The sequence below is a fragment of the Somniosus microcephalus genome, chromosome 17, assembly GCF_052327205.1.
Source record: "Somniosus microcephalus isolate GS21.2 chromosome 17, FLI_Smic_1.0, whole genome shotgun sequence".
NCBI classification, from domain to species: Eukaryota; Metazoa; Chordata; class Chondrichthyes; order Squaliformes; family Somniosidae; genus Somniosus; species Somniosus microcephalus.
The window spans coordinates 8,221,675-8,365,853 of NC_141003.1; the positions used below are offsets into that span (position 1 = coordinate 8,221,675).

The 144,179-nt window shown below is 47.6% G+C and overlaps 1 protein-coding gene across 2 annotated transcripts; it reads right to left on the reverse strand.

Moving 5' to 3' along the window:
- Positions 1–18,297: 18,297 nt before the first annotated feature.
- On the reverse strand, positions 18,298–75,517 carry lta4h (leukotriene A4 hydrolase). 2 transcript variants are annotated; one of them, XM_086009892.1, is made up of 19 exons: positions 75,261–75,516; positions 67,031–67,161; positions 62,692–62,812; positions 58,497–58,565; positions 56,206–56,310; positions 39,343–39,395; positions 36,646–36,718; positions 35,061–35,201; positions 34,746–34,769; positions 33,405–33,475; positions 32,690–32,801; positions 28,016–28,160; positions 27,796–27,899; positions 25,563–25,633; positions 23,477–23,531; positions 22,263–22,358; positions 21,115–21,197; positions 19,772–19,876; positions 18,298–18,634 (listed from the first exon to the last, which is right to left on the reverse strand). In XM_086009892.1, the coding sequence occupies exons 1-19, from the start codon at positions 75,414–75,416 to the stop codon at positions 18,517–18,519; spliced, it is 1,833 nt and encodes a 610-aa protein (XP_085866018.1). In that variant the 5' UTR covers positions 75,417–75,516; the 3' UTR covers positions 18,298–18,516. The 2 variants fall into 2 exon arrangements, with proteins under 2 accessions (XP_085866018.1, XP_085866019.1); XM_086009893.1 differs by lacking the exon at positions 58,497–58,565 and having other exon boundaries at positions 75,261–75,517.
- Between the last annotated feature and the right edge of the window lie 68,662 nt (positions 75,518–144,179).

Here is a 144,179-nt window from a genome sequence, read left to right on the forward strand (position 1 = left end):
ACCTGAGCCTCTGAGGCCTCTTGTAGTCGCTCTGCCGCTCAGCTCCGCCTCCACCCATACTATTCGCCTCAACCACTCCCTGTAGTAGTGAGTTCCACATTCTCACCACTCTCTGGGTAAAGAAGTTTCTTCTGAATTCACTATTGGATTTCTTGGTGACTATCTTATATTGATGGCCTCTAGTTATGCTCTTCCCCACAAGTGGAAACATTCTCTCTGTATCCACTCTATCAAAATTTTTCATAATTTTAAAGACCTCTATTAGGTCACCCCTCAGCCTTCTTTTTTCAAGAGAAAAGAGACCCAGCCTGTTCATCCTTTCCTGATATGTATACCCTCGCATTTCTGGTATTATCCTTGTAAATCTTCTCTGCACCCTCTCCAGTGCCTCTATATTCTTTCTATAATATGGCAACCAGAACAGTATGCAGTACTCGAAGTGTGGTCTAACCAAGGTTCGATACAGGTTTAGCATAACTTCCCTACTTTTCAATTCTATCCCTCTAGAAATAAACCCTAGTGCTTGGTTTGCTTTTTTTATGGCCTTGCTAACCTGTATTGCAGCTTTTAGTGATTTGTGTATTTGTACTCTTAGATCCCTAGCCCACCCAGACTCACACCCTCCAAGTGATAAGTGACCCCCCTATACTTCCTACCAAAATGTAATACCTTGTAGGAGTCGCTGGAAATAAACAGACTGCGAGACTTTCATAACAGCAAAGAAAAACGTATGTTAGCTTTATTAACTCTCCGCATGGACTCAGGGACCCGGCCTCGTCACAGGGCTATGACGTCATCACACAATCGACGACTCTTAAAGGGACCCTGCCCCGATAACCCAACCAAGCTCCGTACATAACGTGGAGTGATAACAACATTGGCTATACATAGTGAATTGTGTTACTGTCCCTATGTGGTCTCCGCCACATACGTCCCCCCAGAATTCACTAGAACTGGCAATGTCAGTCGTTGAGGGGCCCGGATCACACGGCCAAAATGGCTCCTTAAGTCCGGGGCGGGGACCTGGAGGGTTGCAGGAGGGTCCCCGAGCGCTCGGTGGTGGACTGAGGGTGCAGAAGCCGGAGGTCGGCCCCGCCGCGGGGGCTGAGCCAACCTAACGGGTCGGTCCAGATCCAGGTGGGCCGGCTTAAGACGGTCCACGGAAATGTAGTCCGGCTTACCGCTGACACCCACCTCGAAGGCCTTGTCCCCGGCTTCCAGGATGCAGAATGGTCCGTCGTAGGGTGGGTGAAGAGGTCCCCGGTGGGCGTCGTGGTGGACGAAAACGTTCTCCGCTGCACGAAGGTCGGGCGGAACGTGGGACTGAGGGAGACTGTGCTGCGACACGGGCACCAGCGCGAAAACCTTGGCGTTGTCCAGGAGGGCGGACCGCTGACGGGCTGTGGACCAAGGGTCCGTGGCGTTGGGGACGAAATCCCCGGGAACCCACAGTGGCTGCCCGTAGACGAGCTCGGTGGACGAGGACTGGAGGTCCTCCTTGGGGGCAGTCCTGAGTCCCAGCATGACCCACGGGAGTCTGTCGCTCCAACTGTCGTCCCGGAGGCTGGCCCGGAGCACGGCCTTCATGGAGCGATGAAACCGTTCGCACAGCCCATTAGCCTGAGGGTGATATGCGGTGGTGCGGTGGAGTCTCAACCCGAGGCCTTGGGCGACTGTGTTCCAGAGCTCCGACGTGAACTGGGGCCCCCGGTCGGAGGAGACGTCAGATGGGGCGCCGAACTGGGCGACCCAAGTGTTGATGAATGCCCGAGCCACATCGGCGGATGTTGTTGACGACAGTGGGACGGCTTCCAGCCATCGGGTGGTTCTGTCGACCTTTGTGAGGAGGTGGATGAACCCGCGGCAGGGGCCCCACCAGGTCCACGTTAACATGGTTGAACCGCCTCTCGGGCACCGCGAAAGGCGCCAATGGGGCCTTAGCATGACGATGCACTTTCGAGCGCTGGCATACCACGCAGGTATTGGCCCAGTCGCGAACGTCCTTCTTGAGCCCGTGCCCGACGAACTTAGCCGCCACCAGCTTCTGTGATGGCTTCCTGCCCGGGTGGGAAAGGCTATGGACGGTGTCGAAAACCTGCCGTCTCCACCCATCGGGCACGACGGGGCGTGGCTGCCCAGCGGAGACGTCACACAGGAGCGTGGTGCCGGCATCGTCAAACGCGACGTCCGCTAACTGAAGGCCCGTGACAGCCGTCCTGTAGGCCTGGACGTCCGGGTCGGAGGCCTGGTCGGCCGCCATGCGGGTGTAGTCGATGCCGAGGTGTACGGCGCTGGCGACAGCCCGGGAGAGACAGTCGGCGACGGGGTTGTTTTTCCCAGCCACATGCTGGATGTCCGTCGTGAACTCGGAGACGAAGGAAAGCTGGCGCTGCTGACGGGCCGACCACGGCTCGGAAACTTTGGCCATGGCGAAGGTCAACAGCTTGTGGTCCACGAACGCCGTGAACGGGCGGGCCTCCAGCAGGAAACGGAAGTGTCGGACGGCGAGATAGAGGCCGAGAAGCTCGCGATCGAAGGTGCTGTACTTCCGTTCATTGGGGCAGAGCTGCCGGCTGAAGAAGGCAAGCGGCTGCCAGGTGCCGTTGACCCACTGTTCGTGGACGGCGCCGACAGCATAGTCCGAAGCGTCAGTGGTGAGAGCGATCGGCGCATCGGGCAACGGATGCGCCAGCATGGTCGCGTTAGCCAGGGCCCTTTTCGTGTCTGTGAAAGAATTGGCCATCTCCTCGGACCAGTCGACGGCGAGCTTGGCGGGCTTGCCTTTGAGGGCCTCGTAAAGGGGCCGCATAAGCTGGGCTGCCCGGGGAATGAAGCGATGATAAAAGTTCACCATGCCCAAAAACTCCTGCAGGGCCCTCATGGTGAGGGGTCGCGGAAAATCCTTCACGGCCTCCACTTTCGACGGCAGTGGCACCGTCCCGCCCTTTGTGATGCGGTGCCCGAGAAAGTCGATCGAGGACAGCCCGAACTGACACTTGGCCAGATTGACGATTAGGCCGTGCTGGCTGAGGCATTCGAAGAGAGTCCAGAGGTGGGACACATGCTCCGTCCTGGGGGCGCTGGCGATGAGAATGTCGTCCAGGTAGATGAACAGGAATGGCAGGTCCCGTAACACGGTGTCCATTAGGCGTTGAAAAGCCTGAGCGGCGTTTTTGAGACCGAATGGCATGCAAAGGAATTCGAACAGCCCAAACGGGGTGATCACCGCGGTTTTCGGGACGTCCTGCGGCCGAACGTGGACCTGGTGGTTGTACGGATAACCGTAGCTGTCGTAAAGACAGTGAGGTATGATTGACAGTTGGTTGACAGCTGACACCATATCTGGGGGCGGGATCCGACACCATCTTGGCCATGCTTGAAGTACTGTACTAGGAGACACAGAGTCAGGACTGAATAAATGGCACTCCACTACAACTGCTTGGGAGACTCGTAATTACGTTATTAAGATAACATTACATGGTACCAGGATTTATAGAACTCACGATAAGGACATACTACAACAATGGAAGGAATAAAACCTCCGGCTAGCCTGCAACTAGAAGGAAATGTGGATGAAAATTGGTGTGTCTTCAAGCAACGCTTTCTTCTCTACCTCACAGCGACTGATGCTTCGACTTGCTCTGGAACACATAAAGTAGCTTTGTTGCTAACAGTGGCTGGCTCGCAGGCAATCGAGCTGTTTAACACATTTACGTTTGCAGCCAAAGATGATAAAAATGATCTGGACAAGGTGATAGAACGGTTCGACGAATACTGCACTCCAAAAAAGAATGAAACGTATGAGAGGTTTGTGTTTCGCTCCCGCGTGCAAAAGCAAGGAGAATCCTTTGATTTTTTTTGACGGACTTGAAAATAAAAGCACAAACATGCAACTTTAAGGACCTGAAGGAAGTGATGATACGCGATCAAGTCGCTTTTGGAATACTCGACAAGAAGGTGAGGGAGAGAATGCTTAGAGACAATGACCTAAATTTGGATGCAGCAGTGAAAATATGTCATGCTAGTGAACTCTCAGCGATGCACACGAAAACTTTCAAAGGGAGCAGCACAGCAGTGGGCGGGAGCACTCTGGGGCTGAAATACCTGCCGGTGGATGTGGTACACAAAAGGGGCACAAGAGGGCCCATGGAGTTCAAGACGATGATGCCTTACGAATGCAGATGGTGCGGTAATAAACACGTAGCCAGACAGTATCCTGCTTATGGGAAGAACTGTACAAAATGTAAAGGCAGGAATCACTTTGCCAAGATGTGTTTTGGGGAAGAGAAAACTGAAGGTAAAAAGACAGTGCATGCTATTGAGACTGAAGAGACAGGAGCAGAGACTTTGTTTGTTGGAATGGTGCAAAATGAGTCAAAACAGGGCAAAAATGCTAATGAAGTGCACTCTGTAGGACCAAAGACTGAAGTTTGGATAGCTCCCTTGCTGGTAAATGGCACCATTGTTCCCTTTAAGCTAGATACAGGTGCTAAGGCAAACCTCATAAGTTGGAGTGATGCACGGAATCTCAAAGTGTGACCTAAAATACTGAACAAGACAGTGTCTTTGAAGGCATACAATGGACAAAGCATTGAAACAAAAGGAACGTGTAGGCTAAATGTCAAGGTAAAAATTCACATTCATCCTTTGACCTTTGTTATGGTGCCTGAAGGACATGAGTCACTGTTGGGGGATAAGGCCTGTGTGGATTTGGGCTTGGTAAAACGAGTCTATACTATCAATGAACTGAACTGTGTGCAGAGTGCCCCCCAAGATAGTACAAATCTGACTCATGAGACTATAGCACACAAATATGCAGATGTATTTCAGGGTTTCGGAGCACTGCCCTTTACATACTCCATCAAACTGAGAGAGGATGCACAACCTGTGATTCACGCACCCAGGAGAGTTCCAGTGGCTCTCCGTGAAAAACTGAAGAACGAGCTAGACCGCATGGAGGGACTAGCTGTCATAAAGAAGATTGAGGAACCGACTGACTGGGTAAATTCCATGGTCTGCGTCAATTCAAAGAAAACTGATAAATTGCATGTCTGCATGGATCCCAAGGACCTTAACGCCAATATCAAAAGAGAGCACTACCAAATTCCAAAGAGAGAGGAAATAGTCAGCGAAATGACAGAAGCGAAAGTCTTCTCCAAGATGGACGCCTCGCATGGTTTTGGGCAGTTGAAACTTGATGAAGAAAGTGCTAAGCTGTGCACTTTTAACACCCCGTTTGGTCGATACGCCTACCAGCGTCTGCCCTTTGGTATTAGCTCCGCCCCAGAAATCTTTCACAGAGGAGCAATGGAGCAAATCATCGAGGGCCTGGAGGGAGTGCGGGTGTACGTGGATGATCTGGTAGTATGGGGCTCCACTCAGGGGGAGCACGACACCAGGCTGGAGAAAACACTTCAGAGAATACAGCAGTATGGACTCAAACTAAATAAAGACAAATGTCAGTTCAGTATCAATGAAATCACATTCCTCGGAGACAAGATCTCTACAGAGGGGATTCAGCCAGACAAGTCAAAGGTAAAAGCTATACATGACATGGAGAAACCAAAGGACAAGAAAGGGGTTCAGCGGGCCCTCGGCATGGTTAACTACCTAGGAAAATTCATTCCAAATCTAGCAGTGAAAACTGTTCATCTGAGAAAACTGCTGCACCAAGAGACAGAGTTCCAATGGGGACTTGAACATGAGAGAGAATGGAAGGGGCTGCTACACATTCTAGCAAGTGAACCCCTACTGAAGTTCTTCTGCCCTAAAAAGAGGACAAAAGTGTCCACAGATGCCTCTAAGAATGGATATGGGGCTGTCCTTCTACAGGAAGATGAAGGAGAATGGTGACCAGTGGCGTATGCGTCACGCTCCATGATGGCTACAGAGTGCCGGTACGCGCAAATCGAGAAGGAGTGCCTTGGCTTGGCATTCGGGTGTGAAAAATTTCATACCTTCATCTATGGTCTTCCCAAGGTTATCCTAGAAATGGACCATAAGCCACTGCTAGGGATCGCAAAGAAGAATCTGTGTGACATGTCACCACGGATACAGCGCCTAATGATGAGACTTCAACGTTACGATTTTGAGCTAACATATGTGCCAGGGACACAAATGTTCATTGCAGACACACTATCCAGGGCTGCGCCTTACGCCACACAAAACAGTGAATCAGAAGAGGATGTGGCTCTTCATGTGGATATGGTCTATGCAGCATTGCCCGCCACACAGGAGAAACTATCAGTGATAGTCACAGAGACATCAAAGGACCCAGTCCTGAGTAAAGTAATGAGAAATCTTCAAGAGGGCTGGAAGAAAGGGTCATGTAAACAATATTATCACATTCAGTCTGAGCTCTCTGTGGTCAATGGACTACTGCTTAAGTGTGACAGGATAGTAGTGCCCACCTCTATGCGATGAGAAATGCTCAACAGGATACATGAAGGGCACCTGGGTGCAGAAAAGTCAAAAAGGAGAACACGTGAGGCACTCTACTGGCCAAACATGAACTCTGGTATTGACCAGTTGATCAGCGAGTGTGCTACATGTCAGGAGTATCACTACAAGCAAACAAAAGAGCCCCTCATTACCACAGAGCTCCCATCACAACCTTGGGAAAAGGTCGGAACTAATATATTTCACTATGAAGGAAAAGACTATTTGTTAGTTATTGATTATTATTCCAATTATCTGGAGATGGCTCTCTTGTCCAGTACCACATCAAGAGCTGTGATAACTCACCTGAAGTCAATCTTTGCCAGGCAGGGCATCCTTCTAACCCTGGTCTCTGATAATGGCCCTCCCTATGCCAGTCATGAGTTTCAGTCATTTGCTTCAGCGTATGAGTTTAATCATGTAACCTCCAGTCCGCTCTATCCTCAGGCTAATGGAAAAGCGGAGAAGGGGGTACAGATTGTGAAAAGACTATTAAAGAAAGCAGCACACAGCAACACTGACCCATATCTGGCCCTGATGTCGTACAGGACGGGCCCACTAGCAAGTGGCAAGTCTCCAGCTGAGCTCTTACTGGGTCAGAAAATCCGTACACGACTTCCCAGTTATGTCACACCTGACCACAGAGATGAGGTGTGGGCAGACAAGGCTCGGAAACTACAACAGAAACAAAAAACACTTCATGACCGCACAGCCACTACACTAGTGCCTCTACAGGAGAAGGATATAGTCTGCATTGAAGGGCCTGAGTCATGGCCTACAAGAGCCACAGTTCTACAACAGGTCACCCCCAGGTCATACAGTGCCATGACAGAGAACGGCAATGTGCTTCGCAGAAACAGGAGGCACCTACTGAAAACCACAGAGACCTTTCAGCCTCAGGAGGACAGAGAGGATGACGAGATGAGGGAAATGCCACAAAGAGACAAGATGAGGGAAATGCCACAAAGTGACAAAGGACACAGTAGTGATAATGTGACAAGGGACCTGTGTGGTACAGACATGAGCTTAAGGGATACAACAGGGGTGGTTCAGCAAATACCCGTTCAGCCACGCAGGTCACAGCGCGCCAGAAAGCCTGTAGTTAAACTTGACCTGTAGACAGGGATTGATAAGACTGTAAACAGTTAATGGACTCCTGGGTGTGGGTAAGGTTTATACCTACCTGTAATTAGTTCAACGGTGTAGTTACACTGACTGTTTCTATATGATGTTAACAAGTGTTACATTATGTTATGTTGTTACTGTGTTATGTCTTCATTGAAGGGGGAAGATGTACGGATAACCGTAGCTGCCGTAAAGACAGCGGGGTTTGATTGACAGCTGGTTGACGGCTGACGTCATATCCGGGGGCGGGATCCGACGCCATCTTGGCTATGCTTGAAGTACTGTACTAGGAGACACAGAGTCAGGACTGAGTAAATGGCACTCCACTACAACTGCTTGGGAGACTCGTAATTACGTTATTAAGATAACATTACAGTGGTAACCCTGAACGAGGTCCACTTTAGAGAAAACAACTTTCCCGGCCAGGCGGGCGGAAAAGTCCTGGATGTGTGGAATCGGGTAGCGGTCGGGGGTCGTAGCGTCGTTGAGGCGCCGGTAATCGCCACACGGGCGCCAACCGCCACCTGGTTTCGGTGCAATGTGGAGGGGCGAGGCCCACGGACTGTTCGACCGGTGAATGATGCCGAGGTGCACCATCGTGTCAAACTCGGCTTTAGCGATGGCGAGTTTCCCCGGGTCGAGGCGCCGAGCGCGGGCGTAGACAGGCGGACCGGTGGTCGGGATGTGGTGTTCTACCCCGTGCTTGGTGGCGGCGGACGAGAAAGTGGGCTTCGTGAGGTCCAGGAACCCGGCGAGGAGGCGGGAAAACTCGTTGGAGGCCGAGAGTGCACTGGACAACTTCGTCTCCTCCCCCCCCTCCCCCCCTCCCTCCTCCCCTCCCCCCCTCCCTCCTCCCTTCCCCCCCTCCCTCCTCCCTTCCCCCCCTCCCTCCTCCCTTCCCCTCCCTCCTCCCTTTCCCCCCCCTCCCTCCTCCCTTCCCCCCCCTCCCTGGACAACCACTGAGCGAACACGGGAGCGAACTGAAAGTCTCAGCGTTGACGAGACGTCAGTTCTGGACGTCCACCAAAAGGCCATTGGTGCAGAGGAAGTCAGCGCCGAGAAGGGGGGTGGACACTTTTGCTGTAACAAAGTCCCAAGCAAAACGCTGCCCACCAAAACACAGCGCCATGCTCCGTTTCCCGAAAGTATGGATGGAACTGCCGTTGGCGGCTTCGAGGGCGGGGCTGTGGTTCCCCCCCTGTATGTCTACGGTTGACGTGGGCAGGACGCTCACCTGGGCACCTGTGTCGCAGAGGAAACGACGTCCAGAGTCAGTGTCCGTAATGAATAACAGACTACCTGAACGGCCGACAACCATGGTAGCTAATGAGTGGGCCTTCGCGTTTCCTGACGTGGTAAAGCTGCACGGGGGCTGGCACTTCTTAGTGTTGGGGCCGAACTGCGCGTGGTAGAAGCACATGCTTGGGGGCTGCCGCCGTTGGGCTGTGGCAGTGGGGGCAGGGCCCCACATGGCCACGCAGTACTGTTGCCCGGCGGAGAAAAATTTGTCGGCCTCCTTGGCCAGGGCGCGGAAATCACTAATATGAGAGTTGGCTAAAGCCGGCCGTACCTGCCCTGGCAGCTTTTGTAGGAACAGTTCTCTGAAGAGGAAGCACGGCTTGTGCTTGCCCAGGAGGGTTAACATGTGGTCCATCAGTTCTGAGGGCTTGGAGTCGCCAAGCCCGGGTAGAGAGAGAAGCTGGCGTGCGCGCTCGGGTTCAGTTAGTCCAAAAGTCTCTAGGAGGTGCGTTCTCAACATCACAAATTTGTGGTGCTCCGGGGGGACCTCGAGCAGGCTCACGACTCTGGCCGCGGTGGAGCTGCCGAGAGCAGAGACGACGTAATAATACTTCGTGTCGTCCGCGGTGATGTCCCGGAGTGCAAACTGGGCCTCGGCCTGGGCGAAACAAGCGGCAGCCTGCCGTTCCCAAAGCTCCGGTAATTTGAGAGAAATGGCGTTCGTCGCCATCTCGGATAAAGTCTTTGGAAACGTCCAAAAGAGAAACGGGGTCACCAATGTAGGAGTCGCTGGAAATCAACAGACTGCGAGACTTTCGTAGCAGCAAAGAAAAACACGTGTTAGCTTTATTAACTCTCCGCATGGACTGAGGGACTCGGCCTCGTCGCAGGGCTATGACGTCATCACACAATCGACGACTCTTAAAGGGACCCTGCCCCGATAACCCAACCAAGTTCCATACATAACGTGGAGCGATAACAACATTGGCTATATATAGTGAATTGTGTTACTGTCCCTATGTGGTCTCCACCACAACCTCACATTTATCTGTGTTGAACTTCATTTGCCAATTATATGCCCGTTCTGCAAGTTTATTAATGTCCTCTTGTAACTTGTTGCAGTCCTCCTCAATATTGACTATCCCTCCCAATTTGGTATCATCCGCAAATTTAGAAATTGTGTTTTTGATTCCTAAGTCTAAATCGTTAATATAAATTGTGAACAGCAGTGGTCCCAGCACTGATCCTTGTGGAACACCACAACCACCTTCTGCCACTGTGAATAGCTACCCTTTACTCCCACTCTCTGCTTTCTGTCCTGAAGCCAGCCAGCAATCCATTCTGCTACTTGTCCCCTGACTCCGCATTCTCTGACCTTGTTCATCAGTCTATTATGGGGTACCTTATCGAAGGCCTTTTGAAAATCCAGATAAATTACATCTACTGCATTACCATTGTCTACTCTCTCTGTTACCTCTTCAAAAAATTCAGTAAGGTTGGTCAAGCAAGACTTTCCCTTTTGAAATCCATGTTGACTATTCATTATTGTATTTTTGGTTTCTAGATGTTCTTCTATTTTCTCCTTTAGTAGGGATTCCATTATTTTTCCTACCACCGATGTTAAGCTGACTGGTCTATAATTCCCTGGACATGTTCTATCCCCCTTCTTAAATATCGGTATTACGTTAGCTATCCGCCAGTCCTCTGGCACTATACCTTTTTCTAACTAATTATTAAATATGCGTAGTAATCTCTCGCATTTAGTCGGAATAATAACTTTGCCTACTCGTTGTAAACTTACAGGCTGCGACAGTTGAAATTCTTACAAGTACAGTCCTGGAATTTCCTTATGCTCCCTGGTTCTGGATTCCCACCAGAGGAAAGTTTCTGTATCGACCCTATCGAATCCCGTTATCATTTTAAAGACCTTGATTAGATCACCCCTCATTCTTTGATACTCATGGAGCTACAAGGCTAGTCTGTGCAACCTGTCCTCAATTTAACCCTTTAAGCCCTGGCACCATTCTGGTGAATCTGTGCCCTTCCAAGGCCAATATATCTTTCCTGAGGTTTGGTGCCCAAAACTGAATGCAGTGCTCCAGACGGGGGTCAGTATCTTTTGATGGTAAAGAGCCTTTCATAGCTAAAAGTGGGAATCTCTGAAATGAGCCTTTGGGTTCTATTAGTTCTTGGTCCCTTTACTGATAAAACTAGTGTGTAACCCCAAAGGTGGAGAGAGGATTTCTCAAACTGTCTGTCTCCTGCAAAATATGAAAAAGAACTGTATCTGTGAATACATTGCAGGGGCTGCCAGTGAGACGGCCACAGTTCCTTCCAATATTGGTATGTACAGGTCTGACTGCGCTTTCATGTTTCCAGTGCTGTATGGACAGGAACAGCCAGTCACTGTGTGACAATGCTGTCTGAGAGTGTGGCGTTTATTAAATAACTCCCTGTCTCTGGTTGGTCAGTAGGGGATCAATAGGACACCACTTACAGTCCTCTATGAGTGAGATGGTCAATCCATCAAACTATCTTCTAAATGTTCAGGATCATTCCTGTTTCTCCTTGTCTCTGAAACTTCATGACATCTGGATTGTGGCTGCAGCTGTCAGTCTCTGCCACTCGGTGTTGGTATTCCACTGAAAATCTGCTTGTCTTTTGATAACTCGGGCTAATTTCACATGAAACATATTCTTCTGTATCAACTCTATTATAGCTTAAAACTACTGCCACAGCTGCACCAGGCTCCAGCTCCTGAATCTGGGTAACATGTGAGGAGCCCCGCCTTAAGAGTGCTCAACAGTTACTGAGCCGGGAAACTACAACTACACCCCCGAGAATCTGCAACACCAACAGAGCAGAGAGGAAAGCCTGTCCTGGGAAGTGTAACATAGAAACATAGAAGATAGGAGCAGGAGTAGGCCATTCGGCCCCTCGAGCCTGCTCCGCCATTCAATGAGATCATGGCTGATCATCCAAATTCAGTACCCTGTCCCTGCCTTCTCCCCATATCCCTTGACCCCTTTAGCCTTAAGAAATATATCCAACTCCTTCTTGAATATATTTAATGAATTGGCCTCTACTGCCTTCTGTGGTAGAGAATTCCACAGGTTCACCACTCTCTGGGTGAAGAAATTCCTCCTCATCTTTGTCCTAAATGGCTTACCCCTTATCCTTAGACTGTGACCCCTGGTTCTGGACTCCCCGACCATCAGGAACATCCTTAAATCTGGCGAACAGTTTGTGCTGTAAATGTGAACTTTGCACAGAGTGTGTTAAAGGGTCGGGAGCGTTAGACTGTGTTTGTGTGTCCAGTCTCATCACGGGATTTCCGAATGCCTTTTGTATAAAACAAAAATATTTCCCCGTCAAGAGTATCGCCCTCCTCCGCTGCTGAATCCTGATGTGGGGATTTACGGCAAAGTTTGAGTTTGATGGATGATTTCACTCGAAGAACAGAGAATAGGTCAACAGTCTATTGAGGGAGTGCAATCAGTGCAGCAATTAAACACATTTAAATCAAAATTAGAGCTTTTCATTCAGGCGAAACTTTTTTGACAGCAAAACATTCTAGTTATAGAGACAGGAAGTGGTTAGTCTTGGACTCGAGTGCCCAATTTTCAGTGGAATCAGAGAGTTTAGGAAGAAAGCGAGCCAGTAGTTGTCGCAAGTGGTACATAGGTGCACAGGGGCGAGCCGTGAATGGGAAGTACTTTTCTCCCGGGTGGCTGGCAGGAGTCACAACAGCCGAGTCTTAGTGTGTCAAGTCCTGATGGCAGAGGAATCCAAAAATTGAGAAGTGAAATTTGAGCAGAAATCCAGCCGTTGAAGAGAGCATAGTGAAAACCAAGAACAGGGTCGGGAGATGGGCAGTGCGCTCCGCACAAGTAGCTTTAATTCTTCATTAAAATGGAGAGTGAAGTAGTTGACTCAGAGACTAGGGTCCTGAATTTAAATAAAGGAAACTACGATGGTATGAGGCATGAGTTGGCTAGGATGGATTGGGGAACGTTACTTAAAGGGTTGACGGTGGATAGGCAATGGCAAACTTTTAAAGATCGCATGGATGAACTACAGCATTTGTTCATCCCTGTTTGGCATAAAAAAACAAAAAAGGTGACTCAACCGTGGCAAACAAGGGAAATTAGGGATAGCATAAGATCCAAGGAGAGGACATATAAATTGGCCAGAAAAAGCAACAAACCTGAGGATTGGGAACAGTTTAGGGTTCAGCAAAGGAGGACAAAGGGATTAATTAAGAGGGGGGAAATAGAGTATGAGAGTAAGCTTGCAGGGAACATAAAAACTGACTGTAAAAGCTTTTATAGATATGTGAAGAGAAAAAGATTGGTGAAGTCAAGCGTAGGTCCCTTGCAGTCAGAATCAGGGGAATTTATAATGGGGAACAAAGAAATGGCGGACCAATTGAATACATATTTTGGTTCTGTCTTCACAAATAGGACACGTAATAACCTCCCAAAGATGTCGGGGAACATAGGGTCGAATGAGAGGGAGGAACTGAAAGAAATCAGTATTTGTAGGGATATGGTGTTAGGGAAATTGACGGGATTGAAGGCCGATAAATCACCAGGGCCTGATAATCTACATCCTAGGGTACTTAAGGAAGTGGCCATAGAAATAGTAGATGCATTGCTTGTCATCTTCCAAAATTCTATAGACTCTGGAAGTTCCCATGGATTGGAGGGTAGCTAATGTAACCCCACTATTTAAAAAGGGTGGTAGAGAGAAAACGGGGAATTATAGACCGGTAAGCCTGACATCGGTAGTGGGGAAAATGCTGGAGTCCATTATAAAAGATGTAATAGCAGAGCACTTGGAAAACAGTGACATGATTGGACAAAGTCAACGTGGATTTACAAAAAATAAATCATGCTTGACTAATCTACTGGAATTTTTTGAGGATGTAACTAGTAGAATAGATAAGGGAGAACCAGTGGATGTGGTGTATTTGGACTTTCAGAAGGCTTTCGATAAGGTCCCACATAAGAGATTAGCATGCAAAGTTAAAGCACATGGGATTGGGGGTAAGGTACTGACTTGGATAGAGAACTGGTTGGCAGACAGGAAGCAGAGTTGGAATAAACGGATCTTTTTCCGAGTGGCAGGCAGCGACTAGTGGGGTACCGCAGGGATCGGTGCTAGGACCCCAGCTATTCACAATATATATTAATGATCTAGACGAGGGAACTAGATGTAATATCTCCCAAGTTTGCAGACGACACAAAGCTGGGTGGGCGTGTGTGCTGTGAGGAGGATGCAGAGAAACTCCAGTATGATTTGGACAGGTTGGGTGATTATACTGCATTTACCATGCATCTGCCCAATGTGGATAAATGCAAGGTTATCCACTTCCATGGCAAAAACAGGAAGACAGATTATCTGAACGGCAATAGATTGGGAAAAGGGGAAGTGCAACGAGACCTGGGTGTCCTTGTGCACCAGTTGCTGAAGGTAAGCATGCAGGTGCAGCAGGCGGTTAAGAAGGTTAATGGTATGTTGGCCTTCGTAGCAAGAGGTTTCGAGTACAGGAGCAAGGATGTCTTGCTGCAGTTGTACAGAGCTTTGGTGAGACCACACCTTGAGTATTGTGCGCAGTTTTGGTCACCTTATCTGAGGAAGGATGTTCTTGCCATGGAGAGAGTGCAGCAAAGATTCACCAGACTGATACCTGGGATGGCAGAAATGACGTATGAGGAGAGATTGGGTCGATTAGGCTTATATTCACTAGAGTTTAGAAGAATGAGAGGGGATCTCATTGAAACTTATAAAATTCTAACAGAACTAGACAGACTAGATGCAGGAAGGATGTTCCCGATGGCGGGGGAGTCCAGAAGCAGGGGTCACAGTCTAAGGATAAGGGGTAAGCCATTTAGGACTGAGATGAGGAGGAATTTCTTCATCCAGAGAGTGGTGAAGCTGTGGAATTCTCTGCCACAGAAGGCAGTTGAAGCCAATTCATTAAATATATTTAAGAAGGAGTTGGATATATTTCTTGAGGCTAAAGGGATCAAGGGATATGGGGAGAAAGCAGGGACAGGGTACTGAATTTGGATGATCAGCTATGCTCTCATTAAATGGCGGAGCAGCCTACTCCTGCTCCCATCTTCTATGTTTCTATGTAAACTTGTGACTTGGGCTAAAATGCATCCACAATTCAGGCCAGGAAACCTTACAACGGTGGAAGAAAGGAGATTGGGGGAGGAAAAGACAGAATGGCCGAGGATAGAGTAGCAAAGAGCTCAATTAAGGAGCTGTGAGCCCAGGAGCCATCTTGAAACATCTAATTTGTATGTAGGGTTGTTCTGGAGTCTCCAGGAATGAAAAGGTTAATCTCAGAGACACAGCTGCGAGCAACCAGAGAGAAAAATCATAGGGGCATTAAAAAAGTGTATTTTTTTCATTTTCTTTGAACACTTAGTAATAAAAATATTGGAGATAGGAAAAAGGCTGTTATGTGATGAAACCCCCAGGAATGCATCCAAAGTTGGCAACATTATTTGTTAAGAAAACAGTGAGATATCTCCTGCACAGCACAGCAAGTGCTTCTGGTTAGTTCTTAACAGCACTACCCACTGCAGATACATAAATAGATTTATTCTCACGTAATATATTTATACAAATATAAATACGTGCATGTAATATCACAGAAACGCCACAGTGCAGATAAAGGCCATTTCGGCCCATCCGAGCCTGCACCGACACATATCCCACCTGATCCCTGTAACCCCTACACCAACACATATCCCACCCTATCCCCGTAACCCCACGTATTTAATCCCCCTAACACTAAGGGTCAATTTATCATAGCCAATCATCCTTACCCGCACATCTTTGGACTGTGGGAGGAAACCGGAGCACCCGGAGAAAACCCACGCAAACACGGGGAGAATGTGCAAACTCCACACAGACAGTCACCCGGGTCCCTGGCGCTGTGAGGCAACAGTGCTAACCACTATGCCACCGTGCCGCCCATAGGAGCATAGGTTGATCCAGGGGTCCAGCAGAGGCTTGGTGATTAGTAGTACATGTAGTAATACTGGGATTTGGAGGATGTTGGTGCCTGGGGAGTGAGGGGATTCAGAGTCCGAGAGCAATGTCTCAAATGTTGGGTGTGAGGTTCAGGACGGTGGCAGCACAGTGAGTACAAGAGCAGTGGAAGCGAGGAGCAGGATTTGGGAATACTGCAGAGGGGGTTCTAAGGTCTGGGAGAACTGCAAGCAGTGAGGTGGAGTGTGTCCTGGTGTTTGGAAGCATTGGAAAAGGGAGGTAACCAGGGTTGTTAGGAGTGCTATCCAAGTCTCAGAGCGCAGGTGTTGAGGGTGGGTCCTTTATATGGGAGAAATCATGGGTGGTTATGTGGTCTAGGAGCATAGGTGGATTGGAGGGGCGGGGGGTGGCGATACCTGGATCTGGGGGAAACGAGGGAAGGTTCTGGAGTTTGGGCAGTTTCGGGTTCTTGTAACGTTTGAGCAGTGAGATGAGAGGTCCCCCAAGTCTCGAGTAGTGACTGAGGAAATGGTTGTGGAATGCAAGAGCGTGGCGATGGGGGAAGAGGAGGGCATGATCTCTGTGCGTTGAGGGGGAAGGAAAACTGAAGAGGATGCGGTCAGACTTCTCCCAGATCCCTTATCGGCAGCTGGACAGGTCGATGTGAGCCTGAGCCCCCTGCAGCCGTCAGAATAACTGGCTATTTTAGTAACGTCCCAGACAAGGCCAGCATTTATTGCCCATCCCCAATTGTCCTTCAGAAGGTGGTGGTGAGCCGCCTTCTTGAACCGCTGCAGTCCATTTGGTGAAGGTACTCCCAGTGCTGTTAGGGAGGGAGTTCCAGGATTTTGACCCAGCGACGATGAAGGATCTGCGATATACTTCTAAGTCAGGATGGTATCTGACTTAGAGGGGAACCTGGAGGTGGTGGTGTTCCCATGCGCCTGCTGCCCTTGTCCTTCTAGGTGGAAGCGGTCACGGGTTTGGGAGGTGCTGCAGTGCGTCTTGTAGATGGTACACACTGCAGCCACAGTGCACCGGAGGTGGAGGGAGCAAAGGTGGTGGATGAGGTGCCAATCCCACGCTGCTTTGTCCTGGATGGTGTCGAGCTTCTTAAGTGTTGTTGGAGCTGCACTCATCCAGGTAAGTGGAGAGTATTCCATCACACTCCTGACTTGTGCCTTGTAAATGGTGGAAAGGCTTTGGCGAGTCAGGTGGTTAGACACTCACCACAGAATACCTAGCTTCTGACCTGCTGTTGTTGCCACATTATTTATATGACTGGTCCAGTTAAGTTTCTGGTCAATGGTGACACCCAGGATGTTGATGGTGGGGGATTCAGCGATGGTAACGTCATGGGGAGGTGGTTAGACTCTCGCTTGTTGGAGATGGTCATTGCCTGGCACTTCTGTGGCATGAATGTTACCTACCACTTACCAGTCCAAGCCTGAACATCAGCCAGGTCTTGTTGCATGCGCGCAGAGACTGCTTCATTATCTGAGTTGTTGTGAATGGTGCTGAATACTGCAGTCATCAGCGAACATCCATATTTCTAACCTTGTGTTGGAGGGAAGGTCATTGATGAAGCAGCTGAAGATGGTTGGGCCTGGGACACTGCCCTGAGGAACTCCTGCAGCGTTGTCCTGGGGCTGTGATGATTGACCTCCAACCACCACAACCATCTTCCTTTGTGCTAGGTATGACTCCAGCCAGTGGACCACAATTTAGAAGCACCTGCTCTCGAAAAATACATGGTTTGGGTTTGCTGCCTCAAATAACGCTCCTAACCATAGATGATATGGCCAACAAGTCTAACCCAAACAAACTGAACATTCAACATCCTGGAGTGTTTGGAGAGCTGCATATGCTGAGGCATTCATGAATGCTGCCATTCAGGAAAGGATTGAGTCAGCCTGGAAACAGCCTAGCCAGCTTCTGGTGCACGTGAAACTTTTTTATGCGGCACCGAGGGGACGGGCGTGGTGCCAGTTTATCAAAAAGTCCGGATTACCGAGAGGTATTGTAAAAAGTACGAGAGCCACAGATCCAGGTGTCCCTATTGCTATGCAACAGGTGCAGGAACCCTGGCCACAAGATGCAGGCGTCCTGTTGCTATGCAACAGGTACAGGAACCCCGGTTACAGGGCCACAGATCCAGGAATGGCCACTGATATGAAGTAAAACTTACCTGAATCTACTCCTGAATTCTGCCGGTTAACAGAGATTTCTGGTTATTTAGGTGCCGGTAAATCGAGAGTTTCCTTAATTTAACTTTATACCACATGGCTTCTTAAGAAGGCTGGAGGAGTTCATGTTATCTTTGGAGCAAGGGAGGATAAGGGAGAAGGGTAAAACCCCACAGGAATCAGTTCAATATTGAGTACAGTATGCTCCAGGACTAGATAATGGACCCAGAGAGCAAAAGGAAAACAGGCTGGGATCATGGGGAAACTAACACCCCTAAAACTAAAGGAAAGACAAAAACAGAAGAAACAAACAATTTTATTTCAAACAACAATGCAATACATTCTAAATTCAAGATTTCTTAGAGGACAATTCTATTCCACTTTAAACTGGCTGAAAACTGATTGGAATCAACCAATAGTTTGTTCATAATTTGTTGAGAAGGTTCCACTGTAACCAAAGTGCTTTATTTTCCATTCTAATCTGAAAACGGAGTACTACTCCAATAATGGTCAATCATTAGACAAGGTGGAGGTCCTTGGCCACCAGTGCAGCTGTGATTGGGTGCATGCTGGGTTTGTTCTTCATAAAGATGTCAATTGCTTGCTGACGAGCCTTTTCAAAGTTGTACAGATCCCTGTAACATTCATTTAAAAACAAATGCATGAAGCCAGCTGTGACATACACATTATTAATGAACCATCTAAACACAGGGAAATGACTGCCTTTACATAGTCTTAGGATTCAGGCAGGTCACAGTTTTAGCTCATTTTCCATACTAACATTTACAAATGTAATGCTTGCAATGTTAGAGGGAAAACAAATGGTCCACACTCTCCTACAGACAGCAAAACACCAAATGTTCTGTTGCATGTTTCCTGGCCACTTTTATAACTAATACCAAGATTGAGAGATAGTGGCCATGAGCAACACTTTCAGGGAACTTTAAAGGAGCAGTGAGCTACCAAAGCAATACTATGATCACAGACAAAAATATCTCCGTAGTTTTGAAGCTGCTATACTTTTCTTAGTGTATTCATATGTATATGTACACAGGAAAGTCAGCCAGATAAACAGGATGGCAAAGTTCACAGTATACAGGGAATGTTTAATCACAATGCAAGGAATATCATCCAATATATCCTGGAAAATCAGGAAGGGTTCTTGCAGGATAAAATTGTGATACTGCAGTCACCAACAGCTTAGGGTGTTGTACTTGTTTGTTTACATTGATCATCTCCCCTTCCACTTCCCAGAAAATATGTGGAACTGCTATGAGTGAATCTTTGGCAGCTAAACAGTCAGTTCAGCCCCAGTCAAAATTACCAAATACACATCTAAATGCACATTAATACAATTCTACAAGCTGTATTTTAATGGTACATTTTCAATTCGACAAGAGGAAGAGATACATTTTTTAAGATCTTGGTTCATTTCTATGTAACCCAGTTTATTCATTAAATTGTAGAAAATCAGACTAAAGCTTCAGAAGTAAAATATTTTTCAATACTATGCGCAACTAATCATGGTTTAAAGTATTGCTACATTTCATCAACCAACCCTATTTGATTTAACTACTTTCATTAATATGTTGCATAATTAAAAGGAGCTATGATTTTTATATTTAAAAACTCTTAAACAGGCTTCTATTTTGTTTATTCGCCTTTCCAACCTGTATCTTACACATTACCTGAAGGAGGGAAAATCCAGTGCAGTTCAATACACTAAAATGAAGGTTACACAGTAATTATTTAATTGTAAACTTAAATGGTACCTGTAAAGAGGACGAGTGAACTTCATTCTGCCTTGTATGGTAACCATTTCCAAAGCAAGAGGAATGGCTTCTTCCCACCGAGTTCGGAGGCACAATCTCAGCCATCTTGTGTGAGAAAAGAAAACTTAATGACTTTTCAATCAAAGAAAATCTAGGCAATTTTATTTAAATTTCTAGACTCAAAAATGGTAATACAGGAAACTTTGTTATATCCGGCACCGACGGGACCGAGCTGTTGCCGATCTATCAAAACTGCCGGACATACAAAGTTAATGTTGAAGCATACGGAGGTTTTCATCTCCGCATCTGACAACAAACACTGTTGCTTAGCAACAGCTTGTAAACAGTCAGCCCGTACCTTGGAAGCGTCTCTGTAGCTTAGCAACAGCTTCAGAGCGACTTTCCAGAGCCCGACTGTTGAAAACAAAGCCACGAGAAGAAAAAAAACCTAACTAAACAGCTCCTGATTTCTGCCGGTAGATCGAGTTTCCAGACATACAACCTCCGGATAAACCAAAGTTTCCTGTATACTGGCACTAAGTTGTATAGATTACAGGGCTATGGGGAGACTGCAGGGAAATGGTATTAGTTTTGGAATGCTCAGCACAGACATGGTGGGCCAAATGGCCTCCTTCTGTGCTGTAAACTTATGGTTCTACTGCTCTTGATAGTCACTTAGTTCAACAGCTCTAAATTCCCAACTTGCTGTGTTATTGACATTGCTTAAATTATTGGATAATTCACATTTTAAGCAGAAAAACTTTGAATTACTAGGATTAGACTGTATAATGCCCTTAATTTATAAATCACCTCAATTTGCTCCCCTCAAACTGAAAGAACTATAAATCAACGTATTTTGCTGCATAGTCTACTTGCCATTGTTTGTAATCTCTGCTGGCTACAGTTCTCTAATGAAATATTTTAACAAAATATATAGTGTACCCTACAAGTTGTACTTTTGTAGACTTTTTCTCTAGTTTCCTCTCTCTTCTCTTCCTCCTCCCTCCCCACCCCATTGTCTCCTCTTCCGAAAGCGCTGGCTTATGCTGGGATGCTGTTCCACAGGCAGTAGTAACCCTGCAGTACCTCACTGAAGTGATTGTTCATCATGTGCAAACCTATGTAGCGAGGGTGGACAGGCTGTTTGAGCGTGGGAAGATGAGGCTACCACAGCTGGGCAAAATCCCACTTTCCCAGGACTGCCCCCCTCCCCCCCCACAACAGGGAATCAACTGAATAGCAATGAGGACCAGGAGCCCTGGTTGATTTTCATATCCCTAGCCCATGAACACTGAAGCCAACAGCAGCACCCCACCAGTTTCATGCTTTTCACTAAATTATACCTGAATTTTATCTCTGCATTTTTGACGAGGTTGAATTTGTAAACCTCCTGCATTCGTTTCACATTATTGAGACGCAGTGGAGGCTAAAGACCAAAAGAGACGTGGTTACTGCAACAAATAACAACATTGCATATTTAACATTAACGGAAGCACTTGTCCTGTTCAAGATCATTTTCTTACTATTTGCATAACCACTGCAAGTAAAAATTAGATAAAATTCCTCGAGCAGCTATCTTGAATATCATTTACATCATTTTTTTTAACCTGCTCCCAAATATTAGTTATGGAATAGAATATTTCAATAGAAAGTGTTAATGATGTGTCTAAAGATTCATATTCACTGCATTTTTCAAATATAATTCACAACTACGAACCGTGTCCATCAATTCATTATAAAGTGTAGCACTTAGAAATCCTTCTTGCAAGTGAGATCAATTAGTTAACTTTTGTAAATCAGACACTACAAATGCCGAGCTGAATTTAAACTGCTTTTTGGGGGAGGGGCACATTAGTTAAATTAAGACAATCTGTAACATTGGCATGATTTAAACTCCAAATCCTAGACAAACTCCACTGAACACCTACATTTCAGATCTTACTACAAATGTTCTTTTTAACATAGGCAATTTAAAAAAATGAATATCTAATCAGAAGAGTGAGGAATTGAGAACCATAAATATATTACTAAGCAATTTTCTAAGATCAAGTTTTAATAATCCTATTTTTGTGAAGTCCATAAAAGTTAAGGGGCAGCCAATGCTATTTAAACTATACAATTAAATCTAAACCCTTGCTTATCCTGAAAAAGAGCGCACTCTTATAATTCTTCAAGATGCACAAGTCAGTAAACATTTATTACCTCCATTAAAAACAGAATATGTTGGAAATACTCAGCAGGTCAGACAGCCTCTGTGGAGAGAGAAACCGAGTTAACGTTTCAGGTTGATGACCCTTTCATTAACACGGTTTTCTCTCTTCACAGATGCTGCCTGAGAGTATTTCCAGCATTTTCTGTTTATTTCAGATTTCCAGCTTCCGCAGTATTTTGCTTTTGATTTATTATCTCCACTTCAGTAAGTCAATCCAAGTAGTCATTTTTCTGATACATTGGATGAATGCACTTCAATCCACCAAAAGAAATATCCTACCTCCAATAGCAAAAGAGAAAGAAATTCAATTTTTTGCTGTGAGGACATTTGCTTCAGATCCACTTCACTAAAACAGCCCAACTCGGGATCTGCGGCCTGCAAACAAAGATTTTGTTTAATATATGTTCATATTTTGACAAAGAATGAACTTCATATTACAAATTAGCCTCAGTATTGACATCAAAACCGGTTTTAATTTACATATATAAATTAATGGCATAAAGATAGTCAATAAAATCTCAGTTTACAAATTTAAAAATAGAAGGTAAAACAATGCAACCAGATTCAGAGCACTGGGTCTTTTAAGCAGCTGGGCCAATAGGTGGCGGACTCAGTTCAATATCCTTGTGTAAAATAATTAAAGAAGCAAACCAAAAGAAGCACAATCTATACTTAATTCAAAAATCACAATTCAAAATTTCTGGATAATTCAACCTTTTTGCACTAAATTCCCATTTTGCTGCATTATGCTGCTTAATGCAAATACTGGATAATTCCATTTTTTTTTTTTTTTTTTTAAAAACACAAAAAAGCTTCAGATCATCATCAGGGACAGACTGTACCTGCTAAATGGATCAATACTACACTGCTGTTCAGGAAAGAGATTGAAGGTGTAGGATAGATCAAACTAACAATCCAGTACTTGCGTGCAATGAAAACAAGGTAAATAAGGTCCTGGGCTGCATAAGTAAAGGGATGATGTACAAATCAAAAGTGAATGCAAGGCCTTGGTCAGACACCATCTTAAGTAGTGTGTAGTTTAGGCCATCCAATTACAGAAAATTATTTCCCAAGTAAACATGCCTCAGTGGGCAGTGGATTCTGAATGCAATGCACTAAGTTTTCAATTTGTATCTTTTTTTTTAAGATTACTTTTTAATTTCTCATGATCAAGGAAAAATGACTTGATTCCCAGGAAGGTACGCTCCAGCAATTGTGCAGAGGTGCAATGTGAACAGAAGACCAGAAACATACAGGCAGCACAAGGCCTTTGCAATAGATTTAACAGGGTACACACAATCACTTTAACCACAGACGTGATGGAAATATACAGGTCAGTCAGCACCTATAAAAACAAAAGACAAGACACTGATGTTTTGGGTGTTTACCCATCATCAGAACCAAATACCTCAAAATGTTAATAACTGAAGGCTGACTGTATTTCCAGCATTTGTGGTCGTTTCTTTTCACTTAAACAGAACAATTTTACTCACCGTGCTCCATTGTTTACAAAGAGATATGCAAGCATCAGCCACAGAGGTGTTGTAACTGCAAAACAAATGCCATGATACTCATTAATTTTGTCCCAAGAGTTGACCCTAAAAGATCAAAGGTCAAAGCAGATCAATTCAACAGCAACCTGTGAGATGATTAAAGCATTTTTTCAAGAAAGTAACCATCGACAGTTTACCTTCGGATACTTTCCTCAAATACAGGTTTGAAACACATTGTCTGTGCCAAATGAGAACTGAATTGCACAATTCTGCATCTATGGTTATAGGTTCCAACAGTAACAAGGTCAATGCAAGAAAGCACACATGATCCGGTCATCAAAAAACAAACCTGACTGTCAAGTCAAAGAGTAAATGTGTTTAACAGTTTTCTAAAATAGCCAAACAGGGCAGCTTCAGTTGTACATTTTGCACAATGACCACATGAGAAAATCTTGACAGGTCCATGAGTTTAGGGTAATGGTTAATGAGATTAAATTTAATTTTGAAGGACAAAGGGACTGGAATGCACAGGGAAGAGCACAGGGATTTGAGGCAGAACCTAGACCTATTTACGGTGTCCAATTTTCCAATCAGGCAAATCTTCCACCTGCCAGCTTTGGGTGTGTGTCTGGAGTGCTCCCGGATTAACCCGGGAATTCCCCATGCCAGCTTTGGGTGTGGTCCCAGGCATCCAACAAGCCAGCGTTGGGTGTGTGGCTGGGAGTGCTCCCAGACCATCCCGGGAATTCCACCAATCACACCAACCTTAAAGCTAGTAGAAGCCTCGCCTGCTCAGAGCAGGAATGGGTTCAATTGTGGGCCTAATAAAGGCCCTAAAAATATTAAGTGCCAGAGGTAATCAACTACCTATTGCATGCTCCACCTTCAACTCCCTTCCAGTGTAGAACTAAAAATATTTATCTCTTCTGCCCGTTGAAGGTCTCTGGATACTCCTCCTTCCCAGACTAATTTTCTGGCCTCTTGCATCTCTACAGGAGCAGGCAGCCTGCCTCAAATATTGAAATGACCCTGTCCCCAGGGTTTGGGGTAGGTTAAGTCTTTCCAGAATGCAGTCAAATGTCCCACCCCATCACACCTCTGGAGGTGGAGTGGGATCCAGCAATTTCTAGCTCAAGGTATTTATTGCTTCAATTTATAAAAGTGAATAGAGCCTTATTTCCAAAAGCCATTGAAGTCCTTTTAAAATCAAAATATGTTTGGTTGAGTAAAGTAACATATCTGCACTTGTGGCACAAGCACATGTAGATATGGTTTCCAGTTTGTCTGATACTGTGTGGAAAGGAATCAAATGTGTGAAGGGAGACCAGCAGCTCATCTATCCCATACAATCAGATAAAACATTTAAAATAGGTTGACACGTGAATGTTTAGACATATGAGCCAAAACAAATAGCTGTGTCCTTATTTCCAAAAATTACAGGATAAAATATTTGTGAAATTTAGTGAAAAATCTCCCAAAGTGCAATTTAAAGTTATGGAGGTGACATGCTGCCAATTACACATCTTCAAAAGAAACACAGTGGGGGCTGGTGGGGGATTAGAGTCAGGTCAAATGATTTTTAAGTTTACTTCTCCAAAACAGAACACTTCTAATCGAGATGGCAACCATTAAACATGATGCACACCATGGGCTCCTTGAAGTGACACTGACAAATTAGCATGTGAATTGAATAAACTAGGAAAGTAAATAGTGAACTGCCCTCCCCCTCAGGGAGAGGAGGCCCACCAAGCTGCAGCATTTTATATTTCATGAATTTGTTCACTTGGGTTCTAAAATTATCGCTTTTAAATTAAGTGATCAAAGGTTTTCAGTCCAATGTAGGAAATTTTTAAAACTGCCAAATTATAGAATTAGAGGTTTATTGTGTGAACCATCTGTCCACTTTGTAAAGAAAGTGCTAGTCTTTCTCTTTGTTTGCTGACACAATTTACTCCTGAAATATTAGGTGAACACTTTAAGCGATCATATGCTGAAATTGCACTCAATTTTAGCAGAAGTGTTAACCTATTTACATGCCGTGGTTTAAATTCAGAAACCTTATTGAAATAAGGGAGGAGAGACTCACTGTGGTGTGAACGGTGGTATCCCAGGAGAATGGAACCAGGCATTCCAGTCAACTTGATTCAAAATCTCAGTCTAGTGAAAAGTAAAAATATTAAACAAACAGTGCTGTATAACACATATTGATCAATGTCCCAACTTCTAATTTAATGGAAATATGCTCATGTAATCAATCAGAATAAATTTAAGGTTGCAGTTTTATGTTGGGCCCTCTCAGCATTTATAAGTCCATGTTACAAATTTGACTCTGCCCAAGGTACCTTCATGAGTTCAGTAGCATCAGTCGCTCCTGTAAATAGATCCCATGCCCATTACATTCTGAAGCCGACTCACACTGCCAAATATCTATTAGCAAAACCTAAAGAATATCACAATCCATCTGTCTTGACATACAAATATCAGATATTGCTGGCCGCGATATTTACTGGGACGGGGTTTCCGAGCGGGGAGTTATGGGTGGGAAAGCCATGCAGTTTTAACTCCATGGCGTGCGCGTTTTTTTCTTAACAGATTCCCTGCCTGGAAGCAAGCCTGGTTAATAGGCTTGGCGGCCTGTCGGGCGGGGAACATTCCAGAAAAGGTTGCAGCCCAGGATAAGATATGCTGTGTGGTTCTTGGAGGTAGAGATTGCGGTGCAGGGGTAGAGTGCCCGGGGGGTGGGTAAGATGGCGCGGCGCCACTGAATTTCTAGGCCCAGATGTCAAGTATTCCTGCTCCACCACCTGGCCCACAAGCAGTGCTGTAAAGGTCCAGCCCCTCACCTCCTTTCACCTGCCCGGTTTCCCGAGGCCTAGGAAAACCAGGCAACATGAGTTAAAAATAGAAACCTTGTCAAAATGGAAGCACTTGGGCTCCTTAAAAGGTTTCAATGCCCAACCCGCCTCCCTTAAAGCTGGAAGTGGGCGGGTTAGGTTCTTGTTTTCAGATTTTTAACAATTTAACCTCCCACCTGACCCAAACTCACGTGTTTTGGGAGTTAAAATTACCCAGTGTCTTTCACACACTCCAATTGAGTTTCTTCAATCTTTCAATAGTCCGACTGTTTACACTTTAGTGAATTGAGGCCAGAACAAAATATTAAGTATTTTAATTCCAAAAGAGAACATGCAGAGCAAGTTACGATTGGACTCACTCCATTCAGTCAGTACAATCTTATTCACATAATGATGCAATACAATGAACACGCGACGCTTGCCCAATCAATGGATTGTCTTGCAGAAGAACCTCCTGCATTCCAACGTCAAGTCTAACTAAAGCATACCGTAGCAGCTTTCTGTTTAAAAACCCAATTATCATTGTGCGTTTCTGTCTCTATTTCATCTCCCTGTGTTCACAACCAGAGGGCAAGTGCCCAGGACAAGGGACTTCAAAACACAATGAATGCAAGATGCATATCGGTTACCCAGACCAGCTTACAAATTGCTTATTATTTTTGTTCCTTGGGTAAACAATTTCAATGCCAAGTTCATGAACATTTTAGCTATGTCTTGTCTCAAGTGGCCCGTGATTTTAGCGTGGAACTGGGAGAAGCACTCCTTAAAAACGTAACTTTCGGTGGCGGCCTGCAGCAGCTCTTTAAGGACTGCTGGTTAGGCCACATGCAGACCTGGTTTTCCTGAACGCAGGCTCTGGTCGTTTATTTTTGCCTATATCAATATGGCGGATGGCGCACTTCCGGCTCGTAATGACCATGTGCAGCCTGCCTACCATATTGGAGGCTTCGCTGCTCGTTTTGTGCCCGAAAAAGAGGGCACGGCGCCATTGAATTTCTAGACTCAGATGCCAAACACCTTCAACAAAGCTCCAGTAGACATTTTTTTTTTTTTTAAATCAGCATTGTGGAACAACAAATTTGTTAGTATCTAGGACCTTAAGAAAATGGTTTTGGTGGAGCTTACACATGTTAGGTAGTGCATCTGTGAGGATAGAAATGATGCATGTAACAGAGTTGGGTAATAATAATACAACAGATGTTATAGAAAGTAAACTTAGCCAACTTATTCTTGAAGTGTTACGTGGCTGATAGGCATGGCAGCTGGCCCATTCCGTTGGTTCCAAGGCTACTTGAGCCAGCCAGTGGAGAAAAAAAAACGACACACACACAGAATCTGTAAGATGATAACTTTCAGGATTTCAATTTTTCTGGGATCATTGACATTTACAGAGACACTAAGAAATTCCTAATTAAAATGAGAAAAATCACATTTTATGCCACATGCTGTTCTAAAGGCACTCACCTTATTAGTAAAATATGAATACAGGCATTCCTTCCACTCTTCTGTGGTTACACTGCTGTAGGCAAATATCTGAATATAGGCCTTGAGAAACCCCATGAAGATATCTAGCAATAAGCACAGAAATATACAAAGAGATTTATTCTGTGACAAATCTATAGCAATTCAAATAAAAATGTTCATTTATAAAGCTGAATATTAATTCCTAACATGTAGCATTTACCTGGTCCTCCAAGCAGCTCCTCCAAATGATAAAGTAAAGCAAATCCCTTTTCATATGGAACTGATGAAAATGCATCATCAGGGTCAGTGTCAGCGAGCTCAGGGACCAGACTGGTCAGTGGATTAGTCGGACCAAACGTCTCAATCTAACAGAAAGAATGGATTTCAATTAGCTCTCAATTCATGAAAAGATACCACCTACTAATGAAATTACATGGGCCCATTAACAGTTTAAAGTTTTGGCTTCATTCTTATATACAGAAAAACATCAAATTAAAATTAGTTCCTTTTTTAAAAAAAACAACACCGAAGTCGGGGGTTAAGGTCTTCTTCACTGGAGTACCTGCGTCAAGTTTATACATATACCACTTCCTCCTCTGCAGTCTTACTAACATGTTTAAAATATAGTTATTAAAATGCAAAATTTTCAAAATACAAAGGGTTGCAATGCTTTAAATGAAGATGTCCCTTTCACATAATTGGTGTTAATCTTGAACAGCAGTGTCCCATAGAAATGAAGTGCTCATCAGTGATTCTGCTGCTGGAAACAGTTTTTCCAGAAATGATTATTTGACGAAGAACCTAATGGCACTGCAAAGAACAATCAACACTACATTCCATCCAAACACCACTCAAAACAATGGTTTCCTCCCATCATTTCTGTTAGGTGCAGCGGACATCTTCCCACGGTACATGTGTTACAGTTCAGGCTTCCTCCCAACAATTTTGCCTTTTGCTCAGGGCAAAAGGATGGTTTTGATGAGCAGTTGGAGTCTATGAACCAAAACTGTGCCTTTCCATGTACTGTGAATGGATAGCTTGCCCAGGACTAACAATTAACTCCTAATTGCAGCATCGCTGGCAACCACATGGGATGCCCATTAAACTTTCCTGCTATTTCTGAATGACCAGAGTAAAACTGGTTTATCTATTTATAATGTGTTAATTGTCAGTACATAGGTTGAGTGCATAGCAGAGAGCGTACTTTACTTAAAAATTTAAAAAAAATGAAATGAGTCTACATTGGGTTAAGAAGCCCTTTGTGAAATGTATTTTACAGCTTCATTAGTGGCAGGACTTTTGGATGGAATAGTCTTTTCAAATTGATTATACGTACGAACATCTGTCTCTCTGGAATAACCGGGTCTTTTTCCGAGTGGCAGGCAGTGACTAGTGGGGTACCGCAGGGATCAGTCCTAGGACCCCAGCTGTTCACAATATATATTAATGATCTGGACGAGGGAACTAGATGTAATATCTCCAAATTTGTAGACGACACAAAGCTGGGTGGGCGTGTGCGCTGTGAGGAGGAAGCCGAGAAACTCGATGTATGATTTGGACAGGTTGGGTGATTGGGCAGATGCAGTATAATGTGGATAAATGCGAGGTTATCCACTTTGGTGGCAAAAACAGGAAGGCAGATTATCTGAACGGCAATAGATTGGGAGAAGGGGAAGTGCAACGAGACCTGGGTGTCCTTGTGCACCAGTCGCTGAAGGTAAGCATGCAGGTGTAGCAGGCGGTTAAGAAGGCAAATGGTATGTTGGCCTTCGTAGCGAGAGAGGGTTCAAGTACAGGAACAAGGATGTCTTGCTGCAGTTGTACAGGGCCTTGGCGAGACCACACCTTGAGTATTGTGTGCAGTTTTGGTCGCCTTATCTGAGGAAGGATGTTCTTGCCATGGAGGGAGTGCAGCGAAGACTCACCAGACTGATACCTGGGATGGCAGGAATGACATATGAGGAGAGATTGGGTTGATTGGGCTTATACTCACTGGAGTTTAGAAGAATGAGAGGAGATCTCATTGAAACTTATAAAATTTTAACAGGACTAGACAGACTAGATGCAGGAAGGGTGTTCCCGATGGCGGGGGGAGTCCAGAACTAGGGGTCACAGTCTAAGGATAAGGGGTAAGCCAGTTAGGACAGAGCTGAGGAGGAATTTCTTCACCCAGAGAGTGGTGAACCTGTGGAATTCTCTACCACAGAAGGCAGTGGAGGCCAATTCATTAAATATATTCAAGAAGGAGTTTGATATATTTAAGGCTAAAGGGATCAAGGGGTATGGGGAGAAAGCAGTGACAGGGTACTGAGTTTGGATGATCAGCCATGATCTCATTGAATGGCGGAGCAGGCTCGGGGCCGAATGGCCTACTCCTATCTATGTTTTTATGTTTCTCCTTCTGCGCATGCGTACGGTTAGACCTGCCCCTTTTGCGCATGCGCACTTCCCCTTCTGTGCATGTGCGCTGTCAACGACGCTTCGCACGCGCAGTACCCCACGGTTGCGGCTGCACTGCAGCATGGGCCACGCTTTGTTCAGCTCCGTGGGACAAGGCCCGTCACTGGCCTGTGCTGGCCGAGGGGAGGAGAGGATTGAAATGGGAAAGAGGGGGGGGGAGTGGGGGGAAATCTGAGAAAATGGGGGGGGGGGGGGGGGAAGGAAGAGGAGGAGGAGATCAGGAACCAGGAAGGGGATGAACATGATCCAGGTCTAAAAGGGGGGGGGGGGGGGGGGGGGGGGGGGGAGAGCACAGAATGAGAGCGAGAACGTGATCGAGCTGGTAAGACGGATCGCGTTCTTTCGACCCCACCCCCTTAACACCCGCACCAAGTTCTCTCTCCTCACCCTAGACCGGGTTGATTTCTCAGAAAGCTCACTGCGTGTTTGGCAAGAGACATCATTGGACTGGACATAATCCGGAAGTCATGACACGATCAATATTCACTTCATACCCAATAAATCTGTTAACAGTCCGTGACCCCCACACAATGCCCCATCTATTGGGGGAGGGGGGGAGAGGAGGTCAGGAACTCAGGCGGGGAGGGGGGGGGGGAAAAAGAGGTCAGGACCGCAGGCCGGGGGGGGGGGGGGGGGGGAAGGGAGGAGGAGGAGGAGGTCAGGACTGCGGGCAAGGGGGGGGGGGGGGGGGGGGGGAAGACCAATCAGAGCTTTTGGTGTTGCGAATAAACACATCTTTGTCTTTTGTGGATCTGTGTGGCTCCTTGCTGAATGTGGACGATGTAAATCTCAATGCAGCCCCAGAGTTCAAAATGCCAGCGGAACTAAAGACTAAGAATTTCCTGGTATTTAATCAGTGGAAGACAAAACTACCCATCATTCCTAATTAAAGACACAATGGTGCAAACTGGTGCATATATTTCTGAGGACCTATTAATTTTGTGGTCACGTACAAATTCATTAGCAAATGGAACAAAGTCTCCATATCCTCACTAATTTCCAAATCAATTATCCTGACAAGGCATTCCCAACCTTCAGTTTGTATTTTAGGAAGGTATCTATTTTAACTCTAGCTTTTCAGAAATGTACAAGATAAAATACAGGAATTTCTCAAGAGAACTGACCTTTGTGTATGTGTAACTGAAACCTTGCTGAAACTGACCTTGCTTTGTCTTTTATTTTCAAAGCAAGGAAAATTCAGCTTGGAAGAGAAGACAAATATCTCGATTAAAAGGTTTTATAAAAATCCAGTTTTAAAATAGCCAAGTACAAATTATATTGCCTCAATACATGCGAGTCACAACTACATAATTTAGGCCACTTGAGCCCACTTAAAGGATAAGTGACTTTTTTAATGCAGAAACAGTTCTGTCCACTAGATGTGCTGTTCAGTTATTTGTACAAATTATTATACAGTAAACACAGTTTAGAAAGTGGAAATGATTAAAAATCCTGTCAACTCAAGGAAAGGGGGGAAAAAAAGACTTTTCACTTCTGTTTAAAACTAGGTAAAGCCAAGAATTTCACACAAAACTTGTGATAAAAGTTCACATACAATTTAAAAGACAACAGCACCATCCACTGGAAAAATAATGCTGCATGAGCATACCAACTTTTAAAAATGACCACATACACACACAGATCCTGGTAACCTCCTCTGGTCACTTTTCTCTGGTAATTCATGAATCCCTTGTGCAACCCCCACCATTGTCAGCCATGTCTTCAGCTGTCTAGGGCCCAAGTTATGGATTTCACTCCCTAAACCCCTCTCTCCTCCTTTAAGGCACTCCTTAAAACCTACCTCTTTAACCAAGCGTTTGGTCACCTGTCCTGATGTCTTTTTATTGGCTGAGTGTCAATTTTTATCTGATTACACTCTGGTGAAGCTCCTTGGGACAGTTTACTACATTAAGTGCTATATTAATGCAAGTTGCTGTTGTAGTCATTACCAATGCTGTTCCGGTCATCAGGAATGTTTGATACCACCCTTATCAGCTGTTGCCACAGTTGAGCCAATTCCTTGTCCAGTCTGCCTGCCCTTTAGCCCGAGCCTCAGACCCAGCCCCTGCTGTGCCGATATCAAGATAGTGAAGTAAGAAAAAGGCTGTAATCAAAGGCGAGCTCAAAATGGTAGTCATAGACTGGCAGAGAGAGGGATCTAACAGAGGTGCTGTGGTCAGTCTTCATCTCACACATCAACTTACATATACAAAATATCACGCCAATTAATTGCGGGCAACATTATTCCAATTTCTCCCCAATTACCTGAAGAGGTTGCAACATTGTACTAAGCATCTAAATGGTCCAGTTACTATTTTTTTTTTTTTTTTATAAATAAAGTACAAGATACACTTTAATCAGAGAGCATAAACCCACAACGTGTACACCACTGTGCAGTTATTAGAAAGGTTACTATAACCATTAGTGAACTCACCGCTGCGAGCAGATCTTTCCAGCCTCCAATGGCTACAAATTGCCTGAATTTCTCATCAAACATGGAACGGCCTATCATGCGCTCCAAGTACACTGTATGGCCCTCATTTAACCTAGTGTCATTAAAGAAATAAGTCACTATTTCATTCCATCAAATGTGATCAAAAGCGCCATAAAAACATAATGCAATGTATGGGGCCAACAGATGAGTATTATTTTATGAACCGTGAAGATATTCTTCATGCATGCCCAACTGGAAGAGCAGCCAGTCACTCACTCTCAACACAAGGGAGCACGATTTATAACCAGCACACCCCCAATTGGTGCAGCAAGCTTTGTGACATTAGAATATGCTTACGTTATGCAGCTGACTAATTTGCATTCATTTCTGAATTTAGGCCACTGATATAAATTTTCCCTCTTTGCAGAGCGGATCGCCCGGCCTTTATTGAAAACGCCTTATTTTCATTCCATTGGTTTCAATGAAACAGATATCAGGCAGGTTCTACAACAGTTGGGTAATCTGCCCAGCCAGGTCACTGCCCAGGCAGTGAAGTTGAAAATTAACCTCAATATTTAGTCGGTAAGTTATGAAAACTTAAGAAGCTGCATCATTTCTGCTGAATATGTTTAACTTTCAAGTGATTAAGATCCGCTAAGATCAAACAAGGGAAAAGTACAGTCACCGAGATTCCAGTCATTGTTCATGTACATACCAAAAATGCTCCCAGGTTTTGTTGGTGACCAGATTTCCTGTCCAACTGTGGGAAATTTCATGTGCAATTACCTACACAAATACAAATGCTTTCCTGTTCAATCATTTCAACCTTTGACATTCAATTAACGTGTGTGCATTAGAATGAAAGCAGCTGTACTACTAGCAAACCTGGAGAGGTTCTCCATTCCTAGCACTTTGAACAGCCTGTAACCAATGGCAGCTGGACAAGAATTGCTGCTTTCGCTTCATTTCCTCCCCACATGCTTCCCAAAAAACCATTGCTAAAGCCCAACCTTCAGAGGAGCAAAAAACAATTTCAACATGACTGAATCTCAAAATGGTACTCAAGAACATTACATCATACTCAAAGGTAGAGTACACAGCAGCCAAGACAAAAAGCAATTAAGAACACAAGGACATAAGAATTAGGAGCAGGCGTCAGCCATACGGCCCCTCGCGCCTGTTCCGCCATTCAAAACATCATGGCTGATCTTCGACCTCAACTCCACTATCCCACCCTATCCCCATATCCCTGGATTCCCCTAGAGTCCAAAAATCTATCGATTTCAGTCTTGAATATACTCAACGACTGAGCATCCACAGCCCTCTGGGGTAGAGAATTCCAAAGATTCACAACCCTCAGTTAAGAAACTTCTCATCTCAGTCCTAAATGGCTGACCCCTTATTCAGAGACTGTGACCCCTGGTTCTAGTATCTCCAGCCTCTCAGCATCTACCCTGTCAAGTCCTCGAAGAATGTTATACTTTTCAATGAGATCACCGCTCATTCTTCTAAACTCCAGAGAATATAGGCCCATTCTACTCTAACTCACCTCATAGGTCAGCCCCCTCAGCCCAGGCATCAATCTAGAGAATCTTCACTGCATCTCCTCTATGGCAAGTATATCTTTCCTTACGTAAGGAGACCAAAACTGTACACAGTACTCCAGGTGTGCTCTCACCAAAGCCCTATATAATTGCAGCAAGACTTCCTTACTCTTGTAGTGTAACCCCCGTGCAATAAAGGCTAACATACCATTTGATGCTTTAGTGTCAAGTAAAACAAAAAAACTTAGCAAACCATAAAAAGGGAACTGTCCGCAACTGTTCTTCCCCCTCCCGCAACAAAACACATTAAATTCAAGGGACAATCAATGTATGTTAACTGAAATCTGACTACAAGGCATGCTTTACTATGCTTGATCTTTTCTTTGTTCAAGTTGCTGATATAGGCCAATGACGGTATCTGAAGAGATAGTACTCTTTAGTAAAACTCATTTAGAAGTTAAGAGCAGAATTATTCAGTACGATCCAGTTTAATAATAAAATATTGTACTTACATTAGAAAGACTTTTATCACCGGCCTAGAACAAGATAAAAATATTACACATTCTACAACCTTTAGCCAGTTGAACTTGAAATGAGTACTCATTACATGTTATCACTATGATGTTAATTGCCCTGAACCCAAATAAATCAAGATTCAATAAAATTCTTAAGAGTTTCAAAGATAATATTTTGGCACAAACATTTACAAATAATCATTTATGACCGAATATCAGATTCAGTTCCATTCATCGGTTCACAGGAACACATGCATTTGGGTCAGAATCGAAGCGCTGCCGGAAAACCAAATGTGCATTTTCACATCTTACCAGCAAAGTTGGTGTTACAAAGGTGAGGCACGGGTTCTCCATTCCACCATAGGGAAACGATGGGGGGAGGATGAGGAGATCGTACTGTCCCCACACATACGGGCCCATAAGAGTTTCTGCAGTCTTCAGCATGGTTTCAGTCTGTCATCACAAATCATTTATTAGTGCATATGTATTTAGGACACACAGAAGTGTCTCAGGAAGGCATTCGGTTCTGTCAGTTACAAATACTGAGAGTTTCTCTTCAATAAATTAAGCTTATCCCTTTGCCACATTTTCAGGAGAGAAAGCATACTGTGTTTTTAATTAGTGGTAAATTCCCACTTTTTCTCTCTTGCCCATGGCCCAGTTGCTGCCAGTCTGCTCCCACACCCCTCTCCACCAGTGCTGCTCTAAAATCAATGCTAGGTTCTTCACGAGTGTGCCTCAACAACTCTCCCTCCAATTTTCCTCGCTGTTCCATAGTGGAAAGACCAGGCCTAGGAGGGCTGACCAAAAGCTTGGTCAAAGAGGTGAGTTTTAAGTAGCGTCTTCAAGAAGGGGCAGAGGTGTTTCGGGAGGAAATTCCACAGCGTGGGGTCTATGCAGCTGAAAGCACAGTTGCCAATGACTGGGTGTTTGAGGAGGGAGGGGGGGAAGATACACGAGAGGGAGAGAGAGAGGAATGGAGATTTTAGGGGGCGGTGGGAGAAGGTTACAGAGGTAAGAAAGGGCACGGTTGTGAAGGAATTTAAACACGAGGAAGAATTTTAAATTTGAGATGTTGGGGGACTGTGAGCCACTGTGAGTCAGCAAGGAAAAGGTGATGGGCAAGCAGAACTGCAGCAGGGTAGGTGAGGCAGAAGAGATTTGGACGAGCTGAAGTTATGAAGAGTGGCGGATGGGAATTCAGCCAAGGCAGCACTGGCATAGTTGAGTCTGGAGGTGACAAAGGCAAGGATGAAGGTTTATGAGGCAAGGGTGGCGGCAGATGATATTATGGAGGTGGAAGCAGGCGGTATTTGTGGTGGAGTGGGTATAGGGTTGGAAGCTCAGCTCGGGATCAAATAGGTTGCAGAGTCTGATTCAGCCCTGGACAGCGGCTGGGAAGGGCGACGGAATTGGTACAGAGAGTGTTTGCGGCAAGGACTGACGAGGATGGCTTCGGTCTTCCTAATGTTTAGCTGGAGGAAATTGCAGCTCATCCAAGACTAAATATTTTCAAGCAGTCTGATTAAAAAAGGGGCAGTGGAGGTGGGGGGGGGGGGGGGGGGGTGTCGATAGAGTTGGGAGAGGTAGAGCTGGGTATTCAGCGTGCATGTGGAAGCTGACCCCATGTCTTTGGATGACGTTACCAAAGGGCAGCATGTCGATTAAGGAGGACTCCGGATGCAGGAACATTGGTGGAGATGCTCTGGCTATGGTCGAATAGGCAAGTGTGGAACCAACCAACCAAGGACAGTCCCAACGAGCTGGACAACAGAGGAGATGTGTTGCAGGAGGATGGTGTGGTTGACCATTTCAAAGGCTACAGTAAGGTAGAGAAGGAATACTACAAAAACTGCACTCCAGGTACAGTACATATTCAAAAGCACTTGAAACAAACCTCTTCAAATTCATATGCTGCAGCATCCACCATCTCTTTCTCTGACCAGACTCTAGACCTTGGGCCAATTACCCTGCAAAGCAAATTCAGTTTTATGTAAATAAGTAATAGATTTAAAAAGTGAGACACAATACCTAGTTTCTGATTGTGGAAGGGAGCATTAAAGGGTTAAGTTTACACAGTTTAGCAACTGCACATCCTTTTAATCTCCTAGATTTCATACTGTGAACTGGAATTGGTAATGACTAAATTTAAATAGTGTAAAATCCCTCCCAGGTCCTCCAATAGGTACTAATTGTTGATCTTGATATTGCAGTACTCAGTTGAACTCCATTTTATGCCCTCTCCCAAATTTTCTCCCCTTTTTGCGGTCTCTATTCTCAAAAGTGCTGACTCATATTGGGGTACAGCTCCACAGACACTGCAAGCTCTTTGGTACCTCATCAATGTGATCATAAAGAAATAACTATATTATCTGCTTTTTTGGTGGTGGTTGAGGGATAAATATTGGCCAAGACACCAGGAGAGCTCCCTGCTCCTCTTCGAATCGTGCCATGGGATCTTTTACATCCACCCGAGAACAAATGGGGCCTCAGTGTAATGTCTCATCTGAAGGAATCCTCCTCAGACAGTGCTGCACTCCCTCAGTACTGCACTAAGTGTTTGCCTAGATTATGTACTGAAGACTCCAACAGGGCTTGAACGCACGAGCTTGATTCAGGCGAGTGCCACCACCTCGACATACTTCATGTATGAGCAAAGACTGTAAATGTCAGCAGGGGATTCATCCATGGGGGATAGCAATTCTCACTGATATCCACATGTGCACTTTCCAGCAAGAGTCACTGGATACAAATCAGCAACAGGAACTTCGATTTATCCTCACTCTAGCCCTGAAGTGCTCAGCCAATTGTAGCTCTCCCAGCGGAGATAGGTTAAATCTACCTTCAATGAACCATTCTGTATCCCTCAATACTACATCAGGCAGTGCTTTCTGCCTCTGTCCTCCCCAAGCCATGGTGGAGTCACCATCTGCTTCATTAAATGCCTGGAGCATGCAAACATATACATGCTCATCACTACCAACAAGATGTACAATAAAAACAGAAAATGCTGGAAATACTCAGGTCAGGCAGCATCTGCGGAGAGAGAAACAGAGATAACATTTCAGGTCAATGACCTTTCATCAGAACTGGAAAAAGTTAAGAGATATAGCAGGTTTTATGCAAGTGCAGGGAAAGGGTGGGGGGTGACAGAGAGGAAAGAACAAAAGGGACAGTATGTCCAGCATTTTCAGTTTTTATTTCAGATTTCCAGCATCTGCAGTATTTTGCTTTTGAAGATGCAGAACTCAGCAATGGCACAACCCAACCCCTCAGCTACATACATATGGGCAATTCATTGTGGAAGAGCACATGTAATCGGAGCATATAAATGCAGATTGTGCCTTGTGCTGGTAAAATTACCAAACAATGTGGATCTCTTCCTGTTGACTAATGCAACCCAACTTTCCAATCCCACCAGCCCCTCTGTACTAGGAAGGTCGCATGTTATCCACTTATCCTTCACTACCCTCCCAAGCAAAGCCAACTTTATAAACTTTAAAAACCTTAGACATGCTACTGAACCGATTTCAGGAAGTTCTTCTGCAAACAAAGACAGATTAACACACTGAATGGACTCCGAGCAATGGAGGTGAAAAGCCCGGAATCATTTAAGAACCAATCAGATGCCACAATGGAGGAGCTGTAGGGTTTTCTGGATGGATGAATCAAGATGGGCTGAATGACCCTCTTCGTCCATAATTGTCTCATCTTGTTAGAAAATAGTTGATTGCACAGTAAGCAAGTTACTTTCACCAGCACCAAGGAATATATCTGCACACCAGCAGAAATCAAGTTCTCTCATTGGGCAGTGTAAAACAGTGCTTAGAGTGCTCTTCTGATGTGAATGATCAGTTCAATTTCCTTTAGCATCTGTGTCATTTACTGCACCACTGGACATGCCACATGGAATGGTCATCCTTCCAAGTGATTTCCTTATAATGCAATCAGTGTGAGCTGCTTGAACAATTTATGAACTCAAAAGATTCAAGTTCCCCTGTAGTTCAGCTAATGCATTCTGTGAAAGATGTCCTGTATCAAGGTCCACAGCCAAGTACAGAAACAGAAGAGGATTTTTCCCCTCCTGAAGCCGATATGGTAACACCTGAAACTGCAATAGGCTACTGAAAAACATTTTTTTGGAGCTACTTTAAAAAGCTATCGCCAACGTTCCCCCTAATTTTTTGGGGGCATGCGGTCCCTTTACTGAGCTGCGAGGCCCAATTAAAATTTCTCACATGGCCAGTGACTGACTGACCAGCCTGCACGGGACCTCCAGACAGCTGCACAGCTTAGAGGGAACGTTGGCCAACGCCACTGCTAAACTTTACAGAATATAGATTCAAGAAATGACCAAGAAAACCAGATCTGACCAGCACATTCTAACTGCAGAGCTTGGACTTCAAATAGCCACACAACTCCGACAGGAACAGAGAGGACATGGTACTTTAAAGACCATCAAGTTGAATATTTTGCACTTCCTACAATTACTCATACCTAAAAAAAACAAGTCAGGATTATATACTTTCAGGAAATATTAGGTTTGGTATTTAAATCTCCTCCTTTAAGTACTGCAAGCATTTCAACAACTTACCTGCTCTCCAAAGATCCAACAACCAGTGCAATTAAGTAGCTTGGTATTGGAACCTAGAGAGAAAAACATAATACAATTTTAGAACATAAGAACCAGGAGCAGGAGTCGGCCAATCGGCCCCTCGAGCCTGCTCTGCCATTCAATAAGATCATGGCTGATCCAATCTTGGCCTCAACACCACTTTCCCGCTCTCTCCCCATACCCCTCGACTCCCTTGTAGTTCAAATGTCTGTCAATCTCCGCCTTGAATATATTCAATGACTCCACCTCCACAGCTGTCTGGGGTAGAGAATTCCAAAGATTCACGACCCTCAGAAGAAATTCCTCCTCATCTCCGTTATAAATGGGCGACCCCTTATTCTGAAACTATGCCCCCGAGTTCTAGATACCCCCACGAGGGGAAACATCCTCTCAGCATCCACCCTGTCAATCCCCCTCAGAATCTTATATGTTTCAATAAGATCACCTCTCATTCTTCTAAACTCCAATGAGTATAGACCCAACCTGCTCAACCTTTCTTCATACGTCAACCCCTTCATCCCAGGAATTAACCTCGTGAACCTTCGCTGCACTGCCTCCAATGCAAGTATATCCTTCCTTAAATATGGAGACCAAAACTGTACGCAGTACTCCAGGTGCGGTCTCACCAGCGCCCTGTAAAAATGCATCAAAACATCCCTACTTTTATACTCCATACCCCTTGCAATAAAGGCCAACATTCCATTAGCCGTCCTAATTACTTGCTGTACCTGCATGCTAACTCTGTGTTTCATGTACTAGGACCCCCAGGTCCCTTTGTACTGCAGCATTTTGTAGTCTCACTCCATTTAAATAATAATTTGCTTTTTCATTCTTCCTTCCAAAGTGGATAACCTCACATTTTCCCACATTATACTCCATCTGCCAATTTTTTGCCCACTCACTTAGCCTATCTATATCCCTTTGCAGACTCTGTGTCCTCCTCACAACTTGCTTTCCCACCTATCTCTGTATCAGCAGATTTAGCTACAGTACACTCGGTCCCTTCGTCCAAGTCATTAATATAGATTGTAAACAGTTGAGGCCCCAGCACTGATCCTTGTGGCACCCCACTAGTTTGCCAACCGGAAAATGACCCATTTATCCCGACTCTGTTTTCTGTTAATTAGCCAATCCCCTATCCCTGCCAATATATTACCCCCCAACCCCGTGCGCACTTATCTTGTGCAGTAACCTTTTATATGGCATCTTATCAAATGCCTTCTGGAAATCCAAATACACTACATCTACTGGTTCCCCTTTATCCACCCTGTTTGTTACATCCTCAATGAACTCTAGCAAATTTGTCAAACACGATTTCCCTTTCATAAAACCATGTTGACTCTGCTTGATTGTCTTGTGATTTTCTAAATGTCCTGCTATTACTGCCTTAATAATGGATTCCAGAATTTTCCCCAATGACAGATGTTAGGCTAACTGGCCTATATTTTCCTGCTTTGTCTCCCTCCTTTCTTGAATAGTGGCGTTACATTTGCGGTTTTCCAATCCACTGGGACTTCTCCAGAATCCAGGGAATTTTGGTAGATTACAACCAACGTATCCACTATCTCTGCAGCCACTTCTTTTAAGACCCTAGGATGCAGGCCTTTAGACCCATTAGTTTGCCAAGTACTTTTTCTCAAATGATAAGAGATTGTTTGAAGTTCCTCCCTCCCTATAGTCCCTTGATTATCTATTATTATTGGGATGTTTTAGTGTCTTCTACCATGAAGACCTGCCCCCGGGAATGAGCAGACTCCTCCCTCACCGCACCATCTATGTTTAAATGAGGGGAGTGTGTAAACCCGGGGAGTCCACTGTATTCACCAGGCGAAATGTACCAGTGGCATCGATGGACCAGGAGTGGAGTTTCAGCCTCGATAATCTCACTCCCTCCACACAAGTCCAGATCAGCATCAGCCCCCCACCCCGGGTTCACCTCCTCCAGCCCTTGAAGCCCAATCGGGTGAAAGAAGCACACCCTCTGTACAAAGAGACTCCTTGTGTTCTCTCCCACCACTCGAATCCCTCAGATATCTGGGGAAGTGCACAGACTCACAGCTAAGGGTTCAACAATCAATGGAAACACCAGGGGAGCAATGGACCCCCTGCCCAGAACCCTGAACAGTTCAAAAGGGACAGATCCAATCCCATTGGTGATCATTAAAGGTGGAGGGTGAGAGCAGTGAGGAGACCCACTGAGTGAATATTTCAAACCCCATCGACTCCAGCACCATCTCCAGAGAAACACTCAACTCGGGACAAAGTCTTCTGAGAACGAACAGAGAGGGCAAGGGCTGGGATCTGCCACAGAACCTGCAGCCTGGGGAGCGTTTAATAGTCATCGGATCAAACCTTCCTCGCAAACAGAGGACAACCATCAACCGCCTCAGAAACGGTCATGGTAGATGCTGCCACCTTCTCCATAGGTGGAAGATTAAAGCATCCCCATCATGCGATTGTGGAGCTCCTGATCAGACCCTGGAGCCCACTGCCCTCAGAGGAAATTCACAGGCAACCTGCAAGATATCCACACTGTTATACAAGAAGCTTTGGCCTGGATATCAGACTTAGATATTGACATTTAATTTGCTTTGCTACTATCATACCAAAAAAGATCGGACTTTATCTGACAGTCTCCTTCAGACAGAGCCTATCTGACCCATAGGAGGTGAAGGCTTACACAATATCTTTGAATCACCATTGAGAAGTTAGATGGGTCTGTGGGGTCTGTCCCCAGGAACCCTGGTCTGTTACAGGATAAGGGAGATGGGTCTGTGGGGTCTGTCCCCAGGAACCCTGGTCTGTTACAGGATAAGGGCGTTCGGTCTGTGGGGTCTGTCCCCAGGAACCTTGGTCTGTTACAGGATAAGGGAGATGGGTCTGTCCCCAGGAACCCTGGTCTGTTACAGGATAAGGGAGATGGGTCTGCAGGGTCTGTCCCCAGGAACCCTGGTCTGTTACAGGATAAGGGAGATGGGTCTGTGGGGTCTGTCCCCAGGAACCCTGGTCTGTTACAGGATAAGGGAGATGGGTCTGTGGGGTCTGTCCCCAGGAACCCTGGTCTGTTACAGGATAAGGGAGATGGGTCTGTGGGGTCTGTCCCCAGGAACCCTGGTCTGTTACAGGATAAGGGAGATGGGTCTGTGGGGTCTGTCCCCAGGAACCCTGGTCTGTTACAGGATAAGGGAGATGGGTCTGTGGGGTCTGACCCCAGGAACCCTGGTCTGTTACAGGATAAGGGAGATGGGTCTGTGGGGTCTGTCCCCAGGAACCCTGGTCTGTTACAGGATAAGGGAGATGGGTCTATGGAGTCTGTCCCCAGGAACCCTGGTTTGTTACAGGATAAGGGAGATGGGTCTGTCCCCAGGAACCCTGGTCTGTTACAGGATAAGGGAGATGGGTCTGTGGGGTCTGTCCCCAGGAACCCTGGTCTGTTACAGGATAAGGGAGATGGGTCTGTGGGGTCTGTCCCCAGGAACCCTGGTCTGTTACAGGATAAGGGAGATGGGTCTGTCCCCAGGAACCCTGGTCTGTTACAGGATAAGGGAGTTGGGTCTGTGGGGTCTGTCCCCAGGAACCCTGGTCTGTTACAGGATAAGGGAGATGGGTCTGTGGGGTCTGTCCCCAGGAACCCTGGTCTGTTACAGGATAAGGGAGATGGGTCTGTGGGGTCTGTCCCCAGGAACCCTGGTCTGTTACAGGATAAGGGAGATGGGTCTGTGGGGTCTGTCCCCAGGAACCCTGGTCTGTTACAGGATAAGGGAGTTGGGTCTGTCCCCAGGAACCCTGGTCTGTTACAGGATAAGGGAGATGTTTCTGTAGGGCCCTATCCCCAGGAAACTTTAATAAAAACAGAAAGTGCTGGAGGTACTCGGCAGGTCGGGCAGCATCTGTGAAGAGAGAAACAGAGTTGACGTTTTGGGTCGATGACCTTTCATCAGGACTGGAAAACAGCAGGAAATGGAACAGATTTTTTTGGGCGGGTTTGGGGGCTGGGAAATGGGGGAGGGGATGAGAACACAAGGGGGAGGGTCTGTGATAGGATAGAAGGCAGGAGAGGTAGAGAGACATTGGTAGATATTCAGGGCAAAGGGAGATGATGATGGGGCAGGTTGGGAGGCGAAGGATGGCTCGAGATGAAGTGTGAATTGCGCTGGCGGAATGAAGGGCAGCTGCCGTGTTGGAGCGAAGAGCAAAGGGCACGGACAGAAAGTATTGGGTTTTTTAATCTGGTTTTTCGCCTCTCCCGGGAGATCACATGGGTTCGGGTGGGATGGAGAGTGAAAGTAGATTTGCGGTTAGGATCAGACCAGCCATGATCGTATTGAATGGCGGAGCAGGCTCGAGGGGCCGATTGGCCGACTCCTGCTCCTATTTCTTATGTAAAATATGTATATGATAGGGGCTGAGGATATGATCTGAAATTGTTGAACTCTATGTTGAGTCCAGAGGGCTGTAAGGTGCCTAATCGAAAGAGGAGGTGCTAGAGTCCATTATAAAAGATGTAATAGCAGAGTACATGGAAAACAGTGACAGGATCGGACAAAGTCAACATGGATTTACAAAAGGTAAATCGTGCTTGACTAATCTACTGGAATTTTTTGAGGATGTAACTGGTAGAATAGATAAGGGAGAGCCAGTGGATGTGGTGTATTTGGACTTTCAGAAGGCTTTCGATAAGGTCCCGCATAAGAGATTGGCGTGCAAAGTTAAAGCACATGGGATTGGGGGTAAGGCACTGACTTGGATAGAGAACTGGTTGCCAGACAGGAAGCAAAGAGTTGGAATAAACGAGTCTTTTTCCGAGGGCAGGCAGTGACTAGTGGGGTACCACAGGGATCGGTGCTAAGACCCCAGCTAGTCACAATATATATTAATGATCTAGAAGAGGGAACTAGATGTAATATCTCCAAGTTTGGAGATGACACAAAGCTTGGGGGGGGGGGGGGGGGGGGGGGCGTGTATGCTGTGAGGAGGATGCCAAGAAACTCCAGTATGATTTGGACAGGTTGGGTGATTGGGCAGATGCAGTATAATGTGGATAAATGCAAGGTTATCCACTTTGGTGGCAAAAACAGGAAGGCAGATATTATCTGAATGGCAATAGATTGGGAGAAGGGGAAGTGCAACAAGACCTGGGTGTCCTTGTGCACCAGTCGCTGAAGGTAAGCATGCAGGTGCAGCAGGCGGTTAAGAAGGCAAATGGTATGTTGGCCTTCATAGCGAGAGGATTCAAGTACAGGAGCAAGGATGTCTTGCTGCAGTTGTACAGGGCCTTGGTGAGACCACACCTTGAGTATTGTGTGCAGTTTTGGTCACCTTATCTGAGGAAGGATGTTCTTGCCATGGAGGGAGTGCAGCGAAGATTCACCAGACTGATACCTGGGATGGCAGGAATGACGTATGAGGAGAGATTGGGTCGATTGGGCTTATATTTGCTGGAGTTTAGAAGAATGAGAGGGGATCTCATTGAAACTTATAAAATTCTAACAGGACTAAACAGTCTAGATACAGGAAGGATGTTCCCAATGGCCGGGGAGTCCAGAACCAGGGGTCACAGTCTAGGGATAAGGGGTAAGCCATTTAGGACTGAGATGGAGGAATTTCTTCACCCAGAGAGTGGTGAACCTGTGGAATTCTCTACCACAGAAGGCAGTTGAGGCCAATTCATTAAATATATTCAAGAAGGAGTTAGATATATTTCTTAAGGCTAAAGGGATCAAGGGATATGGGGAGAAAGCAGGGACAGGGTACTGAATTTGGATGATCAGCCATGATCTCATTGAATGGCGGAGCAGGCTCGAGGGGCCGAATGGCCTACTCCTGCTCCTATCTTCTGTTTCTATATCCAAAATAATTGTTGAGTCTGTCATTTCTCAATTTCCCATTAATTCCCCAGTCTCATCCTCTAAGGGACCAACATTTACTTACTTTTTATATACTTGTAGAATCTCTTCCTGTCTGTTTTTATATTATTTGCTAGTTTACTCTCAATCTCTCTTCTCCCTTTTTATAATTTTTTAAGTCATCCTTTGCTGGTTTCTAAAAATTTCCCAATCCTCTGGCCTACCACTAATCTTTGCAACATTGTCTGCCTTTTCTTTCAATTTGATGCCCTCCTTAACTTCCTTAGTTAGCCACGGATGGTGCATCCTTCTCTTAGAGCCTTTCTTTCTCACTGGAATATATCTTTGCTGAGATTTATGAAATATCTCAAATGTCTGCCACTGCTGATCTACCGTCTTACCCTTTAATCTATTTTCCCAATCCACTTTAGCCAACTCTGTCCTCATACCCTTGTAATTGCCAATTTGATTTGTCCAATCTATATGATGATTAAAATCGCCCATGATTATTGCAGACCCAGGTTTCTCACCCTCAAACTGAATTTGAAATTCTACCATGCTATGATCACTCTTTCCGAGGGGATCCTTTACTGTGAGATTAATTAATCCTGTCTCATTACACATTACCAGATCTAAAATAGCCTGCTGGACTCTGTGTATCACGAGGTATTCACACCAATTAGATTAATTAATTCAGATGTAGTCCGTGGCCAAGGTCAGGATGGTGTGACTAGAAGTGAGGCAGGTACGGGGATCCAGGAGGTAGTGTTGGAGGAGCCGCAGCCCTTGCACTTGTCGAACAGGTTCGAGGCTCTTACTCCCTGTGAGGATGGGAACAGGGACTGCGGGGAGGATGAGCAACCTGGCCACAGCACCATGGAGCAGGGGGCCATTCAAGTGGGGGGAGTTAAAAGAAATGTTGTAGTGGTAGGGGATAGTATCGTTAGGGGGATAGATAGAGTTCTTTGCAGCCGAGAGCGAGAGTCCCGAAGGCTGTGTTGCCTGCCCAGTGCCAGGGTTAAGGGCATCTCCTCTGGACTGGAGAGAAACTTAGAGTGGGAGGGGGAGGATCCAGTTGTCGTGGTCCATGTTGGTACCAACGACATAGATAGGACAAGGAAGGAGGTTCTGCTGAGGGAGTTTGAGCAGCTAGGGGCCAAATTAAAAAGCAGAACCACAAGGGTAATAATCTCTGGATTATTACCTGAGCCACGAGCAAATTTGGCTAGGACAAATAAAATTAGAGAGTTAAATGCGTGGCTCAAAGACTGGTGTGGGAGAAATGGGTTTTGCTTCCTGGGACACTGGCACCAGTACTGGGGCAGGAGGGAGCTGTTCCGTTGAGACGGGCTTCACCTGGCCAGTGCTGGGACTAGAGTCCTGGCGGATCATATAACTAGGGCTGTAGAGGGGGCTTTAAACTAACTAGTGGGGGGGAGGTTCCTAGAGAGCAAATAATACAAATGACAACAGAGAAGGTCATAGACTTAGGTAGCAGTGGGGAAATTAAAAACCAGAGCATGTCAGGAAGGGGCAGAAGGTATGGAGTAAAAGGTAAAGTAATAAAAAGGGCAAAAGCAGTAACTAAGTGTCACAAAACATATTTGAAAGTTCTCTATCTGAATGCACGTAGCATTCGTAACAAAATAGACGAGTTAATGGCACAAATAACTACATATGGGTATGATCTTGTGGCCATTACAGAAACATGGCTGCAGGGTGACAATGCCTGGGAATTAAACATACCAGGTTATTTAACGATCAGGAAGGACAGGCAGGGAGGATGGGGAGGTGGGGTGGCTATGTTAATAAAGGAAGGAATCACTAATACAGAGAAATGATATTGGGTCAAAAGATCAGGATAATGAAACAGTTTGGGTGGAGGTAAGGAATAATAAGGGGAAAAAAACACTAGTGGGCGTAGTCTATAGGCCTCCGAACAGTGGCAACTCTGTTGGACGGAGTATCAATCAGGAAATAGTGGAGGCTTGTAATAAGGGAACATCTATAATTATGGGGGATTTTAACTATCATATTAATTGGACAAATCAAATTGGGCAGGGCTGCCTTGAGGATGAGTTCATTGAGTGTATTAGGGATGGGTTTCTTGAGCAGTATGTAACTGAACCGACCAGGGGGCAAGCAACCTTAGATCTGGTCCTGTGTAACGAGACAGGATTAATTAAAAATGTCCCAGTAAAGGATCCCCTTGGAATGAGTGACCATAACATGGTTGAATTCCATATTCAATTAGAGGGTGAAAAGGTTGGATCTCAAACAAGCGTGCTAAGCTTGAATAAAGGAGACTATGAAGGTATGAGAGCGGAATTGAGTAGAGTGGATTGGGAAAATAGATTAAAGGGTAAGACGATACATGATCAGTGGCGTACATTTAAGGAATTATTTTACAACTTCCCAAAAAAATATATTCCACTGAGAAGAAAAGGGTGTAAAAGAAAAGACAGCCATCCGTGGCTAAGTAAAGAAATTAAGGATAGTATTCGAATAAAAACAAGGGCATATAAGGTAGCCAAATCTAGTGGGAGGATAGAGGATTGGGAAAACTTTAAAGACAGCAAAAAATAACAAAAAGATTAAGAAAGGGAAGATAGATTATGAAAGTAAATTAGCAAAAAATATAAAAACAGATAGCAAGAGTTTTTATAGTTATATAAAAAGAAAAAGGGTGGCTAAAGTAAATGTTGGTCCCTTAGAGGATGAGACTGGGAAATTAATGGTGGGAAATATGGAGATGGCAAAAACACTGAATGAATATTTTATATCAGTCTTTACAGTAGAAGACACTAAGAATATCCCAACACTGGACAAACAGGGGGCTATGGGGGGGGGGGGGGGGGAGGAGCTAAACACGATCAAAATCACTAAGGAAGTGGTACTCGGTAAAATAATGGGACTCAAGGCGGATAAATCACCTGGACCTGATGGCTTACATCCTAGGGTCTTGAGGGAAGTGGCGGTCGGGATTGTGGATGCATTGGTAATAATTTTCCAAAACTCCCTGGACTCGGCAAAGGTCCCGGCAGACTGGAAAACTGCTAATGTAACACCCTTATTTAAAAAGGGCAGTAGACAGAAGGCTGGAAACTATAGACCGGTTAGCCTAACATCTGTGGTAGGTAAAATTTTGGAGTCCATTATTAAGGAGACAGTAACAGGACATTTGGATAATCATAATTTAATAGGACAAAGTCAACATGGTTTTATGAAGGGGAAGTCATGTTTGACAAATTTGCTGGAGTTCTTTGAGGAAGTAACATATAGGGTGGATAAAGGGGAACCAGTGGACGTAGTGTATTTAGACTTCCAAAAAGGCATTTGACAAGGTGCCACACAAAAGATTATTGCTTAAGATAAAAAAATCACAGGATTGGGGGTAATATTCTGGCATGGATAGAGGATTGGCTATCTAACAGAAGGCAGAGAGTTGGGATAAATGGCTCATTCTCAGACTGGTAATCAGTAACTAGTGGTGTTCCGCAGGGGTCAGTGCTGGGTCCCCAACTCTTTACAATCTATATTAACGATTTGGAGGAGGGGACCGAGTGTAACATATCTAAGTTTGCAGATGATACTAAGATGGGAGGGAAAGTAGTGAGTGAGGAGGACATAAAAAACCTGCAAGGGGACATAGACAGGCTAAGTAAGTGGGCAGAGATTTGGCAGATGGAATACAATACTGGAAAGTGTGAGGTTATGCACTTTGGCAGGAAAAATCGTAGAGCAAGTTATTATCTTAATGGCAAGAAACTGGAAGTACTGAAGTACAAAGGGATCTGGGGGTCCTGGTGCACGAAACTCAAAAGGTTAGTATGCAGGTGCAGCAAGTGATTAAGAAGGCCAATGTTGGCTTTCATTGCTAGGGGGATAGAATATAAAAATAGGGAGGTATTGCTTCAGTTGTACAAGGTATTGGTGAGACCGCACCTGGAATACTGCGTACAGTTTTGGTGTCCATACTTAAGGACATACTTGCTCTCGAGTCAGTACAAAGAAGGTTCACTCGGTTAATCCCGCGGATGAGGGGATGGACATATGAGGAGAGGTTGAGTAGATTGGGACTCTACTCATTGGAGTTCAGAAGAATGAGAGGCGATCTTATTGAAACATATAAGATTGTGAAGGGGTTGGATTGGGTGGATGCGGGGAGGATGTTCCCGATGAAGGGTGAAATTAGAACTAGGGGGCATAGTCTTAGAATAAGGGGCTGCTCTTTCAAAACTGAGAGGAGGAGGAACTACTTCACTCAGAGGGTGGTAGGTCCATGGAATATGCTGCCCCAAAAAGCTGTAGAAGCTACATCATTACATAAATTTAAAAACAGAAATAGACAGTTTCCTAGAAGTAAAGGGAATTAAGGGTTACGGGGAGCGGGCAGGAATTTGGACATGAGTCTAGGTTCGGATCGGTCATGGCCCTGTGGGTAGTGGAGCGGGCCCAGAGGCCGTGTAGCCTGATCCTGCTCCTATTTCGTGTGTCTAATTCTGTTAGATTCAGGAGATGGTTCTGTGATAGTGGATTGGCGGTTAGGATCAGATCAGCCATGATCTTATTGAATGGCGGAGCAGGCTCGAGGGGCCAATTGGCCTACTCCTGCTCCTATTTCTTATGTTATGTTCTTATGCTCCCTGGTTGGTTCCTCAATGTATTGCTCTAAGAAACCATCCCGAATACACGATGAACTCGTCCTCAAGGCTACCCTTGCCAATTTGATTTGTTCAATCTATGATTAAAATCGCCCATGATTATTGCAGTACCTTACTTACAAGCCCCCATTATTTCTTGATTTATACTCTGTCCTACAGTGTAGCTACTGTTAGGGGGCCTATATACTACTCCCACCAGTGATTTCTTACCCTTACTATTTCTTATCTCCACCCAAACTGATTCTACATCTTGAGCTTCTGAGCCAATATCATTCCTCACCACTGCAGTGATCTCACCCTTTATTAACAGAGCTACCCCACCTCCTTTACTTTCTGCCTATCCTTCTGAAATGTCAAATACCCCTAAATACTCAGTTCCCAGCCTTGGTCACCTTGCAACCACGTCTCTGTAATGGCTATCAGATCATACCCATTTATTTCTATTTGTGCTGTCAACTCATCTATCTTGTTATACGAATGCTGCGCGCAACTCAGATAAATGCTGCGCGCAACTCAGATAAAGAGCCTTTAATTTTACCTTATCATTTTTTCCTTACTCTGACTCTAGTTTCTCGTGCACTCTTATGTTTGTACACTCTGCCCCTTCCTGATACATTCTGGTTATTGTTACCCCTGTCGTTGCCCTGCACGGTTGCCTTCTCCTCTCTCTTTGCTTTCCTAAATATCCCTTTACCTGAACCCCTATCATCTAATTCCCAGCCTTAGCTTTTTCTCCCTTGATTCTACCTTCAGGTTCCCATCCCCCTGCCAAGCTAGTTTAAACCCTCCCCAACAGCACGAGCAACCCCCCCCCCCCCCCGGTGAGGATATTGGTCCCCGTTCCCATTGAGGTGCAACCCGTCTGGCTTGTCGAAGTACCACCTCCCCCAGACACGGTTCCAATTCCTCAGAAATCTAAAGCCCCTCCCCTCCTACACCATCTCTCCAGCCACGCATTCATCTGCTCTATCTTTTGGAGACAATACTTTTTGTATTTACTTCATAAATTGGCAGTCTGTTGCCAAGATCTAGCAATAACAAATACTGATGGTTTAGAACACAGGATATAAAATCTAATACAGAAGCTTCACTTTACACTGTTTAATAACCTGCAAATCTGCAACAATATTACCGGGGGGGGGGGGGGGGGGGGGGGGGTTGGTGTTTCGGTGTGATTTCCACTTTAATTTTAAAGCTGTATTTCAATAATTGGTAATTGACAAATTCATATTAAATATGTTGATGAGAGCACAAAATGCTATTTTGATGAAGTGGTTCACTAACCTAACAGCCAGCTAGGAGTAAAGATCATTTGTTCCATCAACCATAACTCTCCCATCACAGTATGTAATTATATTTTGAACAATCCCAGAGCTTTTGCCTCTACCCATCTGACAAATTATTCCAAACATTTATCATACAGGAAACTTTGGTTTATCCGGAAGTTAACTGTCCGGAATGCTCGAGCCACCAGCAAAATTCAGGAGTCGGTTCAGTAAGTTTTTTTTCTTTTCTTTGCTTTGTTTTTTCCACTAGTTAGGCTCTGCAAGGTCTAGCTAAAGCTGTTGCTTAGCTACAGAGACGCGTGCAAGCTACGGCCGACTGTTTAGAAGCTGTTAGGGTTTGTTGCTAGATACGGAGCTCAAAAGCTTCCGTATGTTTTAACATTAGCGCTGGTTTGTCCGGCAGTTTTGATGGGACGGCAACAGCTCGGTCCTGTCGGTGCTGGATAGCACAAAGTTTCCTGTAGTTTGAGTAATTTCTTTCAGATTTCCTTTCCTTAAAGTTAACTTTCAATTAATTTCCTCTAGTCCGGGATTACTGTGAAGTATGGGCCTAGAAATTATTCTGGGTTTGTTTTCCCGGTCCCAGACGCAGCGCTGCATCACCAGCCCCGCACCCAAACCAACGAGGCCAGTAGGATCAATGGACGTTCTTCCTCAGGCCTTATCAACATTACTCAGCGCAGTTACTCTTCAGTGTGATCTGACCAGTGCATTGTAAAGCTTTACCATAACTTCCATAGTTCTCCACTGTTCTTGCTATGTAGCCTTTAAGGAGAAAAAAAACAGGGAACTATCAGCCAGTTAGCCTGACATCAGTAGTAGGCAAAATGCTTTAAATTTATTATAGGGGGACGTGGTAACAGGGCACTTAGAAAATCGTAAATATGATGAGGCAGAGTCAACATGGTTTTATGAACGGGAAATTGTGTTTGATAATTCTGTTAGTGTTTTTTGAAGATGTAACTAGTAGGATGGATAAGGGGGAACCAGTGGATGTAGTGTATTTGGATTTTCAAAAAGCATTCGATAAGGTGCCACACGAGGTTATTACACAAAATTAGGGCACATAGTATTGGGGGTAATATATCATGGATTGAGGATTGGTTAATGGACAGAAAACAGAGAGTAGGAATAAACGGGAATTTTGAGAGTTGGCAGGTTGTAACTAGCGGGGTAACGCAAGGATCAGTGCTTGGGCTTCAGCTATTTACAATCTATATTAATGACTTAGATGAAGGGACCGAGTGTAACGGATCCAAGTTTGCTGATGATACAAAGTTAGGTGGGAAAGTAAGCTGTGAGGAGGACGCAAAGAGGCTGCAGTGAGATATAGACAGGTTGACTGAGTGGGCAGGAACATGGCAAATGGAATTCAGTGTGCGGAAGTGTGAAGTTATCCACTTTCGTAGGAAAAAACAAAAAAGAATATTTTTTTGAATGGAGAGAGACTGGGAAATGTTTCACATGAATCACAGAAAGTTAACATGCAGGTACAACAATTAGGAAAGCAAATGGTATGTTAGCTTTTGTTACAAAGGGATTAGAGTACAAGAATAAAGTTTTACTACATTTATACAGGGCATTGGTGAGGCCACACCTGCAGCACTGTGTACAGCTCTGGTCTCCTTACCCAAGGAAAGACATACTTGCCTTGGAGGGAGCGCAACGAAGGTTCACTGGACTGCTTCCTGGGATGAGGGGATTGCCCTCTGAGAAGAGATCGAGTACAATAGGCATATATTCCCTCGAGTTTAGAAGAATGAGAGGTGATCGAATTGAAACATACAAAATTCTTAAGGGGCTGGACAGGGTTAATGCTGAGAAAATGTTTCCCCTGGCTGGGGAATCGAGAACACAGGGTCACAGTCTCAGAATAAGGGGTTGGCCATTTAGGACTGAGGGGAGGAGAAATTTCTTCATAAAAAGGGTTGTGAATCTTTGGAATTCTCTACCTCAGAGGGCTGTGGATGCTCAGTCATTGAGTATATTCAAGACAGAGGTCGATAATTTTTTGGGAACTAAGCGAATTAAGGGATATGGGGATAGTGCAGGAAGGTGGAGTGGAGGTAGAAGATCAGCCATGATCTTATTGAATGGCGGAGCAGGCTCGAAGGGCCAAATGGCCGACTCCTGCTCCTATTTCTTATGTTCTTATGTAACATTGTTATCTTTTTTAATTGCCGGGACGTTAAAGCTTTGTGCGAATACTTTACAATTATCAGTGCTAAACTTAAGGTTGCGACCGCTGCCAATGAAATAAAGTAGTTGCGCATGCGCAGTTCCAGTGGTTTTTGGGCTGCTCTCACCGAACTTCCCACAGATTGGAGAGAAAGGAGGTGAGGGGGTGGAAATTTCAGGTATTGAGGTCTGTAATGTGACTTGAAAGTGATATTAGGATGTTGTCAGATTGTGAGTTTTAGTGCACTCTCGCGGAGTGTGCTTATTGCTATCAGCTCCGCTATCTGTTGTGGTGAACGTTACTTTTTCATATTTGGGACTGGACATTTACGCGCAGTCACTCTGTAAATTTAATTTGCTATTTTTATTCCCAACTCCATTAAATATCTAAATCTTTATAGAAATCTAGTTGAGTCTTCAGTTTCTATTTCTCGCACTACTTTAAGATGCTTGTCTAGCTCACAGGGGAGATCAGGGAGGCTGCTCCAGACATTATAGATTTCTACATTGTTCCATTTTCTTTACATTAGGGACAAAGGTAGTGATAGATGCTTAGAGGTGCAGGGCAAGGCTAGAATATAATGAGTACTTTGTATCGGCGTTTACTAAGGAGGTGGATGCTGACAAAATATCAGTAGATGTGGAAAAGGTAGAAGCAATGGAAGGGGTGAAAATTAATAGACAGGATGTACTAGAAAGGCTGGGTATGCTTAGAGTGGATAAGTCGTCTGGTCCAGATGACTTGCATCCCAGGTTGCTAAGGGAATTGGGGGAGGAGATAGCGGAAGGTCTTGCCATAATTTTCCAATCTTCTCTAAATGCGGGGGAGGTGCCTGAGGATTGGAAAGTGGCAAATGTGACACCATTGTTCAAGAAAGGGTGTAATGACAACCCTAGTACCTGCAGGCCGGTCAGTTTAACATCAGTGGTGGGTAAAGTTTTGGAAACAATAAACAAGGAAAAAATTAATAGGCACTTGGAGAGGTTTAAGCCAATTAAGAGCCAACACAGATCTGTAAAAGGCAGCGCGTGTTTGACTAATCTAATTGAATTTTTTGACGAATTAACAGGGAGGACTGATGAAAGGAATGCAATGGATGTCTACATGGATTTTAGGAAGGTGTTTGACAAAGTACCACATAGAAGGCTGGTTAACAAAATTGAGGCTCATGGAATAGGCGGGTCAGTGACAGCTTATATACAGAATTGGCTTAAGGACAGACAACAGCAAGTTGTGGTAAATGGCTGTGTTTCAGACTGGAGGATGGTAGACAGTGGTGTTCCCCTGGGGTCAGTGCTGAGGCCACTGCTTTTTTTGATATATAAATGACCTGGATATTGGAATACAGGGTAGAATTTCTAAATTTGCCGATGACACCAAACTCGGGGGTGTGGCAAACAGTGAGGATGATACCAATCGACTGCAACAGGACATGGAAAGGCTAGCAGAATGGGCAGACAAGTGGCAGATGGAATTTAACACAGAAGTGTGAGGTGATGCATTTTGGCAGGAGGAACAGGAAGAAGCAATATACACTTAATGGCACAGTTTTGAAGAGTGTGCAGGGACAGAGGGACCTGGGAGTTAATGTGCATAGGTCCCTGAAGGTGGCAGGACATATTGAGAGACTGGTTAGCAAAGCATATGGGATCTTGGGCTTCATAAATAGAGGTATTGAGTACAAAAGTAGAGAAGTTATGCTAAACCTTTATAAAGCGCTGGTTAGGCCACAACTGGAGTATTGCGTCCAGTTCTGGTCACCACACTTTAGGAAGGATGTGAAGGCCCTTGAGAGGGTGCAGAGGAGATTTACCAGAATGGTTCCGGGGATGGGGGATCTTAGCTACAAGGACAGGTTGGAGAAGCTGGATTTGTTTTTATTAGAGTAAAGGAGGTTGAGGGGTGATTTGATAGAGGTGTACAAGATTATGACGGGTTTGGATGGGCTGGATGGGGAAAGGCTGTTCTCACTGGTTCATGGTACAAGGACTAGGGGACGCAGATTTAAGGTTTTGGGCAAGAGATACAGGGGGGGATGTGAGGAAAAACCTTTTTACGCAGCGAGTGGTGAGGACCTGGAACTCGCTGCCGACGGAAGTGGTGTAAGCGGAGACACTCAATGTTTTCAAGGGGAGACTGGATAGGCACTCGAGGGAAATAAACTTGCAGGGCTACGGGAATAGAGTGAGGGAAATGGGACTGACTGGATTGCTCTAGAGAGCCGGCACGGACTCGATGGGCCAAATGGCCTCCTTCTGTGACATTATGACTATAACCATTACATATCTGGAGGGAGCAAAGGTATCAAGACAAGGCAACAAAAACTAGGAATTTTTGGTTTCAAAATCACATTGCTGCCACAACCAACCTCTCCCCACCCAAAACAAAAATTAAGAATACAACTAAAAGCTGAAATGCTCAATTAGACTGCTCGCTCCCTACTGTACAAGGTTTCCATTACATCGGCCAATAGTGCTCAATGAACAAAGAGAGCAGCGTAGAAACTAGAAATTTTTTAGCCACTCTGGTCCCCAAAGTTTACCTTCAAAAATGTTACAAATAGCTATTTACTTCAACATACACACAGAATGATTTACCTTGAATATGGTGACCATTTAAAGAATTACTGATTGAAGCTTTTTGATTCAAAACCCCAACCCTACTAAACTGAGGTAAATATTTTTAACCATTTTATTTGTGAGCTTGTAATGAGGTTCTACTGCATACAGTTCCAAGTATCACATAGAGTCATAGAGTTATACAGCACAGAAAGAGGCCCTTCGGCCCATTGTGTCTGCACCGTCCATCAAGCCCTGTCCAATCTAATCCCATATAGAGTCATAGAGTTATACATATCCCATGCTTACCGTTTGCCGAAAGCAGTAAATCTTTCTGCTCTCATCTTGGTCATCAGCCAACTCCCTGTCTCGGTTAGCACTCATAAGGGCAACAAGCTCTTTTGGAACAGATACCTAATTGGAAAAAAATAAAATAACTACCCACTTATCTCAGTAGCTTTAGTGGTGGAAAAATAAAAGCACATGAAGACTTCATATAATGGATAAAAATACAAAGTTTTAATACAATTATTCTGAAGCAAAGCTAACTGCTTTCCCCCCCAAAGACAAACATAGAATCTTACAAAACAGGAGGCGGCCATTTGGCCCATAATGTCTGTGCAGCTCTTTGAAAGAGCTTTCCAACTAGTCCCACTTCCCTGCTCATAGCCCAGCAATTTTTTCTTTTTCAAGTTTATATCCAATTCCCCTTTGAAAGTTACTATTGAATCTGCTTCCACCGCCCTTTCAGGCAGTGCATTCCAGATTACAACAACTCGCTGAATAAAAAAAACCTTTCACCTCCCCTCTGGTTCTTTTGCCAATTATCATAAATCTGTGTCCTCTGGTTACCGACCCTCCTGCCAGTGGAAACAGTTTCTCCTTATTTACTCCATCAAAACCCCTCATAATTTTGAACACCTCTATTAAATTTCCCCTTAACCTTCTCTGCTCTAAAGGAAAACAATCCCAGCTTCTCTAGTCTCTCCACATAACTGAAGACCCTCATCCCTGGTAAATCTCCTCTACACCTTCGCCCAGGCCTTGACATCCTTCCTAAAGTGTGTTGCCCAGAGTTGGACACAGTACTCTAGCTGAGGTCTAACCTAGGTGTTTTATAAAGGCTTAGCATAACTTCCTTGCTTTTGTACTCTATGCCTCTAGTTATACAGCGAAGGATCCCATGCACTTTGTTTTTAAAACAGCTTTTATCCACCCCACACGAGAAGGCTTGAGCATCAGATTCCACGCCACAACCGTCACCGTTTCCTCAGGTCATAACCTTAAGTCGTTTACATCCCAGTTGACGCGAGTGAAATGCCAGCCACAGCCGACCAATGGAGCGAATAAAGAGCATGACTTGGGCGGAGCAATGCCTTGTGATTGATAGCTGAGCTGGTCCAATAGGAATTTGAGAAAGCAAGAACATGCGATCGCAGGCACGCTGTTGCTAATTTAGGTTAGAACGACGGAGGAAACTTTGAGTAGGAAGGAGAGTTATAATGTCCTTCCTCTTTAGATAAAGGTTATTGTCCATGTCCGTATTAAAGAGATAAAATACAGATTTTTTTTTTCTTCAAGCAAAAGCTTTATAACAAGGAGGAAGGGGGGCCTCAAGCAAACAGGTTGAGAACCCCTGTACTAGTGCTCAATTAGTGCTCCAAAGCCACTAGCTGGGAACAGATTGCATCCTCAACATTTGAACCAGGGATGTTAAAGAACTGCTGCTAAATTAGATTATACTGGAAGCAAGAGAAGCCTCTCTATCCAGTAGTATTGGTCCACTGGAAAATACTCCTAACACTTCGAATTACAGAGTGAAATAAAATTAAATAATCTAAGTTAGAAAGGTTCAATTGGGTGGTAAGCAGTTTTTAACTTTAAAACAAAGCCTGTGGATACAGTGGTGAAACTAACATTTAATAAAAAGCAGAGTTCAGAGGAGGATAACAGCATGGTATCCAGTCCCCTCCCTTTGGTTCTTTACTGCAATCTTCTCCTTCTTGCACAAGTGAAGTTAATTTTTACTTTTTGTTTCAAAGAGCAAGTGAAAGACTATATAAAAAACAAAAAACTGTGCAAAGACAAATACTCTTCAGCACAGTCAAGCTTCAAAAAATGTCAGCTTTTGTCTCCAAAGCATCCGATTGTTTGAAAATGTTTGAAAATATTTTGGGAGGGAGAGGTGTGGTCAGGTAAATAGTGCAAGTTAAAAGACAAAAAAATGTCAAAGATTGATCGCACCCAAAGAGACTTCTGTCATCCAATAAAAAGCAATGCTGACAGCAAGTGTGGAGCAATCTACAGCCCAGCCTCTGACTTTCCAGGCAAGAGGAGACAGCACACGCATACCAGGTTGTAAAGTTGATCAGTTTTACAAACTGTCCTATTGAAACTTGAAAAATGGCCAATCAAAAGAAACCAATGTTGGCAAGTCTGCACTTTCCACATAAACTGAGCACTGCTTAAAGAAAAGTAGCAAGTGCGGAGCAACAAGCTGTGGCACCCTGGTGCTACCAGCAGTGTAATATGTCACCACCTTAGTTTGCTTTGGGCAATAAATCTCCATTCATTTTACTGGCCTATCCGTGGTTACATACCCGAGCAGAGTAAGTGCTTTTCACAGATGGTGTGTCCTGGCAGGGGATCATGCTTCTGCAATGTATAGCCTATAAATATATGAAAACGCAATAAAAATTACAGTCTAGTCACTAACACTCAGCTTTAATAGATAGAAATAATCTAACACCTGTTCATTTATATGAAATGGAAAAAAAAATCAACCTCACTCTGTAATTTTGTAGATTAGCGATACTCAACCTTTGTTCTAAAGCTACAATCTGAAACAGTGACTTAATGGAGGGCAACTCTCACAGAACCAACACAAGTCTTGTTTTAACATTAGCATAAGCATCATTCAGACATATCTATGTAATAAAACTCTCACCCCGCAGTGGGTTTGACTGGAAACCATATGCAAGTGCACTAATTTGTTCAGAAACAACAATGTTCCAGTTTGTCATTTTGTAGTATCAACACGGAATCAAAATCAATCGGAAAGGAGGTGATTATTTGCCCTTCGTATCAGATTGCTTCGAAGAACATAAGAAATAAGAGCAAGTGTAGGCTATTCAGCCCTTCGAGCCTGCTCCACTATTCAATAAGATCGCGGCTGATCTTCTACCTCAGTTCCACCTTCCCGCACTATCCCCATATCCTTTGATTCTCTTAATATCCAAAAAATCTATCAATAAGATCATGGCTGAACGTTTACATCACTCCACTTTCCCGCCCTGTCCCCATATCGCTCGATTCCCTTGGTGCCCAACAATCTATCGATCCGAGTCTTGAATATACTCAACGACTGAGTCTCCACAGCCCTCTGGGGCAGAGAATTCCAAAGATTCACAACGCTCAGTGAAGAAATTTCTCATCTCAGTCCTAAATGGCCAACCCCTTATCCTGAGACTATGACCCCTAGTTCTGGACTCCCTAGCCAGGGGAAACATCCTCCCAACATCTACCCGGTCAAACCCTGTAAGGACTTTATATATTTCAATGAGATCACCTCTCATTCTAAATTCTAGGGAATATAGGCCTAGTCTCCTCAATCTCTCCCCATAGAACAATCCTCCCATCCCAGAAATCAGTCCCAACTACTGATGTCAGGCTTTTCACAAAGAAACAGCCACTAAACAAGATACTGGGGATAAAAATGAGCTTCCCTTTCTGACAGTTTCATGTTTTTATTGGGATAAATTCCTGAATATTACAAAGAAGTTTTCACTTTCCTTTCAGCGGTCATGAAAGATCTCCACTTAGGAGTACAGCCTCATTGCCATCAGCAATCCCCTCCAGGACATCCCACTATTTCCAGACCCCACAAGGTCCAAGTCCAGCTTTGTAGCACATAAACTAGGCTGACACTTCAGTGCAATACTGAAGGAGTGCTGCAATGTTGGTAGTGCCACCTTTCAGATGGACATAAAAGACCCTGTGGCACTATATGAAGAGCAGGAAATTTTCCCCAGAGTCTTGGCCAACACTGCTCACTCAACCAGCACCACCAGAAAACATTACCTGGTCATTCATTTATTTGCTGTTTGTGGGACCTGGCTATGTGCAAAATTGGCTGCCATGTTTGCCCACTCAAGTGACTACACCTCAAAATAACCCATTGGTTGTAAAGTGCTATGGGATGGCCTGGGGACTTGATATGGCGGTATATAAATACACATTCTTTATGTAAACAATAATTGGTTTGTAATTCTCAATATTATGAGAGAGCAGGAGTGAGCAAGAGATACAAAGTTGTAGTCATCCATGCCTCTCTCTCAGATAGACTACCTTCCTGGAAAAAAGTTACTAGCTTCCATGTGAAGCTTTAGGTCAAAAAAGGCAATCTGAATTTTCCCACTGAGAAAATAAATATATTTTCTATTAAAAAAATGGTTTCAAATTCTAAATTTCAATTAAAGAAAGCACAGCTGTCCAAATCCCCTCACCTAGATTCTCAGATGGAAATTTTTTGCAAGTTTCTTTCTCAGCTAGGCTGTCTCTCAAGTTACGATTTAAACACTTAGGCCTAGAAATTCAGTGGGTTGTGCCACCCGTTAGCGCCCAAAGAGGGTACTTAGTGGGTTTTGCGCCACTGGCCACGCCTCCCACTAAATTTAGCGGGGCGCTAATGGCGGCGCTAGCCGTTAGCACTGCGCCGCCACCGATGACGTCATCGGTGTGCGCAGCGCCCCGCTACCCGCCCCGATCACCAAATTTGGTAGCGCCCCCTGCTGTAATGCCGGTCGCAATTTGCGACCGGTTCAGGGGGGGCCTACCTGCGGTGGTAGAAGCGCGGAGGTGCGGGGCAGCCATTTTTTTTGCTGGTCGCCTGCCAGCACCTCTTCGCGCCGCCGTCCCCGGCCTCCTGAGCACCCCCCCCCCCGGCGCGTTGCGCCAGCTGTGCCCCAAGAGCCCGGCACTTCTCCTCTGTGCCGGGCTCTTTTGCCGGCACTTGATCTCCGATCGCGCTGCAACAGGCCTCTCCCCTTTAAGAAGGGGAGGAAGGCCTGCAGTACCGCAGCGCTGCGGCACGTTGCGCTGCGATTTTCAGTTGCAGCGCCCCAAGAGGGACGCGGGGCGCCTCGAGTGGCGCCACGCTTCCGTTTGGGGCGCTGAAACTGAATTTCCGGCGGGCGCTCATGACTCCTTCCGAGGCGGTACTTCCGGCGCCCTGGCGAGACTAGGGGCGCCAGTGAATTTCTAGGCCTTAGTAGCCTAAATGTAAAACTAAAAGTTGTTTATTCTCTAGCTTATTTTCAAATTATGCAGAAAAACAAAAGGAACCCAGCAATCCTGCTCAAGTGTGAAGAGATGTCAGTTGTAATGGATCATACTGATGCATGCTGGGAGAGGCTGCGCCTGAGACCAGAGTCTGGAGGGAATTGCAGGCCCAGAGCCATAAATTTAGGAAAAGTGCCAACTGAAAGTCCAGGCTGTTGAGAGACTGAGGTATCCAAGTAATAACCTTAAATCAAGGTCACAGGGCACCAAATTAGATTGTATAAGCAAGTTTAACCACCCTATAATAAATATGTAATAGTTCAATGCTCTTATGTGAGAAATCTGATCGAGGCAGTAGTTGACAGGCTGAGGGGAACAAAACTGGCAAATCATAACATTTCCAAAGGATTGAGTAATTTGGTTGGTCCATCTTCTCAAGAAATAAGTGTATGACCAAATTAAAATTAACAACTTCTAATCACAATTTAAAAAACTTGCTTAAAGTAACAAACGTTTAAATTGAATTTCAATCATAATTAATACATTTGAATACAAGGCAATCAGCTTCAAGTGGGTACAGTAGTGGTTATGTTTCTGGGCTAGTAATTCAGAAACATGGATTAATAATCCAGAGAATGCAAGTTCAAATCCCACCATGGCAATTTGAGAACTTGAATTCAACTTAAAAAATCTGGAAATAAAAAGCTGGTATCAGTAAAAGTGACCATGAAGCTGCCAGAAAGTCATAAAAATCCAACTGGTTCATCAATGTCCTTCAGAGAAAGCAACATGCTGTCCATATTCATCCTCTGAAGTGGCCTAGCTAGCCACTCGGTTGTAGCAAACTGTTACCAGCAGTTTAAGGGCGCCATCACCTGCTCAGGGCACCTAGGGATGGGCAATAAATGCCAGCCTTGCCAGCAATGCCCACATCCAAAAAAACTGAATTTTTAATCAGGAAATGCAGACTTTAGTGCAATATTTTAAATCAGAGATCAGTATTTGAAATTTAGAGTGCAGGCATAAAGAAACAAGAAGTACCCTACCCAACATCTGCATAGGAATAAGCAAATCTAGATCACAAGGTGGTGATATAATGAACTCTGAGCATAGTCACTAACATTATACTGAATTATTTTTTAATGTAATTTATTCATATTTCATTCACTTTTTAAATGTTGATCATGGGTAGAACATTAACATACTTCCCCATATAGTACAAGTTAAATAACAGAAAGCATTTTCTACTGTTCCCAACAATATGCCTTAATCCAAACTCAACAACGATACACCAGTGTGTTTATTTTTAATTTCCCACATCAGCTATTGTTCCAAGCTCGGAGTAAAATTCTCAATTTAGTACTAATTGCGAGTAGTTTAGGGTGTGAACTAATGCTCATCAGAAACTTGGTCAAGCTTGTTCAAACTAATAAAAAAAAATTCATCTGCATTCAAACGCAGAAAAATCTATCACATTATTACTTAGTAAATGATCGGGTATCATAAGGATCGTACCTGACATTGGCTAAACAGGTACGGGTGCTCCTTCCCAGCTGTTTGCTCAGCTTTGAGCCACTGCAGAGCTGAAGCTTCTGGTGACGTCTCATATGAGACCTCTACCACGGCCTGCTGGCCTCTGTAGGATTAGAAATTGTATAAATCAGTACCAGTTAGGACTAGTCTTGCAGTACAAGGCATACAGACCAGAAGATCCCAGGTTGATACCCTTTTTGTGCCGAGTTCACTGATCTCAGCAGTTCAATTGCCTTCATTGCCCTGAATGGAGGAAACAGTAAATATGCCAGGATTCCCACTCCCTCTTGTGTTTCCTGTGAGAAATTTGCACGCGAATACGGAATGAAGACTGGATTAGGCTCAGCTGTAATATCGACCATGTTGGGACTAGATTGCCTGCGTCAGTTTAGCTCAGTTGGTAGCGCACTCACCTCTGTCAGAAGGTTGTGGGCTCAAACCATTTCAGGACTTGAGCACACAATCTAGCCCGTCATTTTAATGCACTACTGAAGGAGTGTCACCTTTCAGATGAGATGTTAAACCTAGGCCATGTCTGCCTGCTCTAGTGGGCATAAAAGATCCCATAGCACTATTTGGACAAGCAGGGGAGCACTCCCTAGTCAATAGTCATCCCATTGCCAATATTAAAACAGACTAACAGATCATTTATCTCATTTGTTGTTGTGGGATCATGCTGTGCATAAATCAACTGGCTCGTTTGACTACAGTGAATACTTTAGGATGTCCCAAGAACATGAAAGCTGCTTTATAATTGCAAGTTCCTTTTTCTTTCTTTACCAATACTCACTGTGTAGACCAACACATAATCCATCAAGTAATTCAGTTGCAACTTATGCTGCTACGTTAGGCCAACCAAAAAATGTCATTGGGCCGTAATTTGCGATCCCTACGGGTGCGTACGCGCCTGTTAGGGCCGCACAAGTTACGGATTTAGGCATGCGAAGCGCATGTGCGAAAACCCAGAACTGGCACTCTGTCAAGTATTCTCTTGACAGATGATCCGCATCCTTGGGAGAAGGGCCTCCGCGGGTGGAGAGTTGCGCTAGTTGCCCAACTTCGGCCCAGCAAATGCCCTTGAAATTCTTACGCCTGGTAAAAGCAGATGTAAGGCCTGCTTTTATCAGCGTAAGTTTTAAAAAATAAAATAATAAAATGTTATCACTCATTTAGACATTAAAAACACTGTCCAATAAAGTAAGTTTATTTTTAGCCCCATTAAAACACAAATGTCTCAAAAAATTAAATTTGTTTAAAATATTTAATTAAATGGCATTTTAATTCATTTTAAATGTATTTTTTAATTTATTTCATGTTTTCGTGTATTTAAGTGATCCCCATTCATACTTAGGGGTTTCCGCACATACGTAATTCCCAAAAGTATGAATGGGGATTCCCCTTCTTTCATTGGTTGGGCCGACCCATGTGATCCCAGGGGCTCTTGCGAACCACCTGCGCCCATTGGATATGTGGGCCTCTAACCGCGGGTACCCGGAGAGGCCCAGGAGCGCGAATCTCCGTACCTCCCCAGGCCACCAGGTAAATTTGTGGATTTTTTTTAAATTTTTTTAAAAAAAATTTAAAAACAGGTCAAAGGCATCCATCCGCGGGAAGCCTCCGACTGTAAATTTTGGGCCAAGGTCTGTACCCATGCAAATGTCTGCAAGCTGGAATGTTCCCCTTGATGCTAGGGTGCCCAAGTGGGAAAAGAGGAACGTTTGTCATGCGATGACAGAAAAGTACAAAAACAAATTAACTCTAATCTTACAAGTCTGATTACAGCAGGCTTGTTTAAATCATTCATTAATAGTCCAATATTGTGAATCCACTCTCTGATGCGGTGAGGCCATTGATCTGTTATTTAGCATGGCGCTAACCCACAGAGACACTAACATTAACTAGCATTTATATAGCACCTTTAAATTGTCCCAAGGTGCTTCACAGAAGCTTAAGAAAAAAATTAATACCAAGCCAAAGGTATTAGGAGGGGTGACTAAAGGCTTGGTGGAGAGGGTGGATTTTAAGAAGATGCCTGCTGCGACTGGTGGGCACCATAGGATGTAAACTGCAGAATTGACAGCAACTGCGAGATCCTGATTTAGTTTTTCGCTACACTACTTTTAGTTTGATTGGCCCTCGTGTTAGATCGTTTTATTAATGGTGCCCGCCTCAGATTGAGGGGCGTTCTGTCCTGGTGACACTGGGGTATCCAGTACAGTCTTACTGGTATAACTAAAATAGGCCTATCCTCTTTTGAAAGAAACACTGCTTATTTTTTTGTACTAAAAGCCCTCTTTTCCGTTTTCCTCCCTCTCTCAATCCTGCATTAAAAGAGTGGTACAATCCAAGTCCCAGACATTTTTATGGAAACAGTTAAAGCCAGTAAATGGTTGGCCTAACATAGCTGCAGAAGTTATGTGTGAAAACCCTAGTGCACAGCATAGGAACAGAAGGAGGCCATTCACCCGCTCAAGCCTGTTCTGCCTTTCAATTAGATCACAGCTGATCTGTACCTCAACTCCATTTACTCGCCTTTGATTCATATCCCTTGATACATTTACCGAACAAAATTCTATCGATCTGTCTGAAAATTTCAATTGACCCCCAGCATCTCCAGCCTTTTTGGGGGAGGGTGGGGGAGAAGAGAGAAAGAGAGCTCCAAACTCCCATTACCCTGCACTGTGTTTGAAAAAGTATTTCCTAACTTCATTCTTGAATGGCCTAGCTCTAATGTCAACATTGTGCTCCCTTGTTCTGGATTTCCCTAGAGGAAATAGTTTCACTGTACCTATTCTACTGAATCCTTTTATCATTTTAAACACCTCAATTAAATCACCCCTCACCCTTCTAAACTCAAGGGAATACAAGACAAGTTTATGCAACCTGTTCTCAAAACTTAATCTTTTACGCCCTGGCATAATTTTGGTGAATCTGCATTGTATCCTTTTCCGAGGCCAATATATTCTTCAGCTCTTCTACTACAAATTACACCTACCAAAAAGGACACCTTGATGCTGAAATCGGCACTGATCTAAGCAGCTCATGACATGCACTGGTTTCTGGCCCACTGTGAACATGACCCACTCTATATATTAGAGAAAATTCAACTCCCCAGACCTTGCAGATTCACACAAGTACAGTTTCACACAAGAAAGTACAGTTAAGTGTGTGCCACAGGACGATCCAAGGTTCTGTCTGAGCAGCAATTGGGAGGGGAGGGGGGGGGTGGGAAGAGGTAGAAATGGCTCAAGTATCCATGGCTCCCACAATTAAATAGCTCACCAAACATTTACCATTCAGGTTCACACATGAAAAATAGGGGCTTGAAGAAGTATCAGATAGTCACTACCTTTTGAACCATATACTTGTACAAAAGGAAATTTCCAGAGTATTTTTTCTCCTTATTAGCACTGGGTTTTTCTCTTGTTTTCTACTTATCCCAGGAGATTATATGGCTGCAGAGGGTGGGAAGTGTCTAGTCATGATGCTCCAGCAGTCACGAGTGTGGGGCGGGCTTGATGGACCAGCTGGTCTTTTCGTATGTTCATAAGCTGCTGTCTGCAGTGGGGGCAGGGAAGGAAGGCAAAAAAAACTGGGCTCTTCAGAACCATAGAAAATGAACGTGAAAGAAATCTGAAAACAATTGTCTTTAAAAATATCTCTGGTTCTGTGTAAACATGCCACTTGTTGGCATATCAATTCCCGATCTGGGTGTGAACGCAAAGACAAATGGAATCCTAACAAACAAATTGAAAAACAAAGTTGAGTGAAAGAACCATTATAAATGTCCTCAATCCTGTCTCCAGATTTATAATGGAAACTGCCGACGTTATACTGGTCAGGTTATAATTACAAACTCTACCCAGTGAAGGCACTGCAGCAGCATCACTAGCAGGAGGGTGTAATTAAAGTGCAACACGTTTTAGAAAGGCAGTTATTATAAATGTGGACATAGGAGTTTATAATGAAAGTATATAAAAATAAGGACACAATATATGCCTTTAAAATGGGGACTAAATCCATTCATCCTGGTCCAATTACCCCCACCCACTAACTTCACTTCATCCAAACACTTACACGGTCTGGACTCCCATCTGCAACTCCACAGAAAATCGACAAGCATTAAATGACAAGATCCGACACCAATATTAAATAAGATCCGACACCAATATTAAATAAGATCCGACACCAATATTAAATAAGATCCGACACCAATATTAAATAAGATCCGACACCAATATTAAATAAGATCCGACACCAATATTAAATAAGTGAAGATTAAACAAAGTAGAGAGCATTTCCTAGGTTTTAACATCCGTACCGTAGCAATTTAAATGGAAGGGTAATCGTCAAGGGTGTTCCTTTAAAGGAGTGCTCATCTCCAAGTGAAAACTTGGCTTCCAGTCCATTGGTAGTAGCCTTGAGTATTTTAAGGTCTCTTGTATCCAAGGTCTGTAAATAAAATGCAAATATTGAAACTATACAAAATAATCACAGCTAAGTATCAACACTCAGTTTTACATAAATCAGCTCCATAGACATTTTAGCTAAACCAAATGAACAGGGATCTTAAGCCCCATTTAAAAACTTGCCTTTAAGTAAGCATCTGAAAACCCCAAAAGTTCACTACTGCTAGTCAACCACATCATAGATTGATTTTAATTTGAAAAGTGAAGTATAACATTGTTTTTATACAAACAAGCCAGTGTAGCATCATGACTAACAAAGCACCCAGTTTTGAAATAACCTCGGTTTATTCCACTTTTGGTTTAACTGGGATGACAGCATTCCATTATGAGTTACCATACCTAGTTACATTTTTAATCAGATCAATGTTTGAACCAGCTCTTAACATGAACAGACTGATGGATGCACAACTACAGGAAACTTTGCGCTATCCGGCACCGACGGGACCGAGCTGTTGCTGTGCCCTCAAAACTGCCGGACACTCCAGCACTAATGTTGAAGCATACGGAGCTTCAGCTCCGTATCTGACAAACACTGTTGCTTAGCAACAGCTTCTAAACAGTCGGCAAGCGTCTCTAGCTGAAGCTGTCGATTAGCTACAGACCTTGCAGAGCTTGACTGTTGAGAAAAAAGCAACGAAAAGAAAAAAAACGGCTCCTGATTTTTGCCGGTGGCTCGAGCTTGCCGGACATTTAGCCTCCGGATAACACAAAGTTTCCTGTACGATCAAAGACAGATTACAAAATAAGCAATAATTAACAAGTAGCAATCTAACTAGTAGAAAGTAAAGGCTATGTAGGGTATTAAAAGAAATATGCGGGGGAGGGAATGTTCCAAAGCTCTCTAGATGAAGGAATTGTGCCTTTGGATTGAAACATTGCAAATGTCACTCCATTATTTAAGAAGGGATGGAGGGAAAAAACAGAAAATTACAGGCCTAACACTTTAATATCAGTTGTGAGGAAGTAAGAGACAGAGAGTAGGAATAAAGGGAACGTACTCTGATCGGCGGGATGTAATAAGTGGTATTCCCTAGGGATCTGTACGGGGGCCTCAGCTTTTCACCATATACAATGACTTGGATGAAAGAATAGAGGAATATACAAGTTTGCAATGATGCTAAGTTAGGAGGCACGCTAAGTTGTATAGATGGGAGCATTTCCCATGAACTGTAGTGCACGAACTGCCACAAAATCGGTTTTATCTGTGCATTTCTGCAAATAGTGCACATTGAAATAGCACAACGGCAGGAAACTTTTACTACAAGGCGGATATACCCATCATCTATATTAAAATCAGTACATTATGTCACACACTCCACTTTAGAGATAGGTAAAATATCTCTCCTACAGGATTTCCCAATGTTGGCTGTCACCATTCCCTTTTATATCCTTAATGGGATTTGCCAGTCTAACCGAGTAATTTGCAGCTATGGTGCCCGTCACACAGCAGGTCCAGCTGTACCAAACAAAGCTGTACAGCCTCTACATCCCCACGGTCCAGTAGCAGTACAGCCTCTACATCCCCACGGTCCAGTAGCAGTACAGCCTCTACATCCCCACGGTCCAGTAGCAGTACAGCCTCTACATCCCCACGGTCCAGTAGCAGTACAGCCTCTACATCCCCACGGTCCAGTAGCAGTACAGCCTCTACATCCCCAAGGTCCAGTAGCTGCACAGCCTCTACATCCCCACGGTCCAGTAGCAGTACAGCCTCTACATCCCCAAGGTCCAGTAGCAGTACAGCCTCTACATCCCCACGGTCCAGTAGCAGTACAGCCTCTACATCCCCACGGTCCAGTAGCAGTACAGCCTCTACATCCCCACGGTCCAGTAGCAGTACAGCCTCTACATCCCCACGGTCCAGTAGCAGTACAGCCTCTACATCCCCACGGTCCAGTAGCAGTACAGCCTCTACATCCCCAAGGTCCAGTAGCAGTACAGCCTCTACATCCCCAAGGTCCAGTAGCAGTACAGCCTCTACATCCCCAAGGTCCAGTAGCAGTACAGCCTCTACATCCCCAAGGTCCAGTAGCAGTACAGCCTCTACATCCCCACGGTCCAGTAGCAGTACAGCCTCTACATCCCCACGGTCCAGTAGCTGCACAGCCTCTACATCCCCAAGGTCCAGTAGCAGTACAGCCTCTACATCCCCACAGTCCAGTAGCAGTACAGCCTCCACATCCCCAAGGTCCAGTAGCAGTACAGCCTCTACATCCCCACGGTCCAGTAGCAGTACAGCCTCTACATCCCCACGGTCCAGTAGCTGCACAGCCTCTACATCCCCAAGGTCCAGTAGCAGTACAGCCTCTACATCCCCACAGTCCAGTAGCAGTACAGCCTCTCTGGCTGGGCAGGTCAGTTACACCTTTATTTAGAATTACAATTTGGAAAACTGCACATGTCACTCCACTATTTAAGAATGGTGAGAGGGGGAAACCAGGGAATTATAGACCAGTTAGCCTAACATCTGTTGTCAGGAAATTGCTAGAGTCCATAATTAAGGATAGGGTGACAGAACACCTCAAAAATGTTCAGTTGATCAGAGAGCCAGCATGGATTTGTGAAAGGTAGGTCATGCCTGACAAAGCTGATTGAATTTTTTTGAGGTGACTAAAGTAGCGGACAGGGGAAATGTCTATGGATGTTGTTTATATGGACTTCCAGAAGGCATTTGACAAAGTCCTACATAGGAGACTTAACTAAGGTAGAAGCCCATGGAATTGAGGGCAAATTATTGACCTGGTTAGGAAATTGGCTGAGTGGCAGGAGACAGAGAGTAGGGATAATGGGCAGGTACTCAAATTGGCAGGATGTGACTAGTGGTGCCCCACAGGGACCTGTGTTGGGGCCTCAACTATTCACAATATTTATTAATGACTTAGATGATGGTATAGAAAGTTATATATCCAAATTTGCTGATGACACAAAGATAGGCGGCAGTGTAGGTGGAAACATAAAATTACAGAGGGATATCGACAGATTAAGTGAATGGGCAAAACTGTGGCAAATGGGAGGTCACCCACTTTGGACCTATAACGGATAGAACAGGGTACTTTCCAAATATTGAAAAGCTAAAAACAGTGGAGGTCCAAAGAGACTAGAGGGCCCAGGTACATAGATCATTAAAATGTCATGAACAGATACAGAAAATAATCAAAAAGCTAATGAAATGCTGGCTTTTATATCTAGAGGACTAGAATACAAGTGGATAGAAGTTATGCTGCAGCTGTACAAAACCCTGGTTAGACCACACCTGGAGCACTGTGAGCAGTTCTGGGCCCCACACCTTAGGAAGGTATACTGGCCTTGGAGGGAGTGCAGCGTAGGTTTACCAGAATGATACCCGGACTTCAAGGATTAAGCTACGAGGAGCGATTACACAAATTAGGGTTGTATTCCCTAGAATTTAGAAGGTGAAGGGGTGATTTGATCGAAGTTTTCAAGATAATAAGGGGTAGATAGAGAAACTATTTCCGCTGGTTGGGGATTCTAGGACTTGGGGGGGGGAGGGGGGGGCAAAGTCTAAAAATTAGAGCCAGACCTTTCAGGAGTGAAATTAGGAATCACTTCTACACAACGCAAGGGGATACCAGAATCTTCATCTGATGCTTTATTATTGCACTGGAATTTTTTTTAATGCTTTTTTCCCCAATTAGATGACATCCAGGAACGTATAAATTTGTAGAACCTGTGTCTCATTTGGGACGGCACCCAGAGAAAATGTGGATTATTAGCACAAATTTACAGGCATACGCACCGAATCATCTAATAACATAGCTGATGTTAAATTTGTGTTTCTTTAAAAGAAATGGGAATGTCGCAGATGTTAATTTAACTGAATTTCACCGATTCTCCCGAGTGCCATTAAACTACTGGAATCTGCTGACTCTTTGCCTTGGAGTTATTTATTCTTTTCCTGTTTTTATTTCCTTTTATTCTTTGAGAAAACATCAAAGATCAATTCTCCAAATACATGTTGCTTCCATTTCCTGATTGGAGCACCAGCCCACATAATCCCAGATACACTTCCATGCTCGCTGCGCCCCTGGGATCCATGGTCCATTACGTTGCCCTCCAGTACGCAGCGTCAGAGAGCAAGTTCACGAAGGAGGGGCCCCATCAGGTAAGTGCGAATTCTATTTGGATGCCGGTGTACTCTGTAGGTAGGTACGCCGCCGACCGCAAAATCCAGGCCATTTGATTGGAGTTTGCACATTCTCCCCGTGTTTGCGTGGGTTTCCTCCGGGTGCTCCGGTTTCCTCCCACAGTCCAAAGATGTGCGGGTTAGGTTGATTGGCTATGATAAATTGACCCTTAGTGTTAGGGGGATTAAATATGGGGATCGGGTGGGATATGTGTTGGTGCAGGCTCGATGGGCCGAAATGGCCTCTATCTGCATTGTGGGGTTTCTGTGATCTGTGATTGATTTTACTTCAAAATGATTGCACTTTCAGAGAACCCACTTGGTCTTCGCTCCTCTTGGGCAACACCATGGGAGGTCAACTAGTAAACAATAAATGTAAAACTCCCAACACTTTCAGCGCTGAATGAACAGTTAATGCGCAAGTAAATAGGCCCAAGCTTCAGACAACGACACGTACTTGTGATTTACTGGACCTTGGCTCAACTTTTCTTTTAGATAAGACTAAGTTACGGGTCATTCACAACAGCGTGCCACGTTGTAAAAATGCTCAAATACCAAGGTGGTGAAGATTTCCTCTGTTTGCTAGGTACAACAAAACTATCAACCCATTTAGAAAGAACTAGTTTATCATTTTGTTACATAAACCTACAACCCCCCCATCCCAATCTGTATAAAAGAAATGGACACTTGGGAAAGGTCCCAGATGGAATACCCATAGAAAGTACTGCAGCAAGAACTGTTGCTTTCAGAAGTGGAGAAAATTGGAAAAGAAAACATAATGGTAGCAACACTACTCACTCATTTTTAGAAATCAATTATGCAGAGTCATCACACAGTGTTTCAACAGCGATAATTAATATCTTATCGGGGGGGTGTGGCGACAGGGGAGGAAGAGATAATAAATTGTACAGATTTTTTTTTTTTTTTTTTACAACCATACACGATATTAGATTCCACATCAGCAAAATTCAGTGTTAATTATCACATATCACATAGTCCATGTACCAAGGTGGCATTTAGGAAGTGTTCGCCAAAATTAACTAATGACTTACTCCTCAGCCAATACTTCTGCTGAGAATTTCCTCAGGAGTTCTCATGATCGACTGCTGTAACTTTAACAAAAACCCAGCTGATGCGGTGGCTCAAAAATCAAGGTTCGATCAGGAGAACCTCCTTGGAAATTCACCTGTGATTCATTTATCAAAAAGCTGGTCGCCCAATTCTCTGATGTCTAAAGCCTGATCCTGATTTTAGTCATCCACCGTTATTTTCAAACAAAGCATTGCCAATGTTTAATTTAGTAAGATTAGTTATAGCACGGATAAAGCGATTGAAGAGGAAACTACAGGGGGGTAGATGGGAATCCATAATAATGTTAACACATTTACAAGTCGATGGTGCCAAACCTCGGCTAAAGCTTTGGACAGATCCAAACCAACGCATTCAGGGTTCCAAAAGTGGGTAACCCAGGTAACAAGTTAAATCAGTGGATCAAAGTCGCTGAAAACAATACTAGCAATCGTGGACCAGGCCAGAACTTTCAAGATGATGCATAATTTTGAAGTTAACAGCATTTTCCAAGAATAAGGATAGTTGGAAGGGAAGTGGGATCTCTTTCCAAATGACAGGTTGAACATGACCAACTTTCCATGGAGAAATTTCAGTGGACTTGGAGTGAGAAGGTTTGTAGACAAGAGACACGGGTAAATTCAGATGCACACATCCCTTACGGTTAATCTGAGAGGTCGGTATAGTCCAGAGAGTGGTTAATGCAGCAGAGCTGGCGAGAATTGTGTTGGTCATAAAATAGAGCAATTTTAACCAGAGTATAACCGTTTGCAATTTTTGAAATCAGTCTGTAGAACTGCAATACGAGAGCCCACCATCTAACCTGAATATTGTACTTGGTCTTGACACCCTGTTACATCACATACCAACTAGTATACATTTAAAAAATATCAACTCCAATAAGACAGATGCTGAATGCATTCACAACAATACTCTGCTATAGGAAATGCTGAAGAGGTTTTTAATAAAACTAATAGGGTGGACGAGATTACTGGCACAAGTGATGGAACAAGAAACCTAATGGGCTTCAAGGATGAACTGGACAGGTTCTGATCAAAATGAGAGAGTCAAACCTACCACGGGAATACTGTAGATAGGTGGGCTAGATGGACTGACGAGCTTCTCCTGCCTGAAACTATTTTGACAGATATTCAATTGACTTTCAATTATATTTTCAAAGGGTAAATTCCTCTTGTAAAACAGTAGCCAGGCTTCATACCATCACATCAAGCATCGGCCACTATTAATGCCAATAGGGGCTACTCCTTACACCAAATAACCCCATAAATAAACCAGTGCCCAGTGACCCCCATATATAAACCAGTGCCCAGAGACCCCCATATATAAACCAGTGCCCAGAGACCCCCATATATAAACCAGTGCCCAGAGACCCCCATATATAAACCAGTGCAGAGACTCCGTATATAAACCAGTGCCCAGAGACACCCCATACATAAACCAGTGCCAGAGACACCCCATACATAAACCAGTGCCAGAGACACCCCATACATAAACCAGTGCCAGAGACACCCCATACATAAACCAGTGCCAGAGACACCCCATACATAAACCAGTGCCAGAGACACCCCATACATAAACCAGTGCCAGAGACACCCCATACATAAACCAGTGCCAGAGACACCCCATACATAAACAAGTGCCAGAGACACCCCATACATAAACCAGTGCCAGAGACACCCCATACATAAACCAGTGCCAGAGACACCCCATACATAAACCAGTGCCAGAGACACCCCATACATAAACCAGTGCCAGAGACACCCCATACATAAACAAGTGCCAGAGACACCCATATAAACCAGCGCCCAGACACACCCCATATAAACCAGAGCCCAGAGACACCCGTATATAAACCAGAGCCCAGAGACCCCCGTATATAAACCAGTGCCCAGAGACCCCTGTATATAAACCAGTGCCCAGAGACCCCCGTATATAAACCAGTGTCCAGAGACCACCCGTATATAAACCAGTGCCCAGAGACCCCCCGTATATAAACCAGTGCCCAGAGACACCCGTATATAAACCAGTGCCCAGAGACACCCGTATATAAACCAGAGCCCAGAGACCCCCGTATATAAACCAGTGCCCAGAGACCCCTGTATATAAACCAGTGCCCAGAGACCACCGTATATAAACCAGTGCCCAGAGACCCCCCGTATATAAACCAGTGCCCAGAGACTCCCCGTATATAAACCAGTGCCCAGAGACCCCCCATATATAAACCAGTGCCGAGACCCCCATATATAAACCAGTGCCCAGAAACCCATATATAAACCAGTGCCCAGAAACCCCCCATATATAAACCAGTGCCCAGAGACCCCCCATATATAAACCAGTGCCCAGAGACGCCCCCATATATAAACCAGTGCCCAGAGACCCCCCCATATATAAATCAGTGTCCAGAGACCCCCCATATATAAACCAGTGCCCAGAGACGCCCCCATATATAAACCAGTGCCCAGAGACCCCCCCATATATAAATCAGTGTCCAGAGACACCCATATATAAATCAGTGCCCAGAGACCCCCCCATATATAAACCAGTGCCCAGAGACCCCCCCCCATATATAAACCAGTGCCCAGAGACCCCCCCCCATATATAAACCAGTGCCTAGAGTAACGGTTTGGAGACGGAAAGCGGCGACCAATGCCCAGGCGCATCACCCAGAGCGGGAGCGGAGATGGCGGATGCCCAAAATGTGCAGCGGGTCAGGCGGAAACCCGCGCCGGCCGGCCCCCGACAGCACGGTGCCGGGCCGGCAGGTGCACTGGAAACACTGCCCGCACTGGAGATCAGCGACCTCCTCCCCGCCCCCGGGGTCGGGAGATGGCCCGCAGCCCCCCGCTCACCAGGTCGGACAATCCGTCCCGCAGGGCTTCCACGGTGAGCGCGGCGCCAGCCTGGATGGTGCGGGCCTGGAAGTCGACGCGCAGAGACAGCGCCAGGTGCCGGGTGGTGTAGTCGGCCGCCGCCGTGTAGGAGCTGCCGTCCCGCCGCTCCGCCATCCCCGCCGCTCTGCCCCGCTCCCAGCCCGGCCACTCGGGACCGGACCGGCACTGCGCAGGCGCGACGCACGGCCGCCGGCTCCCAGCTTCTGATTGGACAGCGCGCCGCGAGGAAAGGTCAGCACGAGGCGGAGGCGGTTAACAGTCCAGAGCGCGAGCAACTAATACACCAATGGCGTGACACTGGGCCTGACCAATGGAGTGACACTGGGCTGACCAATGGCATGATACCTAACTTGACCAATAGCGTGACTCTGGGCTGACCAATGGAGTGACACTAGGCCTGACCAATGGAGTGACTGGGCCTGACCAATGGAGTGACACTGGGGCTGACCAATGGAGTGACACTAGGCCTGACCAATGGAGTGACTGGGCCTGACCAATGGAGGGACACTGGGCCTGACCAATGGAGTGACACTGGGGCTGACCAATGGAGTGACACTGGGGCTGACCAATGGAGTGACACTAGGCCTGACCAATGGAGTGACTGGGCCTGACCAATGGAGTGACACTGGGCTGACCAATGGCATGATACCTAACTTGACCAATAGCGTGACTCTGGGCTGACCAATGGAGTGACACTAGGCCTGACCAATGGAGTGACTGGGCCTGACCAATGGAGTGACACTGGGGCTGACCAATGGAGTGACACTAGGCCTGACCAATGGAGTGACTGGGCCTGACCAATGGAGGGACACTGGGCCTGACCAATGGAGTGACACTGGGGCTGACCAATGGAGTGACACTGGGGCTGACCAATGGAGTGACACTAGGCCTGACCAATGGAGTGACTGGGCCTGACCAATGGAGGGACACTGGGCCTGACCAATGGAGTGACACTGGGGCTGACCAATGGAGTGACACTGGGGCTGACCAATGGAGTGACACTGGGGCTGACCAATGGTGTGACACTGGGGCTGACCAATGGTGTGACACTGGGGCTGACCAATGGAGCGACACTGGGCCTGACCAATGGAGCGACACTGGGCCTGACCAATGGAGTGACACTGGGCTGACCAATGGAGTGACACTGGGGCTGACCAATGGAGTGACACTGGGGCTGACCAATGGAGTGACACTGGGGCTGACCAATGGAGTGTCACTGGGCCTGACCAATGGAGTGGCACTGGGCCTGACCAATGGAGTGACACTGGGCCTGACCAATGGAGGGACACTGGGCCTGACCAATGGAGCGACACTGGGCCTGACCAATGGAGTGACACTGGGCTGACCAATGGAGTGACACTGGGGCTGACCAATGGAGTAACACTGGGCCTGACCAATGGAGTGACACTGGGCCTGACCAATGGAGCGACACTGGGCCTGACCAATGGAGTGACACTGGGGCTGACCAATGGAGTGACACTGGAGCTGACCAATGGAGTGACACTGGGGCTGACCAATGGCGTGACACTGGGCCTGACCAATGGCGTGATACTGGGGCTGACCAGTGGCGTGACACTGGGCCTGGCCAATGGAGTGACACTGGGCTGACCAATGGCGTGACACTGGGCCTGACCAATGGAGTGACACTGGGCTGACCAATGGAGTGACACTGGGCTCACCAATGGAGTGACACTGGGCTGACCAATGGAGTGACACTGGGCTGACCAATGGCGTGACACTGGGCTGACCAATGGAGTGACACTGGGCTGCCCAATGGAGTGACACTGGGGCTGACCAATGGAGTGACACTGGGCTGACCAATGGAGTGACACTGGGCTGACCAATGGCGTGACACTGGGCTGACCAATGGAGTGACACTGGGCTGACCAATGCCGTGATACTGGGGCTGACCAATGGAGTGACACTGGGCTGACCAATGGAGTGACACTGGGCTGACCAATGGAGTGACACTGGGCTGACCAATGGCGTGACACTGGGCTGACCAATGGAGTGACACTGGGCCTGACCAATGGAGTGACACTGGGCCTGACCAATGGTGTGACACTGGGGCTGACCAATGGAGTGACACTGGGGCTGACCAATGGAGTGACACTGGGCCTGACCAATGGAGCGACACTGGGCCTGACCAATGGAGTGACACTGGGCTGACCAATGGAGTGACACTGGGGCTGACCAAAGGAGTGACACTGGGGCTGACCAATGGAGCGACACTGGGGCTGACCAATGGAGTGACACTGGGCCTGACCAATGGAGTGACACTGGGCCTGACCAATGGAGTGACACTGGGGCTGACCAATGGAGTGACACTGGGCCTGACCAATGGAGTGACACTGGGGCTGACCAATGGAGTGACACTGGGCCTGACCAATGGAGTAACACTGGGCCTGACCAATGGAGTGACACTGGGCTGACCAATGGAGTGACACTGGGGCTGACCAATGGAGTGACACTGGGCCTGACCAATGGAGTGACACTGGGGCTGACCAATGGAGTGTCACTGGGCCTGACCAATGGAGTGACACTGGGCCTGACCAATGGAGTGACACTGGGCCTGACCAATGGAGTGACACTGGGGCTGACCAATGGAGTGACACTGGGCCTGACCAATGGAGTGACACTGGGGCTGACCAATGGAGTGTCACTGGGCCTGACCAATGGAGTGACACTGGGCCTGACCAATGGAGTGACACTGGGCTGACCAATGGAGTGACACTGGGGCTGACCAATGGAGCGATACTGGGGCTGACCAATGGAGTGACACTGGGGCTGACCAATGGTGTGACACTGGGGCTGACCAATGGAGTGACACTGGGGCTGACCAATGGAGTGACACTAGGCCTGACCAATGGAGTGACACTGGGCCTGACCAATGGAGCGACACTGGGCCTGACCAATGGAGTGACACTGGGCTGACCAATGGAGTGACACTGGGGCTGACCAATGGAGTGACACTGGGGCTGACCAATGGAGTGACACTGGGGCTGACCAATGGAGTGACACTGGGGCTGACCAATGGAGTGTCACTGGGCCTGACCAATGGAGTGGCACTGGGCCTGACCAATGGAGTGACACTGGGCCTGACCAATGGAGTGACACTGGGCCTGACCAATGGAGCGACACTGGGCCTGACCAATGGAGTGACACTGGGCTGACCAATGGAGTGACACTGGGGCTGACCAATGGAGTAACACTGGGCCTGACCAATGGAGCGACACTGGGCCTGACCAATGGAGGGACACTGGGCCTGACCAATGGAGCGACACTGGGCCTGACCAATGGAGTGACACTGGGGCTGACCAATGGAGTGACACTGGGGCTGACCAATGGAGTGACACTGGAGCTGACCAATGGCGTGACACTGGGCCTGACCAATGGAGTGACACTGGGCTGACCAATGGAGTGACACTGGGCCTGACCAATGGCATGACACTGGGCCTGACCAATGGCGTGACACTGGGCCTGACCAATGGCGTGACACTGGGCCTGACCAATGGCGTGATACTGGGGCTGACCAGTGGCGTGACACTGGGCCTGACCAATGGAGTGACACTGGGCTGACCAATGGCGAGACACTGGGCCTGACCAATGGAGTGACACTGGGCTGACCAATGGCGTGACACTGGGCTGACCAATGGAGTGACACTGGGCTGACCAATGGAGTGACACTGGGCTGACCAATGGCGTGACACTGGGCTGACCAATGGCGTGACACTGGGCTGACCAATGGAGTGACACTGGGCTGACCAATGGAGTGACACTGGGCTGACCAATGGAGTGACACTGGGCTGACCAATGGCGTGATACTGGGGCTGACCAATGGAGTGACACTGGGCTGACCAATGGAGTGACACTGGGCTGACCAATGGCGTGACACTGGGCTGACCAATGGAGTGACACTGGGCCTGACCAATGGAGTGACACTGGGCCTGACCAATGGTGTGACACTGGGGCTGACCAATGGAGTGACACTGGGGCTGACCAATGGAGTGACACTGGGCCTGACCAATGGAGCGACACTGGGCCTGCCCAATGGAGTGACACTGGGCTGACCAATGGGGTGACACTGGGGCTGACCAATGGAGTGACACTGGGGCTGACCAATGGAGCGACACTGGGGCTGACCAATGGAGCGACACTGGGGCTGACCAATGGAGTGTCACTGGGCCTGACCAATGGAGTGACACTGGGCTGACCAATGGAGCGACACTGGGCCTGACCAATGGAGTGACACTGGGGCTGACCAATGGAGTGACACTGGGCCTGACCAATGGAGTGACACTGGGGCTGACCAATGGAGTGACACTGGGCCTGACCAATGGAGTGACACTGGGGCTGACCAATGGAGTGACACTGGGCCTGACCAATGGTGTGACACTGGGGCTGACCAATGGAGTGACACTGGGCCTGACCAATGGAGTGACACTGGGCCTGACCAATGGAGTGACACTGGGGCTGACCAATGGAGTGACACTGGGCCTGACCAATGGAGTGACACTGGGCCTGACCAATGGAGTGACACTGGGGCTGACCAATGGAGTGACACTGGGCCTGACCAATGGAGTGACACTGGGGCTGACCAATGGAGTGTCACTGGGCCTGACCAATGGAGTGTCACTGGGCCTGACCAATGGAGTGTCACTGGGCCTGACCAATGGAGTGACACTGGGGCTGACCAATGGAGTGTCACTGGGCCTGACCAATGGAGTGACACTGGGGCTGACCAATGGAGTGTCACTGGGCCTGACCAATGGAGTGTCACTGGAATATCGGAACAGGAGGAGGCCATTCAGCCCCTCGAGCCTGTTTCACAATTCAATGAAATCATGGCTGATCTGTATCCTAACTCCATCCACCCTCCTTGCTCCATATACCTTAATACACTTGGCTAGCAAAAATCTATTGATCTCAGATTTAGTGTTATTAATTAAGTTTTGAAAGAGCTGTCCAATTTATTTCCACATCCCAACTTAATTCCCCATAACGCTGCAAATCAGTCCTCTTCAAGTACATGTCCAGTTGCCTTTTGAAAGTTTCCATGGAATCTGAATCCCCCAGCCTTTCAGGGAGTGCGTTCCAGATCTTAACAACCCCTCTGTGTGAAGACGTTTCTCATTTCCCCGCTAGTTTTTTTAACAATTATTTTAAATCTATGGCGTTTGGTTACTGACCCACTTGCCAGAGGAAACAGTTTCTCCCTACTTGCTCTATCAAAGCACCTCATAATTTTAAATACCTCTATTATGTCTCCCCTTAACCTTCTCCGCTCTAAGAAAAATAATCCCAGTTTCTCCAATCTCTCCACATAACCGAACTCCCTCATCCCTGCTATCACCCTGGTAAACCTCCTCTGTACCCTCTCCAGGGCCTTGACATCCTTCCTAAAGTGGTGCCCAGAATTGTACACAATACTCCAGCTGAAGCCTAACCAGTAATTTGTAAACGTTTAGCATAACTTCCTTGTTTTTGTGTTCAATGCCCCTATTTACAAAACCAATTATCCCATATCGAAACCAGTTCTTAACCACCTTATCAACTTGCCCTGCCACCTTCCAAGATTGTGAATATGCATCCCCAGGTCCCTCTGCTCTTACACTCCCTCAAAATAGTACCATTTGGATTAAACTGCCTCTCCATGTTGTTCCTCCCAAAGTGCATCAATTGACACTTAACCGCATCAGATTTCATCTGCCATGTGTCTGGCCAGTTCACCAGTCTGTCTATGTCCTCCTGAAGTCTGCTACTAACATGCTCACTATTTACTACTTTGCCAACTTTGAAATTGTACTCCCTGTACTAAAGTCTAGATCATTCATATAAAGCAAGAAAAGCAATGGTCCTAATACCAACCCCTGGATGACCCCACTACATACTTCTCTCCAATCACAACAACATCCATTCACCACTACTCTCTGCCTCCTATCCCTTAGCTAATTATGTTACCACCAGCCCTTTAATACCATGTGTTTCTGTTTTCTGATTAAGTCTGTTGTGTGGTACTTCATCAAATGCCTTTTGAAAGTCCATATATACAACGTCTACTGCACTACCTTCATTAGCTCTCTCTGTTACTTCATCAGGGAACTCAGTCAGGTCAGTGAGACACGATTTGCCTTTAACAAATCCGTGCCGGCTGTCCCTCATTAACCCATGCTTCTCCAAGTGAGAATTAATTATGTCCTTGACTATGGTCTCTAGTAGTTTTCCCACCACTGACGCTAGACTGATTGGCCTGTAGTTACCAGGTTTATCCCTCTCCCCTTTATTGAACAGGGGTGTAACATTTGCAATCTTCCAATCCTCTGGTACCACTCCCATATCCAAGGAGGATTGAAAGATTGTGGTCAGAGCTCCTGCTATTTCCACCTTAGCTTCCCTCAGCAACTGGGGATGCAGCCCATCTGGACCGGGTGACTTGTTTGAGTGATACCAAAATATTTAGCACCTCCTTTCTGTCTATTTATATCCTATCCAGTATCGCTACTCCCTCCTCCTCTAGTGTGACATTAACTTCATCCTCTTCTTTTGCGAAGACAGATGCAAAGTATTCATTCAGTACCTCAGTCATGCCCTCTGCTTCCACATCGACTGTTTTTTGTAGGAGAGAGTTCCACACTTCTACCACCCTTTGCGAGACGAAGTGTTTCCTAACTTTTCTCCTGAATGGCCTGGCTCTGAATTTAAGGTGATGTCCCCTTGTCCTAAACTCCACACCAGCGGAAAAAGTTTCTCTCTATCTACATTATCAATTCCTTTCAAAAGCCTAAAATCCTCAATTAAGTCGCCCCTTAACCTTTTATATTCCAGGGAATACAAGCCTAGTTTAAGTAATCTCTCCTCATAGTCGAACCCTTGGAGCCCTGGGATAATTCTGGTGAATCTGTGCTGCACTCCTTCCAAGGCCAATATATCCTTTCTAAGGTGTGATGATCGTTCCCTCCAGCAGTTTGGTGTATTTCTGATTATGAATCCAAGTATTCCTGAAAAGGTTTTCCTTTAATTTTTAAATTCTTTATATTTTGAAACTATATCTGATTTTTTCAAGATCATTGAGGTCCAGCACAAGCTTCCTGGGTTGACTATGGATGAGCAATGAATGTCACTTTGCCAGCATCGCTCACACCTTGAGAGCAAATAAAGAAATATCTTCCATTTTACTGATCATTACACACATACCATCAAATTATTTTTGAACCTGTACTGGTGGATTTCCCATGGCTTTGCTTGATGTAAGTTACAGTGTTTGTATTTATTTTGGGCCAGTTAGGTATCTGACACAGAAACCCATTGCCGTGCTAATGAGGCTCTAAACTGAGCTACCGTTTACTCTTATCATTTATATTTTTTAGCGCTAGCTTCCCACCTTGCTGTGCCAATTATTGACGAGCTTGGGTACTTTAGTGCAAAAATGACTTTGAATTATCAGGAATAGATTGTATGGAAAAGTTTTTCTTTGCCCGATAAGGGGACCACATTTTCTCCCACACAGGGACACATCCCATTTAATTAGGTCATGTACAGGTTAGCAAGAAGCAAGGCTGAGGATCCCCAAGTGTGTGAAGAGGTACTGCTGGAGTTTAACTTGTGAAACCCGCCCAGCTGAAGTACTGTTAAGCTTCCTGCTGTTTATCCTACTAGGTCTACTCTTAGGGCATTTGTCTGCCGGACTGTCTGAAGCTGCGTTGGAGGAGTCCCATCTCCCAGTGCGAGGCACACCAATCCACATCACATATGAGCATACGAACAATGACGGACAGGTAAAGACCCTTTGGGCCATCGAGCCTGTTCCACACAATTGTGGTACCTTGTGTATCACAATATATCCACCCCACCCCACCCAAAACCATGGGATCTCCTGGGAGAAGTGAAAAAACAGTTAAAAACCCAGGCCAATTTGAGGGATAAAAATCTGGGAAATTCCTCTCCGACCCCCCCCCCCCTAGTCAATCAAAACTAGTCCAGGAGATCACTCATGCCCCGATAATTCTATGCAGTACCTACCCCTGGTCCTCCCGAACCTAGTTAATTGGAACAAACTGTCAACTGGAACACAATCTATTCCCTTCATCATCTTATCAACCTCGATCAGATCTCCCCTAAGTCTACGCTTCTCTAAAGTATAGAGCCCCAGATGCTTTATACTGGGAATTAGTCTAGTGGCCCTCCACTGCAACATTTCCAAACCTCAATATCACCCGCCATGTGAGCAGACCAAAACTGGACAAAGGCCACGAAATTTGGCTCTGTAGCGTCTGGTTTTTCAGCGCTACGGGTGCCATTTTGGGTCTAAAATGGCAACAGCCGTGCGCGCACACTTCTGGTCAGGCCGTGCGGGACGCCATTTTGGTGAGGTCATTAGTGCGGGCGCTGGAAACGTACACTGGATGTATGCCAGCGCTGCCATTTTCGACCTCAACACACCAGCTAATGCCCTCTCTTAAAGACGCACAGTTGAACATTCGTTCAGCAGCAGGAAGGACCCCCCACCAGCGCTATTTAAAGGAATCATCAACTGCTTTCAGGTTAGTTGTTGATTGATTTTTACTGGCTCTTGGTGAGTTTGTAGAGGTGTTTCTTGGTTTGGTGTCTTATTTGAAGTTGTTGAAGTCTCCAGGGAGTGGTGTGGCAGGTAACTTCAAGGCTTCTGCTCAGACCAGTTGATCCCAAACATGGGTGCAGTAGATTGTATCCCCCTTTGGCCTGCAGTATGACAGGGACGATGAGTAGAGGTGATACAGAGGAGGACAAGCTGCTCAAAGAGGGAGGAGGAGGAGGGGGAGAAGGGTTCTCAGCAGGAGCCCATCTCCACCCAGGGTCTTCAGGGAGCAATTTCCTTACCTCAACCTCAGTGAGGATCAGTGTATGCAACGTCTCCACTTCGCTCAGGAGGTGCTCACTGAAACCTGCCACCTGTTGCAGGCAGAGCTGCAGCCTCAGAGCAGGGTAAGGACGGCATTGCTAGTGGCTGTGAAGGTGGGCATGGCTATCAATTTTTATGCATCGGGCTCCTTCCAGGCTGGAGCAGGCAATATTTCCCACATCTCCCAGTTTGCCGTGCACAGCTGCAAAAGGGAGGTCACAGAGGCTCTGTATGCAAAGAGAGCTGAATACATTTCATTCTCTCTTGCCAGAGAGAAGCAGGCGGAGTGAGCAGGTGGCTTCGCCAGGATAGTAGGCTTCCCCATGGTGCACAGTGCCATTGACTGCACAGACATCACTTTGCAGGAGTCGCATGTGAATTTGGAAATGTGCCGCAACCAGAAGGGATTTCACTGCCTCAGTACTGCATTGGGGTGTCAGCCTAGCTTTATGTGGTCAAGTCCCTGGAGTGGGATTTGAACCCACAACCTTCTGGCAGAGAGGCGAGGGTGCTGCCCACTGAGCCACGGCTGACACTAAAGGGTGGCTACTGGGTGACAAGGTCTATCTGCTGGGCACCTGGCTCATGACTCAAACACACGTGGGCAGCATGCATATAACAAAAGCCATGCTGCCACACGGAATGTGATCAAGCAGACCATTGGGGTGCTTAAAAAATACTTCCGCCCTGCAGTACTCGCCAGAACCTCGCCATCATAAGGCAAAAAACTGAGAATGAGGAGGAAGAGAAGGAGGAGGAAGAGGAAGAGGAGGAGGAGAACAGCAGCATCAGTGAATGCAACCCCAATTCCCCATACACCGACAGTCCCACACCTTACCTTCCCTCTGTTACTGACCATCACTGTGTCCTCTTGGCCACAATGCCACCACAAAACAAACATTCCAAACCAAATTTATCAATCAAATCATCCAATATTACATACTAAAGTCAACTAATCTCCCTTGTGCATTCCCTTAGTGCCTGTCATCATGAGAGAGGACAGCAGGTTCCTGCTCCACGCAGACACTGCCACTCGCCCGGGGCGGCGCCTCAGCAGTCCTAGTAATCTGTTGGAAGACAGATTGGTGGACTGCTGTGACACCCTGCAAGCCCCTTTCAACCCTGGTAACTGCAACAACGATGGCAGCAGTCTGAGCTTGCGTGACAGAAGTCTGAGCTTCCACTGCAGCACTCAGACGTTGGGTGGCTTCTGCTTGTGCTGCAATGGAAGCTGAGACATTGGCCATCAGATGCTGCATGATGGTTGGGTCCACAATTCTGCTAATGGAGTTGCCCATCACTTCCGTGCTGGAAAGAATGGGCTCCAAGCTCTGCACAAAGCCCTGTGCAAGGTTGGTGCTGGACACCTCCATGCTCCTTGACATTTCACGCAGGCTTTCTGGCAGGCCTGCCAATGCACCAAGCATTTCATTGTGTATACCCTTCAGCCTTCTTCTTTAGGCCATCTAATCAAAGTCCTCATCTGAGTCCTCTGCAGCAGAACTTGTGTGTGACCTCGCCCTCCGGCGAGCTGGCACCTGCGCTACCCTTTCCCCCTGCCATGGCTGCAGGCCACTCGTGCCCGGTGTTTCACCACGTGCAGATCCCGCGTCCAACCTATCCTCTAAAGTACGCGGAGTGTCGGTATCTAAGCTGTTGTCTGGGAGTGTGAAATCGAGTGATGGTGTTGTGTGTTCTGCATCATTGCATTCTTCCTCTTGCATTTTGTGCTCCTCCACCAGTGCCTGGCCAGGTTGCAGTTCTTGGCTACCTGAAAGGAGAAAGGCACAAGAGTAAGGTGTGGCGAGGGGAGTAGGGGGAAGCAAGAGATGCATGCTTATAAATCATGCAGCTTGTAAATCAGAAGAGATTGTGGGATGAGGGGGAAGTGGGATCTGAGAAGGAGGATTAGGTATGAGGATATCGTCATCTTGGATTGTTTCAGCCCCGTGGATGTCTGCTCCAATATCTCCAGCACCGTCCCCTCCATGTGGGTAAGGTCATGCAGACACGCCTGTCTCCCTGCGAATAGCCCCTGCTATCTCCAGTTATGAGCCACCTTGTCCGGCAAGAGAGAGGGAAGTGTGTGAGTGAATGTGGTGCAATGTGCCTGTTATGGTTGAATAGCTGGCAGTGTGTGCAAGCTGTGAGATAGGAACAGAAGGAGGCCATTTAGCCCCTCGAGCCTGTTCCGCCATTCAATGAGATCATGGCTGATCTGTGACCTAACTCCATATACCCGCCTTTGGCCCATATCCCTTAATGGCCCAGAAATTCGGGTCTCCACGGGTGAGTACGCACGGGGTACTCACTCGTAGGCCGAATGGAAGTGCCGGTTTCCTGCATGCACTGCGCATGCGCGGGAAACCGGCACTTCTGATCCTCTGAACGAAGGGGTGCGCGTGCGCTTTGAACTTAGTTTTTTTTTTACAGGTTTGCACACGAGGGTAAGCCTGCAGGATTTACACATTTAAAAAGCAGGCGTAAGGCCTGCTTTTTGCAAGGTAAGTAGTCAATTAATTAAAATTAAAACATTTTTTCCACAGGTTTATTATTTTTAAATACTTTAAAGCAAAGTAAGTTTATTTTTAGCCCCGTTAGAATATAAAAATTTTTTTTTTTTAATTTAAATTATTGTTTAAAATAGTTATTTAATGTAATTTATAGTTTATTTAAAAAGTATGATTAAAAAAAAATTTTTTTTGAAGGTTTACTGCTATTTTGGAGCCCGTAGTATTTATAAGTTTTGACAGGTCTTCCTGTCAATCTTATGAATGGGCTTTTCCCTCCTCCGATTGGCTGCCCATGGCTCACGTGATCCCAGGGGACGCATCGCACTAACTACGCCCCTGGGACACGCAAGCACAGCGCGCCGACAGCTGGGCCAGGCACCGGAACGGAATTCCACGGGGGCCCAGAGCTCAACTGCCGGCACGCAAGGTAAGTGCAGGTCGGGGGCTTGCACCCGCGGGAAGCCATCGACCCGAATTTCTGGGCCAAAATACCTTTGGTTAACAAAAATCTATCAATCTCAGATTTAAAATTAACAATTGATCTAGCATCAATTGCCATTTGCAGAAGCAAGTTCCAAACATCTACCACCCTTTGTGTGTAGAAGTGTTTCCTTATTTCACTCCTGAAAGGTCTGGCTCTAATTTTTAGACTCTGCCCCCTAGTCCTAAACTCCCCTACCAGTGGAAATAGTTCGATAGCAAAATACTGCAGATGTTGGAAATCCGAAATAACAACAAAAAATGCTGGAAAAACTCAGCAGGTCAGGCAACATCCGTGGACAGAAATTTGAGTTGACGTTTCGGGTCGAACCCTTTTTCAAAACTGGAAAGAAAAGATGGATCGGAGGCAGGGCTGCGATCGGACAAAAGAATAAAAGAAACAAAAGAAGTAAAAAAGAGACAATGAAAGGTGTTAGAAGCTAGACGAGATGGTAATAGGCTGAGATTGGGTGTAAAGTGTACTGGCAGGGCAAGGGATAGCTGCCAGGTGTGAGAGCGAAACAAAAGGAAAGGGGGGGGGGGTGGGGAAAGGAGTGGAAAAATTACAAGAAAAAATGAAATGGGGCCGAGGTTATGATCTGAAACTGTTGAACTCGATATTCTGAATCAGAAAACCGGGGAGAAGCCCTACCCCTGCGACACCTGCGGCAAGCGCTTTGTCTGCGCCTCCGACCTGGCCGTGCACCGCCGCACCCACACTGGCGAGAAGGCTGCAGAGTGCCTAATCGGAAGATGAGGTGCTGTTCCTCGAGTTTACGTTGAGCTTCCGTGGAACAATGCAAGAGGCCAAGGATGGTGAGGTCCGAGTGGGAATGGAGCGGTGAATTAAAATGACAGGCGACCGGAAGCTCGGGGTCACCCTTACGGCCTGAACGGAGGTGTTCCGCAAAGCGGTCACCCAATCTGCGTTTGGTCTCCCCAATGTAGAGGAGACCACATCGTGAGCAGCGAATACAGTATACTAAATTGCGAGAAGTACAAGTAAATCGCTGTTTCACCTGGAAGGGGTGTTTGGGGCCCTGGACAGTGGGAAGGGGGGAGGTATAGGGGCAGGTGTTACATCTCCTCCGCTTGCACGGGAAGGTGCCAGGCGAAGGGGAAGGGCTGTTTGGGGTGATAGAGGAGTGGACTAGGGTGTCTCGGAGGGAGCGGTCCCTGCGGAATGCTGAAAGGGGAGGGGAAGATACGTTTGGTGGTGGGATCACTTTGGAGGTAGCGGAAATGCCGGAGGATGATCCGTTGAATGTGGAGGCTGGTGGGGTGAAAGGTGAGGACAAGGGGAACTCTATCGTGGTTCCGGGAGGGAGGGGCAGGGGTGAGGGCAGAAGTGCGGGAGATAGAACTGACACGGTCGAGGGCAGTGTCAATCACAGTAGAGGGGAATCCTCGGTTGCGGAAAAAGGAAGACATGTCTGAAGCACTGGTGTGGAAGGTGGCGTCGTCGGAGCAGATACGGCAGAGACGGAGAAACTTGAAGAGAGGCCCGACCAGTCCCCAGCCACCACTATCCTCCTCCGCCTGGCTGAACTTGTTCTCACATTGAACAACTTCTCCTTTAACTCCACTCATTTCCTCCAAATCAAAGGTGTTGCCATGGGTACCTGCATGGGTCCTAGCTATGCCTGCCTTTTCATGGGCTATGTGGAACAATCTTTGTTCCAGTCCTACTCGGGTCCCCTCCCTCACCTCTTTTTCCGATACATTGATGACTGTATCGGTGCCGTTTCCTGCTCTTGTCCCGAACTTGACAATTTCATTCACTTCGCCTCCAATTTCCACCCTTCCCTCACCTTCACATGGTCCATCTCTGACTCTTCCCTTCCCTTCCTTGACTTCTCCGTCTCCATCTCTGGGGATAGGTTATCGACCAATATTCACTACAAGCCCACTGACTCCCACAGCTACCTGGACTACACTTCCTCCCACCCCGCTTCCTGTAAGGACTCTATTCCATTCTCCCAGTTTCTCCGTCTCCGCCGTATCTGCTCCGACGATGCCACCTTCCACATCAGTGCTTCAGACATGTCTCCCTTTTTCCGCAACCGAGGATTCCCCTCTACCGTGATTGACACTGCCCTCGATCGTGTCAGTTCTATCTCCCGCACTTCTGCCCTCACCCCTGCCCCTCCCTCCCGGAACCACGATAGGGTTCCCCTTGTCGTCACCTTTCACCCCACCAGCCTCCACATTCAACGGATCATCCTCCGGCATTTCCGCTACCTCCAAAGTGATCCCACCACCAAACGTATCTTCCCCTCCCCTCCCCTTTCAGCATTCCGCAGGGACCGCTCTCTCCGAGACACCCTAGTCCACTCCTCTATCACCCCAAACAGCCCTTCCCCTTCGCCTGGCACCTTCCCGTGCAAGCGGAGGAGATGTAACACCTGCCCCTATACCTCCCCCCTTCCCACTGTCCAGAGCCCCAAAACACCCCTTCCAGGTGAAACAGTGATTTACTTGTACTTCTCGCAATCTAGTATACTGTATTCGCTGCTAACGATGCGGTCTCCTCTACATTGGGGAGACCAAACGCAGATTGGGCGACCGCTTTGCGGAACACCTCCGTTCGGTCCGTAAGGGTGACCCCGAGCTTCCGGTCGCCTGTCATTTTAATTCTCCGCTCCATTCCCACTCGGACCTCACCGTCCTTGGCCTCTTGTATTGTTCCATGGAAGCTCAATGTAAACTCGAGGAATAGCACCTCATCTTCTGATTAGGCACTCTGCAGCCTTCCGGACTCAATATCGAGTTCAACAATTTCAGATCATAACCTCGGCCCCTATTTCATTTTTTCTTGTAATTTTTCCACTCCTTTCCCCACCCCCCCCTTTCCTTTTGTTTCTCTCTCACACCTGGCAGCTATCCCTTGCCCTGCCAGTACACTTTACACCCAATCTCAGCCTATTACCATCTCGTCTAGCTTCTAACACCTTTCATTGTCTCTTTTTTACTTCTTTTGTTTCTTTTATTCTTTTGTCCGATCGCAGCCCTGCCTCCGATCCATCTTTTCTTTCCAGTTTTGAAAAAGGGTTCGACCCGAAACGTCAACTCAAATTTCTGTCCACGGATGTTGCCTGACCTGCTGAGTTTTTCCAGCATTTTCTGTTGTTATTACACTGGAAATAGTTCCTCTCTATCTACCCTATCTGTTCCCCATAATATCCTGAAAACTTTGATCAGATCACCCCTTCACCTTCTAAATTCCAGGGAATACACCCCTAATTTGTGTAATCTCTCCTCGTAACTTAACCCTTGGAGTCCAGGTATCATTCTGGTAAACCTACATTGCACTCCCTCCAAGGCCAATATATCCTTCCTAAGGTGTGGTGCCCAGAACTGCTCACAATACTCCAGATGTGGTCTAATCAGGGTTTTGTATAGCTGCAGCATAACTTCTACCCCCTTGTATTCTAGTCCTCTAGATATAAAGGCCAGCATCCCATTAGCCTTTTTGATTATTTTCTGTACCTGTTCATGAAATTTAATGATCTATGTACCTGAACCCCCAAGTCTCTTTGCACTTCCACTGTTTTTAGCTTTTTACCATTTAGAAAGTAACCTGTTCTATCCTTTTTAGGTCCAAAGTGGATGACCTCACATTTGCCTACATTGAAATCCATTTGCCACAGTTTTGCCCATTCACTTAATCTATCAATATCTCTTTGTAATTATATGCTTTCATCTACACTGCCTACAATGCCACCTATCTTTCACAAATCCATCTCTCTGATCAGCTGAGAATTTTCAAGGTGTTCAGTCACCTTATCCTTAATTATAGACTAGCAATTTCCCCACAACAAATGTTAGGCTAGCTGGTCTATAATTCCCTGGTTTCCCCCTCTCGCCATTCTTAAATAGCGGAGTGATATGCGTAATTTTCCAATCTAAAGGAATTGAGAGAACTTTGGAAGATTATAGTTTGGGCATCTGCAATGTGCTCACCGACTTCCTTTAATCCCTGGGATGGAAACCATCTGGCCCTGGGCATTTGTCATTCTTTAGTGCCATTATTTTCTTCATTACTGTTATTTTGCTTATGTTAATTTTGTTGAGTCCCTGTCTCTGATTGAATATGAATTTCTTTGGGCTTTCTGGTGTGCTACCCTCTTCTTCTACTGTAAATACTGACACAAAGTAATTATTCAGCATAAAAACAGAGAATGTTGGAAACACTCAGCAGGCCAGGCAGCATCTGTGGAGAGAGAAACAGAGTTAACGTTTCAGCTCGATGACCCTTCGTCAGAACTGGAAAAAGCTGGAGATGTAACAGGTTTTTAAGCAAGTGTAGGGGCAGGGAAAGGGGTGAGGGGAGGAAAGAACAAACGGGACGGTCTGTGATAGGGTGGAAGGCGGAGAGATTAAATGACAAAAGAGATGATGGTGCAAGGCATGCTTCTGTATTAGTGCTTAATTCACTGTCACTTCTCTTCTAAGAATGCCCACCTTGAAGAAGTTCTGCTCTTCTCTCCAACAGGATTTCCATTCATCTCTTTTACCTTGTTCATCTTCATTGCTTTCTGTTTCCCTTCTCGTGTTTGATCAGGTATCTACCAAAACTTGCTTTCATAGCCACATATCTTTCCTCAGCAACTGTCTCCGGCTCCAATTTACTCCACATGGATTCCAACTGAAATTCCACCCTTCATGTTTTGGATCCACCCAGGATTACAGATACCTCCAAGATATTCAGCGTTCCACGAACCACTGCTCTCGCCATATCCTGAGATCCACGCTGAATTCCATGCACCGCCACATGAACACTCTCGACCTCTCTCTTCAGCAGCACCGACTCACTCTATCTCAAAGCTGTCCTGGTCGGCAGTTCCATTTCATCCTTCGCCTCATCCGGCGCTTTAACAAAATACTTTTTTTCTTCCTTTCAGGTGTCAAGGATCGCAAGCTTCAACAACTCTTGGACACCAACACTCCTCTGGAACCTTCTTCCCCTTCACTTTCCTCTGACCCCATCCCTTCCTCAAATCTCACCCCCTGCCGTGTTTTCACTTCGGTGGCAAAAACAGGAAGACAGATTATTATTTGAATGGCAATAGATTGGGAAAAGGGGAAGTGCAACAAGACCTGGGTGTCCTTCTGCACCAGTCGCTGAAGGTAAGCATGCAGGTGCAGCAGGCGGTTAAGAAGGCAAATGGTACGTTGGCCTTCATAGCGAGAGGATTCGAGTACAGGAGCAAGGATGTCTTGCTGCAGCTGTACAGGGCCTTGGTGAGACCACACCTTGAGTATTGTGTGCAGTTTTGGTCACCTTACCTGAGGAAGGATGTTCTTGCCATGGAGGGAGTGCAGCGAAGATTCACCAGACTGATACCTGGGATGGCAGGAATGATGTATGAGGAGAGATTGGGTCGATTAGGCTTATATTCGCTAGAGTTTAGAAGAATGAGAGGGGATCTCATTGAAACTTATAAAATTCTAATAGAACTAGACAGACTAGATGCAGGAAGGGTGTTCCCGATGGCAGGGGAGTCCAGAACCAGGGGTCACAGTCTAAGGATAAGGGGTAAGCCATTTAGGACTGAGATGAGGAGGAATTTCTTCACCCAGAGAGTGGTGAACCTGTGGAATTCTCTACCACACAAGGCAGTTGAGGCCAATTCATTAAATATATTCAAGAAGGAGTTAGATATATTTCTTAAGGCTAAAGGGATCAAGGGATATGGGGAGAAAGCAGGGACAGGGTACTGAATTTGGATGATCAGCCATGATCTCATTAAATGGCGGAACAGGCTCGAGGGGCCGAATGGCCTACTCCTGCTCCTATCTTCTATGTTTCTATGTTTCTATGTTTCACTATCCCCTCTGACCTTCCCCTCTCTGACCCCAAACGATCGGTCCTCAGCAAAGGCCTGAGCTTCATCCCCTTACGCCCCCACCTCAATGAATTTCGAGCTCGGCATGATGCTGAGCTCTTTTTCTGTCACCTTCGTCTCCGTGCCCACTTCTTTGTCCAGGAGTCTTCCCCCCTTTCTCCCGTTTTCAGAATTCTTGTTCTACCTGGACCCCTCCCTCTAGCCTCTTAACCTCTCTAGATCTTTTCATTGCAAACTGCCGGCGTGACATAGGCCGTCTCAGTTTCTCTGCTCCCCTTACCCACCCCAACCTACCTCTCTTTGAACTTGCAGCACTCCATTCTCTCAAATCCAACCCCAACATTGTCATTAAACCTGCCGACAAGGGTGGTGCTCTTGTTGTTTGGCGAACCAACCTCTACCTAGCGGAGGCTGAACGCCAACTCTCCGACACCTTCTCCTACCTCCACCTGGACAATGACCCCACTACCAAACATCAAACCACCATTTCCAAGACTGTCACTGACCTCATCTCCTCTGGAGATCTTCCCTCCACTGCCGCCAACCTCATAGTTTCCCAACCGCGCATAGCCCGCTTCTACCTCCTTCCCAAGATCCACAAACAGGACTGCCCTGGTAGACCCATCGTTTCAGCCTGTTCTTGCCCCATGGAACTTATCTCTTCCTATCTCGACTCTATTTTTTCTCGCCTTGTCCAGTCTCTTCCCACCTACATCCACGACTCTTCCGATGCCCTCCGCCACTTTTACAGTTTCCAGTTTCCTGGTCCCAACCGTCTCCTTTTCACTATGGACGTCCAATCCCGCTACACCTCCATCCCCCACCAGGATGGCCTGAGGTCACTCCGCTTCTTCCTCAAACAGTGGCCCAACCAGTCCCCATCTACCACCACCCTCCTTCGTCTGGCTGAACTTGTTCTCACATTGAACAGAAGGGATAATTACAGTCCTAGCCCTTTTGGGCTACCCCAGATCAGGCATATTCCCCAGACGTTCACCCTCAACTTAAAGTTAGAGATAGCCGAATTCCATAAGACGCTTATATGGGTCTAAAGGTTCAGGCTATCTCTTCCTAAAGGAATGGAACAACTGAAGATGTTACCGTCCTCCAGATAGCATTTTTAATAAGTTTAACTAGACTGTAACCTTCCGGATATTATTAGGGTCCGGAATACTCCCCCAGAATTCTGCAACTCTTCACAAAAGAGTATACAGAAATTGGGTTCGCGAGTTTATACAGAATTACTCTTTGAGACAATTCTAAAAATATATAGTTTTATTTAAAAGTCGACATTCAGTTAACAGCTGTTGAATCAGTCGCAACATTAACAATTCAAAATACTAATAGCTTACATTTCTTATTTCTCAGAGATCCTTATTCTCAAATCTTTACTTCGTTACATTTCTACATTTCTTACTTATTTCTAAATCCAGAGCATCCACCAAAATCAATCACTTTGATTACCCGAGACTCATAGTTAAAAACTTACAGACCATGTCTGTGAAGTTGAGAAATGCTTTGACCATTCAGTGAGTTTTGACTTTCTGTTTGAAAAGCTTTTATTTTTATACCCTTTTGGCAGTGGTTTCTTCTTTGAAGTTCTCTGCTGATGTCAGCTAATTGTCTTTATTGATACTCTCTTTTGAATGTCAATTCAACTATTGCATGCATAATTATGTCTCTACCTTTAGATGTTTCAAAAACCATCATAAAAACAATATGACAGTAGTCTTTATTTGATGTCATTCTTACAAAATGCTTTCATTCAATTCTTAATATTGGTTTTACTGGTTTTTAGCAGACATTGTGATTCCGTGCTGCTCCAAGTTCAATACAAACACAATGTAATTGCTTGGTGTATCTATTGAAGTCATATCTTCAATGTGTTCTTGTTGGTATCATATTTACTATGTCTAAATTAAAGACACTTCAACTAGGGTGGTTCATTGCATATTTAATCGTATGTTTCCTGTCATCCAAGTTTAACATAAAAACTATTTGACCAGCAGGTGTTTCTTTTACTTGATGTCATCTTTTCAAAGGCACATGGTTTTTTAATGTTTGTGTTTCTGTTTTACATGTTAGTTCTTAACACTTTAAACTGGGCATTTTCATTAGACCTTTCAGAAGCACGAAACTGCCATTTCAATGGGGTTATTGTTTTAGTATGTTTAACTAATTCCCATTTCAAAGCTTGTTTGGTTTTTACAACTTCGTTTAACAACTGATCTTTATCTCAGAAGTCTGTTCTCTGTTTACAGCCTGTGTCTCCGAGGCTTTAGATTTTTAAACCCAGTATATCATGTATTAATAATATCAGTATCTGTTCATATTATGGTGTATCTTTTTGAAATATGGCATATTCCCTCACACCCCCTTCTTGGCCAAAAGATGAGCTCATAACATCAGGGCAGAGTTTGGTCAATGATACTCATGAGGTTACAAAAGCATATTAAGTTCATGAGATGCACAATCATGTGCTACATGAAAATTCCTTTGAAGTCATCCTAGGGCAATGTTTTGTCTTATTTTAAATTGTACACAATTTAAAAGGATGATAAGTATATAGTCATGCAATTAGCGAAACAACAATGTCCTTAGAATGTCCAATCGTCAAATGTACTTTCCGTAGAGATGAGTTATTCATACGAGTCAAGAAAACATCAGTTGAAACTAGTTGAAGCTTTACACGCTGTTCCTTCTATCCGGCGTGTGTACAGATGCATGTTGTGGTAAAGGCCTTGCCATGCACTCAGTTGATTCCTTCTTTTATCCGCGGTGTCTTCCTCCTTCACTGAAGTAACTCGTTGATCTTTCCTTGTTTCATTTGTTGCTTTTAGCAAATCCATTTCCTGATGCGTTGCTAAGCAACGTGTAGAAATCCCATCATCAGTATTTCGATCGCATCCATTTCCTGTCGTGCTCCAAGCTGGGTCTTTAAAGACAAGTGTACGACTGCACCTTATATTGTTCCTCCTTTTCGGTATCCTTCAGGACATCTTTTGATATTGTCTATGGAGACAGTTTTAAAAATATACTTGCCATTCGGCTGGTTAATATGTTTTTTGAACTGTTCTTTCGTTAATAACAGACTGTATTTGAATAGGTTTTTTCCACTTCAGTCTTAAACCAGGTTTCTGCTCGAACTTTTTTTCCTGTACCCATTCTCTTACTATGGGCTGCCATACTTTATTTGTCAATTTTTTCTGCCTATTTGCTTCCCTTATCCTCTGATCATTTTGATGAATCTCCTCTGTTACTTTTTTTTATCTAACTGTCACTGTCGGGTCAAGGACTCAGAGTGTGTAGAGGCAATAAAAGAACTATGGGTAAGCAGTGTATGCATCTCAACCCCATACATCAGATAATATGGAGTTTCTTAGGGGGCACTGTCCCTGATGCAGATGTGGGCACATTATTGAGTGATAGCTGTACTTCCAGAATGCTGGTGGTCCACTCATTTCCCTGATTCGCAACAGTTTGACCAATAACTTTATTACTTCCTGATTTTTTACATTTCACCAGCCCCGCTGATTGCGGATGACGTGGCGTGCTGTGCTCTAAGCCAATCCCCCTTTGTTTGCAATAGTCTTTGAAGACCTTAGAGACAAAGGGGGAGAAATTCGGTATCGCCCATTTTGAGGCGCGAATATTGGCCGGGTGCAAAGTTTAGCGCCCGACGCTAATTATCACCGCCGACTGCAAAATTCGCCTCTATCGCCCCTGGAGGTGATTGGAGCGCTAAATCAGGCGCTACACAACTCTCTTAAGGCGCTAAGCCCGAGGAGCGAGGCGCTACCTCAGAGGGCGGGCGCAGCGCAGGTGCTGTCAGTTAGCGATTGCACACAGACACACTGGCGCCGGCCAGTTATTAAAGGGGAGGGTCGATCTTGCTTTGCTGCTGCACCCTGCTCATTGGAGCCTTGAATCTCGGCCTGGACAGACCTGTGGCAAAATCTTCCAGCCAAGGACTATGGAGAGGGCCAGGGAGCGAGCACAGCGCTTCAGCGAGCGTGCCTTGGAGGCTCTGGTTGGCGCGGTGGAGCGCAGAAGATCTCTGCTGTACCCAGAGAGTGGCAGGAGGCCTTTGCCAAGCGAATACAGAAAAGCTTGGAGGGAGGTGGCTCACAGAGTGACCTCAAGCAGCATGGTGCCTAGGACCCCTGTGCAATGCAGGAAAAAGTTCAACGACCTCACTCGGGTCGTCAGGGTGCGTACCTTTTTTCAAAACCTCTTCATCCCTTCATCTCCACCTCACTTTATGGCCAGAGGGTCTTGAAAGCCCCAATGCCCAGCACTCATCCAACACCTATGGCCCTTTCATGAAACACACACGCACATTCCACACTTTGCATACAGTAAGGGCTAATCAGCCATGGGAGGCATTTCAGGCAAGATCACGGCTGCATACAGTAAGGGCTATTCAACCATGGGAGGCATTTCAGGCAAGATCATGGCTGCATATTTACTCAGACGCCGTCCTTTTTCTTGCAGGCCAAGCTGGCTCATAATAGGAGACGGCAGCAACGGACCGGTGGAGGGCGGCCTCACCTTCAAGCCCTCAGCGATCTTGAGCAGCGCGTCCACAGGATTGTGGCAAGCCGGATGCTTGGTCCCGTCGCCATTGGAGATGCCGATCCCGTTCTGGCCAGCAATGGAAAGGTCATCACCTTTTTGTCCTCTCTCCTTCCACTTGTTCCTCACAACAGCAGCCTTTGACACTTTCAATCCAAATCAGTACATCGCTACACTCATGCCTCCCTTGCTGCCACCCTGTCCTCACGCTAAAGCCACTCCTGTACCTCCCTGCTTTCAGATGGTGATTCACCAGGTGAGGAGACGGGCCCTCAAGCTGCCAGTGGGAGTGAAGCTGAAGGCGAGGAGGAAGAGGAAGCCGGACCATCAGCGCAGCCCTCTGCCGAGGCAGCCCATGGCCATACTGGGGACACGCCTTCCCTGGAGGGGAGCAGTGGGGAATGGTCTGATGAGGGTGAAGCTCCAGGACCCAGCGGGCTGCAGCAACGCGAGGGGGTTAGGGAAGCTCGGTGGCCTTCTCCCCGGACGGAGAGTGTGGCCTCGAGTCCTGCATTACTGAACGCAGATGAGGAGCGGGTCCTCGCTGAAATGAGCGCCCAGGTGGAGCAAAGGCACACTGAGCTCATGGCTGCAGTGGCAAGGATGCCTGAATCCATTGAATTACTGGCAAGGAGTGTGGAGCACTTCACTGTACCACAGGCGGCTGCCACGCAAATGCTAAGTTCTGCAATGCAGTCAGTGGCTGGTCTCATGCAGATGCAGATTGAGGCCACGCGAGCACTAACTGATGCCACCTCGCTGGATCGGGCAGGTTTCCCCGGGGCTCTCACCGCGCCGCAGCAGGCCAGCAATCTGTGCTCCCGCAGATTGCTCCGCATGCTGAAGTGCTGCCCCGTGGGAGTGCCAGTGTGTCGGTCGAGCAGGGAGTTTGCTGTCCTCTCTCAAGATGACAGCATTCCTGCTGCCAACACTGTCACTTCTCCACTGCAGTTGCCACCACCTGTAGGACAGACTGCTGCCGCCCATGCTGAGTTGGAGCAGTCAGCAGCCGGGCCCTCCAGGCCCAGAGCTGGTCCAGGCCGTCCCCCAAGGGCATCTGCAGTCTCAGTTTCTGACACTCGGCAGCCTTCCCCCAGCCTTGCTGCAGCCACTGGGGTCCCATTACGGAGGAGCTGCAGGGTGGGAAGGGGGCAATTTCGCAAGGGAAGCAGATCACCCTTGAAGGGCAAAAAGTAGGAGGTGTCGCAAAATGTATTTCATTGTTTTATTGAAGGCCGAGGGTTGTGGTCAAATTTTTGTTACTGTTTTGGACATTGTCTCCAGGTTGTGAGAGCCAGTTATCTGAATGACTGCTTTTTTTGTGTTTCTTTCTATTACTTTGTCATGTGGAAATGAGACACAGTTTGGGAAATAAAGAAGTGTCTGTATTCAAAATGTGCATGTTTGGTCTTTGTACTCATTGTTGCCTTGACCAGCTTAGGGGTTGCGGGATGGTTTCATTCAGGTTGTTTGAATGGCAGAAGCCATTCCCTCAGAGGGGGCCTAGAAGCGACTTGCTATGAGCCTTTGACAAATGGCCCTTCCACTTTGTGCCTCCCTCTCACCTTGGTGCTGCTGATGATCATCCTCCTCCTCCTCCTCCTCCTCCTCCTCTGCTGGTGCTCCAATATCTGGTGGCATTGGCTGGGTCCTGAGGATTGCCAGGTTATGCAGCATGCAGCACACAACAACGAAATGGGAGACTCGCTCAGGCAAGTACTGCAGGGCTCCTCCAGAATGGTCCAGACAGCGGAACCATTGCTTGAGTACGCCGATTGTGTGCTCAACAATGTTCCTGGTAGCTTGATGGCTCTCATTGTATCGTAGCTCAGCAGGGGTGCTGGGCGAACGGAGCGGGGTCATCAGCCAGGTGCACAGAGGATATCCCTTGTCCCCGAGAAGCTAACCTCCTGGGTGAAGCGGTGCCTGGAAAAGGTCTGCCACAGAAGTCTGGCGCAGGATGAAGGCATCGTGGCTGCTGCCTGGAAAGTGGGCATCGAGTGTCAGCTGTCTGTGGTCACAGACCAACTGGACGTTTAAGGAATGGAAGCCCTTTCGGTTGCGGAAATCTTCGGCATTCTCTTGCGGTGCCCGCAAAGCCACATGGGTGCAGTCAATGGCGCCTTGCACCATGGGGAAGCCCGCTATCCTAGCAAAGCCCATTGCGCATTCTTGCTGCTTGTCCGGGGTCATGGGGAAAGAGATGTACTCTCATCTCCTTTTAAAGAGGGCATTTGTGACCTGATGGATGCAGCAATGCACCGCGAACTGGGAGATATTGGCGATGTCCCCAGTAGCGGATTGAAAGGAGCCGGTGGCATAAAAGTTGAGAGCCACTGTTATCTTCACTGCCACCGACAGAGACGTCCTGCTCCTCAGTTGAGGCTGCAGATCTGGCTGAAGCAGGTGACAGAGCTCAGTGACCACCTCCTTGCTGAATCGCAGCCTTCGCAAACACTGCTTGACATAATAAAGATTCACTACGCACTTGGTTGTACATAAAGCAAGGCTTTAATCGACTTGTAACAAAACATGGAGGTCTAGTTAGTAGTCACTAGCTTCCTGTTTCCAGACTGACTCTGGTGAAGCTGGGCCCACGCCCTAGTATTTATACTCCTCGGGCGGCGCCCTCAGCTGGTCATTCAGTAGTACTTCCTGAGTTACTTCTTGTAGATGTAGCGATTTATGACACTGCTCCTCAGACATATTAATGTAGGAGAACTGTTGGCGAAAAACCCTGGGAGGGTAAAGTCTCCTGTACTGACGCCTGTTGGCCCTCCTCCGTCTGGCCATGATTGCCACTCTCTCTCTGCGTCTCTGTGCCCTCTGAATGTGATGGAGAAGGACAACGTTCCCATCCATTGCAGCCCCCATAGTATCTGGGCAATCAAAGTTATGACGGTCAAAAAGCAAAGTACCTGCAAAGTTATGGTCAGAAGCCAAAACTACCTCAGACAGCGTTGACTCAATGCAGAAGTCTCTCTTTCTCTCTTTGTCTCTCTGCAAATCTCTCTCTCTCTCAGAAGGAGTGGTGCAAAAATGGCTACCACACGAAAGCCAGGAAGAGCCCCCTTTAAATAGCGCCCCCCCAGCCCCACAGCAACTGGGAAGCGTTCCAGTCAACCTGTCGTTGGTAGCACCAGGCGGAAAGGAGGGGGGGCGCCACTGAATTTCCGGTCCGGGGTGCCCCAAGGGCGTTGCACTCTCGAATGACGTCAAGATCTGCGTGCGCAGGAGATCGAGTGGCATTGTTTAGCGCCGCCGCAAAATGTCCGCTCAATTTTGCGAGAGACGCAGATATCGCCGTGCCCGGGCGCTACTTGGTTTGCGCCCCACTTAGCGCCCTCTTAAGGTGCGAACGGGTGGCGCTAACAACTGAATTTTGCCCCCAAAGGCTCCACCTTAATCGGAGTGTAAGATTTTGGGTGCACCAGCTACAGCAATTATATCAGAAATAGCCCTGGCGAGTGCGTTTTCTGAAACAGTTTGTGGGGACCAGCCAGCAGAAGGATGTGCATCCATCCACACAAATGAGAACATGTCTATATCCCTAAAATGGGGGAAGTGGTCAAATAAAGTCAATAAAGAATCTTCCCACTTGCTCAGCAGCTTTCACAGGAGCCAATGGTGGTGGCTTAATTTAGTGATGACCTATTGGTTGAATAGCATGGCTCACAATTTGCCACCTATGTTTTACAGGCTTTAAGCATGCCTGGCCACCAATATAAGAGGGTCAATTTGCAGAATGTTATTCTGGCACTACAATATGATTGACTTATGCCCTTGTGAGCTTCTTTTACAAGCTGTTCTCGTTTGTGGCTCGGGGGTACTTCTCGGTTTCCTTTGGGCAACTTAACTAGTACAATACCCGTAGGGGTTTCCGAGTAAAAGTACCTCGGTGGACATTCTGGTGGATTCTCTGCTATTGGGTCTAATAGCTGAATCAGTTCCTCATCCTGATTAGCTGCCCGTTCTGCCCTAGTGATTACACTAACATTGGCAGGCCCCTCTCGAGGGGGATGTCATGCAGACCGAACGTTTCGCTTGTTCGTCTGCAAGGCTGTTTCCTTTTGAGTGTACTGTTCCAGTGGTATGCCCGTTTATATGAATCACCTGACACTTCTTTTTCTCCATTCTCGAATGGAGAATATCTTCTAACAGTGTGGGTTTAATAAAGTCTGCTTTCTTTAAAACATACCGTAATGTTGCGGCTTCAGCAGATTGCGCTGTCTTATGGCCAAGGGGTATAGACAGTAATTCTTCTGGATATAAAGAATAGGAATCTCAAAAAGTCCCTACTACTATCCCCATCCTAGCTGAGGATTGTCGATCATTCAGCCAGTGCCATTTACACTTCATCGAGAGTCATCTTTTGTTTCTTAACTTGTCCCATTACCATCTTCTTTTGCCTTGCACCATCATCTCTTTTGTCGCTTAATCTCTCCTGCCTTCCATCCTATCACAGACCTTCCCTTTTGTTCTTTCCTCCCCTCCCCCCTTTCCCTGCCCCTACACTTGCTTAAAAACCTGTTCCATCTCCAGCTTTTTCAGTTCTGACGAAGGGTCAGCAACCTGAAATGCTAACTCTGTTTCTCTTTCCACAGATGCTGCCTGACCTGTTGAGTGTTTCCAGTATTTTCTGTTTTTATTTCAGATTTCCAGCATCCACAGCATTTTGCTTTTGTAATTATTCAACATGTCCGCCGTTTCCTTATTATCATTGACAATATCACCGTTATCAGTTTTCAAGGGACTAACATTGCTCCTGACCACCCTCTTTTTCCTAATATAATTGTAAAAACAATGGTGTTGATTTTGATATCCCTGGCAAGTTTCTTTTCATACTGAAGTAGAGCTCTTGCCACTTAGGGGGATAAACTGGTTCTGTATCACATTAAATTATTTTTTGAACGGCTGCCACTGATCTTCTGTCATTTTACCCATTAACAGATTTGCCCAGTTTACTGTGGACAGTCTCTGTCTCATCGCATTGAAGTCGGCCTTACCTAAATCTAGAATCTTAGTAGGTGTTTCGTGTTTCTCCCTTTCAAACAGTATGTTGAACTCGTCCATGTTATGATCGCTATTGGATAAATGTTCACGCACCGTTAGGCTGTTAACTAAATCTGGCTCATTACTAAATCTAATATGGAATGCCCCCTTGTTGGTTTTAGGACATACTGTTGTAGAAAACTATCCCGGACACACTCAAGAAATTCACTACCTTTCTGACAGGTACTAATCTGCTTATCCCAATCAATATGAAAGTTAAAATCCCCCATTAAAACCAGTCTGTCTTTGCTACACGCTTGTCTAATCTCTGCACTTATAAAATCTAGCACTTCACATCTGCCACCAGGGGGCCTATATACAACTCCCAATACCGTCTTAAATCCTTTCCTATTTCTTAATTCTACCCATAAAGTCTCCACTGCCTGCTTACCTCTCGTTGTATCTTCCCTTATCATTGAAGTGATTTCATCCTTAATCACTAAGGCTACTCCTCCCCCTCTGCCATTTTCCCTATCTTTCCTGTAGACCTTATAACCTGGTATATTTAGTTCCCAGTCCTGACTGTCCTGCAGCCATGTCTCAGTAATGGCCACCATGTCATACCCTCCAAGTTGAATTTGCTCCTGCAGTTCATTCAATTTATTCCTTATACTCCGTGGCCTAGAAATTCAGTATAGCCACTTTTGGGGCGGTAAAGTCGGGCGGGCGCTAAAGTTTGCGCCCGCCGGAAAGTGGAGGCCACTTCGCCGATATTCAGTAGCTTTGGCCAAGGAGTTTGCTCGAGCGCTAAAACTGGCGTTGCACCCCTATCTTTAGGCGCTAAGCCGGCGGTTTTGATTGACAGCAGACACCCTGGCGCCAGCCAGCTCTTAAAGGGGGAAGGGTCGACTTGGTCTGCTGCCACGCCCTGGATACTGCAGCCCTCCAGCTAGGCCTAAACACTGCTGCTGGAGAGAAATAGCGCCAGCAAGGATGCAGAGGGCCCGTGAGCGAGCGCAGCGCTTCTCTGCCCATGATTTGAAGGTGCTGGTTAGGGCTTTGGAGAAGAGAAGAGATATCTTGTTCCCGGACAGTGGCAAGAAGGCTCCCAAGAGGCTGTACAGGAGAGCCTGGAGGGAAATCGGCCAGAGGGTCACAGCCAACAGCGATGTCCCCAGGACTGGTGACCAATGCCGGAAAAAGTTTAACGACCTCACTCGGTTGGTCAGGGTGAGTACCCTTTCCAGTGTCCTCCTCATCCTTGCATGTGCACCTCACATTATGGGCAAAGGGACCTCAAAGTCCTAATGGCCAGCCCTCCTCCAGCAGCTATGGCACTGGCATGAACATCAATAGCACTTTCTGCACTTTACACACTGGCCAAGCTATTCGACCATGGGAGGCAGTGCACACAACAACAGGGCACCACACTGGCCAAGCTATTCCACCATGGGAGGCAGTGCACACAACAACAGGGCACCACACTGGCCAAGCTATTCCACCATGGGAGGCAGTGCACACAACAACAGGGCACCACACTGTACTTAGAAGCCGTCCTTTCTCTTGCAGGCCAAGCTGGCTGAGAATCTGAAGAGCCGGACTGTCACCGGGGGAGGCCGTGCCCAGTTCCAGGAGCTCAGTGACCTGGAGGAGCGCGTGGGTCGACTCATGGGTGCCCGGGTGATTGGCCCCATTGCAATTGGAGATGCCGACCCTGTGCTGGGCCCCAATGGTAAGGACATGACCATTTGGACCTCTCTCGTTCCCCTTGCGCTTCAGATCTACATCCTTTGCCACTGTCCGACCAATGCACATAATGCCACCACTCATGCCTCCCTCGCTGACGCCCTGTCCTCACTCTAAAGCTACTCTTGTGCCTTCCTGCTTTCAGCTGGTGAGGAGGAGGTCCCTGAAGCTGCGAGTGTCAGTCCCTCGGAAGAGGAGGACGACGAGGAGCAAGAGGAAGGCGGCACATCGGGGGAACCCTCATCCGCGCCAGGGGATGGCAATGGAGGGGACACGTCTTGCCTGGAGGAGAGCCAGGGGGAAGTGTTGCAGGGGGGTGTAGCTCCTGTGCCCAGTGGCGTCCAGCCATGCGGGAAGGGTCGGGCAGCTCGGCGGCCTTCTCCCCAGAGGGAGAGTCCGGCCTCCAGTCCGGAGACGGTCCTCGCCCAGGAGGTGCGCCTCCTTGATCAAATGTCCGCGGACTCGGATCGTCGCCACACCGAGTTCATGGGGGTTGTGGCACGGTTGCCTGAGGCCATTGAGTCCCTGGCTCATAGTGTGGCCGATTTCGGGGCCTCACAGGCGAGGGGTTTCGAACAACTCGCGGCAGCACAGGCCAGGGGTCTCGAACAATTCGGGGCATCACAGGACGCGAGTCGGGCAGAATTCAGGGCAGCACAGGACACGAGTCGGTCCGAATTCAGGGCAGCACAGGCAGCGAGTGGAGAGTTGACGAGCGGTGCCGTGCAGTCACTGGCTGGTCTGATGCGGGCACAGACCAGGGCAGTACGGGCACTCACTGCTGCCACACTCGCTGTGTCACGCACGCATCGCCAGGGCACCCGCCGCGCTGCTGCAGCACAGCGGTCTGGCCTTCACCAGATTGCTGCGCTTGCTGCAGTGCCAGCCCGGCCGACTGCCAGTGTCTCTGGTGACCAGCGAGCGCCTGGCATCAGCCAGCTTGCCCCCATTGCTGCAGCCGCCACTGCCACTCCCCCAGCAAAGCTGCGACGAGCTGCTGGAGAGACTGATGCTGCCCAGCCACAGCTGCAGCAGTCAGCAGCCGGCCCCTCCAGGGCCGGAGCTCGTCTAGGCCGACCCCCAAGGGCATCTGCCGTCACGCATTGTGCCCCTCAGGAGCCTTCCCCCAGCCTTGCAACACCCACAGGGCCCAGGTTGAGGCGGAGCAGCAGGTCGGCCAGGGGCCGGAAAAGCCTGGACAAGGACTCGCCCTCTCGGCACATAAAGTAGAGTGTGTTGCCAAATGTTTTTTTATATGGGGGTGTTTGTGTTCTGTATGGGGGGGTTTGTCTTGGTAAGGCCGAGGATGAAGGCCATTTGGATGGACAAGTTTTGTTATTCCTCCCCAGGTTGTGGGAGTGAGATATGTTTTTGACTGTTTTTTGGGGGTCTTGTCTGTTTTTGGGTTTCATGTGGGAAGGGCCCTGAGTTTGTTCAATAAAGCTTTTTCTTTATTCAGCTTGTCCATGTGTGATGTTTCAAGTGGTTGTTGCGTTAACCGGCTGAGGGCTTGCGGAGCGGCTGCATTCATGTGCCTTCATTGCCACAAGCCATTCCCTGACAGGGGGCCTAGAAGTGTCGTTCAATAAGCCGCCGACGGACGGCCCTTGGACCTTGTGGCTCCCTCCTGGGCTGGTACTCCTCCTCCTCCTCCTCCTCCTCCTCATGGTCCTCCTGCTCGTCCTCCTGAGGTGGTGGTCCAACGTGAGGTGGCAGTGCCTGAGTCCTGCGGATAGCCAGGTTGTGCAGCATGCAGCAAACGACGACGAACTGGGAGACTCTATCCGGCGAATACTGTAGAGATCCGCCGGAACGATCCAGGCAGTGGAACCGTTGCTTGAGGACGCCAATCGTTTGCTCTATGATGTTCCTTGTGGCTTGATGGCTTTCGTTGTATGCCTCCTCAGCAGGGGTCCTGGGCGCGTGGAGCGGGGTCATGAGCCATGTACACAAAGGATAGCCTTTGTCCCCGATAAGCCATCCTCTTGGGGGAGGCTGTGCCTGGAACATGTCAGCCACAGTAGTCTGGCGCAGGATAAATGCATCGTGGCTGCTGCCTGGAAAGCGGGCATTGACAGCTAGGATGTGCTGCCTGTGGTCACACACCAGCTGTACATTGAGGGAATGGTAGCCCTTCCGGTTGCGGTAATCCTCGGCATTGTCGATAGGTGCCTGCATAGCCACATGCGTGCAGTCAATGGCGCCCTGCACCATGGGGAAGTCGGCGATCCTCGCAAATCCGACTGCACGCTGCTCCTGCCTCTCTAGGGTCACGGGGAAGGAGATGAATTGGTGTCTCCTTGCGAAAAGGGCATCGATGACCTGCCGGATGCAGCGATGCACGGCGAACTGGGAGATGTTCGCTATGTCCCCAGCAGCGGCTTGGAAAGAGCCGCTTGCATAAAAGTTCAGAGCCACCGTGACCTTCACTTCCACCGACAGAGACGTCCTGCACATCAGCTGTGGACGCAGATCTCTGTGAAGCAGCTGGCAGATCTCTGCAACCACCTCCCTTCTGAAGCGCAGCCTCTTAACACAATGCGCGGCAGTCATGGTGAGATAGGACACCTGCTGGCGGTATTCCCTGAGTGGGTAAGGCCTACGTTGCCGACGCCTGATGGCCCCTCTGCGTCTAGGCATGGCTACCCCTCTCACACAGCGTCTGCGAGCCCTTCGCACATAATGCTGGAACTGAGGGTTGGAACCCCATGCAGCCCCCATAATATACTTGCAAACAGTGAAATCACAATGAGTCAAATTTCCAAGCTCTGGCCAGAAGCCAAAAATACCTCTCCTATGTTGGCCCAAATCAGTAAGGTCTCTTCCTTGGTCTCTGTCCAGAAATCCGTAGCACTAAAGTCATTGCAGCAAAATGGCTGGCCTTTATAGTTCAGTCTAAGTGCCCTTTAATTAACGCTCCCCGAGGCCCGCAGGGCCTCTGCTGCGTTCCACTTCACAGTTCTTAACAGCGCCACGCCCACATTGGGCGGGCGCCACTGAAGTTCCGGTTTGGGGCGCACAAACGGCGTTGCACGACGAAATGACGTCATAAGCTGTGCGCGCAGCTGAGCGCGCGCAAACACTTTGCGCCGGCGCTAAATGTCAACTGAAGTTGGGCGTAGGCGCAGATCGTTCTGCGCCCGGGCGCTAAGTGCCTAGCGCTCGAGATCTACTCCTCTTATGGTGCTAACGGCTGGCGAACGCAACTGAATTTCTAGGCCTGAGAGTTTTAAAAAAACAAGCCTGAAGGCTTTGTGTCTTAATGCGAGGAGCATTCCTCATAAGGTGGATGAATTAGCTGCGCAAATAGATGTAAACGGATATGATATAATTGGGATTACGGAGACTTGGCTCCAGGGTGACCAAGGCTGGGAATTCAACATCCAGTATTCAATATTCAGGAAGGACAGGCAAAAAGGAAAAGGAGGTGGGATAGCATTGCTGGTTAAAGAGGAGATTAACACAATAGTAAGAAAGGATATTAGCTCTGATGATGTAGAATCTGTATGGGTAGAGCTGAGAAATACCAAGGGGCAGAAAACATTAGTGGGAGTTGTATATAGGCCCCCAAACAGTAATGCGGAGATTGGCGATGGCATTAAATGGGAAATTAGAGACACATGCAATAAGGGCACAGCAGTTATCATGGGTGACTTTAATCTACGAAAAGATTGGGCTAACCAAATTAGTAACAATACTGTGGAGGAGGAATTCCTAGCGTATATACAGGATGGTTTCTTGGACCAATATGTCGAGGAACCAACTAGAGATCAGGCCATCTTAGACTGGGTATTATGTAATGAGAAAGGATTAATTAGCAATCTTGTTGTGCGAGGCCCCTTGGGGAGGAGCGATCATAATATGATAGAATTCTTCATTAAGATGGAGAGTGAAAAGTAGTTGACTCAGAGACTAGGGTCCTGAATTTAAATAAAGGAAACTACGATGGTATGAGGCGCGAGTTGGCTAGGATGGATTGAGGAACGTTACTTAAACGGTTGACGGTGGCTAGGCAATGGCAAACATTTAAAGATCGCTTGGATGAAGTACAGAATTTGTTCATCCCTGTCTGGCATAAAAATAAAACAATAAAGGTGGCGCAACCGTGGCTAACAAGGGAAATTAGGGATAGCATAAGATCCAAGGAGAGGACATATAAATTGGCCAGAAAAAGCAGCAAACCTGAGAATTGGGAGCAGTTTAGGATTCAGCAAAGGAGGAAAAAGGGATTAATTAAGAGGGGGAAAATAGAGCATGAGAGTAAGCTTTCAGGGAACATAAATATTGACTGTAAAAGCTTCTATAGATATGTGAAGAGAAAAAGATTAGTAAAGTCAAGCGTAGGTCCCTTGCAGTCAGAATCAGGGGAATTTATAATGGGGAACAAAGAAATGGCTGACCAATTAAATACATACTTTGGTTCTGTCTTCACAAAGGAGGACACAAATAACCTCCCAGAGATGTCGGGGAACATAGGGTCTAATGAGAGGGAGGAACTGAAAGAAATCAGTGTTTCTAGGGAAATGGTGTTAGGGAAATTGATGGGATTGAAGGCTGATAAATCCCCAGGGCCTGCCAATCTACATCCTAGGGTACTTAAAGAAGTGCCCCTAGAAATAGTAGATGTATTGCTGGTCATCTTCCAAAATTGTATAGGCTCTGGCACAGTTCCCATGGTTTGGAAGGTAGCTAATGTAACCCCACTATTTAAAAAAGGTGGTAGAGAGAAAATGGGGAATTACAGACTGGTAAGCCTTGTTAAGTCTGTGTGTTATAGTGAGAATTACTACACAGACCACAAGAGTAAATTCAACAGGTCTTTACTGGTTGGAGGTCAGGACTATACTGAATACAATATTATTACACTGTGCTTATATACCGGTGTGGTCACCACCGGTATTACATATACAGCAGCCAAAGAAAGTAGTACCTTTCTTAAGGTGGACCAGGCTTAAGTTCTCTTAAGGTGGAACAGGTTACATACGCCACAATCCTCCCTTTTTAGCTTAACAGTCATATCCCCAAATAAACATAACATATATACATATATAACTTCAGGTATAACAGTTCAAAGGTTCAATCTCTCAGGAGGCTTTCTGATTCGGCTTGGATAACGCCTTTCAGTGGTCTCTGATTCTTGTTGTTGAGGTGCCTCCTCTAGTTGGTTGCCAATGTATTGGGTGTCATCATCATCAAATACATTCTCGGCCGAGGTAGATGCTTCAGGTTCATGAACGTCTTCCACAGCTGTCTCTGTCACAACCATGGGTTCGACCCTTGCTCTCGACTCTACCAGTTGATCCGCATGACGCCTTATCACATTATGACCAATATCTATGGTGTACATCAGAGGTCCTTGTCTGGCCCGGATTGTTCCGGACTGCCATTTTTCGTTTCCATAGCCCCTTGCCATCACTGGTTGTCCTACGTCGAAAGTTCGAGTGGTCTTGCTGTTAATATGCCGAAACTGTTTGTTTTCCACTTCCCTCCGCACATTTGGTTTTAACAAGTCCAACTTGGACCGCAACCTCCTGTTATAAAACATCATAGCAGGACTTTGGTTAGTCACGGCATGATCGGCGTTTCTATATGACATCAGGAACTTATCGACCTTCTGTTGCAACGGAATCTGATCATCATTCATGGCCTTAATAGCCTTTTTGAATGTCTGGACAAATCTTTCAGCCAACCCGTTTGTCGCCGGATGATATGGGGCAGAGGTATAATGTTTAACTCCATTCTTCTTTAAGAATTGTTGGAATTCTTCCGATACAAACTGTGGTCCGTTGTCCGAACAGATCTGTTCTGGCAATCCGTTCCTTGCGAATATTGTTCTTAACACCGCAATTGTCTTTTCTGAAGTAGTGGTATTCATCTTGATGACTTCTGGCCATTTGGAATGTGCATCCACCGCGATTAGGAACATGGAGTCCATGAATGGACCAGCAAAGTCAATGTGTACGCGTTGCCATGGGGCTGAAGGCCATTCCCATGGGTGTAGCGGTGCTATCGGAGGTGCATTTTGCACTTTTTGACACCCAGCGCAGCTTTTCGTTAACTCCTCAATCTGTTGGTCAATACCCGGCCACCATACATAAGCCCTAGCAAGACTTTTCATTTTAACTCCCCCCAGATGACCTTCATGTAGTTCTTTTAAAACTCTTTCCCTTAACTTGGGAGGAATAATCACTCTTGTCCCGTACATCAAAGTACCATGGCAGACGGACAGCTGGTCTCGCCTTGCCGAGAATGCCGGTAACAGAGGATCACCCCGTGTTGGCCATCCTTTCACTGTCACCTCGTAGACTCTGGACAGTGTCGGGTCGTTCCTGGTTTCTCTTTCAATACTTGCGTTGGTGACAGGTAAACACTCGATAATGGTCGAATGAAATAACTCAACAGGGTCAACTTTCGTCGTGTCTTCATCTTCAGGTAGTGGCAGGCGCGACAGGCCATCAGCATTGCCATGCTGTTTCGTACCTTTGAATTCTATCTGATATTGATGTGCCCCCTAAGAAAAGAGACCATCTCTGGAGACGCTGTGCTGTCATCACCGAAACACCCTTCTTAGGGTTAAAAATGGACACCAACGGTTGATGGTCCGTCAGAAGTGTGAATTTTTGGCCCTGTAGGTAATGATTAAACTTCTTCACTCCCCATACAAGGCTAAGGGCCTCCCTATCGATCTGTGCATAGTTGCGCTCAGCGGAGGTCAATGATCTGGATGCAAACGCGACTGGCCTTTCCGTGCCATCTGGCAATTTATGTGAGAGTACTGCCCCAATACCATATGGAGAAGCATCACAAGCCAACCGAATAGGCAGTGTCGGGTTGAAGTGAGCCAACACTTCCTCTGAGGTGATCAATTCTTTGCTTTTGCGAAATGCCTTCTTACAGTTTTCGCCCCAGTCCCATGGTACCCCTTTCTGTAAAAGAGCGTTCAACGGATGCAGCACCGTGGATAGATTTGGCAGAAATTTATGGTAATAGTTAATTAATCCTAGAAACGACCTCAACTGAGAGACATTCTCCGGAGCGGGAGCCTTTACAACTGCCGTTATCTTGTCAGGAGACTTATGAAGCCCCTCCCGGTCAATGACATGCCCACAGTACGAGATCCGCTTCTGGAAGAACTCACATTTCTGCCGATTTACTCTGGCCTAGAAATTGAGTTTGCGCTGCGCCAGGGCTTTAGCGCCGGAAGTTAGCGCTGGCGCTAAAGCCCTTTGCGCGCGCCAAAAATTCAGTAGCGCCGCGCCCAAACGGCTGCCGGCGCTACTGAAGGGTTTTAGCGCCTGAAAACTGGCGCAACGCGCCGCATTGCGACGCTATTCTGGCGCTGTGGCGCCCGCTGCGGTGCGGCAGGCTCGGGAAGTGCAGGCCTCCTCCTTCCGTTAAGGAGGAGCTGCCTGCACCCGGCCGCGGCCCGCGCAAATCTCATCAAAAATGAGCCCGGCACCTCGGACAAGTGCCGGGCTTGCATCTGTTCCGGGGGGGGGGGGGGGAGAAGTCCGGGGAGGGAGCTGCGGGCAGGCGGCCGGCGGGAAAGCGGCCGGCCGCCGCACCTCCTTAAAGCGCCGGCGCAGACTCCGGCAACACTCGTTTGCCGGAGTCTTAGTTGCGGCTGCCACTGGCGAGGCGGCCGCAACTGAATTTCGGCTTGGGGCCGGGTTACCACGGCAACCGGGACGCTGCGCACACCGATGACGTCATCGGTGCCGGCGCAGCGCTACCGGTCTACCGCCACGGAAGGGCGCCAGGCAATTTAGGAACCGGCGCCAATTGCAGCGCTAGGCCCTCTAGCGCCGCAAAATCGGTGCTAAGGGCACTGAATTTCTAGGCCTCTAAGTCCATACTCTTTCAGTCTGTTGAGCACCAGTTCCAAGTTAGCGAGATGCTGTTCATCACCATCACCTGTGATCAGAATGTCGTCCAGGTAACATTGTGTGCCTGGAATTCCCTGTAATACCTGCTCCATGGCCCTCTGCCAAATTGCTGGAGCCGATGCCACTCCAAAAACCAGCCTATTGTACCGGTACAACCCTCAATGCGTGTTGATCGTGAGGTATTGGTGTGACTCTTCTTCAACCTCCATCTGCAAATACGCCTGCGCCAGGTCTATCTTGGTGAAGTGTTTCCCGCCAGACAGTGAAGCGAAAATATCCTCAATCCGTGGAAGCGGATACTGCACCGTGTGAAGCACCGGATTAACGGTGATTTTGAAATCTCCACAGATGCGAACCTTCCCTGGATCTCCTGGCTTATTGTTCGCAGGACGTTTCATAATGGGAACAATGGGCGTAGCCCACTCACTCCAATCTACTTTAGACAGTACCCCTGAACGTTCTAGTGCTTCCAGCTCCGCTTCAACCGCAGGTCGTATTGCATAGGGTACCGGTCTGGCTTTAAAAATTTTTTGTTGTGCATGTTCATCAATCTTGATGTTTGCCGTAATTCCTCTCAGTGTTCCCAGTCCCGGCTGGAACACCTCTTTAGCCTCATCCAATATTCTGGACAATCGTTTAGGTTTGACAGCTGTTTCCCCGGAATCTACCGTTAGTGCTTTCAAGGAGTGCCAGTCCATATTCATTTTCCTAATCCACTCCCGTCCTAGTAGTGGTGGACCCCCTTCAGGTAGCACATATAAGTCCATTACTTGGCTTCCTTCGCCCTTGTGGACCACTTCTACCTCTATTTTTCCGATGGGGTACACTCTTTGCCCCGTGTACGTTTTCAATATAATCTCCGTATCCTGTAAGGGAATATGTTGGAATAACCTTCTGTAATCTTTCTTATTCATGACCGTCAATGCCGATCCAGTGTCCAATTCCATTTTTACTTGGACTCCTGCTATCTTAAGAGTGACCCAAATTGTCTGGAGGTCTGTATCCTTACCAACGTTGTGTATTCTTAAGCTATCCAGTTCATTACTGCTAGCGTCTGAATCTGACTTCTGTTCGGTCAAACTGTTCTTTGTCACCTTGTGTACCTTTGCATATTTTCCTTGCGGTGACTTTTTGTTGCTGGTCTTCTTTCCTGACCGGCATACTTTAGCTATGTGGCCAAGCCTGCCACACGTTCTGCATTCTTGGTTTTTAAACCAACACTGGTTCTGATCGTGCGTTGTCTTTCCACAACGATAACATTTGACAGAACTCAAACCCAATTTGTTTGTACCGAGTTCCGGTGGCCGTAGCTGCATTACTGCCGTGCCTCTCGCTGCGGCCTCGTGTGCTGCTGCCATAGTGACCGCCTTCTCGAGAGACAGCTCATTCTCCTCGAGCAGTCGCCTTTGTGTATCCTGTTTAAATAAACCACAGACAAATCTATCTCGAAGTGCCTCTGTCAGTCCCGTTCCAAACTGACAATATTTTGCTAGCTTACGTAATTCCATCAAATATTCAGCATTGCTTTCATTTTGCAGCTGTCTTCTATCGTAAAATTTAAATCGTTCCGCTAGCATCAGCAGCGTGGGGTTAAGATGATTTTTTAGGACAGTAACAATCTGTTCGAACGTCTTATCCGCCGGTTCATCTGGTGATAACAGGTGTTTCAATTGCCCGTATGTCTTCGCACCCATTAAGTTTAGTAATGTTAGTGCTTTATCTGCCTCAGGAATTTTATTTGCCTTACAATAGTTTTGTATGCGTTCTACATACATAGCCCAGTCTTCTATATCACTGTCGAAGGCATTAATGTTCCCATGTTTAGGCATCGTAGCAATTTATCGTATTTTTAATGTTATCTAAGATGGCGGCTTCCCGCTCTTGCCGTCGTCCTCCGCCCACAAAATGGCGGTTTTCCCACGCTTGGCGGTCTTCACCCGTCCCCCGACGCTGTCTCCGCTTCACCGTGGCTCTCGCGCCTTCAGTTTCCCCAGACGCTGCGCCTTTAGCCCGAATGCGGCCCTTATCTCCGGTCGGGATCGATGTCCCGCGCTGCGCCTCTCGCTCGAAAGCGGCCCGGCCCTTATCTCTGGTCGCGATCGACCTCACCGCCCTTATTCCTCCGTCTTCCCAGCCCCGTCTGTACAGCCAACGTGGTTGACTTTCTGTCGCGTCGCTGCCCGGCTTACCCACCACGAGGTAGTAGAAGAAGCTGACAGTCGCTGATGGAGGCTTCGAGGTCAGGATGTCTTCTGCACTCCGGTTGCTCGATGCCTGCCGCTCGACGTGTCTTCCCGTAGGTGATGAGGGTGGAAACCTCTCTTCGACGTCCTGTCTGTGGACGAAGTTGCCGTGGAAATTACTGCAGCAGGGTAAGAATCGGACTCGTCGCCATTGTTAAGTCTGTGTGTTATAGTGAGAATTACTACACAGACCACAAGAGTAAATTCAACAGGTCTTTACTGGTTGGAGGTCAGGACTATACTGAATACAATATTATTACACTGCTTATATACCGGTGTGGTCACCACCGGTATTACGTATACAGCAGCCAAAGAAAGTAGTACCTTTCTTAAGGTGGACCAGGCTTAAGTTCTCTTAAGGTGGAACAGGTTACATACACCACAAGCCTGACATCGGTAGTGGGGAAAATGCTAGAGTCCATTATAAAAGACGTAATAGCAGAGCACTTGGAAAACAGTGACAGGATCGGACAAAGTAAACATGGATTTACAAAAGGTAAATCATGCTTGACTAATCTACTGGAATTTTTTGAGGATGTAACTGGTAGAATAGATAAGGGAGAACCAGTGGATGTGGTGTATTTGGACTTTCAGAAGGCTTTCGATAAGGTCCCACATAAGAGATTTGCGTGCAAAGTTAAAGCACATGGGATTGGGGGTAAGGTACTGTCTTGGATAGAGAACTGGTTGGCAGACAGGAAGCAAAGAGTTGGAAAAAACGGGTCTTTTTCCGAGTGGCAGGCATTGACTAGTAGGGTACAGCAGGGATCTGTGCTAGGACCCCAGCTATTCACAATATATATTAATGATCTAGACGAGGGACCTAGAAGTAATATCTCCAAGTTTGCAGATGACACAAAGCTGGGTGGGCGTGTGTGCTGTGAGGAGGATGCAGAGAAACTCCAGTATGATTTGGATAGGTTGGGTGATTGGGCAGATGCATGGCAGATGCAGTATAATGTGGATAAATGCAACGTTATCCACTTTGGTGGCAAAAACAGGAAGACAGATTATTATCTGAATAGCAATAGATTGGGAAAAGGAGAAGTGCAACGAGACCTGGGTGTCCTTGTGCACCAGTCGCTGAAGGTAAGCATGCAGGCGCAGCAGGCGGTTAAGAAGGCAAATGGTATGTTGGCCTTCGTAGCGAGAGGGCTTGAGTACAGGAAAAAGGATGTCTTGCTGCAGTTGTACAGGGCCTTGGTGAGACCACATCTTGAATATTGTGTGCAGTTTTGGTCGCCTTATCTGAGGAAGGATGTTCTTGCCATGGAGAGAGTCCAGCGAATATTCACCAGACTAATACCTGGGATGGCAGGAATGACGTATGAGGAGAGATTGGGTCGATTAGGCTTATATTCGCTGGAGTTTAGAAGAATGAGAGGGGATCTCATTGAAACTTATAAAATTCTAACAGGACTAGACAGAATTGATGCAGGAAGGATGTTCCCGATGGCGCGGGAGTCCAGAACCACGGGTCACCGTCTAAGGATAAGGGGTAAGCCATTTAGGACTGAGATGAGGAGGGATTTCTTCACCTAGAGAGTGGTGAACCTGTGGAATTCTCTACCACACAAGGCAGTAGAGGCCAATTCATTAAATATATTCAAGAAGGAGTTGGATATATTTCTTAAGGCTAAAGGGATCAAGGGGTATGGGGAGAAAGCAGGGACAGGGTACTGAATTTGGATGATCAGCCATGATCTCATTAAATGGCGGAGCAGGCTCGAGGGGCCGAATGGCCTACTCCTGCTCCTATCTTCTATGTTCCTAGTTTTCCCTTTACCTGTGCACAATTTCTGACTGTTACTCTACTCTCTTCACTGTATTTCTACTACATTTTCCACCTGAGCCCTCCCCCTCCATTTACTAGTTTAAAGTCCTTGTGACTGCCCTATTTATCCTTTTCGCTAGGACCCTGGTCTCAGTCCAGTTCAGGTGGAGCCCGTCCCAATGGTACAGTTCCTTCCTGTCCCAATACAGGTGCCAATGCCCCATTGTAATGAAATCTGTTTCTCTTGATCCTGTATTCGTTTTGCACTCATGTATATTACCCTCCCCCACTGTGTATAGTTTCACTTCCTCTTTCCCGACTAACCTGGGAGGTTCCAGGTCTTGGCTCTTGGCTCCGCCCCTGACTTCTCTTACATAAAGATCCCAGGATCTGTATGACTCATTCCTGTGAACCAGTCGGCGTGTTGAGATGTTAGCTCTGATCTTAGTGATTAAAAGCCAACTTGTTTAAGTCTATAACTTCTAGTTTTGTGGTTATTGAAGGCCCATCACCCATGAAATGGAACCCCTCTTTCCCACACCACTCCTTCAGCCATGTGTTCACCTCATTAATCTGCTTATCCCTACGCTAATTTAGATGTGACTCAGGTAATAATCCATACATTATGGCACTTGAGGTCCTGTTTTTTAGTTTAGCTTAGTTCCTGGTACTCCTCAAACAGGACCCCTTGCCTACTCTTCCCTATGTTGTTGGTCCCAACATGGACCACAACAACTGGATCCTCCTCCTCCCTCTCCAATATCCTTTCAAGCTGGTTCGAGTTGTCCCTCACCCTGGCACCAGGTAGGCAACGTACCATGTGGGACTCTCGACCTTGCTTACAAAGGATGCTATCTGTCCCCCTAATTATGGAATCCCCTACAATTATCACGTTACGTTTCCCCTCCTCCTTCTCCTCCTTCTCCTCCCTCTGTTGGACAACCTCCTGCTCCAATGGTCCACATTCTGGCTGTCCTTCCAACAGTCTTTATCTTTATCCACACAGGTAGCAAGTAGATTGTACTTGTTTAATAGGATCAGTTTCTGCGGATCCTCATTCTCTATCTCAACTGGGTTCCCCTTACTCAGCACACTATCAGTCACACTGATGTGGCTGCGAGGCTTGCAACAGTGCTAAGTGTATGAGGGTGAGGTGAAGCTATAAATGTGAGATATGAGTCGAGATTGATAGAGATTGTTGGTAGGTGAGAGAAGGGGGGTGGTGGATTGAGCAGTTTGTATGCCTTAGGTACTTCAGGTACTTATCTAATTCCTTTTTGAAAGCCACGATTGAGTCTGCCTCCACCACCCTTTCAGGCAGTGAATTCCAGATCCTAACCACCCGCTGCATAAAAAGGTTTTCCCTCATGTCGCCTTTGGTTCTTTTGCCAATCACCTTAAATCTGTGTCCTCTGGTTCTTGACACTTCCGCCAATGGGAACAGTTTCTCTCTATCTACTCTGTCTAGACCCCTCATGACTTTGAACACTTCTATCAAATCTTCTCTCAACCTTCTCTGCTCCAAGGAGAACAACCCCAGCTTCTCCAGTCTATCCACATAACTGATGTCCCTCATCCCTGGAACCATTCTTGTAAATCTTTTCTGCACCCTCTCTAAGGCCTTCACATTCTTCCTAAAGTACGGTGCCCAGAATTGGACACAATACTCCAGTTGAGGCCGAACCAATGTTTTATAAAGGTTCATCATAACTTCCATGCTTTTGTACTCTGTACCTCTATTTATGAAGCCCAGGATCCCGTAAGCTTTTTTAACCACTTTCTCAACATGTCCTGCCACCTTCAACGATTTGTGCACACATACCCCCAGATCTCTCTGTTCATGCACCCCCTTTAGGATTGTACCCGTTAGTTTATATTGCCTCTCCTCGTTCTTCCTACCAAAATGTATCACTTTGCACTTTTCTGTGTTAAATTTAATCTGCCATGTGTCTGCCCATTCCACCAGTCTGTCCTCTTGAAGTCTATCACTATCCTCCTCACTGTTCACTATACTTCCAAGTTTTGTGTCATCTGCAAATTTTGAAATTGTGCCCTGTACCCCCAAGTCTAAGTCATCAATATATATCAAGAAAAGCAGTGGTCCTAGTACTGACCCCTGGGGAACACCACTGTATACCTTCCTCCAGTCCGATAAACAACAGTTCACCACTACTCTCTGTTTCCTGTCACTTAGCCAATTCCGTATCCTTGCTGCCACTGTCCCTTTTATTCCATAGGCTTCAACTTTGCTGGCAATCCTATTATGTGGCACTTTATCAAACGACATAACAAGTACCAGAGAGATGAAATAGAGTGGGCAAAAGAGCGACTGCAGCTAGAAACCAGGCCTGGTGATCTAAGCTGTGTGTTAACCCAACTCCAGGCAGGCGCCACGGTAGCACCGGCACAAGCTCTGGGAACTCAGCAAATGAAGGAAAAGAACAGGGAGTTAAAAAACCAAAACGAGCTGCTGAGACAGCAGTTAGAAAACGCCAGGGGAGCCCTTCGTGAGATGGCATGTCGACCCGACCGCCAGGCCAATCATACGAGTTGTAGATTACAGGGTCAGCTGAATCATCGGACAACCCTTGCATCAGTTATAACCACGCAGGGGCCCCATGACAAAGGCATTTCCAATCTGACGGCTAAACATTGTGGGGTGTGCTCTCTCCTGTAAGCTGCTTCAGGCCCTCAAACCCTGCAACAGTTACACTTGTTCACAGCCCAACCCCCCCATCAAACCTGGATGGCAGGCTCCCAATCAGAGTCATTCCCCCTCTCCCTTCCGCTCCACCATTGGCGGCCGTGCCTTCAGCTGTCCAGGCCCCATGCTCTGAAACTCCGTCCTTAACATCGCCGCCTCTCCTCCTCCCACTCCTCCTTCAAGACCATTGGGCATAAATGGGCGCAACAAGGGCCAATTTCGGGCACTATCATCCCAAAATCCACCTGAAAGACATCCAACCCAATGTTGGTTCAGGTGATTTTTCAAATATGCACAACAGCCTCGTAAAACAGGTGTTTTAAACACCGATCACTCTCAGTCTGTGGGCGCGATATTCGGTTACGCCCTGTTTGGGGGCAGTAACCGGATTAGCGCCGGAAGTACTGCCCTGGCTGCTAAATTCAGCTTACCGCCCCGGAGAGGGAGTGGAGTGCTATCTCAGGCACCCCACTTAATCTCGGGGCGGTGTCGGGGGCACAAAGCGCTCGAACGCCGGAGTGCTACGCGGCCGCTCCACGTAGCGCTGACGCGTTTCACCGTCCCTCCCCTTCCGTTCGGCTGCGCGATGAGGGCCACGGACCACGCCAAGGGCCGTCATGAAGGGCCAACCTGGAGGTCAGCCAAAAGGAGAAAATGGCGGCACGGGTCGCAGCCACACCTCCCCTTCAAATACCGCCCCGCGAGCGGAGGCTGGCCCGGTTCGTGACTCGCGAGGCTGGCGCTAACATCACCCACGGCAGCCTCGCGGGGCGCAGCCGAATTTCTGCCACGGGCAGTAAGGGGCCGCGACAGGGTGGTAAGGGGCCGCGATGGGGTGGTAAGGGGTCGCGTCGCTCGTCAGTGACGTCATCGCCGGTGGTGCAGCGGCCCGGGTAGCGCCTCAGCAGCGCCCTGCCGAACTTCTCGGGAGGTGCCATTATCACCCCCCCACCCCGGGCGATAACCCCCTTGTGCCCCGTTATTGCCCCCTGGTTAAAGTTAAAGTTATCAATTGACCTCCAGCCTCTACAGCGGTTTTTGGGGGGAGAGTTCCAGATTCCCACCACCTTTTGTGTGAAGAAGTGCTTCCTGACATCACCCTGAACGACCTGGCTCTAATATTAAGGTGATGCCCCCTTGTTCTGGACTCCCCCCACCAGAGGTAATAGTTTCTCTCTCTACCCTATCGAATCCTTTAATCATCTTAAACACCTCAATTAGATCACCCTTAATCATTGAGGTTTACGGCACAGAAGGAGGCCATTCGGCCCATCGTGTCTGTGCCAACTGAAAACAAGCTCTCCGGCCTAACCCCACTTTCCAGCTCTTGGTCCGTGGCCCTGTAGGTTACGGCTCTTCAAGTGCACATCCAAGTACTTTTTAAATGTGATGAGGGTTTTTGCCTCTACCACCCTTTCAGGCAGTGAGTTCCAGACCCCCACCACCCTCTGGGTGAACAAAGTTCTCCTCAGCTCCCCTATAATCCTTAAATCTCTGCCCCCTGGTTGTTGACCTCGCTGCCCAGGGAAATAGGTCCTTCCTATCCACTCTATCTGGGCCCCTCATAATTTTATACACCTCAACTAAATCTCCCCTCAGCCTCCTCTGTTCCAAAGAAAACAGACCCAGCCGATCCAATCTTTCTTCACAGCTAAATTCTCCAGCCCAGGCAACATCCTCATAAATCTCCTCTGTACCCTCCCCAGTGCAATCACATCCTTCCTGTAATGTGGTGACCAGAACTGCACGCAGTACTCTAGCTGTGGCCTAACTAGTGTTTTATACAGTTCAAGCATAACCCGGGCAGCACGGTGGCATAGTGGTTAGCACTGTTGCCTCACAGTGCCAGGGACCCAGGTTCGAATCCGGCCTCGGGTGACTGTCTGTGTGGAGTTTGCACATTCTCCCCGTGTTTGCGTGGGTTTCCTCCGGGTGCTCCGGTTTCCTCCCACTGTCCAAAGATGTGCGGGTTAGGATGATTGGCTATGATAAAAAAAATTGACCCTTAGTGTTAGGGGGATTAAATACGTGGGGTTACGGGGATAGGGTGGGATATGTGTTGGTGTAGGGGTTACGGGGATCGGGTGGGATATGTGTCGGTGCAGGCTCGATGGGCCGAAATGGCCTCTATCTGCACTGTGGGGTTTCTGTGATTCTGTGATTCTGTGAACCCCCCTAGTCTTATATTCTCTGCCTCAGCTAATAAAGGCAAGTATTCCGTATGCCTTCTTAACCACCTTATCTACCTGGCCTGGTACCTTCAGGGATCTGTGGACATGCACTCCACGGTCCTTTTGTTCTTCTACACTGCTCAGTGTCTTATCATTTTTAGTGTATTTCCTTGCCTTGTTAGCCCTTCCCAAATACATTATCTCACACTTCTCTGGATTGAATTTCATTTGCCACGTTTCTGCCCCCCTGACCAGTCCATTGATATCTTCCTGCAATCTACAGCTTTCTTCCTCATTATCAACCACACAGCCAATTTTTGTATCATCTGCAAACTTCTTAATCATGCCCCCTACATTGAAGTCTGAATCATTGATATATACCACAAAAAGCAAGGGACCGAGTACTGAGCCCTGCCGAACCCCACTGGAAACAGCTTTTTAGTCACAAAAACACCCTTCGACCATTTCCCTTTGTTTCCTGCCACTGAGCCAATTTTGGATCCAACTTGACACTTTCCCTTGGATCCCACGGGCTTTTACTTTTCTGACCAGTCTGCCATGCGGGACCTTGTCAAAAGACTTGCTAAAATCCATATAGATTACATCAAACGCGCTACCCTCATCGACCCTCCTCAAAAACATCGATCAAGTTAGTCAGACACAACCTTCCCTTAACAAATCCATGCTGACTGTCCTTGATTAATCTGTGCCTTTCTAAATGACGATTAATTATGTCCCTCAGAATTTTTTCCAATAATTTGCCCACCACCGAGGTTAGGCTGACTGGCCTGCAATTACTCGGTCTATCCCTTTCTCCCTTTTGAAACCTTCTGTACTTAACAGAATACAAGCCTAGTCTATGCAGCCTGTCCACATAATTTAACCCTTTTAGCCCCGGTATCATTGTGGTGATAGCCTCCAGAAAACCATTTAAATAGACCATAGAAATCTGTATGTGGCAGGCTAAGGGAGAATAAGGATTTATTGCAATTAAGTTGGTAAATTTCAAACTCCCATTTGATATCTAGGCTTTAGAAATGTATAACCTCCATTTTTGTGACACGATTTATAATTTTAAAAGAATGGAAATTCAGCTGAAAACCTATCGGACGTGGCAATTCCCACCAGAGCCCCTCGGCGCCCACCTGATTAAATCATTAAGGCTCCCTGCTGCTGACATATTGGATGGCCAGTAGAGGGCGAACTCACACGGAGATGAGCATTAAAGAGCTGCAGCTGTTTCAAGGGTTACTTTTGTGCCCAAGAAGGAGACCTGGTCCAGTTTCTACCCTATAATGGGAAATATACACTTACCGTGGCTTCAGGTGGTGTGCCTGCTGTTTTGGATTAGGTGGTGGGTGTTGGAAATGTTGAAATATTATTTTTTTCCCCCGCTTGACAATTTGAATTTCTCTTTCAATTGGACAAGTTCCCTCATTGACGCTCCATCATCTGAAAGGTCCCGCCCTATACAACGCTGAATATTACAGAAAGCATTGAAGCCCATCATTCTATCAGCTTGCCAGTATTTGCCTTGGCTCAGTGGTGGCACTCTCAGCTCCGACTCTTAGCAGGTTGCTGGTTCAAGCCCCACTCCAGGACATAATCTAGGCTGACACTCCAGTGCAGTACTGAGGGAGTGCTGCACTGTCACAGGTGCCGTTTTTTGGATGAGACGTTAAGATGTCTGCCCTCTCAGGTGGACGTAAAAGATCCCTCGACTCTATTCGAAGAAGAGCAAGGGAGTTCTCCTAATGCTCTGGCCAACTTTTTTCCCTGAACCAACATCACTAAAACAGATTATCTGGTCATTTACCTCACGGTTGTCTGTGGAACCTGGCTGTTCGCAAATTGGCCGTTCTGTTTGATCTACATCAAAGTGACTGCACGTCAAAAAGTAACGTGAAGCGCATTGGAATATGTTGAGGATGTGAATGAAATGGCATTTTCTCAGTTTCAGAAACTTGTTATTACATTTTCCATCTCTGATAAATATGCGTTCGTTCCTTAAACTTACCGAGACAGAAACACTTCACACGATAAGCAGACTAATGTAGCCTGTATCCAGAGTGTGTTACTGCAGCACTGTGAATGCACTGAAGTACACCTCTCTATTACATCTACCATCAGAAAATCAAATGCTTTTTGAAAATGTGGCCACTTGCTGCCCTCTTCTGGTCTCTCTGAGGTTTGCAATAAATCCTTTATTCCAGTTTGAGTTTGATTTAAGGAGGTGGCGCGCCTCTCTTTTTTTCAGAGGTTTCAGCTTGTCCAGTTTCAGGTTTCTGCTCCAACAACAACAACAACAACTACAACTTTCATTTATATAGCGCCCTTAATGTAGTAAAATGTCCAAAGGCGCTTCACAGGAGCGATTATTTAACAAAATTTGTCACATGACATAAGGAGATATTAGGGCAGATGAGGGTCAAAGAGGCAGGAGTGTCTTAAAGGAGGATAGAGAGGCGGAGAGGTTTAGGGAGGGAATTCCAGAGCTTAGGGCCTAGACAGCTGAAGGCACGGCCGCCAATGGTGGAGCGATTAAAATTGGGGATGCACAAGAGGCCATAATTGGAGGAGCGCAGGGACCTCGGACTATTGTAGGGCTGCAGGAGATTACAGAGATAGGGAGGGGCGAGGTTATGGAGGATATAGAAAACAAGGATGAGAATTTAAAATCGAGGTATAGCTTAACTCAGCTTGGCTCAGTTGATAGCACCCCTGCCTCTGAGTCAGAAGATTGTGGGTTCAAGTCCCACTCCAGAGACTTGAGCACAAAAATCTAGGCTGACACTCCAGTGCAGTACTGAGGGAGCACTGCACTGTCGGAGGGTCAGTACTGAGAGAGCGCTGCACTATCGGAGGGACAGTACTGAGGGAGCACCGCACTGTCGGAGGGTCAGTACTGAGAGAGCGCTGCACTATCAGAGGGACAGTACTGAGGGAGCACCGCACTGTCAGAGGGGCAGTACTGAGGGAGCGCCGCACTGTCAGAGGTGCAGTGCTGAGGGAGTGCTGCACTGTCGGAGGGTCAGTACTGAGAGAGCGCCGCACTGTCAGAGGGGCAGTACTGAGGGAGCGCCGCACTGTTGGAGGTGCAGTACTGAGGGAGCACCGCACTATCGGAGGGGCAGTACTGAGGGAGCGCCGCACTGTCGGAGGGTCAGTACTGAGGGAGCGCCGCACTGTCGGAGGGGCAGTACTGAGGGAGTGCTGCACTGTCGGAGGATCAGTACTGAGGGAGTGCTGCACTGTCGGAGGTGCCATCTTTCAGATGAGACGTTAAACCGAGGCCCCGGCTGCTTCTCCGGGTGGATGTAAAAGATCCCATGTCACTATTTTGAAGAAGAGCAGGTGGAGTTATAAGAACATAAGACCAAACCAAAATACTGCAGATAATGGAAATCTGAAATAAAAACAGAAAATGCTGGAAACACTCAAAAGGTCAGTCAGCATCTGTGAAAAGAGAAACAGAGTTAACATTTCAGGTCGATGACCTTTCATCAGAACCGGAAGATGTTCGAGATGTAACAAGTGTAGAGGCTGGGAAAGGGGGGAGGGGAGGAAAGAACAAAAGGGACGGTCTGTGATAGGGAGGAAGGCAGGAGAGATTAAAAGACAAAAGGGATGATTGTACAAAGCAAAAGGAGATGGTACTGGGACTGGTAAAGAAACAAAAGGTGGGTCTAGAGGAGGTGTAAATGGGAATGGCAGAATCATCAACAGCTGCCATGTGAAATAATAGGGGCCGAGGTTCTGGTCTGAAATTGTTGAACTCGATGTTGAGTCCAGAGGGCTGTAAAGTGCCTAATCGAAAGATGAGGTGCTGTTCCTCGAGTTTACGTTGAGCTTCGTTGGAACAGTGTAAGAGGCCGAGGACAGAGAGGTCAGAGTGGGAGTGGGGTGGAGAATTAAAATGACAGGCGACCGGAAGCTCGGGGTCACTCTTACGGACTGAACAGAGGTGTTCCGCAAAGCAGTCACCCAATCTGCGTTTGGTCTCCCCAATGTAGAGGAGACCGCATCGTGAGCAGCGAATACAGTATACTAGATTGCAAGAAGTACAAGTAAATCACTGTTTCACCTGGAAGGAGTGTTTGGGGTCCTGGACAGTGGGAAGGGGGGAGGTAAAAGGGCAGGTGTTGCATCTCCTGCGCTTGCATGGGAAGGTGCCGTGGGAAGGGGAAGGAGTGTTGGGAGTGATAGAGGAGTGGACCAGGGTGTCGCGGAGGGAGCGGTCCCTTCGGAATGCTGAAAGGGGGGGAGAAGATGTGTTTGGTGGTGGGATCACACTGGAGGTGGCGGAAATGGTGGAGGATGATCCGTTGAGTGTAGAGGCTGGTGGGGTGAAGGGTGAGGACAAGGGGAACCCTATCGTGGTTCAGGGAGGGAGGGGAAGGGGTGAGAGCTCATGAGATTGACTTTCGGTTAATGCTTATTAAGGCCGCCCTGCGCGTTGCCCGGCATTATTAAATAGTGCGGGTCTGATGACATCATCGATGAGGTGTTTTTAGCCGGGATATTTAAAGGCGCCATGGCCACATTGGATTTGAAGGTTCATCTAGGATTGTGCAGTCACTGTGCTGGAGCATTGGAGTGTTGCAAAGAGTGGCAAACGTGACTGTGCAGAGGCAGAGGGCTGCACCCAGGTTCTCAGATGACTCCCTCCATATGCTTGTGGGGGAAGTGAGGGCACGCAGGAGCACGATGGGCCGAAGAGACCTCCCCAACAGACCAAAGGAGCCTGGCTCCCAATAGCAGAGCAGGTTAACAGTAGGGATGTTGCCAGGAGGAGCTGGGTGCAGTGCCGCAACCGTTTCAATGATCTCATTAGATCAGGAAAGGTGAGTGCAAAGCCACACTCACCTTCATCCTGCTGTGCCTCTCATCACATCCCCATCACTCTGCTTTCCCAAGCCTGCTCCTGCACATCATTACTCACACCAACGTACCTTGCACATCCACCCATCCCTCTCTATCGACATTATCATACCCCCATCTGACTAACCACCCCTCACACTCACCGTCATCCTATTGCAATCATACCAACTAACAACACACAAGGAGGCCATTTGGCATTGGCACAACACACTCCCTCGCAGTCACCCTCTAAAGATGTTACCCATCAGTTCCTTACACTCATTCCATCATTCTCACACAAACTTCTCTTCTTTCCCTCCTTGCAGGAGAAGAGAGCCCACAATAAGAGGGAGAGGGAGAGAACTGGAGGTGGCCTTCCATCATTGGCCACCTTAACTGCAGCAGAGGAGGTCGCTTTGGAAGTGTCGGGAGTCGCAGAGCAGCTGGGGTGGGAGACTGAGAGAGGGGGACCTCTCAGCAACCTGGTGACAGAATTACATCTCATACAGCCACATGGCATACAGCAGTCACTCATAAGGGGACTGATGTCAGCAGCCAGTGAATGTTCATCATTTGCATAATGGTATCGTTACCCATTCTTGAGATGACATTTCTAAATCATCTCTTTACTCTCCCACAGGTCCATCAAGAGCATCCCCCACCCCCCACCGTCCAGCCAGAGGAGGAAGACGAACCCTCAGATGAGCCTCCAGCCTCTGAGGGCGCAGCGTCAGCGTCACCAGACATAAGCGCTGTGGTAAACCACTTTTATCGTTCACTATCGTTACACTATAGTTATCACTGTTGTATTGTTCTCACTGTTCTCACTGTTGTATCACTATACGAGGTCGCCTCTTGTCGCGCTGTTATACCTGGGCTGACCACCTCCGACTCCGCCCATGGCTCCACCTACCTGCCCAGGTATAAAGGTAGTCGACTGGCTGGTATTCCTCCTTGTTGGACCCGATCACCCACGAGGGTGGGCTCTGTTATTTAGTCAATAAAAACCTTTAGTTACGTTCCTAACTCGTCGCTTTTTATTGGACAAATTGATAGGTATATCAATTTTATTGACTAAATTTTAAAGATGTCTACTACTGGCCAGCCAGAAGCCCTCCCAGAAGCACAGCCACAGCAGCTTTCAGACACCGGGCTACACCAGCCACACCAGCCGGCTTGGCTGCAAGCCCTCAAACCACCGTACCTGGATCTAAACCCACAGGCAGCAAACTCAGCCCTCAACTTCAAACACTGGCTGGACTGCTTCGAATCCTACCTGGAAGAATCCGGCGTCCCTCAGAGATCCAAACTAAGAGTTCTGAACGCCCAAGCGAGCCCGAGAGTATACGCACTCATCCAGGACACGACTACATACGAGGCCGCTATCAACCTACTGAAACAGCAGTACCGGAGCCCGGTAAATTACATGTACACCAGGCACCTCCTAAGATCCCGCCCGCAACAGCCAGGAGAGTCTGTAGCTGAATTTTTACGGGCGCTAAGAGCACTCGGCAGGAACTGTGACTTTAAAGCAGTGACGGCTGTTGAAAATACGGAAGATAATATCCGCGATGCCTTTGTGAAAGGCCTACGGTCCGACTACTCACGGCAAAGACTGCTTGAAGCTAAAGACCTCGACCTGGACAAAGCTGAAGCCCTCGCTCTCTCCCTAGAGGTGGCCCATCAGGACCAGGAGGCGTTTTCCAGGTACTGCTCGCGACCCTGGGACTCGGGCCCGACCCCTACCGCAATACCCTTCGCAGCGCCGCCCCCGGGACCTACCTCAGCATCGGCGTCCCGGACCCGACCGGGACCGCCACCCCCGGTACCGGCTCCGACATCGGGCACCCGCGATCGGGCCGCCGGCTGCTTCTTTTGCGGCCAGGAGAAGCACCCGAGGTCGCGCTGCCCAGCCAGGAACTCTACCTGCTCAACCTGCAGGAAGAAAGGCCACTTCTCTAAGGCCTGCAGGAGCGGATCTTCAGAGGCCAGCAGTGCCTCATGCGAACTGTGGGGGCGGCCATCTTCTTTCAAGGCAACTGAGGCCAGCATCCCCACATGTGAGTCATGGGGGTGGCCATCTTTGATCAAGGCAACCGACCCCAATAGTGCCTCATGTGAGTTATGGGGGCAGCCATCTTCTCCGCCATTTTGTCCTACCTCGTGGGAGACGCCATTTTACCCACCACGTCCGACTGCCACCGGGCCCCCGGACCCGACGACCGCCTCGCCCGCAGACGACAACGACTCGCTTACCTACACACTAGCCTCCGTCACTCTGGATCAAGCCCGCCCACACCACCTGTCCAAGTCGATGATGGACATCAAAGTAAACGGCCACGCCACGACCTGCCTGTTCGACAGCGGAAGCACGGAGAGCTTCATCCACCCAGACACGGTGAGCCACTACTCCCTCCCTGTCCTGCCAACGCGCAACCGAATCTCGATGGCATCGAGGTCCCACGCCACGGACATTAGCGGCTACTGTGTTGTGACCTTGTCGGTTAAGGGTACGGAGTATAAAAATTTTAAACTCCTCGTCCTCCCCCAGCTCTGCGCTGCCATCCTACTAGGGCTGGACTTCCAATCCCACCTCCAAAGTGTAACCCTAGCATACGGTGGACCCCTCCCCCCACTCACAGTCGACAACCAGCGAATGTTAAACCGCCCACCGCGTAACACCTGCAGCCTATCCACCCTCAAGGTGCCGCCACCTTCCCTGTTCGCTAACCTCACCCCCGACTGCAAACCCGTCGCTACCAAGAGCAGGCGGTACAGCGCTGGGGACAGAGCCTTCATTAGCTCTGAGGTGCGGCGCCTCCTGAAAGAGGGCATTATCGAGGGGAGCAACAGCCCCTGCGTGCCCAGGTCGTGGTCGTTAAGACCGGCGATAAAAATCGCCTGGTCATCGACTACAGCCAGACCATAAACAGATACACCCAGCTGGACGCATACCCCCTTCCCCGCATATCTGACATGGTCAATCAGATTGCACAATACCGCGTATTCTCGACCATCGACCTTAAGTCGGCCTACCACCAACTCCCTATCCACCCCGAGGACCGCCAGTACACCGCCTTCGAGGTGAATGGGCGCCTATACCACTTCCTTAGGGTCCCCTTCGGTGTCACCAACGGGGTCTCGGTCTTCCAAAGGGAGATGGACCGGATGGTTGACCAGAACGGACTGCAGGCCACATTCCCCTATCTAGATAACGTCACCATCTGCGGCCGCGACCGGCAGGACCATGACGTGAATCTGGAGAAATTCCTCCGTACGGCCCAACGGCTGAACCTCACCTACAATAAGGAGAAATGTGTGTTTAACACCTCGCGCCTTGCCATCCTTGGCTGTGTAGTAGAGAACGGACTCATCGGCCCCGACCCCGAAAGAATGCGCCCCCTCATGGAGCTACCCCTCCCCCACTGCCTTAAGGCACTTAAGAGAACCCTGGGGCTCTTCGCCTACTATGCCCAATGGGTGCCCAATTATGCGGACAAAGCCAGACCCCTCATGAAGTCCACATCCTTCCCCCTCACGGAGGAAGCGTGCGCGGCCTTCTCCCTCATCAAGGGAGACATAGCCAAGGCCACAATGCACGCAGTGGATGAGTCCATCCCCTTCCAAGTGGAGAGCGATGCATCCGACTTCGCCCTAGCCGCTACCCTTAACCAGGAGGGGAGGCCGGTGGCCTTCTTCTCAAGGACCCTACAGGGCCCCGAGATCCGACACTCGTCGGTCGAGAAGGAAGCCCAGGCAATTGTGGAGGCGGTACGGCGCTGGAGGCATTACCTGGCAGGCAAACGATTTACCCTCCTCACCGACCAACGTTCGGTTGCTTTCATGTTTAATAACAAGCTGAGGGGCAAAATCAAGAATGACAAGATCTTGAGGTGGAGAATCGAGCTATCCACCTACGATTATGATATCTTGTACCGGCCAGGTAAGCTGAACGAACCCCCTGATGCTCTTTCACGAATTACATGCGCCAGCGCGCATATTGATAGACTTCAGACCCTCCACAACGACCTCTGCCACCCCGGGGTCACCAGACTTTACCATTTCATTAAGGCCCGCAACCTGACCCACTCCATCGAGGAGGTCAGGACCATGACCAGGAACTGCCAGACCTGCGCCGAGTGCAAACCGCACTTCTATAGGCCGGACAGAGCAAGCCTGATCAAGGCCACCCGCCCCTTCGAGCGCTTGAGCATCGACTTTAAGGGGCCTCTACTGTCATCTGACCGCAATGTGTACTTCCTCAACATCGTTGATGAGTACTCCCGTTTCCCTTTTGCCTTCCCCTGCCCAGACATGACCAGTACCACGGTCATCAAGTGCCTGAACGACCTCTTCGCCTTGTTCGGGTTCCCGAACTATATACATAGTGACCGGGGCTCCTCCTTCATGAGCGAGGAACTCCGTCAGTTCCTACTAGCGAGAGGTATTGCAGCAAGTAGGACCACCAGCTACAACCCCCGAGGGAACGGCCAGGTGGAAAGAGAGAACGCGACGGTATGGAAGGCCGTCCTCTTAGCCTTAAAGTCTAAGGGCCTCCCAACCTCCCGTTGGCAGGAAGTCCTCCCGACAGCGCTGCACTCCATCCGGTCACTACTTTGCACTGCCGTTAACGCCACCCCCCATGAACGAATGTTTGTTTTCCCCCAGGAAGTCGACTACGGGAACCACTCTACCAACCTGGCTGACCTCTCCGGGGCCCGTCTTGCTGCGAAAGCACGTGAGGGCCCATAAAACGGACCCCCTGGTCGAGAGGGTGAACCTCCTGCACGCCAACCCCCAGTACGCCTACGTGGCTTACCCAGACGGGCGGGAGGACACTGTCTCCTTACGAGACCTCGCACCCTCGGGCACTCCGGAGACACCACCTTTACCCCCCCCCACCACCCCCCCAATTCCAGCCCAGGTAGACGGCATGCCGGAACCCCACGAGCCTTCGCCGACCACGCAGACACCAGCATTAACACCGGATAATGCAGCACCGCCGCTGCGACGATCGGAGAGGCTTACGAGGCCTCCGGACAGACTGACATACCAGAACTGGTAGTACACTTCACCCCGCCGGACTCAAATCTAAACAAGGGGTGAATGTGGTAAACCACTTTTATCGTTCACTATCGTTACACTATAGTTATCACTGTTGTATTGTTATCACTGTTCTCACTGTTGTATCACTATACGAGGTCGCCTCTTGTCGCGTTGTTATACCTGGGCTGACCACCTCCGACTCCGCCCATGGCTCCACCTACCTGCCCAGGTATAAAGGTAGTCGACTGGCTGGTATTCCTCCTTGTTGGACCCGATCACCCACGAGGGTGGGCTCTGTTATTTAGTCAATAAAAACCTTTAGTTGCGTTCCTAACTCGTCGCTTTTTATTGGACGAATTGATAGGTATATCAAGCGCACCCAGCACCAGCACAGAGACGCACACCTCGGTAGATGCCACGCGAGATAGAGTAGTGTTGTCACCTGGTGCCTCACAAGTCACGAGTGAGCAAGAGTAGATGGTGGAGACAGGGACAGCAGTGGAGACTCCTCGCCGGAGGGCACAGGACGCTCCCAGCTCTGCTGAGCTGCATGCAGACACTGAGCCTCGGGGGCCATTGAGAAAGAGGGCGATCCTGGAGGCGCAGCAAGAAGTGCAGGAGGCTCTGACAGGTTTTTCGATTGCGATGTCTACAAATGTGCAGAGAATGCAGGAGTCCATCTCCAACATGAGCACCACCGTGTCGCAGACGATGGCGACTGTAGGCTCTTCCATGTATAGGATGGTCACCTGCATGGAGCAGCTAATGCACCACTCACAGGAGTACATGGTATCTATGGAGAATAGATGGCAGAGGCTCATAGACCTCCTCTCTAGGAGGGATGTCAACGTAAATGTGGGTCCTCATGGCCCCACTGCTGTGCAGCAAGGTGCTCTCCAGCGCCTTAATAGCAGGGAAGTGAAGATGGCCCGCGAGAGGGATGATGGTGAGGCGGACATGTAAGTAGGGGTTCCTCTCAAAGCGCTCACACTTCTCCCCCATTGTTCCCCCCTCAGTCAGAGCTCCAGAGGCTCCTCAGAACGCGATGGCCGAGTCTACCCCAGTACAGTCACAGGAGGAGCAGACTTTGGAGGGGCTGTCACAGGCTCCAAAACCCAAAGGACGTCCGCCAAGAGTAGCTAAGCAGTCACAGCAGGGAATGAGCAGGCTGCCTCTACCTCTTCTGAAGCCACAGAGGTAGCACCTCGTAGAAGCACGTGTAAGAGAAAGATGACTCACAAGTAGATGCACAATGGTAAGCACTTGGATGTTTTAATAACTGTTTCTGTAAAGTTTCCATTAGTGTGATGTCAGAGATAAAAATATTGATTTTCACCATTTTGGGGTCATGGCTACATTTGTGTGCAAATTTGGAAGTGGCTTAGTGAGTTGCAGTGAATGGTGAGACATAACGTTACCTCCAGTGTGAAAGGAATGGCCTGGCCATTGTAGGGATGCTTTATGGTGTTGCTGTGGGGTGGTGGGAATCTGGCGCAGCATATGGCAGCCATATGGGTGTAATGCCTGAAGTTAAGTAAATCTGGCCATGTTGCGCTATGTTGTGCAGGGCAGAGCAGACTACGATGATTCTGGAGACCCAGGCTGGTGCATACTGAAGGGCTCCTCCAGATCTGACAAGGCACTTGAAGTGCATTTTCAGCATGCCTATTGTTTGCTCTATGACACATCTGGTGGACATATGACTTTCATTATATTTCTCCTGGGCCTCAGTACTTGGCCTCCTCAAGGGTGTCATGAGCCATGTCTTCAGTGGATATCCTTTGCCTCCATGCAGCCAGCCAGAAAGTCTGTTTGGAGGAGTGAAGAGCTGAGGGAGGGTGAACTGGCGCAGAATGAAAGAGTCATGGCAGCTGCCAGGGAATTTGGCACACACAGGCATGATAATAAGAACATAAGAACATAAGAAATAGGAGCAGGAGTAGGCCAATCGGCCCCTCGAGCCTGCTCCGCCATTCAATAAGATCATGGCTGATCTGATCCTAACTGCCAATCCACTATCACAGAACCATCTCCTGCATCTAACAGAATTAGACACACGAAATAGGAGCAGGATCAGGCTACACGGCCCCTGGGCCCGCTCCGCTACCCACAGGGCCATGACCGATCCGAACCTAGACTCATGTCCAAATTCCTGCCCGCTCCCCGTAACCCTTAATTCCCTTTACTTCTAGGAAACTGTCTATTTCTGTTTTAAATTTATGTAATGATGTAGCTTCTACAGCTTTTTGGGGCAGCATATTCCATGGACCTACCACCCTCTGAGTGAAGTAGTTCCTCCTCATCTCAGTTTTGAAAGAGCAGCCCCTTATTCTAAGACTATGCCCCCTAGTTCTAGTTTCACCCATCATCGGGAACATCTTCCCTGCATCCACCCGATCCAACCCCTTCACAATCTTATATGTTTCAATAAGATCGCCTCTCATTCTTCTAAACTCCAATGAGTAGAGTCCCAATCTACTCAACCTCTCCTCATATGTCCATCCCCTCATCCCCGGGATTAACCGAGTGAACCTTCTTTGTACTGACTCGAGAGCAAGTATGTCCTTTCTTAAGTATGGACACCAAAACTGTACGCAGTATTCCAGGTGCGGTCTCACCAATACCTTGTACAACTGAAGCAATACCTCCCTATTTTTATATTCTATCCCCCTAGCAATGAAAGCCAACATTCCACTGGCCTTCTTAATCACTTGCTGCACCTGCATACTAACCTTTTGAGTTTCGTGCACCAGGACCCCCAGATCCCTTTCTACTTCAGTACTTTCCAGTTTCTTGCCATTAAGATAATAACTTGCTCTACGATTTTTCCTGCCAAAGTGCATAACCTCACACTTTCCAGTATTGTATTCCATCTGCCAAATCTCTGCCCACTTACTTAGCCTGTCTATGTCCCCTTGCAGGTTTTTTATGTCCTCCTCACTCACTACTTTCCCTCCCATCTTAGTATCATCTGCAAACTTTGATATGTTACACTCGGTCCCCTCCTCCAAATCGTTAATATAGATTGTAATGATGATCTTTCTATGGTTGCAGATGAGCTGCACATTTAGGGGGTTCCTTACTTTGTGTCATCTTTACGAGGGCAGATGTTCCTTATCTTATGTGCCATCTTTACGAAGTTTAAATTAGAACACCTTATCCAGGGTGAACCATTGTTTTGTTCCCAAAGGTCAGCTTGTCGGAGCCCTTCACCTTCTGTTTCAATAATGTTATTTATTCAGGGTCAACAAATGTCTTATCTCAATAGCCAGAATGCTTTCACAGCTATTTCATAGTTAGGTTTCTAAATTTCCAAACCCAGTTTGTCCTGTTTTAATGAGGCCAGAATTCTTTCACAAGATGGTGTATTTTTCTGAATCGGTTTTATGGCTTATTCTTTCACAGTGACTGGACACAAGGGAAATGGAAAGGGAGGTCAGTGTGAACCAGTGGAAAGGAGCTATCAGCCTAGGAGAATTCGGACAGACGCTGCGAGTTCAGACAGACGCTGCGCGTTCAGACAGACGCTGCGAGTTCAGACAGACGCTGCGAGTTCAGACAGACGCTGCGAGTTCAGACAGACGCTGCGAGTTCAGACAGACGCTGCGAGTTCAGACAGACGGAGCGAGTTCAGACAGACGCTGCGCGTTCAGACAGACGCTGCGAGTTCAGACAGACGCTGCGCGTTCAGACAGACGCTGCGAGTTCAGACAGACGCTGCGCGTTCAGGCAGACGCTGCGAGTTCAGACAGATGCAGCGGGTTCAGACAGACGCTGTGAGTTCAGACAGACGCTGCGAGTTCAGACAGACGCTGCGCGTTCAGACAGACGCTGCGAGTTCAGACAGACGCTGCGAGTTCAGACAGACGCTGCGAGTTCAGACAGACGCTGCGAGTTCAGACAGACGCTGCGCGTTCAGACAGACGCTGCGCGTTCAGACAGACGCTGCGCGTTCAGGCAGACGCTGCGAGTTCAGACAGACGCTGCGAGTTCAGACAGACGCTGCGAGTTCAGACAGACGCTGCGAGTTCAGACAGACGCTGCGAGTTCAGACAGACGCTGCGAGTTCAGACAGACGCTGCGAGTTCAGACAGACGCTGCGAGTTCAGACAGATGCTGCGAGTTCAGGCAGACGCTGCGAGTTCAGACAGACGCTGCGAGTTCAGGCAGACGCTGCGAGTTCAGACAGACGCTGCGAGTTCAGACAGACGCTGCGAGTTCAGACAGATGCTGCGAGTTCAGACAGACGCTGCGAGTTCAGACAGACGCTGCGAGTTCAGACAGACGCTGCGCGTTCAGACAGATGCAGCGAGTTCAGACAGGCGCTGCAAGTTCAGACAGACGCTGCGAGTTCAGACAGACGCTGCGAGTTTAAACAGACGCTGTGAGTTCAGACAGACGCTTCGAGTTCAGACAGATGCTGCGAGTTGAGACAGATGCTGCGAGTTCAGACAGGCGCTGCGAGTTCAGACAGACGCTGCGAGTTCAGACAGACGCTTCGAGTTCAGACAGACGCTGCGAGTTGAGACAGATGCTGCGAGTTGAGACAGATGCTGCGAGTTCAGACAGGCGCTGCGAGTTCAGACAGACGCTGCGAGTTCAGACAGACGCAGCGAGTTCAGACAGACGCTGCGAGTTCAGACAGACGCTGCGAGTTCAGACAGACGCAGCGAGTTCAGACAGACGCTGCGAGTTCAGACAGACGCTGCGAGTTCAGACAGACGCAGCGAGTTCAGACAGACACTGCGAGTTGAGACAGACGCCGCGAGTTCAGACAGATGCAGCGAGTTCAGACAGACGCTGCGAGTTCAGACAGACACTGCGAGTTGAGACAGACGCTGCGAGTTCAGACAGGCGCTGCGAGTTCAGACAGATGCAGTGAGTTCAGACAGACGCTGCGAATTGAGACAGACGCAGTGAGTTCAGACAGATGCTGCGAGTTCAGACAGATGCTGCGAGTTCAGACAGATGCAGCGAGTTCAGACAGACACAGTGAGTTCAGACAGATGCAGCGAGTTCAGACAGACGCTGCGAATTGAGACAGACGCAGTGAGTTCAGACAGACGCTGCGAGTTCAGACAGATGCTGCGAGTTCAGACAGATGCAGCGAGTTCAGACAGACACAGTGAGTTCAGACAGATGCAGCGAGTTCAGACAGACGCTGCGAATTGAGACAGACGCAGTGAGTTCAGACAGACGCTGCGAGTTCAGACAGACGCTGCGCGTTCAGACAGATGCTGCGAGTTCAGACAGATGCAGCGAGTTCAGACAGACACAGTGAGTTCAGACAGACGCTGCGAGTTGAGACAGATGCTGCGAGTTCAGACAGATGCAGCGAGTTCAGACAGACGCTTCGAGTTCAGACAGACACAGCGAGTTGAGACAGATGCTGCGAGTTCAGACAGGCGCTGCGAGTTCAGACAGACGCTGCGAGTTCAGACAGACGCAGCGAGTTCAGACAGACGCTGCGAGTTCAGACAGACGCTGCGAGTTCAGACAGACGCAGCGAGTTCAGACAGACACTGCGAGTTGAGACAGACGCCGCGAGTTCAGACAGATGCAGTGAGTTCAGACAGACGCTGCGAGTTCAGACAGACACTGCGAGTTGAGACAGACGCTGCGAGTTCAGACAGGCGCTGCGAGTTCAGACAGATGCTGCGAGTTTAAACAGACGCTGCGAGTTCAGACAGACGCTGTGAGTTCAGACAGACGCTGCGAGTTCAGACAGACGCTGCGAGTTTAAACAGACGCTGTGAGTTCAGACAGACGCTGCGAGTTCAGACAGACGCTGCGAGTTTAAACGGACGCTGCGAGTTCAGACAGACGCTGCGAGTTCAGACAGGTGCTGTGAGTTCAGACAGATGCAGCAAGTTCAGACAGACGCTGCGTGTTCAGACAAACGCAGCGAGTTCAGACAGACGCTGCGAGTTCAGACAGACGCTGCGAGTTCAGACAGACGCTGCGAGTTCAGACAGACGCTGCGAGTTCAGACAGACACAGCGAGTTCAGACAGACACAGCGAGTTCAGACAGACGCTGCGAGTTCAGACAGACGCTGCGAGTTCAGACAGACACTGCGAGTTCAGACAGACGCTGCGAGTTTAAACAGACGCTGCGAGTTCAGACAGACGCTGCGAGTTCAGACAGACACTGCGAGTTGAGACAGACGCAGCGAGTTCAGACAGATGCAGCAAGTTCAGACAGACACAGTGAGTTCAGACAGACGCTGCGAGTTGAGACAGACGCAGCGAGTTCAGACAGATGTTGCGAGTTCAGACAGACGCTGCGAGTTCAGACAGATGCAGCGAGTTCAGACAGACGCTGCGAGTTCAGACAGACGCTGCGAGTTCAGACAGACGCTGCGAGTTCAGACAGACGCAGCGAGTTCAGACAGACGCTGCGAGTTCAGACAGACGCTGCGAGTTCAGACAGACGCTGCGAGTTCAGACAGACGCTGCGAGTTCAGACAGACGCAGCGAGTTCAGACAGACACAGCGAGTTCAGACAGACGCTGCGAGTTCAGACAGATGCAGCGAGTTCAGACAGACACAGCGAGTTCAGACAGACGCAGTGAGTTCAGACAGACACAGCGAGTTCAGACAGATGCGCAAGTTCAGACAGATGCAGTGAGTTCAGACAGACGCTGCGAGTTCAGACAGACGCTGTGAGTTTAAACAGACGCAGCGTGAGCTCAGACAGCCCTGGTCTGCTCGCCCGTGTGCCCATGAGAGGAATCCATCCCTGTGTGCTTTTTATGCCTATAAGTCTCGATCTTAGTTTCTCCTTAACCCTGGGAGCCTTACTCCGACCAGAACCGTGTTCTGAAGAGAGAAGGTGAACTGCATTTCCTGCCATGTTGTCATGTGGGTGAATAAGAAGCAAGAGTCAGCTGTAAAAAGCAAGCCAACTCTCATGGCGTGTGATCCATACACCCGTCTACAACCAATAACAGGAAGTTAGCGTTCCTGCAATTCAGACTTAAAGATCAGCAAAGGTTAATGAACAGCAGATGCCTGCTGGTTGGTGCATCCATGCCTGAGATATGACTTAATATTCAGCACAGCCTCTCAATCTGCTCCTCCCTTTCGCTAGACAGAGTTAACATCTCGCAGAAACAGCCCTCTGCAAATAACTCAAACACAACATGTGGGCACAATATTCCCAGGGAAGATTGGAAAAATGCAAATGTGCAGTTGTGCAAAAGAATAATGAATGGATCCTTATTAACTTGACAATTTAAAACAGAATTAGTCCAAGTACTTTAATGGTTTGCAAGCACCACAGGAGAAGTAACATAACCTTGAAAAAGTGAATATTTGTTAGCGTAAACAGTTAAAGCAAATTTTCTTGCTTAATTTTCACATAGGGAGGGGGGAACATAATTGAATCAAATCAATTCATGCTTAATAACAACAGAAAATGCTGGAAAAACTCAGCAGGTCAGGCAACATCCGTGGAGAGAAATTTGAGTTGACGTTTCGGGTCGAACCCTTCTTCAAAGCTGGAAAGAAAAGAAGATAGATCGAAGGCAGGGCTGCGATCGGACAAAAGAAGTGAAAGAAACAAAAGAAGTAAAAGAGACAATGAAAGGTATTAGAAGCTAGACGAGATGGTAATAGGCTGAGATTAGGTGTAAAGTGTACTGGCAGGGCAAGGGATAGCTGCCAGGTGTGAGAGCGAAACAAAAGGAAAGGGGGGGGGGGGAAAAGGAGTGGAAAAATTACAAGAAAAATGTAATGGGGCCGAGGTTATGATCTGAAATTGTTGAACTCGATATTGAGTCCGGAAGGCTGCAGAGTGCCTAATTGGAAGATGAGGTGCTGTTCCTCGAGTTTACGTTGAGCTTCCGTGGAACAATACAAGAGGCCAAGGACGGTGAGGTCCGAGTGGGAATGGAGCGGTGAATTAAAGTGACAGGTGACCGGAAGCTCGGGGTCCCCCTTACGGACTGAACGGAGGTGTTCCGCAAAGCGGTCACCCAATCTGCGTTTGGTCTCCCCAATGTAGAGGAGACCACATTCATGCTTATACTGGTTTAGCTTGGATTTCTCTCCTAGTTTCAAGATTCAAACAAATGGACTGTGCACATCGTGAGCAAGGTCAAGCCCCCTGAATGTAGTCAAGCTGAGACTGCTCTCACACGTCACCTGTAGTGTCAGTGTGAAGTGGAGTTACAATGGTAGTGTAAATGCAGCCTGGATCTCGAGTCAGGATCTGGCCTGACAGCGGAGTGAAGCAGGGTGCGATTCTCTGGTGGAGGAAGTCTCACTCCACTTCGCTTCGGAGTCAGTTCGGGCCTTGACCCCCGACTTACACAAAGTTTAGCACCAGTGTGCAAGTGGAGCCACTTCACAACCAACGCCAAGCTTGTACAGGCTAATATTCCGCAGGAGCCCCACTGGTGCTGCCGGGAGGGGAGAGTGCGGAACGCCCAGGAAACAGCCATTCCCACCGTTCCTCTCGGGGTTCTGTGAATATCCTCCTGCAGTTACAGCAGGAGACCAGTGGCGACCCCACAGACCCCCGTAGTGGTAATGCAACCGTACAGAGTTCAAACCATTTTCAACAGTCCTGCAAACACACCAACAATGATGGACAGGTAAAGACCCTCTGGTCAACCTAGCCCGTCCCACAGAACTGTGACGCTGTGTGCATCACAACATAGACACCCCACCCCACCTGAAACCATGTGACATACTGGGAGAGGTGAAAATCAGATGAAACCCCAAGCCTATTAGGGGGGAAAGATCTGGGAAATTCCACTACAACCCATTTAGGCGATCAAAACTCGTCCAGGAGCTCACTCCGGCACCGACTGCACTGAATTCTACATGTGTGCTAATGCTTCTCTTCAAATTCTGAACTCGTTTGAGTTACGCGTTTGAGCTAAATTTAGTTAAGGAGACAAACCTAGCAGGGGTTCGGAATATTTGCTGGCACATCTTCCACTGGGAACTGAGTTGAACCGAATGTCTAATGTCAGTCTCAGCTCAGGTTTATTTCTACATCAAGGTTAGAAGGAACTCAGGCCGTAACACAGTGTTCCCAGTCTCTGATCCAGACTTTGAAGCTTATTATAATATCAAGTCTATTTTCAAGTTCACTGTCACTGTTGCTATAACAGACATTACACTAAATCAAGGAATGGATATTTGCAACAGTGATAAGTAGAATCATAGAATCGTACAGCACAGAAAGAGGCCATTCGGCCCATCGTGCCTGTGCCGGCTCTTTGAACGAGCTATCCAATCAGTCCCACTCCCCCTGCTCTTTCCCCATAGCCCTGCAAATTTTTCCTTTTCAAGTATTTATCCAATTCCCTTTTAAGAGTTACTGTTGAATCTGCTTCCTTTCAGGCAGTGCATTTTAGATAATCTGGCTGCCCTACAACCAAACAGGTAAATGGTAGTCAGTACTTTGGCCGCCAAGGACTGCTGGAGAATCCCAATCGCTTGACTCCTGCTCGGCTCCTCGGAAACCAATTTCTCGGAGGGCTCCATAAAGAGGTGTAGGCCCCTCATTAACATATGCAAGGGGCCTAATGCTTGTTTTAGGTGCCTAAGAAATGGGCCTGGTGAATATAACAGTGGACCGAACACACGCTTGGATTGTGACTGGCCCGTCCCCTGTGCAGACCAATTTTAGCCCCGTAATTTTTATTCATTTATTTGTTTTTCCTCTCACCCCTTTCTTTCTGCAGGCAGTAATTCATGTTGTGTTTTGGCTACAGATGATGACGTCCGTCCAATACCTCAAAGACTGGGTGCTCTGATTTGCACACTGGTTGTTAACAAGCGGCTCAGCTCAGGGGACTCCGCAGTGAAGCCGGATTCTGCCTGCAGCTGACATCCAAACACCTGCACTCGCATCAAGGGTCGTTGACTGGCCGTCCGGCGCAGAAGCCTTGGCTGATTTACTGCCAACAATTCAGAGCAGGGATTAAACCCTCCTGGTTTAAGAACATAAGAAATAGGAGCAGGAGTCAGCCGTACAGCCGCTCGAGCCTGCTCCGCCATTCAATAAGATCATGGCTGATCATCAACCTCAACTCCACTTTCCCGCCCGATCCCCATATCCCTTGATTCCCCGAGAGTCCAAAAATCTATCGATCTCAGCCTTGAATATACTCAAAGACTCAGCATCCACAGCCCTTTGGGGCACAGAATTCCAAAGATTCACAATCCTCTGAGTGAAGAAATTCCTCCTCATCTCAGTCTTAAATGGCCGACCCCTTATCCCGAGACTATGCCCCCTAGTTCTAGACTCTCCAGCTAGGGGAAACAACCTCTCCGCTTCTACCCTGTCAATCCCCCTCAGAATCTTATATGTCTCAATTTCTTTGGGTCTGCTCCCGATCTACCGCTGGAAGTGCAGGGTTGACACACAGGAGCGGGATTTCCACGGCGATTCCAGTGAAGTTACGGCGGTGGAGAGGGAGCGTGGGAGTGAATTTCCTTGCAATGCTGAATCTTTGGTAAGATTGTTGTGACCATTGGTGGCCTGTAGGGGGAGGTACTTGTGGGTTTCCTGGGTCAGTTCATGTGAGACCCATTGGTGTAGTCACTGGTGTAAAACCGGTGTAAAACAGACAGAACTTTAAGGAAACTCGTGCAACCTGCAATCTCCAGCAGCAGAATGGTAAGAAAGGAAGCGTGCTTGATTCAACAACTTCACTCTCAAATGACCTTGCTGCAGGCCTTATCAATATTTTATCACCCATGTACAGAGTTAGGAGCACTCAAGGACCATCTCAATCCAGAGGGTGGCAGGTTATGACGGAGGATCTACACTGATCCCTGACCCCTCCTCTAAACCTCACCCCGGGTTACTGACGGAGCATTTACACTGATCCCTGACCCCTCCTCTAAACCTCACCCCGGGTTACTGAAGGAGCATCTACACTGACCCCTGACCCCTCCTCTAAACCTCACCCCAGGTTGCTGACGGAGCATCTACACTGATCCCTGACCCCTCCTCTAAACCCTGACCCCAGGTTACTGACGGAGCATCTACACTGACACCCTGACCCCTCCTCTAAACCCTGACCCCAGGTTACTGACGGAGCATCTACACTGACACCCTGACCCCTCCTCTAAACCCTGACCCCAGGTTACTGACGGAGCATCTACACTGACCCCTCCTCTAAACCTCACCCCAGGTTACTGACAGTGCATCTACACTGACCCCTGACCCCTCCTCTAAACCCTGATCCCAGGTTACTGAAGGAACATCTACACTGACTCCCTGACCCCTCCTCTAAACCCTGACCCCAGGTTACTGACAGAGCATCTACACTGACCCCTGACCCCTCCTCTAAACCCTGACCCCAGATTATGGACAGAGCATCTACACTGACCCCTGACCCCTCCTCTAAACCCTGATCCCAGGTTACTGACGGACCATCTTCACTGACACTCTGTCATCCCTGTGAAGATCCACACAGACAGAACCTCCCACTGCCTCAGTCTCCTTAAACCCGAGGGGGTGATAATCTCCCACTCTGACCTTCTACCCTCCTTTCCTGCTGATCCACTGGGACTGGGGTGCTGCTCCAAGAGGGAGTATGAAGACGATAATGAGGAGGAGCTGAGGAGTTATTTCGCCTTCATTGCACGCTGCTCTGGTGAGTAAGAGGAGGTGGAGAGCCGAGACACCTTCATCATGCAGCTGTGCGATCTCGCCCGATCTTCCTCTGCACCCACTCCCTCCAGTTCACCACCTCTGGCAGCTGCTGCCTCTCTCCCAGGTTCAGAGACTTTGACTCGGGAAGTGGCGGGGCTAATTAGATAGTGTTAGCGAGGTATTGGCACTGGGTATTTCCCAGAGCATGAGGGAGCAAGGGGAGTGACAGAGAGCGAGGGGGCCGGGGGAGGGACAGAGAGCGAGGGGACTGGGGGAGTGACAGAGAGCGAGGGGGCCAGGGGAGGGACAGAGAGCGAGGGGGCAGGGGGAGTGACAGAGAGCGAGGGGGATGGGGGAGGGACAGAGAGCGAGGGGGCCGGGGGAGTGACAGAGAGCGAGGGGGACGGGGGAGGGACAAAGAGCGAGGGGGCCGAGGGAGGGACAGAGAGCGAGGGGGCCAGGGGAGGGACAGAGAGCGAGGGGGCCGGGGGAGTGACAGAGAGCGAGGGGGCCGGGGGAGGGACAGAGAGCGAGGGGGCCGAGGGAGCGACAGAGAGCGAGGGGGCCAGGGGAGGGACAGAGAGTGAGGGGGCCAGGGGAGGGACAGAGAGTGAGGGGGCCGGGGGAGTGACAGAGAGCGAGGGGGCCGAGGGAGGGACAGAGAGCGAGGGGGCCGGGGGAGGGACAGAGAGCGAGGGGGCCGAGGGAGCGACAGAGAGCGAGGGGGCCAGGGGAGGGACAGAGAGCGAGGGGGCCAGGGGAGGTACAGAGAGCGAGGGGGCAGGGGGAGTGACAGAGAGCGAGGGGGATGGGGGAGGGACAGAGAGCGAGGGGGCCTGGGGAGGGACAGAGAGCGAGGGGGCCAGGGGAGGGACAGAGAGCGAGGGGGCCGGGGGAGGGACAGAGAGCGAGGGGGCCGAGGGAGCGACAGAGAGCGAGGGGGCCAGGGGAGGGACAGAGAGCGAGGGGGCCAGGGGAGGGACAGAGAGCGAGGGGGCAGGGGGAGTGACAGAGAGCGAGGGGGATGGGGGAGGGACAGAGAGTGAGGGGGCCAGGGGAGGGACAGAGAGCGAGGGGGCAGGGGGAGTGACAGAGAGCGAGGGGGATGGGGGAGGGACAGAGAGCGAGGGGGCCGGGGGAGTGACAGAGAGCGAGGGGGCCGGGGGAGTGACAGAGAGCGAGGGGACCGAGGGAGGGACAGAGAGCGAAGAGGCCGAGGGAGGGACAGAGAGCGAGGGGGCCGGGGGAGGGACAGAGAGCGAGGGGGACGGGGGAGGGACAGAGAGCGAGGGGACCGAGGGAGGGACAGAGAGCGAGGGGACCGAGGGAGGGACAGAGAGCGAGGGGGCCGAGGGAGGGACAGAGAGCGAGGGGGACGGGGGAGGGACAGAGAGCGAGGGGGCCGGGGGAGGGACAGAGAGCGAGGGGGACGGGGGAGGGACAGAGAGCGAGGGGGCCGGGGGAGGGACAGAGAGCGAGGGGACCGGGGGAGGGACAGAGAGCGAGGGGACCGAGGGAGGGACAGAGAGCGAGGGGGCC

Excerpts from the sequence above, each read along its gene's own strand:
- lta4h (XM_086009892.1), bottom strand. The coding sequence starts at position 75,416 with ATGGCGGAGCGGCGGGACGGCAGCTCCTACACGGCGGCGGCCGACTAC. Across the intron at positions 58,566-62,691 it reads ACCTGTTTAGCCAATGTCAG|GCTATACATTGCAGAAGCAT; the intron begins GTACGATCCTTA and ends ATATATTTATAG. Across the intron at positions 35,202-36,645 it reads CAGCATATGAATTTGAAGAG|ACTGAAACCATGCTGAAGAC; the intron begins GTTTGTTTCAAG and ends TTGTGATGACAG.